The sequence below is a fragment of the Colossoma macropomum genome, unplaced genomic scaffold (genome assembly GCF_904425465.1).
Source record: "Colossoma macropomum unplaced genomic scaffold, Colossoma_macropomum, whole genome shotgun sequence".
Lineage (NCBI taxonomy): Eukaryota > Metazoa > Chordata > Actinopteri > Characiformes > Serrasalmidae > Colossoma > Colossoma macropomum.
The window spans coordinates 32,518,639-32,632,278 of record NW_023494798.1 but is presented as its reverse complement, the minus strand read 5'-3'; the positions used below and the strand labels follow the sequence as shown (position 1 = coordinate 32,632,278).

At 40.0% G+C, this 113,640-nt stretch overlaps 1 protein-coding gene across 3 annotated transcripts; it reads left to right on the top strand.

Moving 5' to 3' along the window:
- The first annotated feature begins 27,717 nt into the window (after positions 1-27,717).
- fam168a (family with sequence similarity 168 member A) lies at positions 27,718-87,149 on the top strand. 3 transcript variants are annotated; one of them, XM_036585020.1, is made up of 9 exons: positions 27,718-27,981; positions 62,998-63,120; positions 67,368-67,459; positions 70,854-70,934; positions 77,813-77,938; positions 80,078-80,220; positions 80,940-81,114; positions 83,627-83,757; positions 85,516-87,149. In XM_036585020.1, the coding sequence occupies exons 2-8, from the start codon at positions 63,053-63,055 to the stop codon at positions 83,737-83,739; spliced, it is 798 nt and encodes a 265-aa protein (XP_036440913.1). In that variant the 5' UTR covers positions 27,718-27,981; positions 62,998-63,052; the 3' UTR covers positions 83,740-83,757; positions 85,516-87,149. The 3 variants fall into 3 exon arrangements, with proteins under 3 accessions (XP_036440913.1, XP_036440914.1, XP_036440916.1); XM_036585021.1 differs by lacking the exon at positions 62,998-63,120 and having other exon boundaries at positions 27,719-27,981; XM_036585023.1 differs by lacking the exon at positions 77,813-77,938 and having other exon boundaries at positions 27,720-27,981.
- The last annotated feature ends 26,491 nt before the right edge of the window (positions 87,150-113,640 follow it).

Below are 113,640 nucleotides of genomic sequence, written 5' to 3'. Positions count from 1 at the left end.
ACATAGCTGCTTTCTAGGTAGAGCATTTTCCAGAAAAGGCCTGCAGCCACATGGTTGGCAGGCAAAAATGAACCTTAAATGTACTATTTGAAGAATACTAATGTTGAAGTGCGGCTAGGTTGTAAATGAGAGACTAAAATAACCCATTAAATAGCAAAAAATTATGCAAAATGTGATGATACTGTAGGGAAAGAGGGACAGCATAAAGGAAGACCACACCAAAGGTCCAACAGAAGCAAATGTGCATGCTGTGATGTTTAGAGTCACAACAGTTTGGGCTCCAGCTGAGTGATGGACTCTCGCTTTGCTCAGCCTTGTACACCGGACATGCATATTTAACCAGAAACTGATTAAAACCCTCCACTCTCATTAGCCAGCTAGTACAGCAGCGACTCCTCTGCACCCATTGGCTCCCCTGAACCTCAACCACACACACGCGCAGAAGCGATGCGCTGTCATTTTGAGTTGCTGTGTGGTTCACTGTTTAGACATTTACTCTTACAAGCTCTCAAGGAGGCATTTGCCGTGATATGAGGGACGACAGCCTGCAGCGAGCTTCATTTAGCAAAGGTGAGGGTAGTAAATTAAAGAGGCCATGTTCTTTATTCTTTCCTTGTACTTTGTTTTTGTTTCCCCAAAGCGTGCTTAGAGTGTTTGTGTGGGTTTATGTAACAAAAACAGGCATAATTACATTTATACTTATGGCATTTACCAGATTCAGTGGCTATTAGTAGCTGGGACTTAAGTTCAGGCCATAAATGTCAAAACACCTCTGTGATAATATTAGTTTCTGCTAGCACCCCTATGGGATTTTAAGAGTATGTTAACATGATTTAAACTACTATTTTCTAAAAATTGAGTGTATGTCATGTATCCTTCCAGCTCCGACTCACACATGGACTCCATTTCCCAGAATCCTGTGGGAGATCACGTGCCTGTTGAACTTCCTCAATCGTCCAATCACCATTCACAATCACCAGAATACTGATGTGCTGCACCTGGTCTATGTGTCATATGACCAGTCTAGTTTAGTTTATAAGCCCAGGCCTTTACAAGTAAAGCCTCATTTCTTGTTTTTACCATGAGTGTCTGACTGGTTCAGTCACGTTACAGTATATTACAAACACAATCTTTAGAAAATAAGTCATTATTTCACCCTAATGAGTCACAGTTTGAACATCTTACTTGGTAGAAATAGGCTTTAGCCTCTTATTCTCCAGGGTATGTTTTGGTTTGACCATCTGAATTTACATGACCAATCGTAGGGCAAATTATTCACTAACTGCATGAAATAAATGTACATTTTTATTTATTTATGTAAAAGCTCCCCTCAAATTAACAGAACGTGTTTTATGATCATATACATATTGCTATATGCTTACAATTTACTGCTGAAAGCCAAAAATCTTAGACCCTCTTTGTGTTATTTTATAAAAATAATTTTTACAGAGCAGATCACTGAAGAGACACCATCTGTTTATAGTTTATAGCCCAGATTTGTGGAAAAATGGGTCGACTTTCAGTAGAAAAGAAATTGTGAGTTCGGCTTCTTTTATTATAAGGGTTTAAAATTACATCACCCATCTATTTGACTGGAGAGAAGACAGTTACAGCTCTCATACGACCCCCACCTTTAGAATGTCGCTTATGAAATATGAAAGTTATGAAGAATATGACAAAGTGTGTTTTGGAACCACCGGTGGTCCCAAGGAGTTGAAGAGGTTTAATACAAGAAGCAGATGAGCCAAAGACATGGTAATATTGTGCTGGTCATATGTTAATTGCAATGTTGCACCTGTGTTCATTTGCTTGGAAGTTCTTAGTAGAAGTAAAAGAGCAAAATTGGCTCCTCCCACCAGCATAAAGTGTCAGTATGCAGTACTGTTGGTAATGAGTGCCTGACTTAGTAAATAAGCCCCCTTTTTCAGTTGTTGGGAGGGGCGACTCGGCCTCAGAATAAACTTGTTTATCCAGTAGTGTGACTATGATATTTTGCTGAAACTTCAACAATGAGTGCGTTTACTTCATACCACTTAAACTTCATGCCGAGCTTTTTTTTAAAAAAACATTTTGTTTGTTTAAGGGTATTTAAATCCTTCATGTCGTTGAGAATGTAGTTGGTTTCACCGTCGCTCCAAAAGTGTTTTGCTGCGTCTCGCGTTGCACTGCTCGCTTATTCACAGTACCGCCGTCTGTTTTCACACATGCGCAGACTGAGAAATCCGAAAGAAATCAGAGTAAGAGTTCACATGCACTGAGAAATCTGATTACTGACCTAAAATCCAGATTTCAGATCAGAGTGTGGTGTTTACGTGACCATTTGAATAATCAGATAACTGCAGAAATCCAATTATGATCAGATTATTAAGTGCATGTAAACACACTCGGTGTTTAAGTCTTTTATCTCAACAAAGGGAGGAAAACTGAGTCGGGCCCTTTAAGATCTGTGTCTCGTCCTTAACCTCTGCAGTGTTAGCACTAGACAAAACACGCAGCTGTTGAAAAGTATGCACGGCAAAGCTTCACACCTCTTTCTGTCACTCAGACAGAAAAAAAGCTCAGATTTCCTGTGTTTTCTGACACTTTGGGGAAAGGCCTCAGGGTTTTTATCTCCCTCACTGAGGTAAAGGCGCTTTAGCAAAGAAACAGTGGAGGGAGGTGAACTCAGACTGGGGGAAAGATAAAAGTTCTCAGCTTGCGCTGCTACATTGACGAGTACAGAACCAAATCTCAGACACGAGCGGCTAAGAACACACAAGACTTTGATGTCTCTCCAAAACTCTGCTTTTGCCTAAAATTCCCTCATAAAAATCGATCTCAGGTCAAGTTCTACCAGGTCCTTCAATATTAGAAATGAAATGACTGTAAACCCTGACTCATCAAAACCTATAAACATGTCTTGGGTGATCAATGGGGAACCCTCAGGGTCTTCTAGGCCTTCAGAGAAGACCTGAAAAATTCTGTAAGCAAAAAAAAAAATAATGTCTTATTTTCTCAGGAAAAATTATTCTGTTGAAATAACAGCTTATTTTGAGATTCTGTCAATGTGATGTCTTATTTTCTCAAGATTTTGACTGATTGTGTTGAAATAACAGCTTATTTTGGGATTTTGTCAACATAAAATATTGTTTACTCAAGATTTTGATTGATTATGTTGAAATCACAGCTTATTTTGAGAATTTGTCAAAATAATGTCTTATTTCTATCTAAATTTTGACTAATTATGATGACATTATAGCTTATTTTGAGATTTTGTCAACATAAAGTCTTACTTTCTCAAGATTTTGATTATGTTGAAATAGTTTATTTTGAGAGTTTGTCAACAGTCTTTTTTTTCAAAATTCTGAATAATTATGTCAAAATTACAGCTTATTTTGAGATTTTGTCAACATATCTTATTTTCATAATGGTTTGACTGATTATGCCAGAATAATGTTCGTTTTCGAGATTATTTTGAAATAATCAGCAATAAAGTCCCATTTTCTTTTGACAGTTATGTCAAAATGATGGCTTATGTTCTTCAGATTTTGATAATATAGAATAATAGCTTATTTTCTGTAGATTTTGATGATGTCAAAAATGGTTTATGTTCTTGAAAGATTTGACTAATAAGGCCGAAACAATTGTTTGATTTCTCAAGATTCTCTCAGTTATGGTGAAATAATGGCTAGTTATCTTGAAAATGGGACGGATTATGTCCAAATAACGTCTTATTTGGTTGATTAATGTTTGACAGTTAAGTTATTGAAACATCAAGTAACATCCACATTTGACCCCGTCCCCCCCACCAAAGAAAAATCAGGAGCCCATGCCTCACATATCATGACCGTGTATACGTTGACCAGGTGTACAGGTCAGAGCCACTTTGTTTGCCAGTCTTATAGCTTTGCACACAGACGACTGACGTCTGGAACATGAGTTGAATTGAGGGAAGCAAAGACATATTGCAGCCTGTACTGCTGTGAATTAATCATCTTCACTCTGTTGTCTTAGGGGGAACCCGGAGCATCCGCATGCTGTGTATGTTTTTGTGAGAATGTGTTTGTTTGTTTGCTCGGGGGTTCCTGCGTGTGCATTTACGCTGGTTGGGACATTTTGTTCCCTCAGACTTTAGTTAAGTAGTACAGGATGTTTATCATGGAGAATAACAGCCGTACAGATTGTGTAGATGGCCTTCACGGAAACTCATTAGCACAGAGGAAGAAACTAGGGAGCTCGTGCAAAGAGTTAGAAATTTGGGTTTGTTTACGATTCCGATCAATAACTCCGCAGCACATGGAAAATCAATACGGATCTTCGTGAAATGTCGGCTTCATATCAAATAATATGAAATAATTCATCAACTTCTTTAATATTCTTTAACGTGTCAACAGTGTTGGGCAGAATACTTTGAAAATGTAGTGATGGCTAAATACTGAATACACTGTCCTAAAGGTATTCAATGTATTCAACGTTTTCCATTACAATACATAAGAAAGTAACATATCACTGTTGTCGGAACAAAACCCTGTATCTCCAAAATGGTAACTTTACAGGAGAAGGAAAAAACATACTTCACTTTTAATGTAAGTCAATGGAACCAGACATTTTCCCCAAGTCATTTTGGGCCGTTTCTTTTGGTCCATTCTTCATGAAATTTACCCACAATGTAAAGGACAACAGGCGTCTTCAAATTATGTCAAAATCTGAAAAACGACAAAAATGGAGATACAAGGTTTTGTTAGGATAGCAGCGATATTCAGAATAAATTTAGAATGCATATCAGATTAATAACTGATCACATTGATTTATCAGTCTACTCAGTAACACTGAGATTAATAACTGATCACGTTGATTTATCAGTCTACTCAGGCTTTAGCAGAGCTCAGTAACACAGAGATTAATAACCGATCACACTGATTTATCAGTCTACTCAGGCTTTAGCAGAGCTCAGTAACACAGAGATTAATAACAGATTACGTTGATTTATCAGTCTACTCAGGCTTTAGCAGAGCTCAGAAACACTGAGATTAATAACAGATTACGTTGATTTATCAGTCTACTCAGGCTTTAGCAGTTTAAAGTAGTTAACCTCTTAAGCTCCTATGCGTATTACATACTGAGGCTTATTATTCAGTAACTACATGAACTCCACTGCAAACTAGGATTCATTCGTACACTATAGAAGTGCATAATAAAACTTTGGGCCTGCTGGCGGACCCTGGCCTTTTAAGGGGTTAATAAACAAGCATCAATGTTGTTTCTTTTAAAGATGGTATATGTTTGTACATTGAGTGGGTCAATATTCTAAAAGTATTCTTCTAAAAATTTAAAAACATGGACAAAAGCATTTCAGGCTTCATCAGTGCTTCAGTGAGTATGTTATGCACTATAGTCCATGTTAACAGATAAGTGTGTCATATAGTGTCAGAAACCACATAATCGAGTCTATTAGAGATACTGAATAAATACACACAGTTTCAGATGATTTAACCTTTTTTTTCACAGTAGCATTTATATAATATAATAATATATAATGGGCGGCACGGTGGCGCAGTGGGTAGCGCTGTTGCCTCACAGCAAGAAGGCCCTGGGTTCGATTCCCGGCCGGACGGCCAGGGTCCTTTCTGTATGGAGTTTGCATGTTCTCCCCGTGTCTGCGTGGGTTTCCTCCGGGTACTCCGGTTTCCTCCCACAGTCCAAAAACATGCAGTCAGGCTGATTGGACACGCTAAAATTGCCCCTAGGTGTGAATGTGTGTGTGTGAATGTATATGTCGGTCTGTCTGCCCTGCGATGGACTGGCGACCTGTCCAGGGTGTATCCTGCCTTCCGCCCAATGACAGCTAGGCTTCAGCACCCCACCACGACCCAGAAGGATAAGCGGTTTAGATGATGTATGTATGTATGTATGTAATAATATATAATATAATATAATAGCCTGATCTGGGGGTCCCTCAGTTGAACTAGCTGAACTAGCAGTATTAATTTAATAATGTAATTGGAACATACAGTCATATGCAAAATGATGATGGATGTTTTGTTGATTTTCTGAGTGAGAAAATCACTCAGAGGATGTTACCCACAAGTACGCTGGTAGACACCTACACGAACATCTGCTCACAATGGCCGCAGGCTCAGAGGTTTACCCAGCCTTCATGTACGCAGTTAGCAAGAGGCAAATTGTTGTGTTATAACCTTCCAGCACCATATAAGCTACATTAGCTTCATTGTTCCAGTGCATAACTATAAAAGCAAACTTCAGTTGCTAAACATGCCATGGCTGATCGACCACATTTGGGGGGTAAACATTGGGTGTAAATTGGATTTTCCACCAAACACCCATTTTGATCACACAGCATGGAAGAACGTCTAGTTATTAACGTGCTAGTCAGAGCCGGAGAGGTGTGTGGTTAAGGTGTAGGCAGAGGAACAGCTTTTTTGACGCGACGAGCACCAGAAACTTCAAAAACAAAAACATGAGAGCCGATCCGCGTCTGTCTGAATGTGAGGAACTTTGCCAGAAGCAACATTCCTCACACGGAAGTTCAAACAGGAGACACAGAAATTTCTTTGCCCGTGTACAAAAAAAGCAACATGACTGTCTTTGGCTTGTGTTGAGTCACTTTTGGAGAGTCAGACTGGTTCAGAGAGTGTCTCTTCTCTGTGTTAAGTCTTGCACGTTATGGTGTCATCTCAATCTCGCAGTCAGAAACGTCAGAAACAGATGGCACTCTGAGTGATCCATTAGGTTTTTTTCTTTTTTTTCGGTGACAAAGCTAACGAAATAAAGCATAGATTTGCCTACCCAGCAATTAGCCAGGTACAAGAAAGCCACAGTGGCTGGGATGTGGAAATAAACTCGACTCATAACTCTTTGTAGCTGAGATAGGTTGCCAGTTCCGACAGGTAACAGATTCAGACGAATGCCGTATGTGAAATGGTGCAACCACATAAAAAAAAATAAAGTTTTACAAACGAGTGTGAAACTCTGTGTGGTTCCTGATTGAGAGTTTTTCACTTTTGGGGTGGTTGGGAGCAGATTTGAGCATCTGGTTACACATATGGGTGTTTTTTTACTTGATTTTGACAAGGGTTGGGGTCTTAAACATGAAACATTACATAAAGTTCCTTTATGAATTGTGAAATACCCTTCCTGGTCACTTTATCAGAAACCCCTCTCTTGTAGCTCCACGTTGCTGATATACAGTTGGGGTGCTGGTCCAGTGAGTGGAAGAACAAGGTAAGTGTTTCTACTAAAGTGGCCAGTGAGTGGAAGTACAAGGTAAGTGTTTCTAATAAAGTGGCCAGTGAGTGGAAATACAAGGCAGGTGTTTCTAATAAAGTGCCCAGTGAGTGGAAGCACAAGATAGGTGTTTCTAATAAAGTGGCCAGTGAGTGGAAGTACAAAGTAGGTGTTTCTAATAAAGTGGCCAGTGAGTGGAAATACAAGGCAGGTGTTTCTAATAAAGTGGCCAGTGAATGGAAGCGCAGTGTAAGGGTTTCTAATAAAGTGGCCAGTGAGTGGAAGTACAAAGTAGGTGTTTCTAATAAAGTGGCCAGTGAGTGGAAATACAAGGCAGGTGTTTCTAATAAAGTGGCCAGTGAGTGGAAATACAAGGCAGGTGTTTCTAATAAAGTGGCCAGTGAGTGGAAGTACAAAGTAGGTGTATCTAATAAAGTGGCCAGTGAATGGAACTACAAGGCAGGTGTTTCTAATAAAGTGGCCAGTGAGTGGAAATACAAGGCAGGTGTTTCTAATAAAGTGGCCAGTGAGTGGAAATACAAGGCAGGTGTTTCTAATAAAGTGGCCAGTGAGTGTAAACACAAGGCAGGTGTTTCTAATAAAGTGGCCAGTGAGTGGAAACGAGGTACATTTCACATATAGCTCTTTTTAAATGAACTAATCTGAGTTCTGGTAAAGTGAACCTGAAAGGGAACCAACTGCAAATGACCATTTGTTCTTTTTGTGCTCACAGTGTAAGGCAACTATAAAGGGGGTTTTCTTTCTGGTCCTCTGAGATCTCAGACCACAACTCCATTAGAACTCAGACCCCTTTCACACCACTCAAGGTGTGCACAGTGCTCACAAAGTGGGCAGCATTCTCTGATAAATCTAACCCATCCTGTGGCCAGAGGAACTACCAGACCCTACTGCTGCTCTCCTACTGGCCATGCTGAAATGACTGTCCTGAAGTGCATCGCACAGTATTGGAAAAATGACCCTGCGTGTCTGCCGCGGTGGGCTCCGTTTTCAGCTGCGCTCCTCACTGAGCTCCACCCAGCGAAAATCTGTGTCTGCAATGAAATGGTGTGTTTGAAAGAGCAGCGGTGAATTTTCATTCATTCATCATTCAGTGTGAAAGCAGCTTAAAACTCTGCATTGCGTGCGTGACTAGAATCAGCCTTTAACAGGGTAAAATCATCTCGCATCTTGGTATGTTGGTATGTTTTTACCTGCTGAAGTGCTGGAAGACTGTGGCTGTGTGTACAGTGAGCCTCGAGGTCTTCACCATAAAGCAAAGCTAAAGCGGACTGGGGCTGTTTTGTTTGCATGACTCACAAATCAATCGAACTACAAAACAAACCACAAATGAACTAAACTGAGACCACCTTGAGAGGTGGTCTCAGTTCGGTTCGTTTTTGGGGTCGTTTAGAGGGGTCCGAGTTTGTTTGGTGTGTATGCACAGAAAACCATGACTCTGTTTCAGTCCATTTCAGACACTGAAACAGCCTAAGTGTGAAAACGCCCTTAGAGACTGTGGGTCATCTATTGATGCCTCGTTTGTGTTAGCCATTGTAGTCCTGTGGTCAGTAAGGAGATCTACCTTACTGCAGAGTGTAGTCCCAACCACAATCCGCCACACCTGCTCCAGCTAACTGTCCTCTTCAGAAGGCCCAGATTGGGTGGATCAGATGGATCCAGATGGAGCCAACCAAAAGGATGGTTGGTGATCACTGCTCCAGTCCTGCATCAGTGGTCAGTTTCTGACCACAGAGCCGCTTTGGCTGCATATTTTTTGGTGGCTACAACAGTCAAAGTTTGACACTGGATATTTTACTATGTAATAAGGTAATAAAGTGGCCAGGGAGTGGAAATGCAGGGTAGGTGTTTCCAATAAAGCGGCCAGTGAGAGGAAGTGCAAGGTAGGTGTTTCCAATAAAGTGGCTATTGAGTGGAAGTAACAAGGTAGGTGTTTCTAATAAACTGGCCAGCAAGTGGAGGTACAAGGTAGGTGTTTCTAATAAAGTGGTCCCTGCTGGCGGTACAAAGAAGGGGGTTCAAAGTGGCTTATGAGTCTATTTTAAACTACACACTTCGTCTCGTACAGTTTACTCTTCAACAAGGCGATAAAATATACCTTATTGAGATTCTTCTGGTGGACTGGTCAGATTACAGATGTCTCTCATGTTCTACAGTGTGAAGAGGTTAACATTATAGCAGAATCTCTGAGAGAAACAAAAAACGTGATTTGTTCAAAGCTAAAGTTCATTGATTTCTAGCTTTCATACTACATATCTATTGATCGTGCTTATGTATAATAAGAAGCGCGGCCTGTTTTGAGGTTTTAGCCGTAGGCGTGAGTAGCTTTCCTGAGCCGTTTTGAATTCCTCCATCACATTAATCAAACAATTTGATGCATTTCTCTCTGCTTTGATGTCCATCAAATAAAAGAATACAACAGGTCCGGAGGTCTGAGTGCCAGCTCCGCAGATAAGCTCCGAAACAGGAAGACACAAAAGGTCAAAATGGAGATTATTAGAAGTCGTTTCATACCTCGTTACCTCCGGTTCGTAAGTGCAGCGGGTTTGCTCTTCAGTAACCCTCAGTAACGAGCTGGATTTTAATTGCTTGCTGTTTCTGCACATCTGCTTTGAATACGAGGATAATTGGTGGTGTGATGTTGTAATTAGCAAAGTAAAAGAAGTGCTTGTGTTTGAAAAACTGCTCACAAAACAGATAAACATTACCTGCACAGTGCAACAACAGCAATACAGTTTATCCCTAAACAAACAGAAGCAGAATTAATATTGAATTGCTGAAAATATGAAATGTACTTCAGTTCATGTTTATAGATAACAAGGAGTCATACAGTGTCAGAAACCACATAACACTGTTGTCGGAAGCACTGCAGTAACACTGACGAGGTGGTGGTGTGTTAGTGTGTGTTGCGATGGTGCGAGTGGATCAGACACAGCAGTGCTGCTGGAGTTTTTAAACACTGTGTCCACTCACTGTCCACTCTATTAGACACTCCTACCTTGTCAGTCCACCTTGTAGATGTAAAGTCAGAGACGATAGCTCATCTGCTGCTGCACAGTTTGCGTTGGTCATCCTCTAGTCTTTCATTAGTGGTCACAGGACGCTGCCCACAGGACGCTGTTGGAGGTTTTTGGTTCTCAGTCCAGCAGTGACACTGAGGTGTTTAAAAACTCCAGCAGCACTGCTGTGTCTGATCCACTCAGACCAGCGCAACACACACTAACACACCACCACCACGTCAGTGTCACTGCAGTGCTGAGAATGATCCACCACCCAAATAGTACCTGCTCTGTGAGGGTCCATGGGGGTCCTGACCACTGAAGAACAGGGTAAAAGGGGGCTAACAAAGTATCAGAGAAACAGATGGACTACAGTCTGTAACTGTAGAACTACAAAGTGCTCCTGTATGGACAGTGGAGCTGATAAAATGGACAATAGGTGTAGAAACACAGTGGTGGTTTTAATTCCATGGGGTCACATGCTTCTTCACCAAAGAGACTCAAAATCCTTTTTCTTCTTCTTGGAACGGAGGCTATCAACTTCTTTCGGAGAATAGCACCAGTGCTGCTTGATCTCGTCTTGAATTTCCCAGAAAGCCGGAAAATAATCACTTAAATGTTGCCCGGTTTGGTAAACGAGGCTCCTCTGAATCACTCTAAGAAGGTTACACATCCATTGTACTGGTTAACTATCCAACATGCTTTCATTTCTCTTCCTCAGAATAGAGTAACTGCGGTTGAAGGACTTCCTCTCGCTGGAATTAGAGTCTGTTCTTCAGAGTGTGAGGCTCAAAAGGAGCCCAAGTCCTTCTCTTTTCTCTTTTTCTAAAGCTAAAGAGAGAGACAGAAAGAAGCAGGAGACTTTTGGGTAAAAGCTGGAACGTTAGTAAGGACAAAAAGAGAGTGAGGGGAGGGAACGGGCGAAAGCTCAAAAGAAGGAGTGAAAGGGATGAATGAAAATTGTGCAGAAGCTGGAGGAAGTGAAGGACATGGATGAATTGAAGAGCCTATAATGGAAATCTAAAAATCAGAATCAGGACTGTATGAAGGGCTCGCTGCAAAACGCATTGTAGTCCACTTTGACAAAAAATGTCATCCTACAATATACATTGCTGGGAAGGAGCTTCACACCTACCAGAAATATCAGGGTTGGAGAAATAAACGTGTGTCTTCCAATAAAAGTCAGCTGTTTTTCTTTTTAAAAACTTTTATCCAAAATTGTTACAAATGGATATGCAGCATTGTGAAATGGAACTCATAACACCCTGGAAACTGATCATTGAGGTTTGCTTAACACCTTGAGAAATAGACGATGAGTTCCCCTTACCACTGCAGCTTGGTGAGTAGCTTATGTTACACCATGTCTCTTTGCTAGTTGTGGTGTTTATGGCAATATTGTGAAACAAAGCATGTTCCGTTATGTCATTATGCTAATTATACAACAGTTAGTTTTGGCCGCTCAAGCTGATTGGTTGAGAAGCGTTCTAACTGTGCTGATATTTCTCCGTAACATTACAGGTTTTTCACACTGTATCACTCCGCTGAGACGCCGTTGCTAAGCAACGACTTTGATAGGAGACGCACAAGCTATTTGACCGTTTTTACTTCTTACTTTGCCACAAACAGAAAATGGACACTTTTAAGATCACATTTGACCGACAGCCGATTTGGTCAGACTCTGAAGATGATACCACACTAAATTCCCAAACTGTCAGTTGGTCTGTGTGGAGCTGGAGAACGAACTGCCGGCTGTGCAGCGAGTGGGCGGAGCTCGTTACTCTGACGTAGCAACGAGCTGCTTGTTAAGGAACTATAATTTGGTGAAGAAACTGCAAACATTAAAACATATTAAACGCCGTGTTCACGGCCCAGTTTATTAATTTATTACTTTATTTATTTAACTGTTGTATTAAAGCAATAGAACACTCGAGGAGTGTGTTATCGCCAATAACATCACGGCTGTGATGATCTACGGCGACCAAATCACAGCCGTGATGTTATTTCGCAATAACACACTCCCTCTCGGGTTCTACTGCTTAAATATAGCATGTTCTATTATTTTGTAGATAGTATCGTAGTTGTAGCAGCAAACATTAACGTCAAAGCATCTAAAGTTAAGTAAGCGTTACAAGACAGCAGGGAGGCGGACCTGAGTGCAGAGAGGAAAACCCGTGAGAAAGAGTCTTAAATGAATTTATTGAGGTGATGGAGTGTGAATTGGGTGATTGTGCACCTCAGTGATTGGGAATTTAAAAAAAAGGGCAGCAAAGGGCAAACAAGGGGGACGCTGAAAGCAGCATGCTCAAACAAGGGCTGAGATAGAAAAGTGAAATAAAAGATAGTCAGAAAACAAAATAAACACTTCCTCTGTGATTATGAGAGGAAGGTCGACTTTTTTTGCCTGTTTGTATGGCTTGGAGCCGTTTCTTGTTCAAGCTTTCTTTTTTGGCTTTTAAGAAGCTTAGGGGCATTTTCTCTCTTTTGTTTTTCCAGCCCTCTTTTCTTTTCTTTTTCTTTTGTTGAAATACCCACCTGGGCTGAGTACCATACCGGTCACCCCTCTACAAAGGTGTGACAAAGGGCTGCTGTTTGCCATGGCCTTAAGTAGACGAGTCCACAGGTGTGCCAGGTTGGGCCTAATCAGCCTGAGGGCTTCTGGGAATTGGAGTTCCCTGAACTTGTGGTGCATCACAGCCATCGCCCTCTGCTAGCGGGGCCCTTACAGTAAGCATATAGAGTTAAGACAAATAAGGGTCAAATACAACTGGTTTGTAAGTTGCTATGATTTTCTGGTGGTGTCCAATAGACAGTAATGGTATTCTGTGTTTTCCTAATGGGATCTAAAGGTGTCTCCAGTGGTAAACACTAAGTCAATTCCCCATTGGAAAGCATCAAGTTTTAATCTCACTGGTTCTACTGGTCTTTTTTTCTACAGATATGTGACTTAATTATCAATAACCAATATGAAATTTGAAAAAAAAATTAATAAGTTCACAATGTGAATGAAGTGAAACATGGCCTCACTATCCTCATGTTCACTATAGTGCTCCAATGTAGGGAATAGTGATTAGGGGGTCATTTCTGTTCTCTATGATAGTGTTATATCTGCTCACTATAATAGTGCTCTATAGTGCTCCAGTGTAGGGAATAGTGATCAGGGGACCATTTCTGTTCTCTATGATAGTGTTCTATCTGCTCACTATAATAGTGCTCTATAGTGCTCCAGTGTAGGGAATAGTGATCAGGGGACCATTTCTGTTCCCTATAGAAGTGCACTATATAGTGCTGCAGTGTAGGGAATAGTGATTAGGGGACCATTTCTGTTCCCTATAGAAGTGCACTATATAGTGCTGCAGTGTAGGGAATAGTGATTAGGGGACCATTTCTGTTCTCTATAATAGTGTTCTATATAGCGCTGCAGTGTAGGTAATAGTGATTAGGGGGCCATTTTGGTTCTCTATGATAGTGTACTATCTGCTCACTATAATAGTGCTCTATAGTGCTCCAGTGTAGGGAATAGTGATTAGGGGACTATTTCTGTTCTCTATAATAGTGCTCTATAGTGCTCCAGTGTAGGGAATAGTGATTAGGGGACTATTTCTGTTCTCCATGATAGTGCTCTATAGTGCTCCAGTGTAGGGTATAGTGATTAGGGGGCCATTTTGAACACAGCCCCAAAGACGGAGGGGTGAACAGTACCTATGATCTGACTGACAGAGGAGAGAACACGGTGATACAAACACAAAGACGGAGATCAGACCCTGAGCGGAGGCCGAGGAGAGGCCAAACGCGGGAATGAAAGGAGAGCAGACAGAGGAAGGGAAGTTGGAAGTGCCTGAGCGGAGCCCTGCCTGTTTCAGCCCCACTGCTGTGAATACAAATGAAAACAGTGGGAAAGCTCTGGGGACTACAACTCCACCGCACCGCGCTTCAAAGTCACATCAAACCGCGCTCAAACACTTCCGCTGTGCATTTGTTCCACTGTGTGCTTTCCCCAAAACAGAGAGATGTCAGAGAAAACTTAAAAATCAGGGAAACAAATCAGGAAAAAGGTTTATGTAATGATAATTTTGTTATTCAGTTCCATTCAGCTTATTTCAGTAACATAATGAGATAAAAGAGACCTGAAACTCTGACTCACCTCAGATAAACAAACTGACAAGGACTGAAAAACCTGCAGACACACACTTTAGTGTTTTCTACTGTTACTTTATTATTAGTTTATCTTCAAGTGCTTCATGTTTGGCTGTGTTGTGGTTTTAGAGCTCTTTGACAAAGAAGGTGAAAAGTGTTTCTCTCTTTTATGTTTCTCTTAATTGCTATTTTTACTTTTCTGATAATTTGAGTCATTTTTGATTAAAACATAGACATTTTATGTTTTTAAATGTGATACTTCTCGTTATTTCAGTGATTTTGTGCCTGTGCTGTTTTCCGGTGTCGACCAGAGGAGGATGGGTTCCCCTTTTTGAGTCTTGGTTCCTCTCGAGGTTTCTTCCTCTTGCTGTTAGGGAGTTTTTACTTGCCACTGTCGCCATGGCTTGGTCACTGGGGACGTGGACCCGGATTCTCTGTAAAGCTGCTTTGTGACAACTGTTATTAACTGTTGTAAAAGGCGCTATATAAGTAAATTTGACTTGACTTGATGCTCTGGCTGTAACTCAGCATTGAACTGAAACTGAATGAGAGAGAGAGAGCAAGAGAGAGAGAGAGAGAGCTGAGAGGATGAACAAAAAGCAGAGGGGGAGAGAAAGTAAAAAGAGAGAGAGAGAGAGAAAGAGAGAGAGAGAGAGAGAGAGAGAGAGAGAGAGAGAGAGAGAGAGAGAGAGAGAGAGCAAATAAGCTGAGAGAGAATGAGAAAAAAGAAAGAGAGAAAGAACTGAGAAACAGACTGAGGGACAAAATGAGAAAGAAAGAGTAAGAGACAGAAGGAAGAGATGAAAAAAGAAAAAGCAGAGGGGAGAGACAGAGATGACAAGGAAGAGAGAGAGAGCAGAGAAGAAAAGAGAGAGAGAGAGAGACAGAAAGAGGAAAAGAGAAAGTGAGAGAGAAAGTGATAGCAAAACAAGCTAAGAGAGAGAAAGAGGAAAAAGAGACAGAGTAAAAAAGAAATAGAGAAGGGAGAGAGAAGATAAAGGAGAGCAGAGAGAGGAAAGTAAAAAGACAGAGAGAACGAAAGCGAAACAAGCAGAAAGAGAGAAAGAAAAAAAAATTGAGAGAAAAGAAAGAGAAAGACAGAAGAGCTGAAAACAAAGAAAGGAAAAGAGGGAAAAAAGAAAAAGTGTAGAGGAGAGAGAGAAAACAAAGGAAGAGGGAGAGCAGAGAAGAAAAGAGAGACAGAGAGAGAGAAAGTCATGCAAAACAAGCTAAGGGACAGAAAGAGGGAAAAGAGACAGAGTAAAAAAAGAAACAGAAGAGAGAGAGAGAGAGAGAGAAATAGAGAGAGAGAGAGAGAGATAAGAGAGGGAGAGAGAGGGAGAGAGAGAGAGAGAAATAGAGAGGGGGGAGAGAGAGAGAGAGATAGAGAGGGAGAGAGAGAGAGAGAGAGAGATAAGAGAGGGAGAGAGAGGGAGAGAGAGAGAGAGAGAAATAGAGAGAGGGAGAGAAAGAGAGAGAGAGAGCTATGGTTTCATTACTGCGCTGGTAGGATCTCCAGTGTTGGAGATAATAAGTTCTAATGGTGAGACAGAAGCACCTTCAGACGTCCAATCAGAAGAGCGGTCGGCTTCATGGCCTCACGCTGTGTCCCTGCATACCAATCAGGCTGCGGTTGGGGTTCAAGCTGTTTTGGCTCTAATGAAGAGAGGGTAACCCCCTACCCACCCCCCCCACCCCTCTCTTTCTCTTTCTCTTTCTCTCTCTCTCTCTCTCTCTATGTTTCGCACTCACTCAGCAGATTCAGCTGCTGTGAGACCTCTCGGCCTCCAGGGGTCACTGTGGACATCTAATGAGCAATTAGAAGCAGCAGGAGAGACAGGACAGCGTTTCTAATGATTGATCTGCCTTTATTTTGTGTTTTAAAGATTGACTCTTAGTCATCAAAGCCTCAGAAGTAAAGCAGTGTGAGCATTTTGACCAAAGGCTAAAGTTTAGCTGCAGTGGTCCAGCTCAGAGAAAACATTCTCTGGTCACCTCGTCTATTTTTAACAGGTATCCGCTTTAATTACCACCACTACACTGGCCACTTTATCAGAAACCCCATCTTGTAGCTCCTCCTTGCTGGTGTACAGTTAGAGACTGTAGCTCATCTGCTGATGTGCAGCGTAGGAGCCAAATTAGGCTTATGTGTGATTTTGTCTTTGTAAATATTTGAGTACCATCTTGGGAACACTAGGGGGCGAGCTGCACCACAGGACAAGTCAGGTACTTATAGTCACAGGATGGGCAGGTGGGGTGGCGGGAACATACGGTTCTTACTGCAGCAGGACTGTAATTCGAGTTTATCAAGTAAAGTTATCTCAAATATAGTCAAAGAATCCAATATTTCTCCTGTTGAGATTGTTTTAAGCTTAATTTAAGATTATTTACCTTATTTCTAGACATTTTTTACTTGTTTTGAGTTATTTTATTAAGTATAATGATCTCACTACAACTGGTAGATAATTGTGCTTGTTTTAAGAAATTAGCTTGAAACCAGCAAAATTATCTGCCAGTATAGCGAGATCATTATACTTAATAAAATTACTTAGGGCATATTTTGGTTTTTCCATCTGAATTTACATGACCAACTCATTTATTCAGTAACTGCATGAAATAAATGCACATTTTTATTTTATTTATTTATTTTTTTTTGTAAAAGTTCCCCTCAAATTAACAGAACATGTGTTTTATGATCTACACATATTGCTATAAGCTTACAATTTCCTGCTGAAAGCCAAAAATCTTTGATGCTCTTTGTATTATTTTATAAAAATAATGTTTACAGAGCAGATCACTGAAGAGACGCCATCTGTTTATAGTTTATAGCCCAGATTTGTGGAAAAATGGGTCGACTTTCAGCTTCTTTTATTATAAGGGTTTAAAATTACATCACCCATCTATTTGACTGGAAAACAGACAGTTACAGCTCTCATACGACCCCCACCTTTAGAATGTAGCTTATGAAATATGAAAGTTATGAAGAATATGACGAAGTGCGTTTTGGAACCACCGGTGGTCTCAAGGAGTTGAAGAGGTTAAAATGGGTAAAAATGTCTAGAAATAAGCTAAATAATCTTATAATAAGTGCACAACCATCTCAAAATGGGAAATATTAGATATATTGACACTTGTATATATATTCACTTGACAAGATGGCAATTCTTTTGCAGTGTAGAGGCATTAAACTCTGACATCTGGTTCCATTCACCATCACTGTGAACGTTGCTGTGGAATTGGCACATTTTAAATCAAACCTGTCATGAATGACTTTGTTTACATCTTAACCATTTAACTCTGCAGAAATTTTGAAAAATTTGGAGGAATTCTCCTTTAAGAGCGGAAGCGAGCTCGGTTAGCGTCACATCTGACCGTCGAGTCAACTCCGGCAACGAACACATACGGCCACCTTTTGACAAGACGCTCTCTAACATGTTTTCTTGTCTCCTTGATGGCTGTCTTGTGTCGTCCTTGTACTTGCCTGACACATTTCAAGTTGGTATGGAACCGTCTGTTGCTCTCTCTCTCTCTCTCTCTCTCTCTCTCTCTCTCTCTCTCTCTCTCTCTCTCTCTCTCATGTTTGAACTTGCTGGGGTTTCAGTGTCTGGCAAATCGTGGCCTCCTTGGACTTCTTGTAGGACTTTTAAAAGTCAGCGTGCGACGGCGACGTCTCCTGGGGCCTCGAACATCAATAATAACCCCACAGAATCTCCCTCAAAGTCCCATCACTATCTCCATAGGACCTGAGGGAAAAGAGAAGAAGACAAACACAAAGAGAAACTCAAGCCTTGTTTTTCTTTTCTCTTACTCTCTGTCTCCATATACAAGTACAAACATAAAAGTGATCAAAGTGTCTGGATTGTCAAAAGCGAGGGACCAGACGGACGTGGAGAGAAGGGCTGATGAGCTGATGGACGGCGTCTCCGTTCTCATCCACATGGGTCAGGAGTAATTATTAGGGCTGGCGACTGTACTGATAACCAATTCATCTGTCAATCAGTGCTTTTGACTGAGTTTCTGAAATAAAACAGTTTGCTGTGGAATGTAAACACAGTTAAAGAGCTCATATCCTACATCGGGGTGCACAGCTCCGGTCCTGGAGGGCCGGTGTCCGGCACAGTTTGGAGGGTTCCCTGCTCAAACACACCCACTTAACCTGGCAATTAACAGTTGACTTAGGTGTGTTTGAACAGGTAAATCACCAAACTGTGCTGGACAGTTGTGCACCCCTGTCCTACATTCTTCTAGGCTGCTGGAACCATGGGGGTGAGCGGTCATTTGACCCACCACTTTTTAAAGTACTGGGTTGACGACACACCACTTTATGACTGAGTTTGGGACGATTACATCAAAATAAAAACCTCCGCTTTCCCTAAACTCTGAGCGCTGACCGGCAGGAAAACTCAGAGTAAAACTCAGCAGCAAAACCAGAGCCTCCCTTTCAGCTGAGGGGCGGGACATTTCTTAAAGAGTAAGGCCTTCATGAGTTGGTGTTCAGTGAGAGGAGCTGCAGCTCACTAATGAAAATAGTGAAAATGTTTTTATTGCAGTAAAGCTAAAGGGTCATTCTCCATTTGGAGGGGAAACTGTGTCACAAAGGTTGCAGGGCTTAAAATATTAGACACAGCTCCAAAAGTCAGGGTGTACATTTACACAGTGGACTTTTCTCTTATTATTTCTCTGATTTTTCTTTTTTATCCTGTTTCGTAGTCGCTCTGCATCTGTAAAACAGCTCGTCACAAAATTTTCACCATTTGAGAAACCACTTTTAATATAAAACAATATTTTTAAGAGGTTTAACTTTGGAATTTGTATAAAACAAATTCTCGTTTACTTTTTATATCATTAACGTTACACTACATTTAAAATAGCCTCCTCCCAATGACAGCTGGGTTAGGCTCCAGCACCCCACCGTGACCCAGAAGGATAAGCGGTTTAGATGATGTATGTATGTATGTACATTTAAAATATTTTATTTTAAAAATTCATTTTTTTGTCACAGATTTTGGTCACTGATGTTATCAGGACTCTTATTTTTCAGCTCTATTAAACTGCCTCTTTGGGTCGAGGCTCACCAGAGAGGCAGCATCTCAAGGCATGAGAACGCGAGTCACACTCGCTGACTATATTTCATTAATTTATTAATAATTTTGTTTATCAGGCAGCACAAAACTTCTTATGTCACCACTGTTCTGTGCTTTAATGGCTGGGTAATCAAAATTTTGTCAAAATAATGCCAAATATCGTTTTTATTACTGATTTAAATTGTTGCACAAGGTCAGCTGAGGGCCAATTTGCGAACTTGTGATTTCATTGATGGAGTCCGTTTGCGTTTGGATAAGGTTTGTGTGTAGTTTCATTGAGGAGTCACTGCTGCCCAGTTTATTGTGCCCCACCAGGCTTTCTGTGCCAGAGACGCCACTGGGTCCACATATAGCGTTTGTGAGGTTTAATGTACCAAAAATGTCTCAATTCACTTTTCCAACCTCTTTTTAGGCCTTAGAATTAAACAGGCTGTTTCTGTGACTGTGCCTTTAAGACCTTCATCACGGGCGAAGCTGAAATATTGTTGGCTGAATAGAAAGATATATGTAAATGTGCTGTTTTTTCAATGACATCACAAAAATAATAATTTCCAAACAGGCTGTTTTTGCAGCTTAGTTTTCATATATGAACTGTACGAACTGGAGCGTCAATGTTTTGAAACTTTTACAATGTTTACATCCCATACCAATTCTTTTAGCACAAATAAGTAATGTTTCAATATTGAATTGATTTAGAAGAAAAAGGTTGTAGACATCAGGCAGCATATTCACAACCTTTTCATGTCATGACTTCCTCTTAGGGAACTTTTAGAAACTTTTCTAACTATTTAATAATGCCGAAATTTAAAAACAGGGGTGGAATCCCCCTTGAAGTACATGCAACTGAGTAAATGAAAGTGGTTACCAGCCACAGACGCCAAAGCTGACATGAGCAATCTTCTCCAGGTGCGCGCCGCCGAAATCATGCCTGACTGTCCTCGTCTCCGTCTCTGTTCTCTCACCTGAGAACGTGAGCTCTGCCGAGCGTCCCGCGCGTAATTTAGATCAGACAGGAGCGGTTGTGGCACCTTGTCGAGTCGGATTCCTTCACAGATCATTACACGCACTCGCAAGGAACGCTCTGTCACCGTGAGCGCCAGCCAAAACTCATAAATGTGTGATAGATGAAGGCGAGGTGAGGTCGGTGTTGCTTTTATGCTTGCATGCCACAGCAGAAGCTATTAGGATCAGGATCGATGCAGATGCTGTGCAGACAGCTGCTGAAGTACATTATTGATTAAACAGTGACACCGACTCATGTAAGGAGCCGTAATTTGATAGACGCTCAAGATCAAACATGAGAAAGAGAAAGACAGACGTTTCAGAAGCTCTCAAAGGCTCCTGAAGGCTGTAGCTGTAGCATGCAAGCTAACTGTCTCTTTGGGATGATTTTAGCAGCGTTATAACAGTTGTTAGGCTAATAATGATGCATTAAATTTTCCTTTATCATCCTTTATGTGGCTGTTTGTGACTTTTCAGAAAGAAATTTCATTTTATTGTTGATTTCAGTGTCGAATCGTGCCTCTACTTCATCCCTCGCTTCTGGCCAAGGTGGAGCAACGTTTCCCTCTAGTGGTGCATCACTGTGACAGCAGAGGGAGCATTTTCCATGTTGGTCCAGGATGCTGTGAAGTCTGCTGTCCCAGCTGTAGGCCTTGAAGACAACAACTGACACCATCATGCTTTCAAATTACAGGGGAATTCCACCGATTTCTCAAAGTTCCTGCATATTTAAATCATGTGTAAACAGAGTTATTCAGAGTGGTTTGGTGTGAAACGCTCCATTCTAGAGAAACTTACAGAGTCAGGATTGTTTACAGTGGTTGTGATAGGAACAAGATGTCCACCTCTAAAAGCTCCCTCACAGAAAGTTACTACATGAAATGGTTATGAAGTCACTGCCTGATGTCTGAGACACTGTTTTACGGTAGTTTTGCACTGAAGCCATCATAAAAAAATGATCTGTTTAGATTTATCACTACTTTCCCAACATCAACAAACTCAAAATACATGTGTATGTTCACTGGTGATTTTGAATAGCAAATAAAATGACTATATTTGTGTTGTATTCGTACTTGGTCCTATCACCACTGCAGTAAAGAAATCTGAATCTCTACAATCAACTGTTTCACACCAAATCACTCTGTTTACATCTCAACCACTGAATTATTAAGAATTCTTTTCCCTTTTAAGTTATTCTTCATGATCACTGATATTAGAGCACCTTTGTGGTTCATATACACTTTCTACAAAGTGCTATACCTGAAAAATACGCTGTCCTTCCCTCTCCATCCATACACTGAAGTTCTGTATACGATCACTGTCGGACCAATAGAAGCGCTCCAAAATAAAACTGGGAAAAAAAACTCTTGTTCCATTAACTTCCATTCAACGTTACCTGTTTTTTCCATCTGATCACCATATTAAAATCATCAAAGCTGTGAGGCCTTTGGTCAACCAAAGAGGGTGCTGCTCATTACCAGGCATAATGTTATGATTATTATTATTATTATTATTATTATTATTATTATTATTATTGAGGATATGTGCCCTTTAACAAGCTGGTGGCAGTTAGTCTGAAAAGCCAAAAGGGAAGGTGAGGAATATGACGAATGTATGTATGTATGTATGTATGTATGTATGGATGGATAGATAGATAGATAGATAGATAGATAGATAGATAGATAGATAGATAGATAGATAGAACTTTATTAAGGGGAAATTGCACAGAAACATAGCCGCAAACGGCAATCATAGGGGTCCAAGCACCATGAGGACAATGAGGGCCTCTGGTCATAGAAGGCAGCAGATGGTTTGATTTTTAAGAAGGACCCTTTTCTTATTATTAGAATTACTAGGTGATATGTTCACTACACTTTATAGGTAATAATGTGGTATAGTATGCTGTTTCAGACACATGTTGACATTTAAATTATAAGTCTGACTTTGTGAAATACATGGCTGAGGTCAGCTCGACGCACACAGCTGGACCTGCACTGCAAAAAACAAAGTCTTAGCAAGTGAAACAATCTCATTTCAGTGTGACAAATCTCACCAAGCACTGTGAGTGTAGGATTATTTTATTTATTTTAAGAACAATTAACTTTCATCACTCTCAGTTTTTGACTTTATGGCACAAAACAAGCACAAAGAGTCCCTGATCAAGTTTTTGTGATTATTGTGTCAATAGTGATGATGTTTAAGGGTCCATATCCTACATGTTTCCTTTGAGGTCCGCATTTCTGTGGTTGTGTGTACCAAAAACAGTCATATATCTAAACTGATGTAGGCTCGAATAGGCAGATATCTGTGACTTCATTCAGCAAATGAGCTGCTCAGCTTGCCAACCATTCAGCACTCTGTAGCAGGAATGCTAATCAATAAAAAATCTATCTGTCTGTCTGTCTGTCTGTCTGTGTACAGTGCCCTTCACAAATATCGGCACCCCAGGTAAAAATGAGCAAAATGGGCTGTTAAAAACATTTAAAAAGCTCTCAGAGCTGAGACACTCCTTGTAACTTCAACATGAGTGGGCGGGGCTACACTGCAGCAGGCTGAATGTCTTTTTTGCAGTGTGGATATATGTAAATGAGTCGTCTTCTGTGACATCACAGAAAATTCAATTAATTCAAAAAGGGACTGTTTTTTTGCACTTTCCATGTATGTAGACTGTATGAACTGAGGAGTGAGCAACCCAAATGTTAAGAAGAGCCATTTTGTCCTTTCAACAAAAATCAAACCACCTTAAGAGTCATTTAAGACATTTAAGATCCATTTTACCATCTTGGCTGTAAATATTTCTCAGTAAATGCTAATGAACTAGTATAGGATAGAAATATAATATAAACAAAAACGCAGACTCACTTTGCTCTGCTTTAAGCTTTAGCTCAGCTATAGATGCATTTCTCACATCTCCAGCAGGAAACTTTTCCAAAAGTAGAAACAGTTTCTTGTAAAATGTCTCTCAATGTTTGACTTTTTACGAGGCTGAAGTCGCTGCTCATTCTCCAGCTTCTTGTTCTAATTTTCCCGTTCCACCTTAGTTCATCTTAAATTCGATCAAGAAGCTGGCGAATGAGAAACTGACTTCAGCTTCATGACTTCTTAGTGTTTGACAGTTTCCCATTGCAGATTAAACATATCAGGAAACCAGCTGGAGTGATTATCACATTTTTACTATGGTATTTTATTATGGTTTTCTGTGATTTGGGCCCTTTAAATCAGGGATTGATCACTTATTTTGTTTTCTATCCTTAAGGATTTTAAACAGTATTTGATGTTATTTGAACACTTCAAAAAATTTACAAAATTGAGAAAAAATATGTTGAAAATTAAATGTAAATGCTTATGAGAAGCAAAAATCTTCCAAAATGATAATCAATATTAACTTAATAATATCTAGATCATCACATTACATCAGATTTAGTGAGAGAAAGAGACTTATACTGAGTCCCTGTATCTGATTTTCAGAGTCTTTGATGCTTATATCATGTTTAAAATGTACGCAAAAAAGTTTAAAAAAGCAAAATGTTAAAAACCAGTCATATGCAAAAGTCATGTTTTGTTGATTTTCTAAGTGAAAATAAGTGAACACATCTTCTACAGAGACACACTCAAATATGATATTTTTTCTGCACATTTTAGTGAACACTTTCTATTTATTTGGAGTTAAACATATAACCTTTGCACAGGCCACATTTTATGTTTTATTGTTTTTTTATTCCCACAATATGTCAAATTCTAAAAATGTACAGTAATTGTGTATTAAAATGTACAGAGGTTCTCTGTAGAGGATGTGTTACCTTATTTACACTTAGAAAATCAACAAAAGATGGATTTTGACCGACCCAAACTATTGCAAACAAATGTATATTTATATATTTTCGTATTTATGATGATGATCTCATTTTCATGATTTTTTTTTGTTTTGGTTTTTCCGAATGTCTTTTTTGCAGTGTGGATTCATAAAGACCCTTAACCTCTTTAACTCAAGATTTATGAATCAATATTATTCAGTATTATTCAATAACTACTATGAACAAGCATTAAGGAGAATTCCACCATTTTTCAAAACGTCTCCATAATTCAGTGTTTGAGATGTAAACAGAGTCATTCAGAGTGGTTTGGTGTGAAATGGTTGATTGTAGAGACTCTTGTAGAGACTCTTTACGGTGGTGGTGATGGGAACCAGGGGTCGCCATGACTACAACACACATGTAGCCATTTTATTTACTATCCAAAATCACCAGTGAACCTACACGAGTCTTCTGAGTTTATATGGAATGTTGATGATGGGAAAACAGTGATTAGTCTGAAAAGTTTTTTGGGAGACTATTTTGCCTCACAAGACCCTGCATGAATTTTTAAATGCAGAAAATTTAAATATAGATTTTAAAAATATACATTTTAGGCCAAAACTTTACCGCAATACTATCGTAAAACAGACATCAGGCAGTGAATTCATATCCATTTCATGTAGTAACTTTCTGTGAGGGAGCTTTTAGAGGTGGACGTTTCACACCAAACCACTCTGAATGACTCTGTTTACATCTCAACCATTTTTTTATAAAGAAATTCAGAAAAATTGATGAAATTCTCCTGCAGTGAAGTCTGCAGTGTATGTGCCGGTGTTGGCCACTAGATGGCGGTGCAGTGCTTCCGCCTCACTGAGGCTCTACCTGCTGCCTCAGGCTGAACTGTTCTCTGTGATGTAGAAAAGAAAACAGATCATCACAGACTGGTAAAGGGACAGTGCAGAACTCAGGAGGCTTCATTCAGATGTACAGCTACAGAGCCTTAAACAAACATGGTTCACTGCTCTGTTTGGACACCGGACAATGAACAACTCAAGTAAGGAGAAAATCTGCTCCAAAAAGAGCCAATTTACCTCAACATGACACTGAATTTCATTATTATTTACCTCAGAAGTGTCAGTTTTTTTTATCACCAGTGCAGCACAACCCAATAAATAAACCATGACTGTGACCGATGATGTCAATGAAATGATCATATCTGTCACTACATTTGCACAAATGCTCAGCGAGCGCAACTCATATTGAATTAGTACGAACAGACACAGTGATTTAGAAACATGACTATAAATTACATTAGATGGATAAATAGATGTACAGACAGACAGATATACAGACAGACAGATCTATCTGTCTATCTATTTTTCAGTCCATCTATCTGTGTTAACCAATCAGCACTCAGTAGCAGTAATGCTAACCAATCAGCACTCAGTAGCAGTAATGCTAACCAATCAGCACTCAGTAGCAGTAATGCTAACCAATCAGCACTCAGTATCAGTAACGCTAAACCAATCAGCACTCAGTAGCAGTAATACTAACTAATCAGCACTCAGTAGCAGTGACGCTAACTAATCAGTACTCAGTATCAGTAATGCTAACCAATCAGCATTCAGTAGCAGTAATTGCAACTCAGCTCTCAGTATCAGTAATGCTAACCAATCAGCACTCAGTAGCAGTAATACTAACCAATTAGCATTCAATAGCAGTAATGTTAACCAATCAGCACTCAGTAGCGGTAATGCTAACCAATCAGCACTCAGTAGCAGTAATGCTAACCAATCAGCACTCAGTAGCGGTAATGCTAACCAATCAGCACTCATTAGCAGTAATGCTAACCAATCAGCACTCAGTAGCAGTAATACTAACTAATCAGCACTCAGTAGCAGTGACGCTAACTAATCAGTACTCAGTATCAGTAATGCTAACCAATCAGCACTCAGTAGCAGTAATGCTAACCAATCAGTATTCAGTAGCAGTAATTGCAACTCAGCTCTCAGTATCAGTAATGCTAACCAATCAGCACTCAGTAGCAGTAATGCTAACCAATCAGCACTCAGTAGCGGTAATACTAACTAATCAGCACTCAGTAGCAGTAATGCTAACCAATCAGTACTCAGTAGCAGTAATACTAACCAATCAGCACTCAGTAGCAGCAATGCTGACCAATCAGCACTCAGTAGCAGTAATGCTAACCAATCAGGACTCAGTAGCAGTAATTGCAACTCAGCTCTCAGTATCAGTAATGCTAACCAATCAGCACTCAGTAGCAGTGACGCTACCTAATCAGTACTCAGTATCAGTAATGCTAACCAATCAGCACTCAGTAGCAGTAATGCTAACCAATCAGCACTCAGTATCAGTAATTGCAACTCAGCTCTCAGTATCAGTAATGTTAACCAATCAGCACTCAGTAGTAGTAATACTAACTAATCAGCACTCAGTAGCAGTAATGCTAACTAATCTGCACTCAGTAGCAGTAATGCTAACCAATCAGCACTCAGTAGCAGTAATGCTAACCAATCAGTACTCAGTAGCAGTAATACTAACCAATCAGCACTCAGTAGCAGTAATGCTGACCAATCAGCACTCAGTAGCAGTACTGCTAGCATCCTACTGCCCAAAGCCTGTTTTCTATAGAAAAAGAGAAAAATACATGTAATTTAAAAATTATTTATTTATTGTATTATTTATTTATTTATTTATTTATTTAGATTTATTAGTGAAATACACTCTTCTACTTTCCAAAATTAAAGGAATGTCCTAGATAAGTGGCTCAATACACCCCTATTCATTTAGGTCTCGCTCGCGTGCGCCCTCTGACGTTCAGCAGGCATATTTCTGATATAACGGGAGAAACAGGAAGTGTCCAGGTTCCTCTTCAACACGGCCAGTCGACGTCACCGCGTGGCGTCCACAACAAAAACAACAGCGGTGGCGCGGCGCGCTAGCGCTGCTGGGATTTGTAGTCCGGTGCATGTTCGAGTCCAATAAAAGTCATTATGAAGTGTGTGGTGTGATTTAAGACTATTTTAGCGTGCCGCCTTTTGTAAAAGCAATGTGTATTTGAAACTATGGGCTATAAATTAGCGTGTCTATTAATCTCCTTTTGTATTTTAAATTTTATTTAAACAATCATGTAAACATACAGCTCTAATTACATCTTAGAGGAATTAAACATACAGATTTTATCGAGCCTATTCAAATGAGAGGACAGTACACACATCCACACCTAAACAGCAAAGTAAAATACAATATATATAATATATTATTTTAATAAGGAATCATAAACAGTGCAGTATGTTGTTTTGGATGCAGCCCGTGCGCGAAAGTGCCTCTGGGAGTTGTAGTTTTTACGCCTACCGCGTCCCTCCCCCGCTCGGCTTTGATTGGATCTCCGCTCGGAGATACTTTGTTGCAGTGACATTTCCTCCCACTGTGTGTTTGCGTGCTGCCCCCCCACTTCTCTCTCACTCTCTCTCTCTCTCGTTGCACCCTCCCACCCCTTGGTATCTGCACCATCCCCCACTTCTCTCTCTCTCTGTTTCCATCCCGCCTGCAAAAAAAAGAGAAAAAGCCCCCGAGATCACTGGAGCCTGTCGAAGCCGCCGCAGCAGCAGCAGCAGCAGTTAGGCTGCCTTCAGACTCGAGCCACAAAGGAGCCGGACACATTGGACACATTCGCCTCTGAATCCAGAAATCGAGCCCCAGCTGGTGAGTCAGGCCGTGCACGGTGCTGTTTTTCCTTCCACGACCTTCCTTTCTGTTCCTAAGCCCTCCCTTTTTCCAGCTGTCCAGCTCTGGAGAGCCGAGGCTGGACTTGGCTTCCTATTCGCTAGCTTCTTGTTCGAATCTTCCCGTTCCACCTTAAATGGTGCAGCAGTTACATTCTGGCGCCTCGGGCCCAATGGAAGTGCTGCACCATTTAAGGTGGAACGGGAAAATTCGAACAAGGAGCTGACTTCTGGAGAAAGACCTCGTCGTTGGTTTGTCGGTGCTCTGCGCTCTCGTGTGCGCCCTTAAACCCCCAAACGGTGGTGGACGGTTTAAGCGTAAGGTGATTTATGAAACGGGCCTTTTTTGGCACCTCTGCATTATTTCAAATAAGCCATCAGATCCACCAGGATGCAGTGGATAGGGGCATAAAAGGTATCAGAAGGATGCACTTCTCTTTCTCTCCCTCTCCATACGTTTTTCCACTCCGTGGAACGCGGAGAGACGCTCAAAATGGTGTCTTTTTGGGTTTGGGGGGGTTTAAATGTGAGGCTGAGCTGTTCTTTGAATAAAAACGTCGTGGAATCACCAGGCCTGGGTCTGAACGCATGGGATCAGTGGATGAATGTGGCATGTAGAGTGGAGGGCCCATCCAGCCAGCCAGTGCTCTGCTCTTCTGCTGAAAGCTCAGCAGCTTTTGTTGGTGCCAGTGTGAGTGGAACTCACCACAGCTCACTGTGGAGGGACAGCATCACAGGCAGGGGTTAAGGTGGGGGATTTAGGCCTTACGGCATCTGATCTCGGTGAAATTATGGCCCTTGTTTATGTGCCAGAATGTCAGTGAGGGGACAGAAATAGCTCTTTTGTTTTCATTGATTCACTCTGCATTGCTTTGCAGCGCAGCGCTTAGAGCATCGGGCATCTAGAGCAGCAGGTGCACTGTTTGTGTGTCCTTCGGATGTGCGTGTGTGGTTTTTACATATATAATGTGGACCCTGTTCATTATACACTGCATTATGTTGCATCGCATTACATTACAGCATATTGTGGCACATATAAAACGGCAGAAATCTAGAGCAGACTGCGTTATTGGTTTGTTTTGGATGTGTTTTAAGTGTGTAAGTGTGTGTGTGTGTCTGTGTGTGTGTGTATTATGTATAATGCATATATACGTTGCATCATTTTATGGCACAGATAACTTGCTAAAATCAATATCAGGCTGAATTACTGTATTATTTATGTGTTTATTATTAGAGGATGTGCATTAGAAGTTTGTGATTTCTACATTACATTACATTATAGTGTTACTCTACATTACAAAACTAATTTTTTAATAATAAGTCTTTTGTCGTCTACAAAAGGTTGCATTTTAGCACAGTTGCGTCTTTTGGGTCTGCATGTGTGATTTTTACATATATAATATGGACCCTGTTAATTATACATTGCATTATGTTGCATTGCATTACAGTACAGCATATTGTGGCACATAAAAAACATGTAGACGTGTTTTGAATGTGTTTTAAGTGTGTGTGTGTGTGTGTGTGTGTGTGTGTGTGTGTGTGTGTGTGTTATGTATTGTCATTTCTACACTTCATCATATTATAGTGTTACTCTACATTACATTACTGTGTTTTATGGCACATATAACAGTCAAACATCTAGAGCAGACTGCATAATTGCACTGTTTATGCATCTTTTGCATCTGCATTTGTGCTTTTCACATATATAATATGGATCCTGTTAATTATACGTTGCATTATCTTACATTGCATTACAGTACAGCATATTGTGGCACATATAAACGTCAGAAGTGTAGAGCAGACTGCATTATTGGGTGTTTTAGATGTGCATTAAAGAAGTGTGTATATATGTATGTGTGCGCGTGTGTGTGTGTGTGTGTGTAGCATGTATATTACATGTATACGTTACATCATTTTATGGCACAGATAACTCGCTATAGATCAACACCAGGCTGAATTACTGTATTATTTATATGTTTATGATTAGAGGATGTGCATTAAGAGTTTGTGATTTCTACATTACATTATAGTGTTACTCTACATTACATTACTGTCAAGCATCTAGAGCAGATGGCATAATTGCACTGTTCATGCATCTTTTGGATCTGCATTTGTGATTTTCACATATATAATATGGACTCTGTTAATTATGTATTGCATATTATAGTACAGCACATTGTGGCGCATATAAAACATCAGAAATCTAGAGCAGACTGCATTATTGGTTTGTTTTGGATGTTTTTTAAGTGTTTATGTATGTGTGTGTGTGTGTGTGTGTGTTATACATACATTGCACATACATTACATCATTTTATGGCACAGATAATTTGCTATAGATCAACATCAGGCTGAATTACTGTGTTGTTTATGTGTTTATTATTAGAGGATGTGCGTTAAGCGTTTGTGATTTCTACGTTACATTACATTATAGTGTTACTCTACATTACATTACTGTGTTTTATGGCACATATAATTTGTCAGACATCTAAAACAGGTTGCGTAAGTGCGCTGTTTATGCATCTTTTGGATGTATATGTGTGGTTTTTACATATATGTAATATGGACCCTGTTAATTATACATTGCATTACGTTACATTGCATAACAGTACAGCATATTGTGACACATAGGAAATGTCAGTATTGTAGAGGAGACTGCATTATTGGGTGTTTTGGATGTGTTTTAAGTGTGTGTGTATATATATATATATATATATATATATATATATATATATATATATATATATATATGTATGTATATATATATATGTGTGTATATATGTGTGTATTATGTATATTGCATATACATAAGATCATTTTATAGCAACGATAACTTGCTAAATATCAATAGCAGGCTGAATAACTGTATTATTTATGTGTTTATCATTAGAGGATGTGCATTAAGAGTTTGCCTTTTCTACATTACATTACATTATAGTGCTACTCTACATTACATTACTGTGTTTTATGGCACATATAGTCAAACATATGCATTATTGGTTTATTCTGGATGTGCATTAAGTATGTGAGTGTGTGAGTGATTTTCATATATATATACATGTATGTGTGTGTGTGTGTGTGTGTGTGTGTAGTGTATATATGTGTGTGTGTGTATATATATATATATATATATGTATATATATATATATATATATATATATATTTCATATACATTACATCATCTTATGGCACAGATAACTTGCTAAAGATCAACACCAGGCTGAATTACTGTATTATTTATATGTTTATCATTAGAGGATGTGCATCAAGAGTTTGCGATTTCTACGTTACATTACTGTATTTTATGGCACATGTAGTCAAACATCTAGAACAGGTTGCATAATTACACTGTTTATGTGCTTTCAGATGTGCATCTATGATTATTGCATATATAATAGGGACTCTTAATTATACATCGCATTACGTTACATTACATTACAGTGCAGCTTTTGTGGCACCTATAAAACAGAAATCTAGAGCAGACTGCGTTATTGGTTTGTTTTGGATGTGCATTAAGTGTGTGCGTGCGTGTGTGTGTGTGTGTGTGTGTGTGTGTGTGTGTGTGTGTGTGACATAGATATGTTCAGTATGATAATAATTATTCTTATCATGAAAAATTGTCACAGTATGCTTCCCTGAGTATATCGTGGTAATCATCAAAACTTAAAGAACACTTCCCAACTACATGTTTGATTACAAAGAATACATAATTAATTTAATTGGATGTTTGTACAGTGTGTGAAATGTTGAATATAACTCATTATATCCAAAGTTTTTTTCATATTAGTTTTTAAATTATTTTTTTAAATGTGGCTCTACTTTGTCTGCTCTAACTTAGATGTCAGAAAAAATACATATCGTGACGTATTATTTATCGTTAAAACTTCTAAAAGTATCGTGATATTACATTTTTTCCATACATCTTTGCATACATATACATAGTCATATATAAACACACATTGCAGCATTACTCTACTACATTATAGTGTTACTCTACATTACATTACTAGAGCAGGCTGGATTGTTGTCATATGACGATATTTATCATGATTGTGATAAACTACGCCGCAGCACTCTTTCTCGAGTATATCTGGATGTCATCAGTGCTTAAAGAACGCTGACCAACTGCATGTTTCAGCACAGAGAGAGTTCCTGTTTTGGATTTAGTGCAGAGCAGCAGGTGGAACGATGAATACAAACCATTGTTTTCATTGTTTTTAATAGTATTTTTTAAATGTGGCACCACTGGTTCTTTTAGTCTGTTCCATCAGACCTCAGGAAAGTTAAATAGTGTGATATATGTTGTGTATTGAAAGTAACATATTTTTTGTCAGATACATTTTGTTTGCTGTTGATGGCGCATGCCCTGTCCACAACTACATGTATGTATGCAGCTTTTAGGCCTCTAGGAACGTTAGATTTAAACAAATGTTTATCCGGGCAGTAAGCGTTTATATGCTCAGAAAAGTGCATATTACAATAAACACAAATAAAATTAATACAGTAAGTTATGTGTTTGTTTATGACCCTTTCCCAAGCAGACCTATCCTCATAGCAGCCTGGTACTGACTCTTGACAGCAGTTATGTAATGTATATGTGTGATTTTATATGATGTTACACATATACATATAGTCTATATATGTATGATATATAGTCTATATATATATATATATATATATATACATACGTATCTCTGTTTTTGTCAGTTGTCTTTAACTTTATGTGAATATTTCATGATGATTAGACCAATAGAAATGCTCCAAAAAACAAACAAACAAAAAAATAATACATATATTAGGGATGCACTGATGTGGGAATTTTGCCGATGCTGATATTTGATATTTTTCATGGATGTTTCTGCCAATTTATGCACATTTTATAAACATAGAAAATGGTGCTGCATCTGTGTGGATCTGTAGAAAGTAACAGATGCAGTAAAATGAGTAAAATACTGATTTTATAGCGCAGGAACACAACATGGCTTCATTTGTTTTGCTTTACTATAACGCACCATCAAATATCAGTCAAATCTGCGCAAAGCTGATATTTTTGAGCGAACATCGGCTGATACCGATATAATTCTGATAACATCGCTCTGCTTTTTATACGACGTTAAATCTGTGAATTGAAATGCAGAGGAGGGTGAAACGTCGTTTGAGAGTTTCCCCTAAAATAGTATCGCGTGTAGAGTTCCATCTATAGCTGTCAGTGCTGTCAGGGAACAGACGGTTCTCTCTCTGCTCTCGCATGTTATTCATATTAATTTATTAATGCTGAGAAATGCTTGAAATTGTGATTGTAATCTGGTAGAGCAGGAGAACGTAGGTATGTCTCTCTCTCTCTCTCTCTCTCTCTCTCTCTCTCTCTCTCTCTCTCTCTCTCTCTCTCTCTCTCTCTCTTTTTCTCTTGCCTTGTATAAGCACATAATTTCCCCGTTTTGTCCTCATTGTGTGACCCTGACTGTGTCCAGATTTGCTTACACGCTCTCCTCTTCTTGTTCCCTCCCTTTATTCTCTGTTTCAGTGCGTTTTGTGTGAGTGGGCAGTGTGGTGGTCTCTCTGGGGGCTTTTGTAGTGCTGAGTTTGGCGATGAGGAATCTCTATAGCTAATCTTATAGCCTCCCTCACAGTAAACAAGGCAGGGTCTATAATAAGTCATTGAACAAGAGAATCAAAGCTTTAATAAAGATTTAATAATGATAGTAATAACAACATTAGGCATTTATTCATTAATAACATTTTAGCAGTGAAAAGTGTTTTACAAAGGCAGATAAGCTGAAGCTAAAGCTAGAACGCTGTGCGCAAATCATGGAGAACCACGAATACTTTCATATGTTACGTGAACACTGATAAAGTCACAAAACAGACTGAGTGTGTTTACATGCACTTAATAATCCGATAACTGCAGAAAATCAGATTTCGTCAGTAATCTGATCAACATGTTTACATGCAATTGATAATGGGGAAACTCCAGGTCTACATGAGTCAGACAGCAATCAGATTTCTGCTCTACAACCAGCCAATAGACTCACAGAAGAAGACGTGACATAAACATAATGTAAAAATTAAACTTAATGCCGCTGATTTAAAATAAAACATAGCGCCACTTTATCTGAAAATATGAACATACATCATCCAGAAGATGAAGAATATTTAAGTCCTCCATTTCGTCAATCATGTAATCAGTTTTAGCGTCGCTCGCTTATTTCGGTATCGCCGTCTGTTTTCGCACATGCTCAGACTGACAAATCCGAAAGAAATCAGAGTAAGAGTTCACGTGCACTGAGAAATCTGATTACTGAGCTAAAATCCAGCTCTCTTTATCAGATTTCTTAATCAGATTTCTAGATTGTAGTCTGCTGTTTACATGGCCATTTGAATGATCCGATAACTGCAGAAATCCGATTATGATTATGATATTATTGAGTGCATGTAAACACACTCACTGTTGTATTCTCCGTATATGGAGACCGAGCAGCAAACAGAGCCCATTTTGAATTCACTGTTTTTGTGATGTAATAAAACCCCACCCATTTATGTATATCCACATATTCAGCCTACAGAGGTTTAGCCCCGCCCACTCATGCTGAAGTTATAAGGACTGTTTCAGGCCAGACTGCTGTGCAATTCTGGCCATTTATTCAGTTACAGCAAACATTTCTCCCTCCAGACATACAGAACTAGACACACACTCTCGCTCATACCCTGAGGGTGTGTTTGTTTCCCCAGATAAACGAGAAACGTGCGTGGAGGCTGCTGTGGGACTCTGCCTGCTGGCTGCTGAGGAAAACCCCATCAGATTTCTGCTGTTGGTTTTCGTTTCATTGTGAGCTGTTTGTGTCTGAAGGCGTTTTTAATGTCCTCAAACCAGACAGATTTCAGACAAGGATCTTATTCCGCCGGGAGAGGGTGAACTGTTTGAGTGAATTAAATATTTTATGTCTTAACCTCTTAAACTGCAGGCTTATTATTCATTTATTACCCACAGCAGTAGCTGAATTATTTGGTAACTGCTTTGAAACCAGTAGTCTGTGTGTTGGTCTTGGGGTTCATGGTCAGCTCTGAGTTGCGATTGCGTTTGCTTTATTTCTCTTTAGAATACACTGTGAGAAAATGATCTAATGTTTTAACTTGATAACGTGATGTTTTAAGACAAATTTCGCCAATTTTTCCGCATAATTAACTCATTGCATTGTCAGCAAAGGTATTCATAGGGGTGCAGTGCGAAATGCACCATTCTAGAGTCTGAATTGTTCACAGTGGTCGTGAATTGAACCAGACGTCCAAAGCCTCCATGTGTCAAGTCAGGCCTGTGACACAATCCTATTCAGCCCGCGAAATTATTTTAATTTTCTATTCTTAGTAGCCCGTTTCACCCTGGTCCCCATCATGCACTGCAACAGTGTGCATTCTGACCCGCTTCCCCCAACAACAATCTGTAGGCCAGCAGTTCAACGAAAAGACTACATAAAATAATTATTTTTTATTTAGAATTATTTTTGGATAAGTATTTAATGCCTATTTTGCTGTTGCAGTTTTGGCATGTTTTGAATAAACACTGACCTGTTTGGGTCATGGGCAAAATGTTAAGTACAAATGAAATAAACACCCAGCTGGCCCACAGATTTGCTGGGACTTTCTAATTTGGCCCTTTTAGTGGTTGAGTTTGACACCCCTGCTGAAAGCTTTGTAGTAGGCTCTGTACTAAACAAACCGCGGGTCTCGGTCCGCTTCCAAATGAAGTCTGCTTCAATTCCACTGCTGGTTTTTGGGAAAATTTGCACCAAAAGAGGTTCATAAACATCAGAGCGTACCATCTGCATAATCTACCTATTTCAGCGTCTGACTTATAATAGACACTCGTATCATTCTTGCGGCATGAGCTGTAATCAGTAATAAATTAAAATAGTAGCAAATCAGTGCCTTAGATTTTGGCACACACATCACGGATTGCATTCTTGGCCCGAACATCAGAGACATGGTTCAATTCAAATTGACAAACCATTCAGTCTTAAAGACAGAGAGATCGATTTAGGTTTGTTTTTATTGGCTCTAATGTAGCAGGGTTTGTGTATCCCACCCAAATTTCCGACTAATCAGCGAAAACCCATGTGTGTAATTTTGAGCTGCTGTAAGGTGAAAATGAAACAGATGCACATCACAAAAACACAAACCCTGGTCCAGACTAACCGTATCTTTGTTTTTTTCTGGTCAGAATGTTTGGCAAAGATTCGATTTTTTTCAATAACAACATAAATCACAATCTCTAGAGTTTATAAGTGACCTCAGGAAAAAAGGCATTTGGATGTGGGTTTGTCCATAGCATGTGCAAGTCCACCCCTGCTCCGCCCACTTTATACCCAAGATGTCTACTTTTGGTCATTAGCCACGTTTGCATATAGCCTGATAATCAGTTAATAATCCAACTAATAGCTCAATCAGAATAGTCTAGTCCAATTGAGGCCATTCGGAATACAGTGTCCGACTGAACGAGGTGGGTAATCCTGTAAATAATCCATTAAACAGAAGAATAATATCCGTGTAAACGCCTGTATCTGATTACATTCCCTATCGGAAAGTTTAAGTCCGTTCTGATCATGTTCGTCACGTCATAGTGAAAGTTTATACCGTTCAACATGGCGGAGCAGAAACTGGTCTGCAGAGGAGACGAAGTTTATGCTCTGATCTTTAAAAGACGGCGGTGGGACGGACGTCCAGCTTATGTGTCTCAGAACATGACGTCTTCCTCTCGGCCTTCTTTAATAAGGACATGTGAAGGACGTTTTCCTGAGTCTGACATCATTTTAAAGCAATTAAAAACACAAGCGCTGCTCACTGCTGCTCATCTCACTCTGACTGGACTCACGTGATGCTGGTTGTCATGGTAACGTCGACACTAAGTGTTGCTTTACGCATGAGTGTAATTTTAGATCGGATTACTTGTAGTGAGCATGTAAACGGAGATTTTCATCAGATTGTTGAGAGAAGTGAGCATATAAACACGTCAGTCTTCATCTATAATCAGAATGTTTTCAATCAGATTGTCAAAAATCTTTGCATGTAAGCGTCGCCACTGACGGAGAAAGACAGCACTGATGCTCGAAAGAGAGCGAGGTGCTCATCAGCCATACATTCTTACGTCTCTGTATTGAAATCATTACACCCTTAATAGTAAATAACTACAATCAACTCTAATAAGTATGTGATGAATATGGTGTGCAGCTAATACGTAATGCCCTGTACACGCTCTGTATGTCAGATCCGGAGCTATTTTAAGACAAATCATTAGGCGAATTAGCACTATGTGGAGTTGGTGCGCGTGTCATGGTTATTCTGGGTGTAGCGTATCGGTGTAAACAGTTTGCAGTGTTGGTTTTGCTAATTGTCTGTGATATGGTGAAGGTAGCACCTTAGCACTGGAGTTCATGAAGGGTGTGCAGAGCAAGGGCTGAGATATCTTTCTCTCTCTCTCACTCTCTCTCTCACTCTCTCTCTCCCTCCCCAGGGAGTCAGAGTAAGTGTTTATTGTGGGGAATGCTGGCGCACTAAAGATCAGCCCGGCAGCCGAGCAGGCCCGAGACTGAACCAGTCCGTGGCTGGGGGTATTTTTGGACTGCGTGTGGGCAGACGCTCAAAATCACTTTCTTTTCTTTCTGCTGCAGAGAGAAAAAAGAAAACCGCCCAGTTGGTTTAGTCACTTTGACCCAGCTGACGCCGTTTCTGTGCTTGCATGAGGGTTAACCCCTTAAAGCCTGTGGAGTTATGGAAATATGTGTACTTCTCAGTATGAACGTGGATGTAGAAGCACTTTTCAAAATCCAGTTTCAGCAGCTCTGCTCTCACCGCACAGCTGTCAAATTCCCGATGATGGAAGTGGGATTGAAACACAGGCTGACTGATAAAAAGCTGCTATATCTCAGGGAGAAACACCTGCTTATGCTACACCCATTTTTCAGGTTAGGCAACACCTAACATATTTCTATGGTAGCACTACACCCGTTTCCATGGTTACACAGTTCCATAATCTAGTTCCCCCCCCCAATCCCCACCGAAACCAACTCCACTCCCATAACTAAGAACCATGAACACTCAAAGAGCCACTTGCATGCTTAACCCCTTAAACAGTCCAGGCTCCAAAGTTTTATTATGCACTTATATAACCTGAGAATAGCTCAGCCAGTTTGCACTCCCTGTAGTTACTGAATAATAAACCTTAGGCCCAGTCCCATTTTGTATTTTTACCCCTACCCCTTGTTTTTGAGTGTCTCCTTGCCCCTTGGAACTGAGTAACAGGGTAGTGGTTGAAATCTTCCTTCTGAAATGGGACCCTCAAATAAAAAGAGCATTACTTCATTAACAGCTACTAGCGCTGCTCTGTAGGCGACCCTGCCAGTCTGCAGTGACAGCAGAGGAGGGTAAAGTTCAGCTCCTCACTGCTGGGCTTTAGTTACATTTAGGGAATCATATGCCTTCAAAGAGGGGGGCAATTATTTATTATCACCCACCCCTAATTCTTCAGTGATATGAAGCTGAAGTCAGATATTCGCCAGCTTCTTGCTCGAATTTACCTACCTTCCACTGTAAATTAAGGTAAGTTTAAGGTGGGACAGGAAATTTAGCTAGGTAGCTACCGAGACATCAGCACTACTAGGACCATAATACACTGAAACAACATTAAACTAAGACAATACCACGGTGAACATAATTTTTAACAGAGAAAATTCTCACATTTGTGGGTTTCTTTGGTCTCTTGTGCTCCATCTTGCTGTTTGGAGTCTCTGAAAAACCTCAGTTTGGAGGGCCATGTAGCCCCAACACTTCACCCTACCCCTCCATCTCAACAAGAATCAGGACACGCCACCCCTAGACATGAACACGCAAAACGGAGGGGTAGGGCTAAGTTGTAGGGGCGAGGGGTGAAACAAGATTGGACCTTTGTATGTAATAAGCCTGGGAGTTTAAGGAGTTAAATAGTTCTTTGCATGGTGAAACGGTTCTTTAGATGGGGAATGTGTTCTATATGGTTCTATATAGGACTTTTATTTGAAAAGGGTTCTAAATAGCACCAAAAAGTGTTCTTGTATTGTAATGATGTTTATGGTTCTATATAGAGCCATTGTTTGTGCCAAAGAACCCTTGAGGAATCATCTTTTTTGAGAGTGTACACTGAAAAAATGGATTTGGAAAAGTGCCCCTGTTTCCACATCACATTGAAAAGTACACCTGGTTCTGTGGTTCTAAAGGTTTTAAGGTGTTAATCCTCGTGTAAGTAGAGAAGGTGCTTCAGCTGGGTCAAAACAACCAAACCAACAGGGCAGTTTTATTTTAACTATTTGGAAAGTAGTCAAATATAGACAATAAAAAATATTTTTCTGACTGTTTATGCTTTGAAAATAGCCCAAATATTTGATTTTGTGCACACTTTACTGAATATTATTATTACAATTATTTTTAACGTTCTAAAATTGATGCGCTCAAATCATCACCGTGACTCTCACTGTTAGATCACTGATTCTAAATTTACCCGATTCAAATGTGTGCATCATTTCCACATGAATAAAATATATTAATATATTATTAACATAATTATTCCCTGAAGTAGATAAACTGATAGATGTGATTGCATTGATAATATATTTTATTCATCTGGAAATGATGTACATATTAGAATCGAGTAAATTCAGTGCATCCCCTCTTTCATTATAGAGGCTGATCTGTATGCATTGAGCCTGTAGCGAGCCCTGCAGTGTGGTGTATGGAGTGTGTGCAGTCTCGGTGGGGGGAGGTGTGTGCATATGTATTGTGTGTTTACTCTCAGGAGTGGGAGTTATTTCACTGCGGGAGTGATCGGCGTACTACACTCAGACCCTGAGGCAGCGCTCACACTCACACTGACGCTGGCTCTGCTGGTAGGTGGGCTGCGTATGATCCAGAATTAGCATGTCCACCAGCTGCCTGTGTGAAAGTGTGGCTGTTCCAGAGGTGATAATGAGGGGCCGTTGCTATGATGAAGGGCAGAAGGGTGGCACTTGTTCCATGCTGGACACAGCTTTACATTTCCACTGAAAACAAGTGCACTTCTGAGACCTTCACGTTAGTGCTGGACTGTATGGACAAAAGAGTACATTGTGATTATATAGCTGCATGTTGTAATTGTGATATGCCTTGCAGTACACTAAAACTGTCTGGTGGATATCAGCAGAAAATGCTGGATTGCATATGGGAGGAAAAGCAATAAGGATGCACTGTGATATGGGAATAATGCTGGAATCATATCGGTATCAGCACGTAATTGCTTTCAAATGTATTACAACTAGCATAAAGCACTCAAGACAAAGTAGAGATTCAGGGCAGCTGGCATAGCAATGTACAAGATAGTAGGAGCTTAAAATTTAGCCAAATGGTGCGCCTGTGTGTGCGTGCGTGGGCGCTGTGTGTGGATGCCAAACGTGCTTTAATTTAGCATCACACTCTGCACTGGAAATGTCCAGCCAGAATTCGCTCCATCTCCACCAGCTCAAAGAATGCAGGGGGCTGTCTGTGTTGTAGTGTTGGAGTGATGGGGTGATGATGATGGGATGCTGGGGTGTTGGAGTGATGGGGTGTTGGAGTGATGGGGTGATGATGATGGGATGCTGGGGTGTTGGAGTGATGAGGTGATGGGGTGCTGGAGGGCTGGAGTGTTGGATGTTGGAGTGATGAGGTACTGGCGTGTTGTGGTAATGAGGTGCTGGAGTGCTATAATGCTGGAGTGTTGGGGTGATGAGGTGCTGGAAGGCTGGGGTTATGGAATGTTGGGGTGATGGGGTGCTATAGTGCTGGAGTGCTGGGGTGTTGGATGTTGGAGTGATAAGGCACTGGAGGGCTGGGGTGTTGGATTTTGGAGTGATAAGGCGCTGGAGGGCTGGGGTGTTAGATGTTGGAGTGATAAGGTGTTGGAGTGCCGCAGGTGTTGGGGTAATAAGGTGATGGGTGCTGTAGTGCTGGAGTGTTGGGGGGATGAGGTGCTGAAAGGGTGGGGTGTTAGTGCTGGGGTGCTGGGATGTTGGGGTGATGGGGTATTGGGATGATGATGGGGTGCTTGACTGCTGGGGTGCTGATTCTGATACTGATTCTGATTCTGGAGTGCCGGGGTTGTTGGAGTGCTGGGGTGCTGGTGTAATAAGGTGATAGGGTTCTATGGTGTTGGAATGTGGAGTGATGAGCTGCTGGGGTGCTGGGGTGTTGGACTGATGGGTTGATGGAGTCCTGGGGTGTTGGGGTGATGATAGGCTGCTTGAGTGCTGGGGTGCTGATTCTGATACTGATTCTGGAGTGCTGGAGTGCTTGAGTGCTGGGGTGTTGGGCTGATGGGGTGCTCGAGTGCTGGGTGCTGTTTCTGATTCTGGGGTGCTGGAGTGTTGGAGTGCTTGAGTGCTGTGGTGTTGGGGTAATAAGGTGCTGTAGTGTTGGGGTGATGGGGTGCTCGAGTGCTGGGGTGCTGATTCTGATTCTGGGGTGCTGGAGTGCTAAGGTTTTCGAGTGCTAGAGTGACGGAGTGCAGTCAGGTGGGAGGGGAAGAGTTGAGGCAAAGCGTTTGATTCATCTTGAGCTAATCTTGTGCTGCATGTACATGTTGGCGTTGACAGTGATGTGATCGTGTAAACATTGTCATGGTGATAGTTGTCAGTGATCTCAGTGATGAGGCAGTAGTGTTAGATGCTGTGCTCCTATGAAGTGTTTTGAACCTCCACACATTTGTCAGTATATGTGACACTGTAAACTACAGATGCAGCAGATAAAGATTAGGTTGAAAAACACTATTCAGTATTCCTTTAAATGTCACGGCTTATGAATTATTCAGGAATTAATAGGAGTTATTTACTATCTACAATGAATTATACAGAAACTACTATGAATTATTCAGTAAGTTCTATAAATTGTTCAAATATTGCTATTAATTTTTTCAGTACCTTTTATGAATAACAAATTATTCAATATCTACTATAACCTATTCAGTAACTACTATTAATCATTTGTTGTCTTCTGTGAATTATTCATAAACTACTACAGATTATTCTTTACGTCCTGTGAATTATGCAGTAGCGACTGTACATAATTCATCCACTACTATGTATTATCCAGTATCTATTGTGGATTATTCAGTATCTGCTGTGGATGATTTGGTATCTTCTTAATGTGATCTGTTCTTTTATGTTAACTCATGTCTTTGTTGTTTACTTATGAGAGTGAGGAACTGAAGTGTCGACCCACATACAGACCCTCAGGGTTAAAGGGGTTAACAGTGACCACCAGGGGGTCAATAGAAGGCCTAGGGGGGGTCGAGTTCTCTCCTGGCTGCATCTCAGCACACCCATGTTGGTTTTTGCCCAATTGTTCAGGGGATAATGGCCCATACAGAACGGAGGTGGTGTCGGGCTGAAAAGCAGGATTGGAGCCAGAATAGACCTTTTTAGAAGCCGAGAGAAAAAAGCACTCATGGGCCACTTAAAACAATGGCATTTTTAAAGAGAGGGACACTCCCTCTCTCTTTGGGCTTTCACTCGGGTCCTGTGAGGGTGTGCAGGAAGGAGCAGGGTGTATTATGTGCCTGTTGTTTCGAGTGGGTTAATTAAGTCTCTTGGTGTGTGTGTGTGTGTGTGTGTGTGTGTGTGTGTGTGTGTGTGTGTGTGTTTGCGTGCTTTTGGTTTACCAACTTTTTGGACAAAAATACGCTGACTTTGTAGTAAAACTGGAATTAAACTGAAAGAGAAAAGGCATTTATTATCGAGGTTAAGGTTATAGTTATATATATATTTTCACATAAATATAATTGAAGGCTTATACAAGGTTTTGCAAACGTCAGAGACCACCCTTCATTTAATTCATTACCAGTAAAAACAGCTGAGATCTTACAAGTTATTAATTACAAGGTTTAAATTTTCCAGTAGATGTTTCTGAGGAGATTAGATATGAGAGATTTCACTTGGGAGGAGAAATTGAAAAAACTGGAGTTAAAAAAAAACTGATTAAAAGCTACAGAGAAAATGTGTCTCCTAACAATCACCTGGAAGACCTGGTCAACACCAAAACTGCCCCCATCAGATAAACAGCACTTAAAGCTTTCATCTTTGAGAGAGAGGAGAAAATCAAGCTGCTTCAGATCTGAAAACATCCACAGGTGTTTCTGTCCGTTCAGTATATATTATATATATTAATCTGATATTATATTTAGTTGTTGAGGTTTTTGTGTAATTTTCTTTTAAATAAATGTTTTCAGTTCTTTTCCAGATGCTGTAAAATGAAAACTTGTACTTATTGGCTGTTCTGACAGGAAATTAAATGAATGAAAGGTGCTCTCTGACTTTTGCACAGCACTGTATGACCCCATGTTCTGGTATTATATAAAAGCAGGTGTGTGTGTGTTTGTACATATATATATATATATATATATATATATATATATATATATATGATATATATATGTATGTATGTGTGTGTGTGTGTGTGTTTTAAGTGCACATGCTGCAGTTTTTGAGTATGAATGGAAAGCAGTGCACAGCTGTGAAATTCAGGAATGCTAATTTTGCAGGTGCACACCTATTTTAGCCTCTGCGCCTGTATTTGAACAGCAAATGATTACGTCTCCAACACCTGTACTTCACTTTTATGTGCTCTCACCTGGCCACTTTATTAGAAACACCTGCCTTGTACTTCCGCTCACTGGCCACTTCATTAGAAACACCTAGTTTGTACTTCCCCTCACTGGCCACTTTATTGGAAACACCTACCTTGGACTTCCACTCACTGGCCACTTTATTGGAAACACCTACCTTGGACTTCCACTCACTGGCCACTTTATTAGAAACACCTACATTATAAGTACACTTAATTACAGACTGAATTTGTCTAATCACAGTTTCTGACCACAAGACTGCTGTTGACCAGGTACTATTTGGGTGGTTGGTTAGTCTGTAACTGTGCACCAGTAAGGTGAAGCTAGAAGGTAAGGCTTTCTAATAAAGTAGTTTAGCCCTACTTTAAAGTCGGACCACATTGAGGACGTCTGAGGTCAGTGACTACAGTAGCTGATGATATACAGAGCACATTTACAGTAGACTGTAAAGTGCGCCGTATGATTTATATATTTATATATCTGAATATATTAAACGTTTCTGGCGCAGATTTTCTCAGGGCCTAATGTGACCCTGAAACGAGTTGAAGCAGGTGTTCGTGTGGAATGCAGCTGCATAAGGACGTAAAAGTTATATATTAATATATGAATTTTTATGCAATGAAGGATATTCAGATATTTTCCCTCTGAATGTGACACTATAGAGGAGATTCCACCTCTTTCTTTCTTTCTTTTCAGTTTTCTCTCACACACTCTCTCTTTTTAATTCATTCACACATGTAGGTTCCTCTGTCCTCTGCCACTTAGATCTCAGAGACGGCCTCATTAAAGCCGGGGGGGGGGTGCAAAGAAAGAGAACTGGAGAGAGAGAGAGATAAAGATATGAAGCAAGAGAGACAGAGAGAATAGAGATTGACATTGAGTGAGTGAGCGAGAGACAGAGAACTGGAGAAAGATGGAGAGAGAAATACAGATGAGGAGAGAGCGTGAGAAAGATGGAAGGAAAGAAAGAGAGAAAGATGGAAAGAAAGAGAGAGAAAGGGAAAGAGTGAAACTGGGGGAGACAGAGAAATAGAGATGGAGAAAGAAAAATGGAGAGACAGATGAACAAAGAGAGAAATAGGGATGGGGAGAGAGTGAGAGAAAGATGGAAGTAAAGAAAGAGAGAAAGATGGAAAGAAAGAGAGAAAGGGAAAGAGTGAAACTGGGGGAGACGGAGAAATAAAGATGGAGAAAGAGAGAAAAATGGATAGAAAGATGAACAAAGAGAGAAATAGGGATGGGAGAGAGTGAGAGAAAGATGGAAGGAAAGAAAGAGAGAAAGATGGAAAGAAAGAAAGAGAGAAAGGGAAAGAAAAAAACTAGGGGAGACGGAGAAATAGAGATGGAGAGAGAGAAAAATGGAGAGAAAGATGAGCAAAGAGAGAAACAGAGATGGGGAGAGAGTGAGAGAAAGATGGAAGTAAAGAAAGAGAGAAAGATGGAAAGAAAGAGAGAGAAAGGGAAAGTGAAACTGGGTGAGACAGAAATAGAGATGGAGAGAGAAAAATGGAGAGAAAGATGAGCAAAGAGAGAAACAGAGATGGGGAGAGAGCGAGAGAAGGATGGAAGGAAAGAAAGAGAGAAAGATGGAAAGAAAGAGAGAGAGAAACATGGAAAGAGAGAGAGCGAGTCCAGAATGAATGGGTCAATATGGAGCATTTGAGCAAAATCATAGTTTATAAACGCTTAAACACTTTTACTGTCAAAGAATACATGAATTTCCTGAGCACTGAATAGTATAAAACATTTTAACACTGCTGTTATATTTTTAAGAGCTTTTAAACTTATAGGAGTCACACCTCATGTACGTTCATGATGTCAGTGAGCACGAACAGCCAATGAGCTGCTCCGCTCGCCAACCAATCAGCACTAAGTAGCAGTAATGTTAGCGTCCTGCTGCTCAAAACCTGTTTGCTGTAGAAAAAAGAAAACATACAGGTGAGATTTCTTTACTGTTTTAGTGAAACACATCCTTCTACCTCCTAAAATTGAAGGAAAGTTCTGTATAAGTGATTAGAACTTTAACTTTACTTTAACTTTTCGTTTTTAGCCATTTAGCTCCACTCACCCCCAGTCATTGAGGACCCGCTCGCGGGCGCCCTCTGCTGTTTTGCAGCATGCAAACATGTTTTTGATATAATGGGGGACATAGGAAGAGGCCAGGCTCCTCATAAACCGGCTCTGGCAATGAAAGCTTATACCCCACCAGTTAGCATGGTGCTAACTGCATTCCTAATTCATCATAAGTTTAGTGAATCATGTTATGCCTATGGAAGCCTATAAATTGCTTCTTGTTAAGGGAAATTCAACCAGATTTTAGAAATTTCTGAAATTTCAGTCATGCACAGAGTGATTCAGAGAGGTTTAGTGTGAAATGGTTGATTGTAGAAACTCAGTTGTTTACAGTGGTGGTGATAGGAACCAGGGGTCACCACAAATATAGTAGAGCCCGACCGATAAATCGGCATGCCGATATTATCAGCTGATTTGAGCTAGTTTCAGATAAATCGGTATCAGCGTTTGTAACGGCCGATAAATAGATAAAAAAGAAACTGACCGTGTTCTGAGTGTTGTTTTTGCATAGTTTGTCCATCAGAGGGCACTCTGCAACATCCGTGTTGGCAACACTCATGACGGGAACGCCATAAATCACAGTCAGCTGACCCACGCAGGTCGAGCAGAGTACTCTACGACAGAGATAATCTGCGTTTATGGTACGTTAATATTTGTCACTTGAAAATAAATTATTTAAATAATAATTTAAAATGTCTCCATCAGTTCTGCTTTTAGCCCAAATAAGCCTGGCAATGTTCATGTCAGCCCTGCTTTTGCTGCAGAATAGAATGAATTGTACTACCATAGCGCATATTTATAGGTAGCTCCGTATGTTAAGTGGGATATTTTGATAGCTTAAATTACCTTATCAAAAAAATCCCACCAGCATTAAAACTACGAAGCTGAAGTCAGCTTCTTATTCACAAGCTTCCTGTTTGAATTTCCCATTAGACCTTAAATGGTGCAGCTGCTGCACCATTTAAGGTGGAACTTGAATCAGCCCTTTTTCTTTCCTCACTCTTTCCTGGCTGGTTAAAGCGATAAAACCGTGCAGCAGCCTTCCACACACAGAACGGCTTCATTCACGAAGCATCAGCGTGGCTTAAAAGTGTCCTAGTTAATTTCATAACAGAGTTACAGGGAAAAATATTTCATTTGATATGTAAATATATATTGATTAAAAATATTCCTAGGCATAATTCATAGGACCCTTATTTTGGAAAACTGATGTCACAAAGCTAACACTTCACATATATCTGCCTGTTGAAACTACAGCAGTAGTATCTCTCTCTCTCTCTCTCTCTCTCTCTCTCTCTCTCTCTCTCTCTCTCTCTCTGTGGTTAGCTTGTCTCTCTCCCACTGTGTGCTCTGTTCTCACAGCTGGACCTCAGCAGCTCGTTTTGTCTCCACAGCACGAACACACACACACACACACACACACACACACACCCACACACACACACACATACACACACACACACACACACACACACAGGGTGCAGTTGTGCTCCATCTCACACAGAGCATCTCTTTAAACTCATCTCGTCATCATAAATAATTCAGATCTCTCTATCTTTTTGCCCTCTCTCTCTCTCTCTCTCTCTCTGTCTCTCTCTCTCTCTCTCTCTCTGTCTCTCTCTCTCTCTCTCTCTCTCTCTCTCCCTCCTCTCAAAGACACAGGAGCTACTCTATATATGCATCGTTCACAGGGTGAGAGCACAGAGAGAGAGAGAGAGAATGTCGAAAGAGAAATAAGAAGAAGAAAGGGGGAAGGATGAAGAGGGGCAGAAAGAAGAAAAGGGAGATAGAATAGATAAAAGAAAAAGAGTTAGAAAAAAGGAGATGAATGAGAAAGAAGACAGAGAGAGAGAAAGAGGGGGGCAAAGAGAAAAATGGAGAAGAGCAGATAGAAATAGAGAGAGAGAGAGAGAGAATGTAGAAAGAGAAAAAAGAGAAATATGAAGGAGAAAGAGGAAAGAGGGAGATAGAAATAGAGGACAGAAAAAGTTAGAAAGAAGGAGATGAATGAGAAAGGAGAGAGAGAGAGAGAGAGAGAGGTGGTGTGTTAACAGGGGCTATAAGTCTCAGTGAAGCTGATGTAAAATGAACGAGTGATGAATTAAAGAAGGTTTAAGGCACGGCGAGCCGATCAGTGAGTGTATGATGAACGCCTGCTGAGCGACTGTCTCACACTCTAATGAGTGAGGTGAGAGTGAGGTGTGTAATGAAGGTGAAGATGAGAACCGGCTCCGTGTGCCAGAGAACAGCGAGAGGACGGTCCAGTCTGGCCACGACTGTGAGTGTCTGTGTTTACGCTGTCCAGCGTGGTGGACAGGCGGGGGGTCTCCTTCACCAAAGAAATTAAACGTACACAGTTTCCCCTCTTATAACGGATACAGTCAATCTGGAATTACCAGCCTCTGACTGAGAGCAACCAAAGAAAACGCCCCATAACTGGGAAGTTGTGGGTTCAGCAATATTCACTATCAAGTAAGAGACCACCCTTTAATTTATTTCATTTACAGTAAAAAGCAGGGGTGGGTGATACGGCAAAATACTGTATTATAATACTTAGACATTTTCACAACACACGATATGCAGCTTGAAACTCCTTTTTCCTGAGATTTAATCAATACAAAAATATCTGAACTGTTCAGACTGAAAAAAGAAGTTGGAACAGACAAAACAGAACCTTTAGAGCTGCATATGAAACATACTATTGTAATAATAATAATAATAACCATAAATAACAACTACAATGACTGATGTTTTACAAGCTGCACTGCACTAGATCAAATTAAACAGGCCTGTTTATTCTCACTTTGTAATGAAACGTAGCTGATCAGTGTTTAAGCACTAACTCTATCCACGATACGCTCAGAAAAGCATATTGGCATGTCATTTATCACAATAATGATATTGTCATATTGCCCATCCCTAGTAAAAATGACCATTAAATACAAGTTATTAGTTTTGCAGTGTCAAAAAGCAGGAAACAGAACATTACAAAGAGAAAATGGTTTATTCAGCTTCCGTTCTTTTCAGGAGACTCACTTTCAGTTCCTCAAAGAATCTGCAGACACACCTCCAAAGTTCAGTCTTAGAAGCTGGTTGATCATTTTCTGAAGTAATCAAACACATTCAGTGGTGTTGAGGTCTGGACTCTGGGGTGGTCAGTCCATCGTTCAGCTTCTTTGTTTGATGTGTCCGTCTCCTTTTCTCAGTGAGGTTCTTCTTGACAGCTACACATCCTTTCAGACCCACAGCGCTGAGTCGTCTTCTCACAGTGGAAGGATGGACAGAAACACCTGTGGATGTTTTCAGATCTGAAGCAGCTTGATTTTCTCCTCTCTCTCAGAGATGAAAGCTTTCAGTGCTGTTTATCTGATGGGGGCAGTTTTGGTGTCGACCAGGTCTTCCAGGTGGTTGTTAGGAGCCTCATTTTCTCTGTTTTTTTTTAAACTCCAGTTTTGGAAAGTTCTGTACATATGTTCATATATTTATGTTGACAGTATACAGTGTAACATAAAGGACTATGTTATGTGACTATGTGTCACAGTGAGGTTACAACACTGATTCATACACACACACACCGGCACACCCACTCTGGAACCCAGCTGTGACCTCTGGGTGAACTCTACTCCCATTTCCACTCTAACAGAGTGACCATAAAGAGGTCAGATTCATCAGCGAAAGAACTCGTCAGTTATGATTACACTTCTGTACACGTATGAATGATCACAGTGTTATTCACGAATGAATGATTATTTGTTGTTATACACACGGCTGCACAGGTCTGACCTCACAGTGATACCATTTAATTACAGTTCTTTAGGGGATTATTCAGTGTTTAATTGGGTTTGTTCAAGGAGAGGTCAGCACCCAACTCACTAGCACCACCGAATGCCCTGTATTGTTTTATTGTGAATGTATTATTATGCAGTTATATTGTAGTAGTATTATATATATATATATATATATATATATATATATATATATATATATATATATATATATTGCAATTATTATTATTATTATTATTATTATTGTTAATTTTAATAATAATAATAATACTAATAATAATACACAATATTGCATATTAGGCGACACAGTGGTGCAGTGGGTAGCGCTGTCGCCTCACAGCAAAAAGGGCCTGGGTTAGATTCCAGGGTCCTTTCTGTGTGGAGTTTGCCTGTTCTCCCCGTGTCTGCGTGGGTTTCCTCCGGGTACTCCGGTTTCCTCCCACAGTCCAAAAACGTGCAGTCAGGCTGACTGGACATGCTGAATTGCCCCTAAGTGTGAGTGAGTGTGTATGTCTGTCTGTCTGCCCTGCGATGGACTGGCGACCTGTCCAGGGTGTATCCTGCCTTCCGCCCAATGACAGCTGGGATAGGCTCCAGCACCCCACCGCGACCCAGAAGGATAAGCGGTTTAGATGATGGATGGATGAATATTACATAGGTTAAATTTGAATTTCATGTAAACGGTACACAGTCAACTGTCCTATGGTGTCCTATACATCTCAGCCTGTCACAGTTATGACAGTTAATCACAATTATTTGAGATCATCATAATTACTTTACTGATAGTTTTCCACAGTCAGTAGATTTTGCGGTCACAAGCAAAATGAGGCCTTAGGATTTACTCAGTGTAAATTCAGTGCAGCACATCATGAATCTCATGAACACTTCACAGTATGGCTGAACAGTTTTGGGGAAAACATGGAATTGCGATTAAATGCAATTATTTTCTATAAATTCATTTCTGGGCCTGTTTTTTGGCCAAGAAGACCAGATTATCTGCTTTTTTATAGAGTTAGTTGTGAACTTGCGATTTTGATATAAAGACGATTCATCTTTCAGACCCCACTTCACAGTAAAAAAAATCGGGTTTTAAAGTTAGTCTGCCTTAAAAATTTGAGTCATTTTGAACGTCAAAAGTGGTTGAAACTCTGGCGGTGACTCTAGCAGCTCTGGTGGCTCCCATGTGGTGATTCGCTGGCAAACGTTGCTCAGGGGCTGAGAGAGAGAGAGAGAGAGAGAAATATTGATTAACAGGACAGGTCCATTTATGGAGAGATATTAGAGAGTAATAGTGCAACATCTGATATTAGCAAAACGCTTGTGCAGACAGAAAAGTGTTGAGTCTAGTTTTAAACGTAGAGAGTGTGTCTGAGTCCCGGACAGAGGTCGGACAATGATTCCACAATTTTGGGGCTACCTAGGAAAATGTTCGACCCCCTTGCTGTGGGTTTTCTAATTCTAGGAACCATCAGGCCGTTATTTTTTGAGCGGTGCGTATTGTGGGTTCGTATGACTGAACTAATTCACTTAGGTACTGTGGGGCCATTTAACGATTTATACGTTAAAAAAAGGATCTTATACCCTACACCAGATTTAACAGGTGGCCAGTGTAATGACGACAGGACTGGGGATATATGGTCAAACTTTTTGGTCCTTGTAAGGACTCTAGCAGCTGCATTCTGGACCAGCTGGAGCTTATTTAGTAAGGTGTTGGAGCATCCAGCTAAAATGGTGTTACAGTTGTCCAGCCTGGAGGTTCTAAATGCATGCACCAGCTTTTCCGCATCGTTCAGGGCTAGATATTACACAGTTTAGCGATGTTACACAAGTGGAAGAATGCGGTTCTAACGATGTTGCAAACGTGTGGATCAAAGGAGAGACTGGATTCGAAGATGACGCCTAGATTTTTTAACAGTGGTGCTTGGAATGACCGTATGGTCATCTAAATTTAGTTCAAATAGAACTGTAACTTAAGAAAACTTTTTCTTGGTGCTATAACGCATTAGAGGGCACCACGAGTGAAGTTTGTTAGCTGTGTTTTAATGCTTGCAGAATGATTCTCCGTATGATTCTGTGTTACTGCGACATCTGTGTGAGTGTGTGTGCGAGCACAGCAGTGTAATGCATCATTCTGACAGGCCTACTGGAGTGAACATGGTTAAGAAGCCAGATCAGCCAGTTTGGCCATTTCAGGCATTTGCTTGATTAGTTGCATGCAGTGAACAAGAAAAGGCAATTAGGTTGTTAACTGGAGTTACTTAGCTGACGATTTATTGCCATATAAATTTCATGATCGTGAGAGGCCGGTATCCTCTTCCTCCTCTCGTATGCTCAGGCTGCACCGACTCTTTCTGCTCGGAGCAAAATCAGTTCAAACACTCAGACTACAGTGAGCGTGAGCGTGGAGCCCCGAGGCCAACACATCTCTGCTCTCATCCAGAGTTCCCTCAAACCCGTCACAGACCAAAGCACAGCAGCTCCAACAGCACCGTGCGCACACAGAGACAGAGGCGCTGCCCTGAGAAAGGAAATATTTACCAAATCAAGCTGCGTCAGATCTGAAAACATCCACAGGTGCTTCTGTCCATCCTTCCACTGTGAGAAGACGACTCAGCGCTGTGGGTCTGAAAGGATGTGTAGCTGTCGAGAAGAACCTCACTGAGAAAAGGAGACGGACACATCAAACAAAGAAGCTGAACGATGGACTGACCACCCCAGAGTCCAGAGCTCAACACCACTGAATGTGTTTGATTACTTCAGAAAATGATCAACCAGCTTCTAAGACTGAACTTTGGAGGTGTGTCTGCAGATTCTTTGAGGAACTGAAAGTGAGTCTCCTGAAAAGAACGGAAGCTGAATAAACCATTTTGTCTTTGTAATGTTCTGTTTCCTGCTTTTTGACACTGCAAAACTAATAACTTAACGTATTTAATGGTCATTTTTACTAGGGATGGGCAATATGAGGTGTGTCTGCAGATTCTTTGAGGAACTGAAAGTGAGTCTCCTGGAAAGAATGGACGCTGGAATGAAAGCAAAGAGTGGACACAGTAAATACGGAAGCGTCTGGTGTTGTATTAAGTTGCTGAGGCTGCTGTGTTATATTCTCTTAAATATCACTGTTGTGGGAAGAAAACCTTGTATCTCCAAAATGGTAACTTTACAGGAGAAGGAAAAAAACTGCTTTAATTTTAATGTAAGTCAATGGAACCAGACTATTTTCCAAGTCATTTTGGGTCGTTTCTTTTGGTCCATTAATCACGAAATTTACACACAATGTAAAGAGCAACAAGCATTTTCAAATTATGTCAAAAACTGAAAGAACGACAAAAATGGAGATACAAGGTTTTGTCCCGACAGCAGCGATATGTCTTAGGCTTTTTTCCTGAAGCTGAAACATGATTAACTTGAACTTAATGACTGTTCTAGTATGTATAGTTAATTTTCACCCACTATTTCCGTCATATTTGTTTATGTTAAACTGGTAGTTACCACTGACCTTTTCTTCTCCTTCAGGCGAATCACTGTTGTTTACACTCTTTATTTGACTGCCTGCTGTTATTGGATCTGATTCTATGTATATAGCTGGTGGATAATAATATTATCCAAGTGTTCCTACAAACGCTCTATTTTAAACGGCAGCAGGCGTAACGTTCGCCCGCTCGGTGTCGTAACACTCGGCTCTGCTGGGATTATCAGCTTTTTTCTTTTTCTGTTCATTTTCGACGCTCCGAGGCAAAAGATAATGAGCAGTAAGCAACGGCACCTCTCAGCGGCTCGTACAGAACGAGAACCTGATTACATAACTGCAGCATAACCACAGCATTCCTTCAGAGAGAGAGAGAGAGAGAGAGAGAGAGAGAGAGAGAGAGAGAGAGAGAGTGACTCTCCTTCACTGTGAAAAGCATAAAGATATACATGCACTGCCAGTCAAAAGGGACAATGTAGTAAAGTTTACCTTCTACTGTTTACGGTTAAAATGAAAGACAAACACATGCAACACTGTTAATGGGTTTAAGAGAGGAAGAGAAAGAGAGAGAAAAGAGAGAGAGAAAGACAATGCAAGAGAGAGTGAGAGAAAGAAAAAGGGAAGAAGGAAGAAAAAGATGGAAAAGTGAGGAAAAAGAGAATGAGGTAAAGGTGAAAGCAAGGGAGAAATGAGAGAAAGAGCAAGGGAGATAACAGTGAGAAAGAAATAGGGAGAGAAGAGTAAGAAAGAAAAAGGGAGAAAAGAGTGAGAGAAAAAGGGAGAAAGGAGTGAGAAAGAAAGCAAGAAAAGCAAAAGAGAGAGCAAGGGAGAAACGAGAGAAAGAAAAAGGGAGAAATGAGAGAAAGAAAAAGGGAGAGAAGCAAAAGAGAGAAAGACAACACAAGACAGAGTGAGAGAAAGAAAAAGGGAAGAAAACGAAAGCAGAAAAGCAAAAAAAGAATGAGAAAGAAAAGGAAAGGTAAAGAGCAGGATAGAGAAGGAGAGCTGAGAGAGAGAGAGCAAGACAAAAAGCAAGAGAGTAAAAGAAAAGAGAATGAGGGATAGGGAGAAATGAAAGCAAGAAAAGGAGAAGAGAAGACGGTGAGTATAAAGAGAGCAAAGTAAGAAGAAGAAATGAGGGAGAGAGAAAAACAACAAAGAGCAAGAGAGAAATGAGAGTGAGAATATGAGAGAGTGAAAAAGATGGAGAAAGGAGAGAGAAGGAAAAAAGAGCAAGACAGAGGGAGAAATATGAGAGTGTGAAAGTAAGCGTGAGAGAGAGAAAAGAGAAAGAATGAAGAACTTAGAGAAGGGAAAAGGGCGAGAAAAGGTAAACTAATAAAGAAAAAGAGCAAAGGTGTGAGGGAGAGAGGGAAAAGGAGAAGATAGAAAGAAGGAAAAATGTGGGTAAAAAAGAAGGAGAAATAAGGGAAAGAGAGAGAAAGAGGGAGGGGGAAACATGCTAGCAGGAAAGAGAGAGAAAAAATGAAGAAAAACAGAGAGAGAGAAGATGGAGAAGAGACGCAGCCTCAAGGGCACTGCAGCAACGTTCGGTGCCACACCAACACGTTCACCTCGATTAAAAAAAGCAGGAGCGAGAGAGAGAGAAAGAGAGTGAGAGAGGCAGAGAGAGAGAAGGGGGGAGAGTTATTCATAGCCACTGGTAAAGGAGGAGGCGGACAGAGGCGATTAAAATGTAAAAGGAGTGGAGGAAGAGAGAGAGAGAGGAAGAGAGAAAGACGATTATTGATTTAGTGGAAGGAGGGATGGAGGGAGCTGGAGCGATGGAGAGGGAGGAAACGAGAGAGGAGAGAAGGAGGAGGGAGGAAGAGGGATAGTTGCTGAGGAGGGAGAGAGATAGAGAGAGAGAGAGAGAGAGGTGGGAGTGATAAGAGAAAGGAAGCCATCTGTGATATAATATCTCTCTCTCTCTCTCTCTCTCTCTCACATACCCACGCACATGCATTAAGTTAGCATCAGCAGCGTTGCTGTTCACAGTGTGACCTCCTGCATGCATTAAGCTCACGTCATGCTGCAGTGTGAGGCGCAGGCAGCCATCTCCCCAGCCAGAGGGAGAAGAATGGCACTAAAGGGATGGAGGGAGTGCACCAGAACGAGAATCGGGGAGTTAAAAAGAGACAAAAATGCTCTAGAAAGGTAGCGAAGGCACTAGATAGGAAGCGAGGAAACAAAGGGTACAGCAAAGAGAGCAAATGAGCTGAAAACAGGGGGAAGGGTACTAGAAAGAGAACAAGAACACTAGAAAGGGAGGGAAGGTGCCAGAAAGGAAGCAAGGGTACTAGAAAGAGTGAGGGAATTAGGAGAAAGGGCTAAAGGAGAGAGGACAGTAGAAGGAGAGTAAGGGCCTTAGAAGGGGAGCAAGCTCACTAGAAAGGGAGCAAGGACACATAAGGAAACGAGGGTACTACGAAAGGAAAGAGTGCTAGAATATGAGGGACGGTACAGCAAGAACAAGAAGACTGGAAAGGGAGGGAAGGTGCAAGAAAGGAAGTACTAGGGCACTAGAATGAGAGTAAGGGCCTTAGAAAGGAAGCAAGCGTGCTAGGAAGGTAGCAAAGGCTCTAGCAAGGGAGCAAGGACACAAATAAGAAAACGAGGGTACTATAAAAGGAGATATAGTGCTAGAATATGAGGGAGGGTACAGCAAAGGGAACAAATGCGCTAAAAACAGGGGGAGGGTACTAGAAAACAAGGAAATGAACTTCAAAGGGTACAAGAACACTAGAAAGGGAGGGAGGGTGCAAGAAAGAAACCAAGGGTACTTGAAAGAGTCAGGGAACTTAGAGCAAGGGGAAAAGGAGAGAGGACACTAGAAGGAGAGTAAGGGCTTTAGAAAGGGAGCAAGGGTGCTAGAAAGGAAACGAGGACACTAGAAATAGAGCAAGGGCACTAGAAGGTCAGGGAGAGTACTCCCAAGGGAGAAAGGGAGCAAGGGCACTGATGAAGTGGGAAGGGAGCACAAAGGGAGAAAGGGAGTAAGGGCACTGATAAAAGTGGGAAGGGAGCACAAAGGGAGAAAGGGAGCAAGGGCACTAGAAAGGACATCGGGCTTCATTCACCAATATCTTCCTAAGTTTGTTCTTAAATGTTTCTTGAGAAAGAAAAAGTCTACGTCAGATTCATTTTGTGTTCTTAAAGCGCAGAACTGTTCTCACCTTCGTGCTCCTGAGTGTGTGTAGATTCTGTTCTTACCTAAAAACAAATCCCAAAATTAGAAAACATTATTATCAGAATTTAAATACTGCAGAAGGGGGTTTTAAGAAGAAAGAATAGTTGGTGAATGAGGCCCAATGTAATGACTAAGGCCCAGTCCCATTTCACTCCTCACCCCTGCCACTTAGCCCTACCCCTCTGTTTTGTGCGTTCATGTCTAGGAGTAGGGTGTCCCAGATTCTTGTTGAGATAGAGGGGCAGGGCGAAGTGTTAGGGCTACATGGCAGTGTATTATGGTCCTTTTCTTCATAACAAGCATAAAAATCCCTAGCAGTACGCTGATGTCTCAGTAGCTATCTAGCTAAATTACCCGTTCCACCTTAAATGGTGCAGCAGTTACATACCGCTTCCATGAAATGGGAAAAGAAGCTGGCGAATATCTGACTTCAGCTTCATATCACTGAAGAATTAGGGGTGGTTGATAATAAATAATTGCCCCCCTCTTTGAAGGCGTATGATTCCCTAAATGTAACTAAAGCCCAGCAGTGAGGAGCTGAACTTTACCCTCCTCTGCTGTCACTGCAGACTGGCAGGGTCGCCTACAGAGCAGCGCTGGTAGCTGTTAATGAAGTGACGCTCTTCTTATTTGAGGGTCCCATTTCGAGAGGAAAAGCCGCCGATTCATCTGAGCCACACCGACCAGTGTAGTATATTATCAAAGCTCTGTAGAAAAAGAACATTTTAATGTGTAAAATATTGAAAATCAAACCTTGACCACAGAAATCGAAAGTCTTATTGAGCCTGAAAATATCATAACATGAGTCCTGTATGGAGAAGAGCTGGACAGCATGTGGCAATATATACTGCAGGTGTACAGGCTCAGATTTGTTTACACTGGTTCGTTTAGAACAGCTGTTCTCTGTTCGCTCCTCAGGGAGCCACAGTTCTATTCTGTTTCGGTGCTGAACGCACCTGAGCCACTGCTGATTTACCTGCCTCAGGTGTGTTAGGAAACAGAACACAGCAGAACATGTGGACCAGCTGGGCATCCCTCAGGAGAGGAGTGAGAACCCACAATAGAGAGTGTGGTATAAGTACACCGATCAGGCATAACATTCTGACCACCTCCTTGTTTCTACACTCATTGTCCATTTAATCAGCTCCACTTACTATATAGGTGCACTTTGTAGTTCTACAGTTACAGACTGTAGTCCATCTGTTTCTCTGATACTTTGTTAGCCCCCTTTTACCCTGTTCTTCAGTGGTCAGGACCCCCATGGACCCTCACAGAGCAGGTACTATTTGGGTGCTGGAGTTTTTAAACACCTCAGTGTCACTGCTGGACTAAGAATAGTCCACCAACCAAAAATATCCAGCCAACAGCGTCCTGTGGGCAGCATCCTGTGACCACTGATGAAGGACTAGAGGATGACCAACACAGACTGTGCAGCAGCAGATGAGCTATCGTCTCTGACTTTACATCTACAAGGTGGACTGACAAGGTAGGAGTGTCTAATAGAGTGGACAGTGAGTGGACACAGTGTTTAAAAACTCCAGTAGCACTGCTGTGTCTGATCCACTCGTACCAGCACAACACACACTAACACGCCACCACCACGTCAGTGTTACTGCAGTGCTGAGAATGATCCACCACCCAAATAGTACCTGCTCTGTGAGGGTCCATGGGGGTCCTGACCACTGAAGAACAGGGTAAAAGGGGGCTAACAAAGTATCAGAGAAACAGATGGACTACAGTCTGTAACTGTAGAACTACAAAGTGCACCTATATAGTAAGTGGAGCTGATAAAATGGACAGTGAGCGTAGAAACAAGGTCATAATGTTATGCCAGATCGGTGTATAGGCGCTAGTATTGTATGTGTGAGGCTGTTTCTCTTTCACAGGCCGACTGCTTCGTGCTAACAGGGTAAAAATTAACGTGCAAGAATAGAAAAGCAAATATTGAGCCGCTGATAATGAAATTGTTAACACGTCGTCTGAGTGGACACAGTGCTTCTGAAGGTTAAAGCACTGGCAAAAAAATCCAGTTCACGCAATTTGTCCTCTGACCCTAAGGCCCAATCCCATTTCTTATTTTTACCCCTACCCCTTGTTTCGAGTGTCACCTTTCCCCTTGGAACTGAATACATGGGGTAGTGGTTGAAATCTTCCCTCTGAAATGAGACCCTCGAATAAACAGAGCATCACTTCATTAACAGCTACCAGCGCTGCTCTGTAGGCGACCCTGCCAGTCTGCAGTGACAGCAGAGGAGGGTAAAGTTCAGCTCCTCACTGCTGGGCTTTAGTTACATTTAGGGAATCATATGCCTTCAAAGAGGGGGGCAATTATTTATTATCACCCACCTCTAATTCTTCAGTGATATGAAGCTGAAGTCAGATATTCACCAGCTTCTTGCTTGAATTTCACTGTTCCACCTTAAATGGAGCAGCAGTTCTGATGCCTAAGATGCCTTTTAAGGTGGAACGGGAAATTTAGCTACCGACACATCAGCATACTACTAGGGTTTTTTGTGCTTGTTATGAGGAAAAGGGCCTTAATACATTGAAACAACATTAAGATAAAACAACACATACATTTATTTTTCTTTTTTCTTACAACACTCTGTTTGGAGTGCCTCTTAAAAAAAAATCCTCTGTTTGGAGGGTCATGTAGCCCTAACGCTTCGCCCTACCCCTCTATCTCAACAAGATAGAGTCTGGACACCCTACCCCTAGATATGAATGCGCAAAACGGCAGGCTTAGAGCTGAGTGGGGGGGTGAGGGGTGAAATGGGATTGGGCCTAAATGTAGTTGATTATTATCATATTATATTATTGCATTATCTCATCTTTAATAGACTCGATTATGCGGTTTCTGCCGCTGTATGACTCGCTGTGCATTAGCATAGCTAGAAACTGCAGCAGCCACCCAGAAGCCTGAATTCTGCCCATGTTTATGGAAACGTTTCATCATAAAAGCCACGTAATCCAGTCTGTTAGAGTTTACTGAACAACTCCACACGGGTCGCGATTAATATGTGATGATTTGGATATTCAGTTAGCACAGAGCTAATTGGTGGAGCAGAAGCTTCCATTAATCTTTCTCTTTCTCTCACTCCTTTCTCCCTCTATCTGCAGTAGAAAGATAGAAAGAAAGAGAAAAGCAGAGAGCGAGAAAGGGGAGAGGAAGCAGAAAAAGGGAGTGAGGGAGAGAGAAAAAAAAGAGAAAATGATAGCGAGAAAGAGAGCGATGGACTGGGCAAGGGGAGAGAAAGGAACGAGCTGGTAAGGGAAGCAGAAAAAAGAGAGGGAGAGATAGAGAAAAGGAGCGAGAAAGAAAGAAAAGGAGAGAGGAAGGACGGAAAAGGAAAAAGGTGATTGAAAGATATGACCAAAAGAAAGAGAAATGAGAGTGAGAAGAGACAGAGAGAGAGAAATAGAGAGAGAGAGAGAGAGAGAGAGAGAGAGAGAAGAGAGAAAAAGAGAAAGATGGAGCAGGTAAAGAGAAAAAAGAGGAGGGAGAGAGAGAGAGAGAGAGAGAGGTGTAGCGTTTTATATGAAGAACACCTTCATTCTGCATTAGTGGGACAAGGTCATTCTGTCAGTCTGATTAATGATTCTACACAACAGCCACACACACACACATACACACACACACACACACACACACATACACACCACACACACATACACACCACACACACACACACACACATACACACCACACACAGTACAGTTACACACAACAGCCACACACATACACACAATCTAGAGTTACACACACTCGCATGTTAAAGGCACATGCACACACACGCAATAGAGTTACACACTTAGGTGTTAAAGGTGCATACACACACACACACACACACACACAATACAGAATTAAAAACATTTGTGTGTTAAAGGACCATGCATGCACACAAACACACACACACACACAATAGAGTTACACACTTGTGTGTTAAAGGTGCATGTATAAACACACACACACACAAAAAAACGAATTAAAAACATTTGCGTGTTAAAGGACCATGCACACACACACACAGTACAGAGATACACACACTTGTTTGTTAAAGGTGCATACACACACCACACACACACACACACGCACACACACACACACAATACAGAGTTACACACACCTGCATGTTAAAGGTGCACACACACACAGTAGGGAGTCACACACACTTTCTTGTTAAAGGAGCATGCACACACACACACACACATACACTCACACTCACACTCTAGTCTTGGGCTGATTCCGTTTGTACAGTCATTCTAATCAGTGGTTAATTAACAATGTAAACAATAACGATAACACTGAATTATCAGCTACACAAACAGAGCATCACCAACTAATTAACTTCACACACAAATGATTATAACATTCACCATTAAACATGGTTCTTCAGGGGTTCTTTAGTAAAACAGTTCTATAAAGACCGCTTGACTACACATAATTAAACTCTGATACGTGAGGTCTACTGTCCAGAAGACAGTGAAATGGACAAGCTTGTCCAGAAGACGGGATAGCACTTTGGCAGCATTTTGGTTTCCAATCGAACTCAGAGAACCACTGGATGTTAACAGTGTGGCATCCCATCTGTGTAGAACACAGTTAGCGTTAGAAATGATTCAGTCATGTCAGAAGTTAGCTCAGATGGTAATTATGTGTTAATTATAAGACTCCCAAACAATTAAAATGATTTAATCATGATTAATCGCTTTCTTTTGGGTAATTTATTACATATAATTGCATTCTACATATGGTTCTTTATAACAGAATGAAATACAACGATATATTTATGTTCATGCGAGGATCATACTGTTTAATAACATTGTGTTCCTCGCATTAACACAACTATGGATGGGTTGAAGGGTCAGACTAGGAAAACACATGAATAATTAGTGGCGCTATAATAAAGCAGTGAGCTACAAGAGGCCATGCATTACTGTGATTTTAGCACGGGAAGGGTGTTCTTAGGCACGAAACAAAGTTATTATTAATAATGATTGACATAAACAAGTATTCCGCCAAGAAATGTAGCTCCTTTAGAGTTGGTATCATTGCCAAGCAGCCATGGATCGCTGGATGCTGAGACAATTTGGTCGCCCATCGCTATATATTGTGGTCATTTCATGAACCTTTAACTTTTTGTCGTATAACAATGAACATATGATAGCACAGCACTGTTTGATGCAAAAACTTTCGCTTTATAAGCACTTTTTGGTCACCAAATTACCACCACGAGTCTTATTTAGCACCAATCCAGCGGCGCCCTCTTCTCACACTGGGGCTCAATCTCAAATGGCTCCCTGCTCCCTACATAGTGCACTACGTAGGGGTTTAAATACTGGATCCTGCAGCCCAACAGAGCAAAATACAGCTAAAAAACAGTCATTTGGGATTTAGAAACGTCCACACTCGATACATGATGGACTGTTTGGCTGTAGAGGCTAGAATCTCTAAACTTTCATAGCTAGAACACTATTTAGGGAGTACGGATCCGTTTGGGATTCAGCCTGGGTTTGACACGACTTCTGACTGAGACATGGACATTTGAAGTGTGTGAGACATTCAAGTGACATTTTTAGACTTTTATACTGCAGTTTTACAGTAAATCATACTGTAAGGACTTTAATTCAAGCCTGTGATATTAATGATGGAGTTGTTTAGGCTGTTGGCTCTTTTAGCCTGTTAGCTAGCTGACCAGCCTGGTTCTAGTTAAGAACATAAGTCGTCAGCTCCTCAGTTTAAACAAAAAATGAGTTCTTCATCAGTACGCTTGGTGGTCCATGCAAACAGCATTAGAGTCAAAGATTATTTACACTAACATCACGAGGGTTTGACTCTACATTTTATAATGTCAAATAAAGTGGTTACACGTTATTATAGCATTAACTTTGATGCCAGTAGGTAATTATATTACCAACAGGAAAAAAAAAGTGCGGCTCACTTGTGGTTCTTCATAACAGAAAAGAACACAAATATAGTCTATCATGATAATTTTGCAGAAGTTGTCTGTAGCTGTCTCTGTGTGTGTGTGTGTGTGTGTGTGTGTGTGTGTGTGTGTGTGTTCCCGCTGCTGCTTCATGTCCACAAATTCTGTAAACTGTCAGTGTGTGATTGACCTGTCCAGGCTCCGCCCACAAACGTGTTCTTTTATATCAAGCTAGGTTAGACAAGACTTACAGAACATTGTCTCTAAATGTAGGTATTGTGATATAAACTGAGTCTGTTCTACAGTTTCTCATTAGGCTGAATGAATAACCGACTCTAAATGTAGGTATTGTGATATAAACTGAGTCTGTCAGTTTCTCAATAGGCTGAAAGAAATTTTTGACCACCATTTTGTAAAACTACCTAGCAACCAAGCTGAAGACCTGAAGAACACATTTGCGGACGGAGCATGGATAGATCTCTCTCTCTCTCTCTCTCTCTCTCTCTCTCTCTCTGTCTCTCTCTCTCTCTCTGTGTCTCTCTCTCTCTCTCTCTCTCTCTCTCTCTGTCTCTCTCTCTCTCTCTCTCTCTCTCTCTCTCTCTCTCTCTCTCTCTCCCTGTCTCTCTCTCTCTCTCTCTGTGTCTCTCTCTCTCTGTCTCTCTCTCTCTCTCTCTGTGTCTCTCTCTCTCTGTCTCTCTCTCTCTCTCTCTGTGTCTCTCTCTCTCTGTCTCTCTCTCTCTCTAACCCCTCAGTTTGTGCTGCTGCTCTGCTTTGCCGTCTTGCTTCGTGTATGTTTTATTTTGCTGTGCTGTGCTCGATGGTGCTTCTCTTGATCATGACCTTGCTCTCCTTTTTGTTTTCTTTTTTTTTTCTTTTGTTTCTTTTATTTGTTTCATTTTTCAGATTTGCATATCCATTCCTCCTCCTCCCTCCTTCATTTCCCTTTCCTTCCTTGAGAATGGCAGGCGGACCCCCCACTGACAAATACAGTTTTCTCTACCAGACAGACAGCAGCCACTTAAAGAGGTCAGTCTAGTGCATACATTCACCTGCAGAGTGAGAGAGTGAGAGAGTGTGAGTGTGAGTGTGAGTGTGAGTGTGAGAGTGAGAGTGAGAGTGAGAGTGAGAGTGAGAGTGTGAGAGTGAGAGTGTGAGAGTGAGAGAGAGAATGTGTGTGTGTGTGTGTGTGTGTGTGTGTGTGTGTGTTGACCCAGATATTCTGTTCTTGAAAATAATGTGTGTTTAATATTCCTGATTTTTTCCAGTTGTTTTCTAGTATTTGCTGATATAACTACCTAAAAGCCAAATAATGTGTACTGCATTAGAACCTCCGGAACCCGTAAAATACAATTCTAACATTCAGAACCAACAAAATACTCCTAATTTTATAATAGAACTTGTGAAAAACAGTTCTAACGTACAGAACCAATAAAATACCCCTGACTTTGTAGTAGAACCTGTGAAAAACGGTTCTAATCTGCAGAACCAATAAAATACTCCTGATTAGGTAGTAGAACCAGAGAAAAACAGTTCTACCCTACAGAACCAATAAAATACCCCTGGCTTTGTAGTAGAACCTGTGAAAAACAGTTCTAATGTACAGAACCGGAAAAAAACCCTGACTTTGTAGTAGAACCTGTGAAAAACAGTTCTAACCTACAGAACCAATAAAATACCCCTGGCTTTGTAGTAGAACCTGTGAAAAACAGTTCTAACCTACAGAACCAATAAAATACCCCTGGCTTTGTAGTAGAACCTGTGAAAAACAGTTCTAACCTACAGAACCAATAAAATACCCCTGACTTTGTAGTAGAACCTGTAAAAAACAGTTCTAACCTACAGAACCAATAAAATACCCCTGACTTTGTAGTAGAACCTGTGAAAAACAGTTCTAACCTACAGAACCAATAAAATACCCCTGGCTTTGTAGTAGAACCTGTGAAAAACAGTTCTAACCTACAGAACCAATAAAATACCCCTGACTTTGAAGTAGAACCTGTGAAAAACAGTTCTAATGTACAGAACCGGAAAAAAACCCTGACTTTGTAGTAGAACCTGTGAAAAACAGTTCTAACCTACAGAACCAGCAAAATATCCTGACTTTGTAGTTTCACCTTTTGAAACTGAAAGAGCAGAACCATTTCTTTTTGGTTCCTGATCTTGAGATTAGGTTTAGGGTTAAACGTCTTATATATAGATACCCATAGATAACTTTTCAAGAAAAGCAAAATCCTTCAGTGGAAGTTAATGAAAATACTTTATCCTAAGTACAACCCCATTCCCAAAAAAGTTGGGATGCTGTGCAAAATGTAAATAAAACAAAATTCAACGATATGCTAATCATTTAAACCCTATATTTCATTGAAAATGTTACAAAAACAACAAAAAATTAAATATTGAAACTGAGAAATTTTGTTTTTTTGAAAAATATTTGCCCATTTTGAATTAGATTCCAACAACACATTCCAAAACAGTTGGGACGGGGACAGTTTACCACTGTGTTTCATCACCTCTTCTATTAACAGCAATCTCAGTTTGGGAACTGAGGAGACACTGCTGTAGTTTAGAAAGTGAAATGTTTTCCTGTTCTTGTTTGATACAGGATTTCAGCTGCTCATCAGTTCAGGGTCTCCTTTGTCATACTTTTCAATGTAGCAAATGTTATCAGTGGTGACAGGTCTGGACTGCAGGCAGGCCAGTTTAGTGCCCGGACTCTTTTAATACGGAGCCATGCTGTTGTAATACATGCAGAATGTGGTTTTACATCGTCTTGCTGAAATAATCAAGGCCTTCCCTGAAACAGGTGTCGTGTGGATGGCAGCATATGTTGCCAAAACCTGTATATATCGTTCAGCATTAATGGTCCCTTCACAGATGTGCACGTCACCCATGCCATGTGCTCTAATGCCCCCCTATACCATCATGAATACTGGCTTTTGAACTGTGCACTGATAACAAGCTGAGTGGTCTTTAGTCTGAAGGACACAGTGTCCATGATTTCCAAAAAGAATTTCAAATGTCGATTCTTTGGACCGCAGGACACTTTTCCACTTCCCCTCAGTCTATTTTGAATTATCTCAGGCCCAGAGAAGGTGGCAGCATTCCTGGATCCTGTTTATATATAGTTTCTTCTTTGCATTTAAGAGTTTTTACTTGCATTTATGGATGCAGTGATGAACTGTTTTCACAGACAGTGGTTTTCAGAAGTGTTTCTGAGCCCATGCAGTGATTTCCACTAGAGAATCATGTCTGTTTTTAATGCAGTGCTGTCTGAGGGCCCAAAGATCACAGCCAGCGTATACTGGTTTTTGGCCTTGTCCCTTACATACAGAGATTTCTCCAGATTCATTGAATCATCATCATCTAAACCGCTTATCCTTCTGGGTCGTTTGGTGGGGAGGGGTGCTGGAGCCTATCCCAGCTGTCATTGGGCGGAAGGCAGGATTCACCCTGGACAGGTTACCAGTCCAGATTCTCTGAATATTTTAATGATATTATGTACCGTAGATGATGAAAAGCAAAAGTTTGTTGCTATTGTATGTTGTGAAATGTTATTCTTGAATTGTTGCACTGTTTGATTGTGCAGTCTTTCACAGTAAAATAAAGCTCTGATGATCGTTCTAAAACAGTTTTAACAATAAATGGTCTTAAACGCTGGAGTTAATGTAGAACTGTTAATCTCACCTAGCTAGTAGCTAATGAAACAGCAAAGAGAGAGATTTAAGATGAACATTGATAATTTGGAGACAAATGGACTTATTTGCGTTTATAATCACTCCAGCTGGTTTCCTGATATGTTTAATCTGCAAGGAGAAACTGACAAACACTAAAAGTTGCTAAGCTGAAGTCAGTTTCTCATTCACCAACTTCTTGTTTGAATTTTCCTGTTCCACCTTAAATGGTGCAGCAGTTACATTCTGCCTCAGGCACCATTTAAGGTGGAATGGGAAAATTCTAACAAGAAGCTGGAGAATGAGAAACTGTCTTCAGCCTCGTAAATAATCAAACGTTGAGAGACATTTTACAAGAAACTGGAAAAGTTTCCTGTCTGAGATGTGAGAAAAGTGGATACAGCTGGGCTAAAGCTTAAAGCAGAGCGAAGAAAGACTGCTTAAATTTGTTAGCCTATACCAACACATTAACACGAAATGGCTCTCCTTAACATTTGGGTTGCCGTCCCCTGAGTTATCACAATGATGAAATGCAGCAGTAAATGACTATAAAAAAGTAGTGTGCCTTTGACTGGATGTGATGCAAGTACAGATGGTTTTTGGATGTGTAAACAGAAATCTGACTAACCACTCCTTTAGGCAAATAGCAAAATACAAAATTAAAAACATACCATTCAGTATTGTGCAAAATGAAAAGGCATGAAGTACAAACAGCTTCTTACGTCAGAACTGCAGGCACATTTTTTCTGCACCAAAGGGCTGAGAAACAGCTTTTTCAGTAAAGCCTCCAAAAACAAACATATATTTATAGTTTTTTAAGCACACAGGAACAAATAGATATTTTTCTTTAATTTTATTTTTGTTTTGTTATTACATATCGTCGCCGTCCAAAGAAAAACTAGTATCTACAAAATGGTAACTTTACAGGAGAGGGCAAAAATGCCCCTAACTTTTTATGTAAGTTAATATAAAGAGATTTATTCTAATTGATTTTGGGGCGTTTCTATTTGTCCAACCGTCATGAATTTTTTTCACAATGTAAAGTGGAACTGCCGAGTTCAAATGATGTACCATTTTTGTCCATTTTTATTTTTCTACATGTTCTTTAGACAGCGACAATATGTTTGTTTTGACAGTAGAAATTATTGCCTCACACACTCAAAACACATTACTGGTTGTGGGAACAATCCTGGATGGGGATGAGTTTGAGCTGAGCATTTGTGTGCTTTGTAAATGACTGTTTAGCCTAATGGTTAAGCCACTCGTCGAGAGCAGCGTTCAATCCCCTCATCAGGCTTCTGACGGTTTGTGCTGGTGACGTACTGACGTCTCTCTGGGCTCTGTGTGTATGAGGTTTTCCGATCTGTTCTGTCATTGCCGTTCAAACGATGTGTTTATGGTAGAAACTCGTACTATTTATCGTACAGCCTGACCTTACAGTGCATTTTTAATGAAGTGCTTTGCTTGAGATCTCTTACGCTCTGTGAATTCTGCCAGTCTAAAGATCACCCATGCAGCCCATCCATCTTTAACCAGCTTACTACACAAATCGTGAAATAACCTGTTCCTTCTTCTTCTTTCTCTCTTTCTCTTTTCTCTCAGTAAGAGCAGACTGTCTTCCACCATGAATCCGGTCTACAGTCCCGTTCAGCCTGGGACTCCATACGGAAACCCCAAAAACATGGCCTACACAGGTGAGAGAGACGCCGACAGTCTGTTTACAGACACCATCTGCAATAGGACAAATCAGCTTCATGTCACAACAGCAAAGCACTTATTTCCGGGTGGGTAACAGAGGTAGCACTGCCCGGCTAACACCTATTAAAGGTTTCTGCTGGTTTCTGATGGTGTCCAGTAGTCTCAATGGGTATTCTATGTTTTCCTGTTGGGTTGGTATCACAGTGTAAACCAGGGGTGCCCAATACATCGATCACGATCTACCAGTCGATCACACAGTGTACATTGGTTGAAACAGGCTATAACTTTACTGCTTTTGGTGGCGGACAGGTCAACGTGATTGACGTAAAATGTGGCCACTGTCTCTTTAATTTACTGCTTGTTACCGTAGCTACGCCACAGCCCGCCTAAAGCACTGCTGTGTATTTGCCTCTCTAGCAATCTAGAAAGTTTTCATTCATCAGTAGCCAGTTGTTGTGACACTGAGTGTGTTGACATGCACTTAATTATCCAATAACTGCAGAGAGTCAGATTTTGTCAGTAATCTGATCAACACGTTTACATGCTCTTGAGTAATCAGATAATGGGGAAACTCCAGGTCTACATGAGTCAGACAGTAATCAGATTTCTGCTGTACAACCAGCAAATAAACTCACAGAAGAAGACGTGATGTAAACGTAACAACAAACTCAAAATTCATACCGTGGCTTTTTAAAAAAAAAAAACATCGACCCACTTTACCTGAAAATATGAACGTACATCATCTGGACGATGAAGAATATTTAACTCCTTTATTTCATGTTTGGTTTCAGTGCCGCTCTAAAAGTGTTTAGCTGTCATCTGGTGACATCCACCGTCTGTTGTCGCGCATGCGCAGACTCAGAAATCTGAAAGAAATCAGAGTAAGAGTCACATGCACTGAGAATCTGATTACTGAGCTAAAATCCAGCTCTCTTTGTCAGATTTCTTAATCGGATTTCTAGATCGGAGTATGGTGTTTACATGATCATTTGAATAATCGGATAACTGCGGAAATCCGATTATGATCGGATTATTGAGTGCGTGTAAACACACTCACGGACTCTTTCAGAGGACGAGTGCGAGACCTGCACAAAGAAACCGAAACTTAGCTCCTCCACACAGAGCAGGAGGAGGACTATAGTTTGACAGTGTCAGCCTCCAAATGAATCTGCTTGATTTGCCAAGTAGCGCACGTCTAAAGAAGGGGAACGTCGGGAGGCATTTTCAAAGTACACACAGAAACTAGGACGACAAATTTCCAGTTAAAAGTAACTCAGGAAGAAAAGGTTGTCCAGACTACACAAACCAGCTGATACCATTCAGTGCAAATCATCAGAATAAGGTTAGTGTGATGTTTCAGTCGTTTGCCCTGTGATGCTGAATATTAATACAGGACACTGAAGTGTGTTAAAAAGCTTCAAAGCTTGTAAAAAAGGATGATTTTTTTTTTTTAAAGGTAGATCACGATGACCTGTCCACTGGAAAAAGTAGATCTCAAGCCATAGAAGTATGGGCACCCCTGTTGTAAAGGACTCTAATGGTTTAACAGGTGCTCTGATACTGATTATAGATGCATCTGCTGGTTTCCTAATGGGATCTAAAGACTAGAGACGACTAATTTCCCACAGGAAATTCCAACTGCTACAGTAGGATTTGTACCAGTATTGAGACTTATTTGACTAAGATCTTCCCAGGTCAATAACTTCACAACTTTGTGTAGTTAATATTTGTCCTATAATCATGAATACATTTCATTTGAGGGGTTAATAAAGCAGCATTCACTCTGTAAGGATGCTTTTACATCCAAAAACAACAAATAACCCAAACATAAAACAACTAAATTTACAGTTTTAGTTGTACTTTACCTGCTCAAGAGGGAGCTGGAAGCATTATAGTAACCATGGTTAACAATTAAATGGTATTTTTTGATCATTATGTCACACTGATTTGGCTATTTAGCTGCCTTGTTTGCCATTTAACAGATCTGGCTATGAAATGATGCTCTGCACTGTTCTGCACACATGCACTCACCAACGTCTACGTAGAATCAGACGCAGAATCAGACTAAGCTTCAGTTTTTCTCAGTGGAGTGTGAATGTATTTGCTCAAAATATGAGCAAAAATGTGGGTTCTCTGGCAGCATAAACGCTAAGGTTGCCTTACTACAAAGTAATAATTCTGAAAGTAGTAATCAATAGTAATCATTTTATTTAATATCCAAGACCACCAGTGAACCGACACGTGTCCTCTGGGTTTGGTGTGGAATGCTGATGATATAGTGGAAAATCTGAAGAAATGTTTTCTTTCAGTATGTTGTTTATAATTGACTCTATCCTTCCAAAATCAGTGCAGTTGAATCAGCGCCTTCAGATCTATTTATCACGACGCACTGATGCAGTTTAACACCCCGAGTGTCCAGTGTGGTCAGCATGTCTGTGAGCGCTCAGCAGCTGATGAGTTTGAGTCAGTCCACCTGCTGGTTCTGCTGGAGTGCGTATGTGTGTGTTGCTGCGTGTCTGACGGCTCTCCTCTCCTCAGTATGGCAGAGAGAGAAAGAAAGAGAGAGAGAGAGAAAGAGAGAGAGAAAGAGAAAGAGAGAGAGAGAGAGAGAGAGAGAGAGAGAGAGAGAGAGTGGGTTTGCACTCATTCGACTGTGTCTTATTAAGACAGACCAGTGGTAATGAACACCATCTGTGCTCGTCCTGTTCAGTTACTAACCTCCCTCTCTTTCTGTATCCATCTATCTATGTATCTATCTATCAGTGCGTGTGTGTGTATATATATATATATTTATATATATATATATATATATATATATATATATATATATATATATATATATATACACACACACTGCTGTCTGATCAAAATAATATTTATTTTTATATGTATATATTTATCTCCAAAATAGTAACTTTACAGGAGAAAGAAAAAACCTACTTTACTTTTAATGTAAATCAATGGAACCAGACTTTTTTCCAAGTCATTTTGAGTCATTTCTTTTGGTCCATTCATCATGAAATTTACACACAATGTAAAGAGCAACAGGCATTTTCAAATTATGTCAAAAAATGAAAAACCGCAAAAATAGAGGGTTTTTCCAACAGCACCTATATGCTGTATATACTTATATATACATATACTTATAAGTACATTCTTTTACATTCATCTCTTGGTCTGTCTCTCTTTCTCTCCTTTTTTTGTTCACATCTTTCAATTACCGTGGGAGATTTACATTAGTACATCAGACGCAAATGAGTCAAGTGCATTAGTCACCAGCTTTTTAAAACCTGTATAATCCCACGTTGCCCTTCAGTTCACTCCTGTGATTTCTGAAACACGGCTTCGTTTCCTCTAGTACTTCACTTTCTTCCCTCTGTGTGTCCCCAGGTTACCCAGGAGGTTATCCCACCGCCGCTCCAGCGTACACGCCCAGCCTCTACCAGACGGGCAGTCCAGGGTACCCCCCAGGTAAATACAGCCCACCTCACTCACAGATACACACGAGGATTCACACTTGTTCAGGAACAGGTAAGTGGGTGAGTGAGTTCGTCAAGACACGTGCCTCACATTCATGAGCATGCGTGTCTTCTGTTGCTTCACACGTGTCCAGAGATGTCAGCGTGGTCAGTAAGGCAGCTGATTATTGAGATCGAGGAATTTGTCCATAAATCCTAGAGCAAATATTACAGAACAGTTCTAAAACCTGATTGGTTGAGTCACTCAGTAGATGGCTTTTTTATAAATGCAACAAATTATTAACAACCACAGAGTCATGGATGATTTAGATACACTAAGAATAGTTATGTTGCTTAGCAACCCAAGCCTACTGGTCATGACCAGCACTGCTTTTCATAAGAATTGCTTATTGCATCTGTTAAAATAAATTTAAATGCCCAGTCAACAAGGACTTAAAGATCGATCACTTTTATGCTGAAATCGAATGAAATGCTATTTGAAAGAGTGCAGTTTTCAAACTGCAAGGGCTGCAATTTTAATCAAAGCCTATGTTTTTCAACATTAATGTAACCTAATAACATTGAGCTTGTCACCTGCCTGTAGATCAGTTAGACAAATCAGAAGTAGCCAAACATGTACATGACAGTACAACAACTAACAGGCAGTAAATGGCAGGGTTCAAGCCTCAAGCCAGAAAAAGTGGACAAAAATAACCTTAATTTTTAAAAAAAATAATGCAGAAAAATCACAATTTAATTAGATATTTTTTACAAATCATTCATCAGGTGTAGAGAGATGAACCAGAGCTCAAAAACCGCTCCACTCCAAACCCAAGCACTGGGAACCCTACCCACTGTTTTAAAAAATAAATAATTTAATTATTTGTGTATTTTATCATGCTGCATTTTGTCACAGTTTAATAAAAGCATTGAGCCACTGTAGACCATGCGTTACAGTGTTGTACTCTGCTTCGTGCCGTGCCTCACAACACATGTTAACCGTGGTAAAATCACTGTAATGCACAGCTTATTCCTTTAAGCTAATTATTTGCGTGTTTAACTGTTTGGACTGGAGCCCGATAAATCGGTTGGTTGATACTGGCAATTTGTAGTTTTATTAATATCAACAAAAATAGCACCAATAAAAACCCTGATAATTACTGTCCAGGGATGCACCGATCAATTGGCTATTTTTTATTAGCCAAACTTGCAACATAAACATCATTATTTGCTCTTTATTGGGCCAAACTGGCACTTTCTGCTGTTTATTCAAGTTTAAAAAACGTGACCGTTAAGAACAATGATATCATTTAGTAATGCAATATTTAGCTAAAGCAATTAAAATTTAAAAATAAATATAAACATACACCGATCAGGCATAACATTCTGACCACCTCCTTATTTCTACGTTCATTGTCCATTTTATCAGCTCCACTTACTATATAGGTGCACTTTGTAGTTCTACAGTTACAGACTGTAGTCCATCTGTTTCTCTGATACTTTGTTAGCCCCCTTTCACCCTGTTCTTCAGTGGTCAGGACCCCCATGGACCCTCACAGAGCAGGTACTATTTGGGTGGTGGATCATTCTCAGCACTGCAGTAACACTGATGTGGTGGTGGTGTGTTAGTGTGTGTTGTGCTGGTCTGAGTGGATCAGACACAGCAGTGCTGCTGGAGTTTTTAAACACCTCAGTGTCACTGCTGGACTGAGAATAGTCCACCAACCAAAAACATCCAGCCAACAGCGTCCTGTGGGCAGCGTCCTGTGACCACTGATGAAGGACTAGAGGATGACCAACACAAACTGTGCAGCAGCAGATGAGCTATTGTCTCTGACTTTACACCTACAAGGTGGACTGACAAGGTAGGAGTGTCTAATAGAGTGGACAGTGAGTGGACACAGTGTTTAAAAACTCCAGCAGCACTGCTGTGTCTGATCCACTCGTACCAGCACAACACACACTAACACACCAACACTAACAAAGTATCAGAGAAACAGATGGACTACAGTCTGTAACTGTAGAACTACAAAGTGCACCTATATAGTAAGTGGAGCTGATAAAATGGACAATGAGCGTAGAAACAAGGAGGCCTGATCGGTGTAGAACCATTTTCAAAAGACTTCTATATAGAACCATGTATAGCACATTTATGCACATTTTCCGTCAGTCTGAAGAACCAATTCATGATGAAATCGTGGAAAAGGTTCTTGGAGTGTTCATGGTTCTATGTAGAACCATTTTCTTTACTAAAGAACCCTTGAAGCACCATCTTTTTTTAAGAGTGCAGTACAAACTACAGAAACTAGTGGAGACGTCAGTTTGTGCTGAGCTTGTTCTGCTTGGCCGTTGGATTAGACTCTGGTGCCTGACAGGCTCTGGGTGGCGAGAGAGGCTGTTTTCTCCTTCTAACAGATGGGTGTGAAGGGGTTTAGGTAGAGTTTGGGCTACACATATGGGCAGCGTGCCTCGTCTGTGCACGCATGACCTGCTGCGCTCACGTCAGCGCCTGTGGAGATTCAGGCTGGCGCTGCGCTGCAACATGCGGCTCTGCTTCTTTCCCAGGGTTGCTTGTAGTTGGAGACAAAGACTCTCCAGGCATCATACCAGCAGGCACCATCATGCTGCCTTCACGTGCTCAACGCAATCGCAGCGCCGTCTTTCACATCTAGTCCAAAACTGACGGACTGCGATGCTGTGTGATGAGCCTGCTGGATTTTCTGCATTGTGCGGCTGCGTTAAATCAAGCTGACCGATCAGAGCTCTGCTGTCGTGGTTGCAACCCAAACAAATGTGTGTCAAGCTGGCGGCAGAACAGCTCATCTTGCTTGTGGCAGAGCGCAAAAGCTGCAACAAGCAACATGCTAACTATAAAAACACAGAGGTGTGTGTGGGTGTGTTATTTAAGCTACATTCACATTACCAGCCTCGTTGCTCAAATCCGATTTGTTGCTCAAATCCGATCTCTCTGACTCGATGGTTCACACTCATTTAGGTAAGTGACTCAAATCTGTCATTAATGTGACGAACCAGCGTCCTGAAATGACTCTCATGAGCTCATCCTACTCAGTAACGTCACGTGAATGAATCACGTTCATCATCAGCAACAAACTAACGAGCAGAACGAGCTTCACTGAGAAGATAATTAACTCTGATCAGCTCTCAGCTTCATTATTAGAGCGAGACGAAGGAGAAAAAGGTGAGACGAGCTGCTTTTCCACCGTTTACAGGCTTTAACTTCTGTTCGGCGCTGCTGCCATGGTAACGCTGAATGATGGCGCAGGCGCAGTGGAAAAAGGCATGAATTCCGATCTGAGCGTCACATTAAGGTCACATGGCCACAAATCGGATACGTACCCGATCTAGGACCACATATGAAAGGCTACGTTCACATTGCCAGGTTTAAGTGTGAGGCAAGGCAGGTTTATTTGTAGAGCACATTTCATGCACGATAGCAACATAAGGCGATTTACATATATAAAAGCTAAATAAAAGCAGCATAAAAAATAAGAAGGAAATAAAATAAAAATATATGAAATATAAAATAATGTAAATAATGAATCAATCCTTATTCACATGAACTGTTTAAGACAGAACAGGCAGAAAAATCAAACTACCTGTGAAAAATGAAATGAGTAAAATAAGATGACGTCACAGTGGGCTGATCTCAGAGAAATGAAGAATTACCCACCATCCTTTCCTCACATATGACAAAAGAGTAGAACCAGTGACAAGTCTGACGAAAAACTCACTCAGAATTGCTTCACTGAGTTGCCACTGTGATTATGGCATGAAGTGACATTCATGCGCAACTTTAGAGCAGGAACAGTTATTCAGATACTACACGTAGCAGCATTAGGCAGAGGGGTACATGCAGGGCATCGTAAGGCAAAATAGTACCCAAATATTTTTTTATTCCATATAAAACCTCAGCAGACACATGTAGATTCACTGGTGGGTAAATAAACTGCCTATATTTGTGTTGTAGTCATGGTGACTTCTGGTTCCTATCACCACCACTGTAAAGAAAGAAGAGTCTTTAAGTTGTATGAAATGGTTCTTCAGATTGATGGAGAATCTGTCGTGTATGGTTGTATATAATAATAATAAAACTAACACTACTACTACTAATAATAATAATAATAATAATAATAATAATAATAATTTATTTATATAACACCTTTCATGCGTTATAAATGCAGCTCAAAGTGCTTCACAATACAAAAAAAACAACAGAGGTAGGAAAAAGATAATCAAAAATAAAATAAACAAATAATAAACGTAAGAAAAGGGGATATATAGGACACGTAGCAGCATAAGCCCATATTTCCCTTCATCTCCACCTCTTCCAGATAGAGATAGTGCAGTGAAGCATGTCGCCCTGGCTCGATAAAGGGGAATTCCATCAATTTTTCAAAAATTTCTGTATACTTAAAAGGTTAAGATGTAAACAGAGTCATTCAGAGTGGTTTGCTTTGAAATGCCCTCTTACTGAAACTTGCTGAGTCAGAATTGTTCACAGTGGTGGTGATAGGAACCAGACGTCCACCTGTAAAAGCTCCCTCACAGAAAGTTACTACATGAAATGGCTATAAATTCACTGCCTGATGACTGAGACACTGTTTTGTGATGAGGTTTAGGCTTAAAATGTATTTTAATACAAAAATTGTCATGGCGGAGGGGTACATGCAGGGCATTGTAAGGCAAAATAGTCCCCAAAGAATTTTTTTTTATTTTATAAGAATATATTTTCCACTATTTTACCATCATCAACATTCCATATAAAAACTCAGCAGACACATGTAGATTCACTGGTTAGTAAATAAACTGGCTAGATTGGTGTTGTAGTCATGGTGACTTCTGGTTCCTCTCACCACCACTGTAAAGAAAGAAGAGTCTTGAAGTTTCTCTACAATGAACTGTTTCATATTAAACCACTCGGAATGACTCTGTTTACATCTCAAGGACTGAATTATTCTGAAATTTTGAAAAATTGGTGGAACTCCCCTTTAACCCAGTGAGAGCATGCTTTTATTTTGCCTGTCTTTTACCCTGCTGGCTGTCAGGCTCTGATTGGCTGCTCTCTCCCTCCAGCACTGGGCTGTGGATGTGAGGGAACGCTCGTGTTTGTCTTTCCGAGCTGAAGGCCTCGGCATTGTTCACGCTGCAGCCGCTCTCTTTGTTCCTCTGCGTGTTTGGCTATGAGCTCTGACTCGGCAGCTGCAGCGTACCGCTGCCTCCTTGTGGCCGTGAGGGGAAAGTGCTCTATTGTGAAGGGATTTTTATGGTTAGGTGCAAAATGGTTCAGGAATAGTTTAGCAAAACAACCTTGGTGACCCTGACACGTTTGGTGTACGTGTTTGGTTTTGCTTCTGAAGTTTTGCACTGGAACTATGAGGCTAATATAGAATCAGAATTGCTTACTACAAGTAAATAAATATTTAAAAAATAAGATTTCAACAGAAGGATAAAATAAAAAATAACTAGAAAAAAACTTTTGCTGAATAAAATATGTGATCGAGCAGCTTAATCAGTTCCCAGACTTTTGCTAGAGTGTTTCCAGGCGGTTACTGCGGTATCCCAGGTGGTTGCTATGGTATCCCAGCAGGCTGGTAGGGTGTTTCTAGGAAGTTACTATGGTATCCCAGGTGGTTGCTGTGATATCCCAGGTGGTTGGTAGGGTGTTTCCAGGCGGTTACTTTGGTATCCTAGGTGGTTACTATGATCTCCCAGGTTCCTGGTAGGGAGTTTCAGGCGGTTACTGTGGTATCCAAGGTGGTTGCTATGGTATCCCAGGTGGCTGGTAGGGTGTTTCTGGGTAGTTACTGTGGTATCCCACGTGGTTGCTATGGTATCCCAGGGGGCTTGTAGAGTGTTGCTAGGTGGTTGCTATGGTACCCCATGTTGTTAATACAATGTTGCTAATGGACTTGTATCATCATGAGATAAACCGGTTGCACAAACCTTTGCCCCCATTCATTCCTACGGAAAAGAAATTCATTATTAACGATGATTGTACGAAAACCATACATCCAATCGAAAAGCTGTACACAAGCACAGCGTTCCCAACCAGACCGAACATGCCGCAACTGGAACGGTGTCGATATTTTGAAAACTGCAGCACAAATTGGTCAAAAATCTGTCAGAAAAATAACACAATAGTCTTGCACATTGCTTTGCAATCGCTAATAATAAAATATAAGTAGAATAAGAGACGAAAGAGCAGATAAAATGGTGTAACGTGCCAAAAGAGTGTAATATATAAAAGTGAATATGTGTGCAGAGTCTGTAGTATGATGATATGAATGGTATACACATTTGCCCAGTTGTGCAAGATGCTTTATGGTACAGAGGAGAGTTCTAGGTCACTGTAAGGGTTTGCAAGGTTCGGTTTAAAAAGCAGGGGTCCACTGTGGTTAATGAGCACCACAGCTTTGGGGAAAAAAGTCCAGTTATGCTGGCTGTGATGGAAACTGATAGAAGCTTATATGCTACTAATGTGCAAACCTTTCAGTAATCTCTGATAGACTTGATTATGTAGTTTCTGATGCCGTATGACACACTGTTATCTATAAACATGTACTAAAGTACATAAGCTTCCATTACTTAGCCACATTAGCCTCGTAGCTCCAGTGCAAAACTAAAGAAGCAAACTTCAGACACCGAAGTGTCTTGACTGATCATTTTTGGCTGAACTATCACTTTAACCATTCCACTATAGGGGCTGGTGGCAGCTTGCATGGGCTTTATAAGTGCGTCGAGACAGACAGCAAGTCAGGAATAGCTTGTGCACTTTGAGTCTGCGCTGTAATGTACAGCATGGTGCAGTACTGTGTGTGTGTGTGTGTGTGTGTGTGTGTAACCCTCCTTGTTCTGTGTGTGTTGGGACAGTGGTGCTGGTGAAGCAGGGCTGGCCCCAGACGGTGTCGGCCACGGGGCCTGCTGAAGGCTCCTTTGACCTGGCCATGGACGCGGGCTCAGAGAGCAGGCAGTTCCAGGCCTCGTCCACTGCATTCAGTAAATATACCATTATACCATTACACTGTACCAACACACACACAGACACGCTCCATGTGTTTTCATGCAGTTTTATAAGTACCTATACGTAATAATATTCTGTTCTGTGTGCATTATATATATATCGATGTGTGCGAATACCTATACGTAATGTATGTGTAAGAATCTGTATGTAATAAGCAAATGTCCCAGAATTGTATATATATACTTGTAAGTAACTAAGTAATAATATGCCCCATATGTAAGTAAGTACCCTGATGCCATAACAATATGGCCCCTGTGTGTTAAATGTATTTAAGAATCTATATGTAATAATATGCTATGTGTGCATTATATATATGTAAGTACCTATATGTAATATTATTATGCCCCATATGTATAATATATTTTAGGATATATATATCATGAATAATGAACACCATGAATAATGTCCCATTATTGTGTTACCTATGATAATGTCACCTATTATATGGGTAAGTATCTATTTGTAAGAATGCCTCTCGCATCTCTGGCAGGAAACTTTTCCGCACAAGTAAAGCAGTTTCTTGTAAAATGTCTCTTAGTGTTCGACTTTTTACGAGGCTGAAGTCGCTTCTCATTCTCCAGCGTGTTCTTTGAATTTTCCTGTTCCACCTTAAATGGTGCCTGAGGCGGAATGTAACTGCTGCTCTATTTAAGGTGGAACGGGAGAATTCGAACAAGAAGCTGGAAAATAAGAAGCTGATTTCAGCTTTGTGACTTTTTTTAGTGTTTGACAGTTTCTGGCTGCAGATTAAACGTATCAGGAAACCAGCTGGAGTGATTATAAACACAAATAAGTCCATTCAGTTCCAAATTAAATCTTTCTCTTTGCCGTTTCGTTAGCTACTAGCTAGGCGAGATTGTTGTCTGCGCTGCTATGGTGACCAGCAGTCTGTACTGATCTTCAAGGGTGAATTAGCAGTTCTACATTAACTCCAGAGTTTAAGACCATTTATTGTTAAACTGTGTTGAACGATCAGCAGAGCTTTATTTTACTGTAAAGGAGGATTATTTTATTTTTACCTACAAATCTGATTCTGCTGTGGAGCCACAACAGGACGGTAAAAGAGCCGCATGCAGCTCTGGAGCCACATGTTGCCGATTCCTGCCCTGTTCAGTTAAAACCGGGGCAGTGTTTGTGTGAGTGTGGTTGTGTTTGATCGCGTGCGCTGCTTTGTTTGGTTGTTTGTTTGTTTTTGTTGTCCTGTCAGTGACGGCTGTATGTTTGTGCTGTTCAGTGAGCTTCACTCTGCTGTAAAGTCAGGAGGTCAGTCTGTGTTATTATGTCTGAACATGTCCAGAAGGTGGAGACACTCAGCTTTTAATAAAGCCCCCAGTGATAAAACAGAAATGAACAAACGAGTGTAGATGATCGTTATCTGGTCGTTAGAGCTCTGTTTGAACAGACACTCAAACTGTTACTAACTGTTTTAGTCTGTCTTAGGAGTCCTGACCTGAAAACTAATCAGACTTTCTTTCTTTCTTTTTTCTACTCTACTCCGTCTTCTCTCTTTTTCTCTCTTCTGTTTCTTTCCCTCTTTTTCTTTTTTTTTGTTTCTCACTTTCTTTTACTCTGAACTTACACTCTCTCTCTTGATTCATTCTTTCTTTCTTTCTTTCCTTCTTTTTTTCCTTCTCTACTCTGTCTTCTTTCTTTATCTTCTTTCCACCTCTCTTTCTCTCTTTTCTGTTTTTTCTTTCCCTTTTTTCTTTCTTTTTTGTCGTTTTCTTCTCTCACTCTCTGAATTTACACTTTCGCTCCTTTGTTCTTTCTTTCTTTCTTTCTTTTTTTGTCTGTTTTCTGTCCTTCTTTTCCTTCACTTTCTCCCTCTCCCTCTTTTTCTGTCATTCTTTTTTCTTGCTCCCCATCTTCTCTCTTTCTCCCTCTTTTCACTTTTTTCTTTCTCCTTCTCTCTTGCCTCTCTCTCTCCCTCCCTCTCTCTCCTCTCTCTCTCTCTGTCTCTCTCTCTCCTTCCTCTCCTTCACTTTTTCTGTCTGTCGTTTTTTCTTCCTTTCTCCTGCTCCCTTTCTTCTCCCTCTCACTCTCTTTCTCTCTCTCTCTTTCTCTCTCTCTCTTTCTCTCTCTCTCTCTCTCTCTCTCTCTCTCTCTGTGTGTAGGATACACTGCAGGTACTCCCTATAAAGTGCCCCCGACTCAGTCTAATGGAGCCCCCCCTCCGTACTCCCCCTCTCCAAACCCTTACCCCACGGCCATGTACCCCATCCGAAGTGCCTACCCTCAACAGAACCTCTACGCTCAGGTAAGGAATCTAGTAGAGGTGCAAATCTCTGTGATTCTGTAAGAAACGATTCAGTCGATCCTGAAATTTCAGATTTCACTACAGCTGTATCTGCTTAGATACCACTGAGAAGACAATCCTGATTGGATTATTTTCCATTGACCAGTTTCCCTGAGGGTTCTCCACTGCTTAAAATACTTTAAATAAAGCTGTTAGATTGCACTTTCTATGAATTATGGGAAAAAACTTGCTGATTTGACATGTAAAGATGTAAAACAGTGATAAAAATGACTAAACGGCATATTACGTCAACTGACATGATGCAATGACTCTCTCTCACTGTCACTGATGACTAAGTGAATAAGACTTGGCAAGTTTAAGGGTACAAAGTTTTAATGTTTTGCAATCTTTTTTGGACAAGCACCAGACATGACTTCTGCTGCAGTTCAGTCATCTGATTTTTATGATAAATAATAAATAAAACGTTTTTTAAGCCAAGATTCTGAATATTATCCAAAAGAATGTGTATGACCATGAAGAAAACCATATTAAGAGCGTTTGATCCGTCTCATAAGCCCGTGATAGATGATTAAGCACTCAGGCTGGAGAGATAATGAGTCGTGATCCTTTAACTGTAACCCAGAGCCGCGTATTACAGCAGCTAATCTGACTCTGTAATTACACTCATTCATTAATTACACTGCTCTTACCTCCTATGCCTCTCTTCCTCTTCTCCTCAGGGAGCTTATTACACACAGCCGGTGTACGCTGCCCAGCCGCATGTAATCCACCACACCACGGTGGTCCAGCCCAACAGCATCCCCTCCGCTATCTACCCCGCCCCCGTCCCGGCCCCCCGCCCCAATGGAGTGGCCATGGGAATGGTGGCAGGAACCACAATGGCCATGTCAGCAGGTCAGATGGTCCAAAGTTTCACATCAGAGTTACTACAGGACATAAGCATTAAATGACTTTACACCAGATCTTCTGAACGTTTTGTTGATCGTATAATTTAAGTAAATCACTGTTCAGTAAGATAAAGTTACAGTCATATGCAGAAGTTTATTTATTATCTATTATTTTGAGTGAAAATAATAAAAGAACATTAAATATTTACTATTCATGTTTATTTCACAGTTACTGTTTATTTTCTGGATTTAGCATATTGGGGAAAAGTTAAACATTAAATGTGGCCGGTGCAAAAGTTATGGCACATTAATTTTTGTGGTTTTTTTTTTCCTGTGGCCACACTGTATTAAGGTGTGGGAATGAGATCATGCCTTATTAAGCTGTGGTCAAGGATTAATTATCTCATTCTCACACCTAACTAAGCCATGGCCACACATTAGGATCTCGTTCCCATTGCTTACTAAGTCGTGGCCATGACTTATCTCGTTCCCATGCCTTACTAAGTTGTGGCCATGCGTTAGGATCTTGTTCCCATGCCTTACTAAGTCATGGCCACGACCCAATTATCTTGTTCCCACACCTTTCTAAGTTGTGGCCATGCATTAGGATCTTGTTTCCAAGTCATGGCCACGACCCAATTATCTTGTTCCCACACCTTTCTAAGTTCTGGCCACGCATGAGGATCTTGTTGCCATGCCTTACTAAGTCATGGCCATGACCCAATTATCTTGTTCCCACACCTTTCTAAGTTTTGGCCACGCATTAGGATCTTGTTCCCATGCCTTACTAAGTCATAGCCACGACTTATCTCGTTCCCATGCCTTACTAAGTTGTGGCCACGCATTAGAATCTCGTTCCCATGGCTTACTAAGGCATGGCCACGACTTATCTCGTTCCCGTGCCTTACTAAGTTGTGGCCACGCATTAGGATCTCGTTCCCGTGCCTTACTAAGTCATGACCACGACACAATTATCTTGTTCCCACACCTTTCTAAGTTGTGGCCACGACCCAATTATCTTGTTCCCACACCTTTCTAAGTTGTGGCCACGACCCAATTATCTTGTTCCCACACCTTTCTAAGTTGTGGCCACGCATTAGAATCTCGTTCCCATGCCTTACTAAGTCATGGTCATGACCCAATTATCTTGTTCCCACACCTTTCTAAGTTGTGGCCACGCATTAGGATCTTGTTCCCATGCCTTACTAAGTCATGGCCACGACCCAATTATCTTGTTCCCACACCTTTCTAAGTCATGGCCATGCATTAGGATCTTGTTTCCAAGTCATGGCCACGACCCAATTATCTTGTTCCCACACCTTTCTAAGTTGTGGCCACACATGAGGATCTTGTTCCCATGCCTTACTAAGTCATGGCCATGACCCAATTATCTTGTTCCCACACCTTTCTAAGTTGTGGCCACGCATTAGGATCTCGTTCCCGTGCCTTACTAAGTAATAGCCACGACTTATCTCGTTCCCGTGCCTTACTAAGTTGTGACCACGCATTAGGATCTCGTTCCCATGCCATACTAAGTCATGGCCACGACCCAATTATCTTGTTCCCACACCTTTCTAAGTTGTGGCCACGCATTAGGATCTTGTTCCCATGCCTTACTAAGTCATAGCCACGACTTATCTCGTTCCCATGCCTTACTAAGTTGTGGCCACGCATTAGGATCTCGTTCCCATGGCTTACTAAGTCATGGCCACAACTTAATTTTCTCGTTCCCACGCCTTACTTATTGTTATTTATACAGGATGTCACCAACAGGGCTCCGTACACGGCAAAATGTTAAGTGAACGTATAATAAAAGCACAGCTGGCCTGTGGATTTGGCCCTGTTAGGGTTGAGTTTGATGCCCCTGCAGTAGAGGATGTTTTATTTTCACTTAGAAAATCATCAGAACATCTCATTTGACCAGGGGTGTTCAAACATCTGCATACATCTGTATATATTTGATTTACATTGTATAATTACACAAAACGTTCTTGCATACTTTCATAATCTGTAGGTATGTAATTGTAAGGTATGTACTTAATATTGTGTTTAACATCATAAATGTGATCATACTGTGACTAAAACCTGTTGAATTGTTTTGCATCTACAAGTTTTAAAATTATATGCATTAGAAAAAATCACTCGTTAGAGTTTTTTCCATCAGAAAACACACAGACCTCTGAAGGCTTAAAGGCTTAAGCCTTTTTTCTCTATCAGTAAAAATGAATGATGAATTAATTATTTAGAAAATCGGTGTAAACAAAAATCTTTCAAAAATCGATACATTTTGTCCTGCATAAAAATTTACTCTGAATATCACTGGTTTAAAATAAAGGTAATTAAGGCACCTAAATACAAATATCACAGCATGAAAGCTGCACCTGGACTCCCTAATATGGGCATGACTACAGATTGACGCATGACCTCATCCATACAGTGCAGTCTGCACTCTGTGTTTCAGTGAAAATGCACTTGTTAAAATATGAATAAACTCACAGTGATGTGTATTGAATCATCAGGTACACTGTTGACCACGCCCCAACACACTCCCATTGGACCACACCCCGTTACCGTGCCAACGTATCGTCCCCAAGGAACGCCTGGGTACAGCTATGTGCCACCTCACTGGTAGAGCCCACCTGCCAATCATGTAAGTTTAAATCTTTGCCCGTGCACAAGGCAAAAAGCAGTATCCTGATAAAACATTAGCGATAGCTATAATCATTAAAATCAAACAATTTTTGATACTGATTTTTCAATCTGGGATCAGAAACAAAGGCTTGAAGATTCGAGCGGGAGAAGAAGTCTAGCCGTTCACTCACAGCAGCACAAACTGCACTGAAAAAATGGTCCTTTTTGATTTAATTTTACTAAATTTGTACATCGTTCAACACAAATAGAAGAAATTACAGCAACACATCTCAAAAAAGTAAACAAAGACAAAACTGTGTTGTTTTAATATTTACATGTTTTTATATTCACATGAAACCGATGTGCACATTTGAAATAAATCTACAGCGGCACTTTTCTCCTTTTTTTAGCCTTTTTTAGTTATTAGATAATATATAACACTTACGTTTACAGTCCCCTAAGTTCTAGATATTATCGTATGGGGTACAAACTCCAGAGTACTGTGTAACTATTTTGGGTAAAGAGATGGATTGTAGATTAATAAAGTACTTTGTGCTTTTTATAGTCATTTTACTCCATATAACTTACCCACCTGGTTTACTTCCCTGCATAAATGTGTGACATTGCAGTGACATTTAGTGTATGTTTGTACAGTATTTACCACCTTGTTGTTACAGATATTTCTGAGATATGTTCTTTATCAGCTTAAGGCTAGTTAGTCATTTCAGTGTAATTTAGTTAGACTGTCTTGGTACTAATTACCTAAAATAATTACACAGTGCTGTGTAGTTTGCACCTCACACTTACTCAGTTAATAGCTAGAACCTGTTGAGCATTTCATTGTAATTTAGTTAGACTTCTTGGTTCTTAGTTAGTCTTGGAACTTACCGTCATGTAAGCCAAAGTAATTATCTAGTACTTTGGAGTTTGTCCCTCACATTTGCTTTAATACCTAGCGCCTAGGGAACTGTAGAAGAAAGCGTTACTGACATATTTCCCAAAAATCCCATATCCTACATTATTCTTACATTTTATTTCTTGTCTTGAGGTCCATGTATAATGTTTGTGTGGTTTTATGTATCAAAAATGCTGTAATTCAGTTTTACATGACCATTTTTCAGCCTCTCTTTAGCTCTTGCAATTAAACAAGCTGTTTATTACTGTGCTTTTAAGACATATATATGTAAATGAACTCTGTTCTGATTGGCTGCCCCGTATTGTGCCTCTTTCACAAAGCATACAGAGCTGAAACACTCTTTATAGCTTCAGTGTGAATGGGCGGGGCTAAACAGGCACATATTTGTAAATTTTAACGATGTTTACGCACCACATCAAATTCTTTTAATCTTAAAAAGTGAGAAAAATGCAGTAAGTCCACCTTCTTGTTTCTGCACTCATTTTATCAGCTCCACTGACCGTATAGGAGCACTTTGAAGTTCTACAATTACAGACTGTAGTCCGTCTGTTTCTCTGCATGCTTTGTTACCCTGTTCTTCAAAGGTCATGACCCCCACAGAGCAGGTATTAATTGGGTTATATGGTCAATCTACGATTATAGAACTACAAAGTGCGTCTGTATGGTAAGTGGAGCTAATAAAACTGGACAATGAGTGTAAATACAAAATTTTAAATTTTGTGTGTTACACCAAAATAAACCAATTTGAACACCACACTCGGAAATACATTTAAAGGTATTATAACGCATTATACAGTATCATCTGTTGAGATGCAGTATTTGTCCGACCTTATTACTCACTGCTCTTACTTTCCCCAACAGATCTGGAGTCAAACATCGTATGCAACTACTCAAGTCTTACATTGGCACTCTGTGATCAACAGGGACCACGTCTGTTTGCAAGAACAAAAGAAAAAAAAAGGGTCACTTTATGCATTCTTAAGTGTTTTTGTAAAAGCTGCTTTTTTATTTTTTATTTAAATAGATTTTTCTTTTCTCTCGTGTTTTGTCTTATAATTTTGGGCCTACGTTGTTGCATTAGGTCTTTTTTTTTTCTTTCTTTAATTCCACATTTCTCGACGATTAACTCCTGCAGAAACTCCAGAATGATTTCGACCAATCGCGACTTTGAAACGATCCGGGTTTTGTTTTTTTTTGGTTTTTTTTTCGCGTAATAATGCCGGTGTGTAGGAATGTACGTGGCGCAATATCGTCATCACCATGCTCATCACGACTCGACAAGTTATGCTGCCAAATTTTATAACTTTTAGATATTAGTACAGGGTTGTTTTGTTTTTTTTTTTATTTTATTTTTATTTATGTAAATTCGATTCAGTTCAGATTCCCTCATAGCGTACCCTTTCAGAAGGGCTGTTTTTTCAAATTTTGATTTCCTCTTACACGCATATTTTATCCAACTGTTTTCTGTTCATCTTCTAGCATCGATAACAAGGGTGTCTTCCAGCTTGTAGCAGTTTATTAGGTACATTTGTAATAAATATATCCGCTGTAGGGCAGTGCGACGTGGTTTTAAACTTCATTAGGACATCGAGTACTTACAGTAATCTCAGTTATTCGCTTAGTAGAGGACGCTGGAGTGAGCTGGTTTCTTCATTAGTTTGTTCATCGGGATAGAGTAAGCTTCTAAATTATGATGTGCATATTATATTTATATATATGTGTGCATTTATGTGCTCTTGCGGAGGCATGCAACTGCATGTACGCACGAACGCACTGAAAAACACACGGGGGAAAAAAAAAGCAACGACGTGCCGAAGCGCGTGATGTAAAATATCGCGAGGATTTCTGTCTGTGGCACTTAGCTGGAGGTTCCAGGTCTGATGGCAGTTAAACTCAATCGAACGCGTGCCAACACGGAGGACAATTGGGACGGACGCTGCTCCGGTTCAACTTTCAGGATCTCCGTTAGGATTTAAAGGGATTTTACTGCATTGGGATGAACGCAGGTAGCAAACAGGGCGGAGGAACGGGTGAGCCGAGGCGAATGGGAACGGATAAAGGTTCATCCTGCCTTTCTCCGACACCTGCTCCGGGTCGTAGACTTAGTCTTTAAGGTGAACGTCAGCGTTTTCTAAACCTAATCTCATTCTGATGCCCCTGTACCATTACAATGATTACCACTTAAAACATTTCCCTGTCCACAGAAAAGAACTGAAACCCATTTATTTGAAAAGTTATAATAGAAGTCAATGGGCAGTCGCCGAATTCTGTGAATAAATGTTTGAAATTTATCGCTGTTGTCGGAAGAAAACCTCGTATCTCCATTTGTGATGTGTTTTTTTTTTATTATTTTTGACATAATTTGAAAATACATGTTGCCCTGTATATTGTATGTAAATTTCATGATGAATGGACCCAGAAACGACCCAACATGACTTGGAAGAAAGTCTGGTTCCATTGACTTACATTAAAAGTGAAGTAGGTTTTTTCCCCAACACCACATGTGCAGTATAAATGTGTGGGGGGTGAACAGTGTGAAGGCACCGAAAATGTGTTATTTTATATGTTCTTTAAAGAAAATGAGCAAAGGCCAAGAATCTGAGGTTGAAACAATAATAATAATAAAAAATCACATCATTTTTTCTTGTAGTAAACATTTGAAAACGGGTCCCACAGACCTGAACACCACACAAGGGTTAAACTATAGCTATTACACAGTAACTACAACAATACAGCAGCAGTAAAAAAGCCACAAAACAGTGCAAAAGACAAACACTAAGATGTTCATAAGAATGTTCTTAAATGCAGTTCTAAAAAGGAAGGTCTTCTATTTTCTGTTTTTATGTAGCTTCGATATCTTGTTCCGTTTTACAGCTTACCATAAATGACATGAGGTCATTTTTGAAGTTTTGAGCATTAACCAATGTGCAGAAGCTTGAACACCTTTGGTCAAAGTACATATTTTGTTGATTTTCTAAGTGAATGTAAGTGAACACATCCTCTACAGAGAACACGCTTCTGCAAATATTAGTGCCATTTTCTACGTATTTGCTGAGATTAACATATTAGAAAAAAATAGAACAGAAAATGTGCCCTAACTTTTGCACAGACTAAGTTTTTAGATTTTTTTTCCATTGCAAATAAACAATAATCGTGCATGAAAATGTGCAGAAGTAGAGGATGTGTTCACTTATTTTCACTTAGAAAGTCATTTGAGCAGGGGCACTCAAACTTTTGCATGCGACTGAAGAATAACACTTTATCCTAAAAGCATAACATTTACAGAAAAGGCACATTTAAGACGCCCTGTGTACTTTCTGTAAGGTTTTCCGGTATCTGTGGTGACCACTACGTTGTTAACGAATTACCACAAATTACCACAAGCACATTTCTTAAAACAAGCTAAATTATCTGCCACTATAGTGAGATAATTTTACTTAAAAATCACTTAAAACTATAAAAAATGTTTAAAAATAAGTCACATAATCTTAAAATAAGCTTACAACAATCTCAGCAGGAGAAATATTAGATATATCGACTAGACTTAAAGATAATTTTACTTGACGAGATACTATTTTTTGCAGTGTAGAGGATGTGTTCACTTATTTTCACTTAGAAAGTCAGCAAAGCGTCATTTGAGCGGGGGCACTCAGACTTTTGCATGCGACTGAAGAACAACAATTTATCCTGCAAGTGTAAAGTTTAGAGAAAAAGCACATTTAAGACCCCCTGGGTAGTTTCTGTAAGGATTTTTCCGATATCTATGGTGACCACTACATTGTTAACGAATTACCACAAATGTATTCCTCTGAAAAACTAGTCCAGAAAGCAAAAATTATACAGATTTACAGCTAAATTGACTAAAAAATTCAACAAAGTGTTCTGTTCGTGGAATCCAGCAACTGCCCATTGACTTCCATTATAAGTCCACAGGTTTTCTGTTCTTTTCTGAGTATTGCAAAGTGCTTCAAAATGACCGTCTGTGGTAAATGACAGTGCACTACAGTTACAACAGAGAGAGATTAGGTCAGAAAAGCGCTGAAGTGTTCCTTTAAGCGTTCCCCTCGTCCTCTGTGAACTATTGGGCCTCTTGGCCTCGTTGCACAGATGTGAGGTTGTAGAGGAAACTGGTCGTTTAATGCAATAATAAGAATGCCTAGACGAGTGGCCCTTATTTGTGACGAGAAAGAGAGAATCCTAATCCATGACCTGCCCTGTAATCTATAAACAGTGCACTATAGTACATATCAGTTATTCTATTGAACCATATCAGCGTAATGAAGCATTGCATATTGACACATAGGTATAACTTAATAACCAAGTATACGGTACACTCTCTTATTTAATTACCTAATAAAGGACGTCAAGTATTTACTATGGTACCTGTTAGTCTTTTGGAAGTAATATTACTCTTAATAAACAGTATCACGTTTTTTTAAAGAAGTTCACTTTAGGCTATTCAACCACTATTGGAGTATATTTAAGCTGAAGAGGAAGAAATGAGTTCACAGAGATTATGTGAAGCATAATAACATAAGTATCGCATGTGTCATGCAGAAGAATGCAGTTTGCTATGTACATGAACGTGAACTGTGCCCTTTACAGCATGGTTGCATCATGTCGGATCGCAGCTTTTCGGTTGACTTAATAGAAGCTTGGAGAAAACATCCCTTTTTCTCGTATATCTAAAGAGGAGGGATGAAAGGAGGGAGGAAGAGAGCGAGAAAGTGCCGGACATTCCTTTAATATTCACAATAAAGTGTACAAACCACCACAGACCACTGGGAGCCATGACCCGAGGATGTTTCAGCTGCAAAAATATCAAATATTTCCGCTTATAGCTAAAGTTCTGTATTAACCCTTAGAAGTCGAGTTATTACTATCGATTTGCTGTGTAGTTCAATATGTTACTTGTATAACTCTATTGTACGTTGCAGCATTAAGTTACAGATACATTTACATTCTATATCTGTGCTTCTGACGTTTTACCATTTATTTTGATATCAAAAGTGACGTGGCAAAAATGTAAAGAATGGTTTTCATTCTGCGAAACAAAACTGAACTTCATGAAAGTGTAATGATTGACAGGAAAGCCAATGATGATGCTTAAGTGGACTAAATTTAACTTTTAACAGCTTGCTATATAATATTAATATGTATATGTGCTGTTTTATTCCCTTTTACGGTTAAAGCATGTGTCGTGATGGTTCAGATAAGTTGTAAAAGAACCATGGAAAACACCTTGATTTGTTTTTTCTATATATATGTAAAGCATGTGGACGTGGCTTTGGAGCTCACTCACTCACTCATACATGTTTAGCAGTCTCAAATTCCTAATAGCACCATTTCGCATGTGCTTGCATCATTTAAAGGGAAGAAACAGCTCTGAACCCACACCAGCAGGAGCTCACCAGTGCTCGTGTTTGCAGCTTCTAAAATGAGCAGTGAAACTCATTATTACAAAAAGATTTTGAGTTACTATTAGATAATATTATATTATCTAAAATGTGATTTCATTTAAGATGTTCATCAAATTTGTTAATGCTAAAAGCCTACAAGCTAATGACAGCATGGAAAGTAGGTGCATATAATCGATCATCCTGAATTTTTCACAAGAAAATATCATACCAGTTTGTTTTTATTTAGCGCCGAGGCCTCGTATTAGCAAGTAGAGGACAAATGTGGTCTGGAGTGAAATTTCTCATCTTTTTTCAGTGAGATTCGCTGAGTTATCGCTGGTGATAACTGACACTTCTAAGGGTTAAAATGGAGTAAAACTGGGTCCCAATTCAATTGAACTTATTTCTAAGCTGGGGACAAACCACGAGAACCAGCTCTGACTGAATGTGAACTGAAATGAATTCTACTCCCCAATGAAATTGCCATTTAAACCAGATAAGTTGTTTAAAAATCCCGTAAAATGTTTAAGATCTCGACTTCTTCAGCTATCCTGGTCTGAATACACTGGTATGTATTTTTAAATGAAACTTTCTTCCCCTCTCTCTCTCTCCGCCAGTCACTTTCCTCTTTCTAACACTGAACTCCCCTCTAGTCTTAAGAACAGTATTATGGAAAAGCAGTGAAATATATATTTTGTATATCTTTGCAACAGATCAATTTGTAACGCGAGACTTAATCAATGCAATTCAAAGTTATTAATGAGTTCACTGGTCCAGAACTGAAAACAGGTAGACTTTTGTTGGTTGTGTGATGAAGTTTAATTCTCTGAACATATTTTAGGATTAGAAATGGGTTCTTTTGGGTTCAGATATAAGCAGCTGATGTTTTACACTAAGAAGTAATGAAAGTTGAATACATTTGAAAGGAAAGCTCACCGAAAAGGAGTCCACTCTGACATGTAATTAAAGCGCTTTTTACCGTAAGTGTTATTTAAGGTTTCATTGATGATTGATGTTCTTTTTTTTCTTTAATTAGATGGTCTTTATGGTTGATCTGGAGAGTGATGCGTAACAGAACGTGCGGCCAAGGGACATTTCAGAGCACAAGTCTATAAGGGTTCTCTTCCTCCGGGTCTATTTTCATGTTTTTGAAGGGAAGTTCCACCCATTTTAAAAAAATATTCTGCAAAATTCAATGAATTAGATGTAAACAAAGTCATTCAGAGTGGTTTGGTGTGAAATGCTTTATTGTGGAGACACTTAGCGATTTCTTTACAGTGGTGATGATAGGAACCAGAGGTTTACTGTCCAAAAGCCCCAGTGAACCTCCACGTGTGTTCTGAGTTTTTATATCTAATGATGATGATGAAGGTAAAATAGTGATAAATCTAAAAAAAAAAAAAGTTTTTTTAGGGACTATTTTGTCTCACAGTGCCCTGCGTGTACTTTTCACCATGAATTGCTTTTACATAAAACGTTTTAGGCCATAAAAATAATGTTTGAGGCATATATTAATAAACATTTCATGCAACAACTTTGTGAAGGCTTTATCTTAAGCTGGACAGTTTGAAAATTTGGTGGACTTCCCCTTCAAGAATGGTGCAGTTTGCAGTGCAGTAAAGTTGCTGTTAGAACTCATTAAAAAACAAACAAGTAAAAAGGGAAAAAATGTTGTTATATTTCTAAATATTCTCATAAACGCGATTCCCATCAGAGAATCAGTTAAATTTAGTTTAAAAATATCCGATCGGAAATTTTTGCCTCCTTAATTTTCCATTCAGGATGAATTTACAACATTCCAGCCATACATTCAATTGACTTGATTTAAATGTGATTTAAATCATTTCCTGATTAACAACAAACACTACACGTCCAAAAGTCCGTAGACTCCCTGCTCCTCCAGCGTTTCTTCTGAAATGAAGGGTGTTAATAGTGAATTCTAGGAAGGCTTTACACTAGATGTTGGAACATGGCTGTGAGGATTTGATTGCAGCTACAAGAGCATTAGTGAGGTCAGGTGCTGATGTTGGATGGTCAGTTCTGGATCACTCCAGCTCATCCCAAAGGTGCTGGATGGAGCTCCATCACTGCATAGAACCATGGAACACTCAAAGAACGCTTTGCATAATTAAAGGATTCTTTGCATCATGAAGCGTTCTTTAGATTGACGAAAATAGACGGTTCTAAGTAGAACCTTTTTGAAAAGGGTTCTATACAGCACCCAAAAGGGTTCGTCTGTTGTCACTGTAACAGTAGAAGAACACTTTTGGGTGCTATATAGAACCATGTTCAAAAAGGTTCTATATAGAACCATCTTTAGCACCCTTTAATGACTCAGAGAACCCTTTATTCATGCAAAGGGTTCTTTGAGCATTCATAGTTCTATATAGAACCATTTTCTTTAGTAAAGAACCCTTGAAGCACCACCTTTATTAAGAGTGTGGGGGGGGCTTTATACCCCTCTAGCCCAAAATTGGCATTGGACATGTTGACCTTATACAAGCTGCAACTGAATGCTTTGGTCAGCAATGGGTGCAAAATTTCTGCATAATTTAGTGGTTACAATGTAAACAAAGTGGTTTGACGTGAAGTGATTCATTGTAATGAAACTTACAGACTCAGACTTCTTTACAGTGGTCTTGATAGGAACCAGGGGTCACGACGTCTTTTAGAGGTGGATGTCTGGTTCCTGTCAGCAGCACTGTGAACAATTCTGACTCTATGTTCCTCTAGAATGGATCATTTCACACCAAACACATCTGTATGACTTGGTTTACATCTTAACCACTTAATTATGCACAGATTTTGGGAAAATCAGTGGAGTTCCCCTTTAAAATAGCTTCACTCATCATAAGGACTGTGCTGGATACTTTTGGACGTATAGTGTGTTTTACATCAACACAGTTGTAGCCAAAAGTAACTAAGCTGAAAGATGTAATTATGTTGATGTGTTTTATGTGGAAATGTGGATGTGCGTATTTAAATCAATGCAAATTCAAGGCATCACATTTTTCAGTGAATACAGCAAATATGATGCTTTTTTGTTCAGAAATAAACATTTTTGGTCTGTTATTTATTTACCTGTCGCCCCATCCCAGTTGCATATTTCTTTTTCTTTTCCCCTTGACGTTAACATGCCGTTCCTGCTGACACTCGTGTCTCTTTTTTTAGGGTCGCTTCAATAGGAATAGCTGATTTATGTGGGTCAAGTGTGTTTCAACCCAGTCTATTGTATTTGAGTTCATTATAAACCATCACTATGTATTATAAGGACAGTATGTACTGCTGTTCAGCTCCACTGAGTCTCTCCTAATCTGAACCTCTTAAATGTACTTTATAGGATGTTGAAATTCAAATTAAGCTACAGTCGAGTGCAAAAGTTTCGGCGCCCCAATGTTTAGCATATTGGAAAAAAATAAAACGTGAAATATAAAATGTGGCCTGTGTAAAAGTTGTGGCACATTTTATATTTCATGTGTTTTAGAAATTGTGCACTACAATTAAAGAAATATTGAACTTATTTTCACTTAGAAACTCAGCAAAATATGTAATTTGAACTTTTGCATGTGACTCTATTTGTCAAAGGGGAACACTATCCTTTAGGAAAATGACTACACTGTATAAAACGATATTAAATAAAAAATAGTAACCTTGCTGCCTTCAAATTTGAGTTTAATAGTAACCAGCAGTCTCTTATATTCTGTTGTATGAAATTCAGTCAAAACCACGACTTTGCAGGCAGCCAGGTTCACTTTTTTACGTTCAAACATCAAAAATACAGTGTATTCATATCACATTTATCAGGAAATATTTATCTCAATACTGAATGTGAAGCAAAAATGGGGGAAGGTTGTCTCGTCTTCCAAATGTTTCTCGTCAGTGAGGTTCAGAGGATTCAATATTCCGTCTGACACTACCTTCTGTTCACCCCCTCCTTCCCGTATAGTCTCACCTGGTCATAGCAGGTTTGACCACAACACGTTTTCACTCATATCTGCGCAGTAAAGACTCTCAGAATGCAACAACTAACGGTCTTAAGAGGCAAGAAGACCCAAATCAGGCTTGTGATATGAAGTGTAAATCTGTTTTTATGATTTTTTTGTTTTTATGTTTTTATTTTTTTATTTTGTTTTATTTTGTTTTGTTTTTCTGGAAGATCAGTTAGTGATCTCAGTGACAGAATTAAGCCAAGTTTGTAATTGTATAATATTTACTGTAAGATGTAGAACGTTCAATAACTATTAAAACTTTTCCCAAAAAAAAAGTTGTGTTTCTGTGAATTTTATTGTTAATATACAAAGTAGTATTTATTATTTACTGTTTAACTACATTTTATAAAACGGATACATCCGGTCCTAAAATCTGATTGGCTGACCCACGTTGTAAGCCGTTGTAAAATCCACAATATATGCACACCTATGACCACCTCACAACAAGTGAATTGTGTATTACTGCGCCACGGCATGAAAAACCCTTGTGCTGTTAATGGAATAATCTTTGACTCTCATGCTGCTCGCATGGACCATCGAGTGTACTGATGAAGCAAGAACCCGTTTTTTGTTTAAACCGAGGGGCTGACAACTTATGTTCTTAACTAGAAGTAGGCTGGTCAGCTAGCTAACAGGCTAAAAGGGCCAACAGGCTAAAGACCTCCATCATTAATATCACAGGCTTGAATTAAAGTCCTTACAGTGTGATTAACTGTAAAACTGCAGTATAAAAGTCTAAAAAATGTCACTTGAATGTTTTACACGCTTCAAATGTCCATGTCTCAGTCAGAAGTCGTGTCAAACCCAGGCTGAATCCCAAACGGCTCTGTACTCCCTAAATAGTGTTCTAGATATGAAAGTTTAGAAATTCTAGCCTCTACAGCCAAACAGTGCCTCATGTATCGAGTGTGGATGTGTCTGAATCCCAAACGACTGTTTCACAGCTGTATTTAGCTCTGTTGGGCTGCAGGATCCAGTATTTAAACTCCTACATAGTGCACTATGTAGGGAGCAGGGAGCCATTGGAGATTCAGCCCCATCGCGAGAAGAGGAACGCCGCTGGATTGGTGCTACATAAGACTCGTGGTGGTATTTTGGTGACCAAAAAGTGCTTATAAAGTGAAAGTTTTTGCATTAAACAGTGCTGTGTTATTATATGTTCATTGTTAAACAACAAAAAAGTGAAAAAAATTAAGGAAATGACCACAATATACAGCGATGGGCGACCAAACGTTCTCCTCATTCAGTGGAATTTGGTGGAATACAAGTTTATGTCAATTATTTTTAATAATAGCTTAAAATATTTTCTGAAAAATGGTGTATTTTATCATATTTTATGTTGGCCACCATTTTATAAAAGCAATAAGCCACTTTAGGCTCTGCATTACTGCAATTTTATCACAGGGAAGGGAGATTTAGACACTCCACAAACACCCTTCCTGTGATAAAAGCACTGTTCATTTAACTTACTTTTTAGTTTTTATCACATTGAACTATATTACCTTTTCATTATTATAATTATTATAATTATTTTGTAAACTTGAGCTGAACAAAAATGAGTTTTATGCTTTCATATATTTGAATTTCATGAAAATCTCAGTAACACTGTATTTGGACAGTCCTTTAGATGCTTTGTAGGTGCTTAATTTACTTTCAAGTTACATTTAAGTAAATATCTACTAAATTGACCATGATTTTCTTTAACTCTAAACCTGTTCTAATCCTAACCTTAACCTCAACCCAAAACCTAAACCCAACCCTCACCCTGGTGAGCTAGGCCCTAACCCCACCACTGTTTAGAATCAACTGAGTTTCAACAGATAGTTTATTAACAATTTGACCATCTGTAGATCATCTATAGTGGACTATAGTGGACTCTTCAAATAAAGTGAGACCAAAATCTCAATTTTAAGGCAACCAGGTTAAAAACATGAAGTCATTTATTACATTTATTACATTTTCACAATTTTAGTGAGTTTAGTTGAGAGATTAGATGTTCATTGTGTCCTTAGTCTTCATCGAAATGATGCAACAGTGCACAGATGGCGAGTATTGACCACTATTTGCAGTAGCGCAGTAGTGATAGCCAAAGTATCTATAAATATTGTGTCTGCTGTGCTGGAGAGGAATGTGTTGAAACGTTCACTTATCAGCATGTTCCACTTCTGTTTTTTCATGGCCTCAGGCTTCCTGGATGAAGAAACAATACAGCACTGCAGCTGCTAACCACCTCGCCTGTCACTGTCAACCACGAGAATCTGTACACGTTCAGCCAGTGACTCAGCGCACATTAGCTTTGTGTGCCATAAGGCACAGTGCAAAAGTCAGAGACCACCCTTCAGTTCCTCAACCTCCAGTTTAAACAGCCATTAAGAACAAGATATTCGTTTTTCAGTGTCAGGAAAAAAAGCAGAAAGCAGCCATTATGACATTTACATTTACAGCATTTAGCAGACGCTCTTATCCAGAGCAACTTACAAAAAGTGCTTTGTCTATCCAGAGAAAGTATCTTCGCTAGATACCAATAGGTCAGAGAGAAAGCCAGTCCTGAGCTCAGATACTGCTAGAATCAGAAGGTCATTATTGACACCTAGAGAAAAAGGATAAGCACAGAGCAGTGCAATACAATACAATACATAAGTGCTGTACAATACATTACAATCAATACTTAACTCAGAGAGACTCTGCTGTACAGACAGCCAGTGGGAGTTCATTCCACCAGCTGGGCTCCAGGACAGAGAACAGTCTTGCTTGCCTTCCACGCGCCTTGAAGGATGGCGGGTCAAGCCGAGCTGTGCTTGAAGCTCAAAGGGCTCGAGGTACAGTTCGAGATTTCACCATTGCCATCAAGTAGGGAGGGGCTGGTCCATTTCTGGCTTTGTAAGCAAGCATAAGGGTTTTAAATCTGATGCGTGCAGCTACAGGAAGCCAGTGAAGGGAGCGCAGCAGTGGGGTGACGTGGCTGAACTTGGGGAGATTGAAGACGAGCCGTGCTGCTGCATTCTGGATGAGTTGCAGAGGCTTGATGGCCACATAGGAAGACCAGCCATGAGCGAGTTGCAGTAGTCAAGCCTTGAGATGACAAGAAACTGCACTAGCACCTGGGTGGCCTCTCGAGTGAGAAAGGGTCGGATCCTCCGGATGTTGAACAGGAGAATTATGATGAACAGATCAGTAGAAATGGTCTAAAACCTTTATTCCAGCTTCCATTCTTCTCAGGAGACTCACTTTCATTTCCTAAAGTATATCTGCAGACACACCTCCAAAGTTCAGTCTTAGAAGCTGGTTGATCATTTTCTGAAGTAATCAAACACATTCAGTGGTGTTGAGGTCTGGACTCTGGGGTGGTCAGTCCATCGTTCAGCTTCTTTGTTTGATGTGTCCGTCTCCTTTTCTCAGTGAGGTTCTTCTTGATCAGCTACACATCCTTTCAGACCCACAGCGCTGAGTCGTCTTCTCACAGTGGAAGGATGGACAGAAACACCTGTGGATGTTTTCAGATGTGAAGCAGCTTGATTTTCTCCTCTCTCTCAGAGATGAAAGCTTTAAGTGCTGTTTATCTGATGGGGGCAGTTTTGGTGTCTACCAGGTCTTCCAGGTGGTCTCATTTTCTCTAGCTCTCAGGTTTTTAACTTCAGTTCTGGAAACTTGGAAGTTTTGAAAGCTTGGAACTTTGTAAGTTTTAACTAATTTTCCTTTGATTTTCTCTTCCTTATGTAAGTGGATTATATTATATCTGATTTCCCCACAAACGTCTCTTGAAAAATTAACATCTCGTTCTTACTGGTTATTTTGAGTGGAACTGTAATAAATGAAGAGTGGTCTCTGACTTTTGCACAGCACTGTATGAAGCGGGGAACGTGCCAAACATATGAAATAAATAAGTAAGTAAATAAATAAATCAAATCAAAACATAAATAAATAATAATAATGAATGAATATTTTATTAATTATATTATTTATTTATTTATGGGACATGAACCATATGTTTTATTTAAATATATGTTTTATTTATTTATGCATTTATGTAATTCTACATTTATTTATCTATTTATCTATTTATTTATTTATTTATTCCTCCAGTATGCTAATAAGGAAGACTAAGTTTACCTGCTATCAGTTAATCATAGAGAGCTTTTTTTCCTGTGTTTCACATTCAGTCAACCTGCTGTTTAACAGCATCTACTCTGCCTTACAAGCCAGTGACGTTAGTGTTGTTCACCTCATTGGCATAGACTGGAGGAAGAAATACAGCAATAAATAGATGGAGAAATAAATAAAAGCTGGAATAAATAAAATATTAATTCATATATTTCAGTATTTCTGCTAATATGTATATAATTATTTGTTTACTTATGCATTTCTTACACAATTCTATTTATTCATTAATGTATTTATGGTTTATATCTCACTTTTATTCATTCATTCATTCATTCATGGTTGTATGTTCCAAATTCATTCATTCATTCATTCATCCATTCATTCATTCATTCATTCATTTATGGTTGCATATCCCAAATTCATTCATTCATTCATTCATTGTTGTATATTCCAATTTCATTCATTCATTCATTCATTCATTCATTCATCCATTCATTCATTCGTGGTTGTATATCCCTAATTTATTCATTAATTCATTTATTTATTCATTCATTAATTCATGGTTGCATGTTCCAAATTTATTCATTCATTCATTCATTCATTCATTCATTCATTCATTCATTCATTTATGGTTGCATATCCCAAATTCATTCATTCATTCATTCATTCATTCATTCATTCATGGTTGTATGTTCCAAATTTATTCATTCATTCATTCATTCATTCATTGTTGTATATTCCAATTTCATTCATTCATTCATTCATTCATCCATTCATTCATTCATTCATGGTTGTATATCCCTAATTTATTCATTAATTCATTTATTTATTCATTCATTAATTAATTCATTCATTCATTCATGGTTGTATGTGCCAAATTATTTTTTTTTCTTTGTTTCTTTCTTTATTTCTTTATTTTTTTTTTCTGCTGCTCTTTTATTTATTTCTGTTTTGATTTATTTATTTTGTAATTTATTTATTTTGGCATTGTTTGCCCACTATAATCCTGTATGTTGTGTAATCAATTGAAGTTGTAATTAAGAAAAAGCTATGTGTCGTGATTGTTATACAACGTGAGTTTTACTGAAGACACACTGGCTGAAACCATAATCCGACGTAGTTAAAGATCAGTCTGCATTGTGTTTGACCGAAATAATGATCTTTTGGTTAATTAGAAATACGTTAATTCATCAAAATACCTACAGAAACTCATCTGGAGCTGTGATTGGTCAGGATGCTCACAGCACACAGTAAAAACACTGATTAGTTAGACAGCTTATTTGCGTATATTGTAATAATGTGAAACTAATTATATATAATCGGTCGTGGGGCCATCTGTGTAATCCATGCACATATTAGTCTCTTTTGATTGACAGGAACATGTCATGTGCACAAGTTGTGTAATATTTCCACTGACCATGTCCTGAACTGCCTGTTTCCAAGAAGAAGCCACGTGTCAGCAGGATATTGGATTATGTAAGTATACACTCATCAGCCACTTTATTAGAAACCCCTACCTTTCAGTGCCACCTTGCTGGTGTACAGTTAGAGACTGTAGCTCATCTGTTCATGCACAGTTTGTGTCAGTAAGTCACTAGTTCTTCTAATAGTATGTGGTCAACAGCAGTCCTGTAGGCGGAACTGACCGGTGATGAACTATGACTACAGCTACAGTCTGTAATTATACAACTATATAGTAGAAGTATAGGTAGGTGTTTACAATAAAGTGGCCAGTTAGAGGAAGCAGTAAATAGGTGTTTACAATAAAGTGGACAGCGAGTGGAAGCGCAAGGTAGGTGTTTCCAGTAAAGTGGACAGCGAGTGGAAGCACAAGGTAGGTGTTTCCAATAAAGTGGACAGTGAGTGGAAGCACAAGGTAGGTGTTTCCAATAAAGTGGACAGCGAGTGGAAGCGCAAGGTAGGTGTTTCCAATAAAGTGGACAGCGAGTGGAAGCACAAGGTAGGTGTTTCCAATAAAGTGGACAGCAAATGGAAGCACAAGGTAGGTGTTTCTAATAAAGTGGACAGCGAGTGGAAGCACAAGGTAGGTGTTTCCAATAAAGTGGACAGTGAGTGAAAGCACAAGGTAGGTGTTTCCAATAAAGTGGACAGTGAGTGGAAGTACAGGGTAGGTGTTTCTAATAAAGTGGCTGGTGAGTAAAAGTAGAAAGTGGGTGTTTCAATTAAAGTGGCCAGTGAGAGGAAGCACAAGATGAATGTTTCTAATAAAGTGGCCAGTGAGTGAAAGTAGAAGGTAGGTGTTTCAATTAAAGTGGCCAATTAGTGGAAGTACAGGGTAGGTGTTTCTAATAAAGTGGCTGGTGAGTAAAAGTAGAAAGTGGGTGTTTCAATTAAAGTGGCCAGTGAGAGGAAGCACAAGATGAATGTTTCTAATAAAGTGGCCAGTGAGTGAAAGTAGAAGGTAGGACTCAGTTCTTTGTGTTCCTCATCCACGTGATTCACATAAAACTCATATGTAAAGAGACACGTTTTGGAATTAACAGAATTAATAGCTGTTATAACAATAACTAACGGAGGGTGGTTGTAAATCTGCTCAATGCTGATGTAATATTGCTCTAAAAAAAACAGCACGGCGGATGTCCTGTTGAATTGCAGCTGGAATTACAGCATGGCCTGCACAATCCGATTTAACCGCGTCTGTGTGGGTCAATTAGTGAAATATGTATGGTCTCATATCCTTCAGAAAGGTCGAGTCTGCTGACATTCAGAACCAGCTCTGCAGAGAAACAGTGAGGAACCGTACGAAAGAGCAAAGTTTTACACGGTAGCCATGAAACAGTTTCTGCCTGTGAGCTGTGCTTTCCTTTTCTTCAGGAACGTTGATGGAATGTTCATTTCGGTGGAAATGCGTATGATTGAAGTGAACTTGATTTCCATCTCTGCAGTCGTCCGTTTTATCTCAGCACGGCCGTCTTTGTGGAGAGATGTGAATAGTTTTCACAGCAGGGAGGTCTCACCCCTCCCTTTACACCCCTCATTACTCACTAGTAGCTCAACACACAGTCCCAACGTTTCACACACGGAGAGTCGACAGAGTCCTAGTTCATCTGATTACAGAGTTACGGGCAAAAATATTTTATTTCATTATATGATTAAAACCCCCCCAGCTGGTCAAACGTTATATTACACATGTTTATAACCTAAGAATAGCTCAGTCCCTGTAGTTACTGAATAATAAGCATTAGTATGTAATGAGACTTGGATTTATGGGTTAAAGATAAATTTAGTTATTAACGTTGCTGTATTTCGTCTGATTGCAATTTGTTGCCATTTTATAAAAGTTTATTGATTTATTTTATCATACATCATAAGAAAATGTATTTATACAACACCTTTCATACAGGTAGCAGCTCATATTTACACTCTTTTGGCAACCTAAATTCCTTTTAGCTATAATAATAAAACTATAAAGGGAAAGTTCGTGAACAAATTAGTTGGCTTGAAAAATTCAGCTAATTAGGTAAAAGCGTTAAAAAGGTGAAAGACTGTTGATGGTTGCTAATGTGTTGCTTGGATGTTGCTAGGTGGTTGCTATGGTATCCAAGGTTTGTCGGATTTAGTTGCTACCATAATTGCACTACCACCTTAAATTCGGTGCTACCTGAAATGCAGTGCCACTTTAAATTCACTGCCACTTTAAATTTACTGATACATTAAATTCACTGCCACCTTGAATTTACTGATATGTTAAATTCACTGCCACCTTAAATTCAGTGCTACCTGAAATGCAGTGCCACTTTAAATTCACTGCCACTTTAAATTTACTGATACATTAAATTCACTGCCACCTTAAATTTACTGATATGTTAAATTCACTGCCACCTTAAATTTACTGACACATTTAATAATAATAATAATAATAATAATAATAATAATAATGAAGTTTTATTCAGTTAGCAGATCATGTTTATAGCACTTTGACAACTGAAATGACAACAACAATGATAATAATAATGATAAGCATAATATTAATTGCACTTAGTTTATATATGCTAGTAATAATAAAAATAGGAAGTTTTAACTGTAAATACAGAGTGAACTTGAAAGACTTGTTTTCAGATGTGTTTAAAGGAGAGTCTTGAGCTCAGCTTACTTTCCGTCAAACTTTCTGACAGTGTGCATATGTAAATGAACCCACCTGTCAGATCTCATCTTTATGCTTCACTGCTTCTGAGTAAAAGGTAAATACAGCACGAGCTGCTCGGCGGGTCAGTAAAGAGCTCAACAGCTAATTTGCATGTAATAAAGAATAATCAGTGCGAAAACCACACAGTTAGACGCATGTCAGTTAGCAGTGCAGTTGGAGAAGAGCCTGAGGGCAGAGGGTGGGTGTGTCTGTTGTAAAGGGGGGTACAGGCTGTAACGTCCATGCCTTAGGCTCAGACTCACTCCACGAGCACAAAAGACTCTCACAAAAATAACACAGTCCTGATAGATTACAAACAGCAGACGGGATCAGGGAGAAGAGCCTTTGTGTACTCGTTCATTATACAATCAGAGATCAACAACACATTGTTTTCGTTCTTTTACTTTTCATTCACGCTGTTGTGGCCACACAGTGATGGGGAACAATTATGTTAAGCTGTCATCCTGGAGTGACAAATTAACTCTATAGGTCTCTAAGACACATTGAAGGGGAATTCCACCTCTTTTTTCAGAATTTCTGCACCTTAGATCCAGTGCTACCTTAAATGCAGTGCCACCTTAAATTCACTGCCACCTTAAATTTACTGGTATGTTAAATTTGCCTTAAATTCACTGATACGTTAAATTCACTGCCACCTTGAATTCCACCTATTTTTCAAAATTTCTGCACAATTAAATAATTAAGATTAGATACGAAACGCTCTGTTCTAAAGGAGTCAGAATCCTTCACAGTGGTGGTGATAGGAACCAGACGTCCACCTCTAAAAGCTCCCTCACAGAAAGTAATTATATGTAATAGTTATGATCACATTACCTGATGACTGAGACATTGTTAATGATAATAACAGCCTAAAACCTTTTAAATTGTTTATTTTCATAGTGGATGGGTACACGCAAGGTCAAAATATTTTACAGAATATATCACTATTTTACCGTCATTAACATTTCATGTGAAACTCAGAAGACTCGTGTAGGTTCACTGGTGTTGTTGGATAGTAAATAAAAAGGCTACACGTGTGTTGTAGTCATTGCAACCCCTGGTTCCTATCACCACCACTGTAAAGTCTGAGTCTCTACAATCAACCATTTCCCACCAAACCACTGATCCTCTTTCTCAGCCACTGAATTAAGCAGAAATCCATAAAAAGTATGGTGGAATTCCCCTTTAAGAGCAAATTAACACCAAAAGGTTACAGTCGTGCACAAAATTTTCAACAGCTCCGGTCATATGACATGTTTTGTTGAAGTGAAAATAAGTGCATCCTGTAGTGGACAGAAACTTAAATATGGCTTTTCTGCTATTTTTAGTGTACAGTTTCTGTTTATTTGCTGAATGAAATGTGCCATAACTTTTGCACAGGCCAATCTTATGCTTTGTTTTTTTCTCCCCAGTATGTTAAATTCAGTAAATAGACAGTAACTGTGTGGTAGAGTGTTTATTAAAGAAGTGTGTTCTCTGTAGAGGATGTGTTCACTTATTTACACTTAATAACCAATAAAATATCATTTGACCAGGGGTGCACAAACTTGTGCACAACTGTATAAACTTTACAAGGCAATAATTGTTCATTTATAAAAGTTTAAAAGTATAAACTGAGGATGATGATGATGATGATGATGATGATTATTATTATTATTAAGAACCTGAATATTAGCAAATACATAAAGTATACTGCAAGACAGGAGCCACAAAATATCTGTAGGAGACTTAAAGAGGATTCCAAGCAATCGTTCAGTATTTCTGCATAATTTAGAAAGAGAGATGTAAACAGAGTCATTCAGAGTGGTTTGGTGTGAAATGGTTCAGATGTCTTTACAGTGGTGGTGATAGGAACCAGGGGTCGCCATGACTACAACACAAATCTAGACATTTTATTTACTGTCCAAAACCACCAGTGAACCTACACAAGTTCTATATGGAATGTTAACAAGGGAAAAATAGTGGAAAATCTGAAAATAAAAGTTTTTTAAGGACTATTTTGACTCTCAACACCCTGCATGTAACCCTCCACCATGAATGGATTTCAAAAATCCATCCAATTTTTAAGCCAAAACCTCTCAAAGTTATCATAAAACAGTGTCTCAGACATCAGACAGTGAATTCATATCCATTTAATGTAGTAACTTTCTGTGAGGGAGCTTTTAGAGGTGGACATCTGGTTCCTATCACCACCACTGTGAAGGATTCGGACTCAGTACGATTCTCTAGAAGGAGCATTTCACATCAGTGCTATCAGCCCAGTCTATAAACACTGCATTTAGTCTAGTGATGAAGTCAAACCTTTTACAGAAGGATTAAAATAATGTAGCTCAGTGTTTCACATAATAACAGCTTTCCAAAGTGTTTGATGCAACCTAGCATATTATTACTGAGTTATGACATATAACAACATTTCTTAATTCTGTTCTTGGATTAATGTCTATCCTGCTGAATTTAGTGCTCCAACACACCCATTTTTAACTCATGACGTGGTCGATATTGAGCTGCTGAGTCAATTCAGATGTGATAGAGCAAGAAAAACACTGGGCTGTGCAGGAAAAGGTGAATTACAAGAGCAGAATTAGGAAAGTAGATTGGGAAAGTGTGTGAATGAACTTTAAGTGTTTAATTAATAAGTAAAGAAGTACATATCTGAAGAATTGCACAGCTAAAGCAATTCCTCTGAATTGCTAGGGTGTTGCTGGATGGTTGCTATGGCATCCCAGGTGGTTGTTAGTAAGTGCATACATGCTATATGGACAAAAGTATTGGGATGCACCTCTTAATCATTGAATTCAGGTGTTTTGTTAAGTCTGATTGCTACAGGTGTACAAAATCAAGCACCCAGTCATGCAGCCTGCCTTTACACACACATGAGAAAGAATAGGTCGCTCTAAAGAGCTCAGTGAATTCGAGTGTGGTGTTGTAATAGGAAGCCACTATTGCAACAAGTCAGTTCATGAAATTTCTTCCCTCCTAGATATTCACGAAAAGTGGGGGCGTTTAGGAACCACAGCAACTCAGACACGAAGTGTCAGACCACGTAAAGTTACAGAGCAGGTCGCTGAGCGCTGAAGTCTCCAACACTCTGCTGTTCCAAACCTCCTCTGGCATCAACATCAGCACCAAAACTGCACCAGGAGCTTCGTGGCAGGGCTTCTGTGGCCGAGCAGCTGCATGCAAGCCTTACATCACCAAGCACAATGCCAAGTGTCGGATGGAGTGGTTTAAAGCGCCGCCACTGGACTCTGGAGCAGTTGAGACGTATTCTGTGGAGTGACGAATCAGCTTCTCTATCTGTCAGTCTGATGGACGAGTCTGGGTTGGGCGAATGCCAGGAGAACGTTACCTGCCTGACTGCACTGTGCCAGCTGTAAAGTTTGGTGGAGGAGGGATGATGATATGGGGCTGTTTTCAGGGGTTGGTCTAGAACCCTTAGTTCCAGTGAAGGGAAATCTTAATGCTTCAGCAGAACAAGACATTTGGACAGTTGTACACTTCCAACTTTGTGGGAACAGTTTGGGGAAGAACCTTTTCTGTTCCAGCATGACTGAGCCCCAGTGCACAAAGCAGCTCCATAAAGGCCTGACTGGGTGAGTTTGGTGTGGAAGAACTTGACTGGCCCTCACAGAGCCCTGACCTCAACCCCATCAAACACCTTTAGGATGAACTAGAACGGAGATTGTGAGTCAGACCCTCTCGTCCAACATCAGTGTCTGACTTTACAAATGCTCTTCTGGATGAAAATTCCCACAGACGCTCTCCAACATCTTGTAGAAAGTTTCCCAGAAGAGTGGAAGCTGTTAGAGCTGCAAATGGGGACCAACTCCATATTAATGCCTATGGATTTAGAATAGGAGTCATAAAAGCTCCTGTGAGAGTGATGTGTTGGTGTCCCAATACATTTGTCCATAAGGTGTATGTGTGCTAGTATGTAGGTGTTGTCAAGCAAACATAATATGTTCTTCACAACATAAAGTAGATGTGTCAAAGCATGAAGAAGCTAAAATACGCAGTGGAGGTGAGTTACTCTGCAGCAGGTTCATTGGCATGTATTGTTAAGTAGTCCTGCAGGTAGGAAAGGCCTTAGAACATTCAGTGATGTTCACATTAACTCCTTTCAAACAATGGCAGTGTACCATCTACCATTCCCAGAATAGCTGTCATTCCAGGGATCTGTCACAGCAAGTTTAGCTTAGCTTTTTTCAGAGGAGGTGAAACACTCTGACCTTTGAGCTCATCTCTTTGCACTGTTTATGTCATTTACACTCACCGGCCACTTTATCAGAAACCCCTTTCTTGTAGCTCCTCCTTTGCAGGTGTACAGTTAGAGACTATTGCCCACCTGCTGATGCACAGTTTGTGCTGGCCTTCCTCTAGTTCTTCATCAGTGGTCTCTGTGGTTTCTGACCACAGAGCCGTTCATGTGGATATCTTTGCATGCTGGACCACTCTCACATTACCATGTCAGTGGTATGCTCTGTATGGTCCACCACCCGAATAATATCTGGTCAACAGCAGTCACGTGGTCAGAAAGTGACCAAAGATGAATGGGGTAGAGGGGGGCTGAAGCAACAGATGGGCTACATTCTGTAACTGTACACTGTCCAGTGAGTGGAGGTATAAGGTATGTGTTGCTAATAAAGTGACCAGTGAGTGGAAGTACAAGGTGGGGGTTTCTAATAAAGTGGCCAGTGAATGATAGTACAGGGTGTGGGTTTCTAATAAAGTGGCCAGTGAGTGGAAGTACAAGGTAGGTAGTAAAAGGTAGTGTTTCTAATAAAGTGGCCAGTATGTGGAAGTACAAGGAGGGTGTTTCTAATTAAGTGGCCAGTGAGTGGAAGCACAAGGTGGGGGTTTCTAATAAAGTGGCCAGTGAATGATAGTACAGGGTGTGGGTTTCTAATAAAGTGGCCAGTGAGTGGAAGTACAAGGTGGGGGTTTCTAATAAAGTGGTCAGTGAAAGGTAGTACAGGGTGTGGGTTTCTAATAAAGTGGCCAGTGAGTGGAAGTACAAGATGGGGGTCTCTAATAAAGTGGCCAGTGAGTGATAGTACAAGGTGGGTGTTTCTAATAAAGTGGCCAGTAAGTGGAAGTACAAGGTGGGGGTTTCTAATAAAGTGGCCAGTCAGTGCAAGTGCAAGGTGGGTGTTTCTAATAAAGTGGCCAGTCAGTGCAAGTGCAAGGTAGGTAGTAAAAGGTAGTGTTTCTAATAAAGTGGCCCAGTATGTGGAAGTACAAGGTAGGTGTTTCTAATAAAGTGGCCAGTGAGAGTCTATACGGTCTTGATGAATAATGAAACCTCTATAATGCAAAATTTTACACTCTGGATTAGTTTTATAATTTTCACTGTACGCTGGAGTTCCTCTCTTTTATATGCCATAAACTAAACATTCACGAGAGACCAAAGTGCATCTCCTCCTTAGAAGAGAACAAATTATAACCAACTGCATGACGAAGTATTCTTCCTGTAACTGAACTGAATGGTTCAGTCAGTAGGGGAACGTCTAAAAAGTGCACTTTCTTATTGTTACTAACACCTAAAAGAAGGATGAGAATGCATGAAATCACCTGTACTAAAGTGAGTGATCTTTTAAGCCTGCTACAGGTTCCAGTTCTCCAAAATGTGTCTTTGTTTCAAGTAATATTTTTTTTATCATATTAAGAAACTGGCTGCAGTTTGGACTATTGCTGTCCTGGCTGGAAGCTCTTGTGAATCTTTAAACAAGCTCCAACTGGTCCAGAAATTAGCAGCTACAGTGCTCATCAGAATGAAATCTCTATTTTCATATCTAGACTTAAAACCTGCCTATTAACACAAGCTTTTGGTGCCATGACATGAGCCAGCATGTCTACAACACAAATATAAACACTTTCTTACCATACAAAATCACCAGTGAACCTACACAAGTTTTAATATGTAAAGCTGATGGTAAAATATGAAAAAAATAAGTTTTCTTTGGGGACTATTTTGGCTCACTGTGCCCTGCATGTACTTTTTTAGTGTTTTATAAAAATATGTTTTAGGCCAAAACTTTCTCAAAACTACTGTAAAGTAGCGTCTCAGACATCAGGCAGTGAATTCATAACCATTTCATGTAGTAACTTTCTGTGAGGGAGCTTTTAGAGGCGGACGTCTGGTTCCTATCACCACCACTGTGAACAATTCTGACTCCCTAAGTTTCTCTACACTCTCAGAAAAAAGGTATAACACTGTCACTGGGTCAGTCCCCCTCTTGTCACTGGGGTGGGACCCTCAAGGGTACACCTCAGTACCTTTGGTCAGGGAACATAACTGTACCATAATCCACTGAAACTATATGTTCTAAGCTGTACTGACTCCACACACCCCGTCTCGTCTCCAGGCTTTTATTTTACTGTTCTGTTTTAAAACATTCGGTTATGAAAAGGTACAAATACAAACTTTTCACCTGGAAAAACTTATTTAAGGTTCACAATCAGACCTTAAAACCACTGTAGTACCTTGAGGGAACATTTACACTGTTTATATGAAAAATTTACCTGAACAGAACCTTTATTTTTAACAGCGTAGAACAGAGTATTTCACACCAAACCACTCTGAATGACTCTGTTTACATCTTAACAATTGAACCATGAAGAAATTTTGAAAAATTGGTGGAATTCCCCTTGAATATCTGTTGATCTATCAATTCTATTGTTTTAAGCTCACAAGACTTTCTAGCATTCTGTAATGTTTCCCCCTTTCTCTCTTCTTTCTCTGTCCTGCTACATCTTCCTCAGCCTGTATTTCAGGCGCAGCAGGATTTCAGAGGAGGCAGACAAACTGATTCCAAAATCTCTAACTGCCCCTCCTGTCCTGCTTGATGCGGGCGCTATGTTGACCTTGATCGAGCGTGTCTGCTCAGCCTGTTAGACTACCATGGAGACACTTGCATGTGCTCTGGACCTTCATTCTTATTCTTTTTCAGATAACAGCTGATAAACTCTGGTAATCTGAACATTTCTGCTGTTTGACTCACTTTGTGTCTTTTTCTCATGATTCAGTGTTGTTTATTTAATAGATCAGTGGTGAATGATGAAAATTAGTTCTAGGCCAGGGGTCTTTAATTAAAATTCAATAAGGTCCAGTTAAAGAAAATATCCTCAAGCGAAGGTCCAGAACATCATAATGTCTAACTTGCATCATGATTCAGTGCCGTATACTGTTTACTGAAGTAGCCTAGTAGGTATATCAACATCTTATACAGTCAACAACTGAATGTCCAATCAAATAAAGTACAATTCAGTCATATTTCAACAATATTTATTGTCAGTTTTCTCTTTTAGATCACGCCATGTGAAATAACCTCCCTCTGACTCACTTTCTTCTCTGACTGCTGTTTCTCGCCTCGTCCCTCCCCTGTGTGTGCGACACTCACTCGAGTCTCAGTGCTCAACGTAACGCACAGATCTGATTGGCTGAGTAGCATCACGGGCGATATTTACAATGCATGCGATTGGTCTGTGAGTCTTTATTAAAATAGGACCACCTCGTTGAAATTAAATAATTCTCCATAGTTGATTGGTTATAGGTCCAGGTCCGCATAGGACAGCATCTGGGTGCGGACTCGGACTGCGGTTCATCTATTAGTGACCTCTGTTCTAGGCCTTCAATTTGGGCCATAAATGTCACAGTTTGGTCAAAAGCAGCTGCTGCTGCTGTTTTCCATTTCTAACAACCCACTGATTCGACTGCGGCTTGTATTCATAGTCAGTGACGTAGCTAGAACTTCCAGGAGTGACATTATTTCTAACAAAATTAGTCTCAGCTACTAAAAATCAAAACATGGCTGGTTGCCTGTAACTTTGTAATTGTGCTGCTAGTTAATATAACATGTAAGCCCTTCTCTTCAGCTCCTGAAGACCTAACCAATAGGAAACCTTGCTTAGCTAAATCTACCTAGATGCCACAGAGAAAAACAAATCCCGATTGGCTAATTTTCTGCTTGGCGTTTGAAGAATTGAACCCTTTTGTTTCCATACAAAGTTTAGCAAACAACATGTAACAGGAGTAGTGCTGTAATACTTGCAGAGTTTAAATACAAGCCTGATTGTACTGAATAAAAAAGAAGTACAAATTACAGACATGCTTTTTTGATTTCCCAGAAATCTTTAGGTCTTCTCTGAAGGCCTAGAAGGCCCTGATGGTTCCTGTTCACATTAGTCTTCTCTTTATTCACTATTTCATAACTCTAATTTCTCTTGTTGTGTTGTTGTCCAGTGTGGTCCAGAGGAGGACAGGTTCCCCTTTTGAGGCTTGGTTCCTCTCAAGGTTTCTTCCTCTTGCTTTTAGGGAGTTTTTACTGCCACTGTTGCTCTCAGCTCATTCATTTAGGGCTCGGACTCAGATTTCGGTAAAGCTGCTTTGCTTCACCTGTGATGTAAAACGCGCCATCCACATTATTTTTCACTGTATTTTCAGGTCCTGGTTGGGGACCTGAAGTGTTGTTCATTACTATATTAGCCAAGTCAAGGAATGTATGCTTACTTTTACAGTTGGTTTTTGCCTCAATAAATGTTTCTGAGGCATTCTGGGACAACAGGTAGTTTCTGGTTGTCACTACAGGCTGAAAGAATGGTAAGAACAGGAATGTGGTGAGTATATATCAGAGGCCCTTTAGGCTCCGTTCACATTACCAGACTGAAGTGGCACAAATCAGATTTTTTTCCCTAATGTGACTCAGATCTGATGTTTTCAGAGCTGTGTGGACACACAAATCTGATCCTTTCAAATCCGACCTGAGCCACTTTCATATGTGGTCCTAGATCGGATACGTATCCGATTTGTGGCCATGTGACCTTAATGTGACGCTCAGATAGGAATTCATGCGCTTTTTTCCACTGCGCCATCATTCAGCGTTACCATGGCAGCAGCGCCGAACAGAAGTTAAAGCCTGTAAACAGTGGAAAAGCAGCTCATCTCACCTTTTTCTCCTTCGTCTCGCTCTAATAATGAAGCTGAGAGCTGATCAGAGTTAATTATCCTCTCAGCGAAGCTCGTTCTGCTCGTTAGTTTGTGCTGATGATGAACGTGATTCATTCATGTGACGTTACTGAGTAGGATGTGCGCATGAGGGTCATTTCAGGACGCCGGTTCATCACATTAATGACAGATTTGAATCACTTACCTAAACCAGTGTGAACCATCGAGTCAGAGAGATCGGATTTGAGTAAAAATCAGATTTGCGTAATGAGGCTTCTGTTGTTACAAGCTTGACATCAAAACAACAGCAGAAGTCTTTTTGGTGCTATATGAAAAGGATTCTATGTAGAACCATCTACACCACATTCTCCATCAGTCTGAGGAACCATTTCACCATGCAAAGAACCATTTATTCATGCACACTGCAAAAAATAGTATCTTGTCATGTAAAATTATCTTAAATCTGCTCAATAAATCTAATATTTCCCCAGTTAAGATTGTTGTAAGCTTATTATAAGATTATTTAATTTATTTCCAAATAGTTTTTACCTGTTTTAGGTAATTTTATTAAGTACTATACTATAGTGGCAGATAATTCTGCTTGTTTTAAGAAATGTGCTTGAAGCAAACAAAATTATCTGCCAGTACAGTGAGATAATTTTACTTAATAAAATCATTTAAAGCAGGTAAAAATGTCTAGAAATGAGGTAAATAATCCTGTAATACGTGCACAACCATCTCAAAAAAAGAAATATTAGATATACAGACTAGAATTAAGATCATTTCACTGCAAATGGTTCTTTGAGGTTTTCTAGATCTATATAGAACCATGGTCTTTACTAAAGAACGCTTGAAGGACCATCGTTTTTCAGATTGTACTACTTCTTAGGAAATTAACCACAAATGGGGGACGGGCACACTTGGCCATTAGTGAATCAGAAGCTGCTAATTTAAATAATAACTCTCTGGGCCAATCAGAAAACATGACCATCAACCCCTCTCATGCACTCTGTCAAACTCACTCTAGATCACTATTAACCCTTGTGTGGTGTTGATGTGTTTGTTACTCAGTGGTCCGACGGACCCACCACATTATTGTTTTTTAAATCAATACAGCCAAAACAATTTATGTAAAAATACCAGATGTTTAAAATATCACAAGTGTCCAGCGTAGGGTTCTCCTTTAGCAGCTGTAGCCAGTCAGCAGCCTGACCATGTTGTCCACTCTCTCACACACACAGATACACACACACTAACAGCAGGCCATGTAGGAGAAGAACAGAGTGAAGGACACAGCACCTCCACACTTTTACTCCCCACAGGTTCACCCAACACCACATGTGTAATATGAATGTGTGGGGGGTGAACAGAGTGAAGACACTGAAAATGGGTTATTTTATATGTTCTTCACAGAAAATGAGCAAAGGACAAGAATCTGAGGGTGAAATAATAATAAATCACATCATTTTTTCTTTGAAAATGGGTCCCACAGACCTGAACACCACACAAGGGTTAAATTCTCTCCTGTTCATTGTTAAACTCTCTCTCACCCACTGTTAAACTTTCTCACATTCGCTATTAAGAGTACTGAGTGTGAGAGTCCAGTTTGAATATTGGTCTAAAAGGTCTCTCATATTAACAACGTGGCTTCAAATCTCTGCTTAAAAAAGCTGAGCTGTTATTTCCGAAATCCCATTAAATCCACCCAGATGAAGAATTGCCAGTTGAACATCACAGGCTGCTGCTAACAGACTCTCTTTGACGGGTTTGCACTTCACTTCTGTAACTGGATAAACAATCAGGTCCATAAATATTTTGATGTTGACAGTTATTGTTATTTTAGCTGTCTACCACAGCAAATGGGAGTTGAAATTATAGATGAATATGAGCAAAGTGCAGAGTTTCAGCTTTAATTTGAGGATATTTACATCCAAATCGAGTGAATGGTGTAGGAATTGCAACCAGTTTCATCCATATTTTAGGCCCTTAAAAGTAATTAGACAAACTAACATTATCATAAATAGGCCTTTAGTGGAGCTGTCTTAACGCTCTTAGGGTGTTTTGCCTTCAGTTTTGCCTTCAGTAAGAGAAATCCATGCTTGATTGGACTGAGGCCAGGTGACCGACTTGGCTATTGCAGAACATTCCTCATCTTTGCCTTAAAAAGTCTCAAGTTGCTTTCGCAGTATGCCTTGGGTCATTGTCCATCCACACTGTGAAGAATCGGGCAACTAGTTTTGAAGCATTTGGCTGAATCTAAACAGGTAATATAGTTCTGTACACTCACTTTTGTCAGCAGTCACAACATCCACAAATACAAGGGAACCAGTTCCACTGGCAGTGATACATGCCCACACCACAAGGCCACCTCCACCATTTGAGCTAATATTTGAATTCCAATATGCT

Excerpts from the sequence above, each read along its gene's own strand:
- fam168a (XM_036585020.1), top strand. The coding sequence starts at position 63,053 with ATGGCAGGCGGACCCCCCACTGACAAATACAGTTTTCTCTACCAGACA. Across the intron at positions 77,939-80,077 it reads GGCCTCGTCCACTGCATTCA|GATACACTGCAGGTACTCCC; the intron begins GTAAATATACCA and ends CTCTGTGTGTAG. Across the intron at positions 80,221-80,939 it reads AACAGAACCTCTACGCTCAG|GGAGCTTATTACACACAGCC; the intron begins GTAAGGAATCTA and ends TCTTCTCCTCAG.